The sequence below is a fragment of the Amblyomma americanum genome, chromosome 4, assembly GCF_052857255.1.
Source record: "Amblyomma americanum isolate KBUSLIRL-KWMA chromosome 4, ASM5285725v1, whole genome shotgun sequence".
In the NCBI taxonomy this organism is placed as follows: domain Eukaryota; kingdom Metazoa; phylum Arthropoda; class Arachnida; order Ixodida; family Ixodidae; genus Amblyomma; species Amblyomma americanum.
In genome coordinates, this window is record NC_135500.1 from 218,298,237 (window position 1) to 218,431,050 (window position 132,814).

The 132,814-nt window shown below is 48.4% G+C and overlaps 1 long non-coding RNA gene and 8 pseudogenes across 1 annotated transcript; 8 read left to right on the forward strand and 1 right to left on the reverse strand.

Annotated features, from left to right (window-relative positions):
* Positions 1 to 8,593: 8,593 nt before the first annotated feature.
* LOC144129363 (uncharacterized) lies at positions 8,594 to 43,383 on the forward strand. The gene is made up of 3 exons (XR_013313912.1): positions 8,594 to 8,741; positions 40,361 to 40,430; positions 42,241 to 43,383. It is a non-coding gene; the product is annotated as an uncharacterized LOC144129363 (long non-coding RNA).
* LOC144130708 (U2 spliceosomal RNA) lies at positions 16,559 to 16,706 on the reverse strand (annotated as a pseudogene).
* Positions 21,389 to 22,138, forward strand: LOC144127705 (very long chain fatty acid elongase AAEL008004 pseudogene; annotated as a pseudogene).
* LOC144127706 (very long chain fatty acid elongase AAEL008004 pseudogene) lies at positions 29,895 to 30,846 on the forward strand (annotated as a pseudogene).
* On the forward strand, positions 34,615 to 38,346 carry LOC144129362 (very long chain fatty acid elongase AAEL008004 pseudogene; annotated as a pseudogene).
* Positions 43,384 to 59,002: 15,619 nt separating the features above from the next.
* On the forward strand, positions 59,003 to 61,628 carry LOC144127600 (very long chain fatty acid elongase AAEL008004 pseudogene; annotated as a pseudogene).
* A 16,589-nt stretch (positions 61,629 to 78,217) lies between these two features.
* Positions 78,218 to 79,903, forward strand: LOC144127599 (very long chain fatty acid elongase AAEL008004 pseudogene; annotated as a pseudogene).
* Positions 79,904 to 105,756: 25,853 nt separating this feature from the next.
* On the forward strand, positions 105,757 to 106,987 carry LOC144127601 (very long chain fatty acid elongase 7 pseudogene; annotated as a pseudogene).
* Positions 106,988 to 110,534: 3,547 nt separating this feature from the next.
* On the forward strand, positions 110,535 to 113,116 carry LOC144127602 (very long chain fatty acid elongase 7 pseudogene; annotated as a pseudogene).
* Positions 113,117 to 132,814: the final 19,698 nt, after the last annotated feature.

A 132,814-nucleotide genomic window follows, 5' to 3' on the forward strand; every position in this document is an offset into this window, starting at 1 on the left:
TACGACACAGCTTGGTCTATGACCCTAAACACTGAAAAAACGGTCTTACTTCGCGTCACGAACAAAAACAGTCCATTTCATTTTCATATTGCATCAATGATACTCAAATAAAGGAAGTCACAGAATACAAATACCTAGGCGTAACGTTTACAAACACTCTTTCGTGGTCCAAACACATTGATAACATTTGCGCATCCGCTTCCCGAAAACTCGGCTTTCTGCGTCATAAGCTGAAAACAGCACCTCCTGATTTGAAAATGCTAGCCTACAGAACTTACGTATTGCCGAAATTAGAGTATGCAGCCATAGTATGGGATCCCTTTCATCTAAAGCATAAACATAAACTTGAAATGGTTCAGAGGCGAGCAGTGAGGTTTATTTTCAACAAGTTCAGGCCCACTGATTCCCCGTCACAACTCATGGCTGACAACCATATCCCTACCTTAGAATTGCGAAGAACTATAGCACGACTTAAATTTATTTTCACGATGTATGACAAGTCGCTAGAATTTAATGGACGGTCATACATTCAACGTTACCTGCCACGCGTGTCAAGGCACCGTCACGCTCACAATTTGCTACCTTTCCATGCCCGTACTAACTTGTATAAATATTCTTTTTTTCCTCGTACAGTTAATCAGTGTAATGGTCTCCCCCCTGAAATGTTTTCCACTGATAATTTTGACCAGGCGCTGCTGCTGTATTTTGCGTCGTGACATTCTGTGACGTTTTTTTCGTAATTTTGTCAGGTTATCACTATTCTGAGGGGTAGCGTATGCAAGTTCGTTTCTGTGAGATTACGTAAAAATAATTTTACATAACTGAAATGCGTGCTTGTTCACTTTTGTTCTCTTCCCATGTTTTCTTATCTTTCACATGTTAAACGCAAGAGCTTATTTATAATTGATGTTAATCGAGAGAAAAATGTTGTACGACATGCCCACCTGCTTGGTCTCATTGAGACCGCAGTATTTGTAAATAAATAAATAAAACGAATAAAAACAACCAAGCCCGAGAATAGACGCAACACGTGGCGCACCACTCATCGCGTCCTTTTCCTTTAGCCCTTCATTCCTGTTTGCTATTCTCCTGATCATGCTGCAGACCTGATCGGTGACCAGGGTCAGTAGCTTGATTGTGTGTGTTATTTCCCTGATGCTCTGTTCTCACATACCTAGTATCCTCAAAGTTTTTACTTCTCAGGTTTTTTGTTTACGGAGCCTGATCTGAGTTGGTTCTGCCTTGAAATTTTTCTTGTGGGTAATAACGTACTCGGGTTTCGTAGGGGCACATTGCACGGCGTTTCTTCCCGCAGTTTACCGCATAATGCAGGAGGAAACTGAACTACTCTGGATACCGGCGCACGAAGGAACCGCCGGCAGCGAGGCAGCCGATAGGACAGCGTGAGGGCACCTGCATCAGCTGGCCCAGAGCCGTCAACCCCTATCACGTACGAGGAACTAATTGAATACTTCAAAACAGGATGGTATAATGATACGCGGAACCACAAAAAGAACTTAGCAGACAGGAGGCAGTAGCATATATATATATATATATATATATATATATATATATATATATATATATATATATATATATATATATATATATATATATATATATATATATATATATATATATATATATATATATATATATATATATATATATATATATATATATATGCATGCAATCAGCTAGTACACTGCAGGCGAGAAAAAAGACAGGGCTGCGAGCACGAAAGGGCGCGCAGGCGCACTGTGATGACTCGGCCCCAGAAGTGCAACGTCAGACGGCGCGGCGATGCAGTTTTATCTGATTCTGGCCGCTTGTTGCATACCCTGACTTTTATTTTGACACCGGTTGTACACTCTAACAGCTGGGTTGCATCGCGAAGAGAACAAATGGTTATCGTCACAAATATTGGCGGAAACTAAGGAAAAAGTGCTTTTGTGGGCTCAAGAAAAACTTTAACCGTCCCGAGCTGCTGATGACATTTAAAATATGTAGAAATCGAGTCAGTTTCATGACCCGGCTGGCAAAGCGAAATCACTTGCTCGGTAAATTCAAAGAAGCTCGTCCAGACAAAAAAAAATAAATAAAGGACGTGGTCACTCGCAAATTAATAAATGGGCATATACAAACGTGGCGGGAAACCCATCACTCGTTTCACATTTTTCTGCAGACGGGGAAACCGATTCAAACGAATTTATTTCGTTCTGTTCACGTGTCTCCTGCACTGCTAAACCGCACCCTGATTTGTGCATTTTAAGAAACAGCTAGCGCACGCGAATCTGCGCATCTTCCTTCTATTTCTGAACTAGATCGCGGATCAATACTGAACTTATGGGGGTTTAACGTCCCAAAGCGACTCCGGCTATGCGGGACGCCGTAGTGAAGGGCTCCGAAATTTCTACCACCTGGGGTTCTTTAACGTGCACTGACATCGCACAGTACACGGGCCTCTACAATTTCGCCTCCACCGAAACTTTTGGGCTTAAAATCTAATAAATCACCTGGTGTTGACGGTTCTTCCGTGGACGAGGTACGCAGAAATTTTGGTGTTGTTAAGTGTGTGCTTCCCTGATTGCTGAACCATAATTTATTTAGTGGTATTATGCTAACTGCATTGAAAAAGACCATAGCAATAGCCCTGTTCAAAAGGAGGTTCGCGAAATAAGCATGAAATTATCGGCCTATATCACTACTATCATGTATCTCTCAAATATTAGAAAAACACCTACTGCAAGTCATGACTAAGTATCTCGATGCCACTGACATTATTTCTAGTGCGCAGTGCGTCTTTATGCCAGGCAAAGGCACGCAGTTTTTTCCAGAGGATATTTCAGACCTCATAAATTAAGCTTTTGATGCCAATAAGTTTTTATGCGCTCTCTTTCTTGATGTTAGCTAAGCTTTCGACAATGTATGCCACAGTCTTTTAATAACGAAACTTTCATTGATATGATTTCGTGGGAATTTTCTAAAACTGCTCATTAGCTTTTTATAGAATAGAACGCATGCAGTTTCTTTACATTGGACAGTGCCGGAGTGACATAACTATGATAAAAGCCGGAGTACCTCAGGGATCAATCTTAAGTCCACTTCTTTTTAACCTGTATGTCAATGACTTCGCCGCTGCTATTCCTACCTCTACTCTTCAATACTCAGACGACACAGTTATCTCGTGTCAAGGTTCCCGTTTCTCCACGAAATCTCCCTCCTGGAAAATGCAACGATTAGCGTTATGAATCGGTTTGCTGAAAATGCAATTAATGTAAACGTCTCCGTAACACAGCTTATCTCTTTCCACAATCTTTTGAAGATAGTTTTGCCCTTCCACTATTGCTGTACCCTTCATCGTGTCCTCCTTGCACTTGTTCGCCCGTTCCACATGTCTCATGTTAAATATTTGGGTGCCTTACTTTCAGGTCCCCACAACTTGACAGTGACCTCGCCTGGAATTCCCACCTGGCTTATGTATGCTCAATGCTGAGTTCAGTGTTAGGTACATTATACAGCATTAGATATTACATGTCATTGTCCGTTCGTAAAATGATTTTACAAGCACTGGGTTATAGTATTCTTCGATATGGGATTACTGTGTTCTGTCATTGCGTGTTGCGATGGAAAAACATAATAAACTCGATCCTTCGATCTATATCCAGCATTATTAGCTATGATTTCGGATTAGCCTCTGGCACTGGCCTTTTTAAAGCTTTACGGTTCTCTAAACTCAATGCCCTTCTCATAGAAACTGTTATTCTGAGAGGCATTTTTGTCTAATAAGCACAAAGTAGAAAATTTTCCTGCGTGTTGTCTCCAACCTAAAGACCTTTCTCGGGTTCCTCGCTGCTATACCAGATATGGTCAGCGTACTCGTAGCTATTTCCTGCCCTCCTGTCTTAATCAGCTACCAGCAAGTGCTTTTCGCGCGTAAACAATGTATAAACTAACAACAAATATTCCAGACCTCGGTATTTTTTTCAGGCTCATTAAATTTATGCCTAACGTATGAAATCGCAGCCTAATGGGACGATCTATTGTTCTGGCGACTTGATTAAGCAGATACTGACTGAGAGAATTTTTTTGTTTTGTGTTGACATTTAAATTTCTGCCTCGATCGTTTTTCTTTGTTAATTTCAAATGTTGGCTCTTTGCACGAAAAAAAAATCCACGGTTTTAAGATATTATATAACAGCATGGTCACCGCTCTGATATGTGTTAGGAATGATTGCTCATACTGCATTTCAGTGTAAGGTGCGTGGCTTGATTTTTTCTTTTGGTTTGGTTTGATTTATGAGGGTTTAACGTCCCAAAGCGACTCAGGCTATGAGGGACGCCTTAGTGAAGGGCTCCGGAAATTTCGACCACCTGGGGTTCTTTAACGTGCACTGACATCGCACAGTACACGGGCCTCTAGAATTTCGCCTCCATCGAAATTCGACCGCCGCGGCCGGGATCGAGCCCGCGTCTTTCGGGCCAGCAGCCGAGCGCCATAACCACTCAGCCACCGCGGCGGCATTTTTTTTCTTTTACTTCTTATTGCTGTTGGTGCTATTTCGTTTCGTATATATGTTTCCTGATAAAAATGTTTTCACATATTCTGTGGTGACATTCCACATTGTGAATCGCTGCCTGTCGGCTCTGCCCTTCAAGCCCAGTGCGGCTTTGGTAAGCGTATTATGTATTCGTGGTGATGTTACTCTCATTTTAATAAAGTACTATTATTATTTTCAGTGTTATTTAATTAGGCTGAACTTCCTCTTTCCAGTGATGTATTACAGGTGTACATTCTTATGTTTACTACTAATTATGCTAACTACTATACTGTGACGTCATCATGGTTAACCACACCATCTAGTACACGCCTATATACTATCTTAGTCTAGCGATCCAGCGGAGCTCGGCGCAGCGACCACCGGATTGTAGACGCAGATCCGGTTGTTATAGGCGCAGTTGCTAACCGCCGGCAACACGCAGCGAGACTTTGTTTCGGACCAGCGTAGTAGAGGTTTTGCTCTAAAATAGTACATATGACTTGCTCCATCCAGCAACATGCATTTGATCGCGTCGTCTTAGTGTTCCTCAGCATATTTTTAAACTCTGGTTCCTCCTATAGATATGTTTATTTGCGAAGAAGGCACTATGAACCAGAAGTTATTACTTAATAAGTCCGACATACGCTTAAATACATAACAAAGGTTTATTGGCGGGTGTTTATGGCGGTTGGTTTTGGGGGAAAAGAAATGGCGCAGTATCTGTCTCATATATCGGCGGACGCCTGAACCGCGCCGTAAGGCAAGGGATAAAAAGGGGAGTGAAAGAAGAAAGGAAGAAAGAGGTGCCGTAGTGGAGGGTTTATGGTGCAAAACGCACTTTTCTGCAGCTACTGGACGTCTCGGGCGCTTTTGACAACGTTCACCGCGCACCAGTTCTCGCGGCGCTTGAAGGGGCCGGTGTGAGCGGGCGCCTTTTGCGATACGTTCACGACTTCCTGAGCGGGCGCACCACGCGCCTACGAGTACGGTGTAAGCTCTCAGAGCCTCGCCCGGTGGACTTGGGCGTGCCGCAGGGCTCTGTCTTATCACCATTTCTGTTTAATGTGGCCAAGCCGGTAGTGCCGGCCTCCCTCCCCACGAACGGCCGACACCATGTGTACACGTCCATATACGCAGACGACATATAGCTCTGTGGCGCAGGGGACCACCGGGCAAGGCGCTCCGCATGCGGAGGTGCCTTCAGGGAACTCTGACCGCAATCGAAGCCAGCTTGCGCGGCCTTGGTCTGTCGCTGAGCGAGGACAAATCGGTGGCCATGGCCTGCGTTTCGCGCTCGAGCGCGCACCTTGCGCCACTGTCACTGGACGGGACTCCGATTCCTTGGCGTGAATCGGTGCGGTACCTTGGCCTGGACGTCGACTGGCGCCTTCCCTTCCGCCCCGCGACGACCAAGGCCTGTCTGCAGATGAAGGGGATCACCGCCGCCGTGCACAAGCTCACCGCTCGAGGCCAGGGCATCTCCCAGCAAGCCGCTCTGCGGCTGTACAATGCCGCAGCTTTGGGGGCGGTGCTCCATGCGTTGCCGCTCGTCTCGGTGCGCAAGCCGCGCTGGAAGAAGCTAGAGCTCCAGCACCGCAAGTCCCTGTGCGTGTACCTAGGCCTGTCCAAAAACTCGCAGTCCGCCGCTACGTTGGCCGAGGCAGGAGAGGGGCCACTTGAGCTTCAAGCAGCGCGCAGGGCACGGAATCACATCGACCGGCTTCACCGCGCACTGGACGGCGGCTCGCTGCTGCAGCGTATGCGCTCGCACCCGCGCTCACGAATGGGCGCGGCGCTGCTCGAGTATGAGTAATTGACTCAAGGCCGACCCCCCTACGGCTTCTGCGCGCCCTGGCCTGCTGCCTCGGAGGTGCAGCGAGAGATCGTCGGCACCCCTCTGTGCTGTGCAGCAGCTGGCCAGAGCCGTCATATACGAGGAGCTCCAGGACCATCTCCTCGTGTATACAGCGACGACTCAGTGGCCCGCGACAGCTGCTCCCTTGCAGCGGCGGCTACCATCCCGCCCTGCGGCTGCACAGCCAGCGACACGCAACCTTCCTGGGCTCCTCCACAACGGCGGAGTTGATGGGGATCCGGCTCGGGCTGGACCTACTGCTCACCCTCTGCCCTCCGCCGCCCAGGAGTGCTCTGCTGTGCGACTCTTGCGCCTCCCTCAGCCGCCTGCAATACAACGGCCGCGGTACCCCACTAGGCGGGACATTCGCTCGCACATCGAGCGTCTCGCGCAGAGAGGATGCGCCGTGCGTGCACAGTGGGTGCCCGGTCACTGCGGCATCGCCGGCAACGAAGAACCTGACGAACTCGCGTCCGCCGCACATCAACTACCTCACGGCGATCTGCGCCTTGCGCTGGAGGACGTGCGTGCGGTCATCCAGGACTATCTCCGAAAGCAGCACCCCGACCCACGCATCGCAGGAGGTGAGCGCATCGACAGCATCACCGGCTGTCGCGCACTTACGCGGTCGCAACGTGCAATGATCCTCCGCGTGCGCATTGGCTGCGTGTGGCCCGGGGAACGACGGGAGCGTCACGGAATCGCGACGAGTGATGTGTGTGACGGATGCGGTGCAGTGGAAACACTAGAGCCCCTGCTCCTTCACTGTGCCGCGTTCGCCGATGCTCGCCGCGATATGCTTGCGGCCTATAGGGCGCTGGGCATACTACCAGACTCCCTCAAGACGCTATTGTCCGCAGGGCAGTGCGCGCACCAGTGAGCGAACCTCGGTGAGCCTCTGTGCGTTCCTCGAACAGACGGGCTTGACGTCCCATCTGTTCTCCGCAAGGTAGTTACACGCAGTGACCGAACGTTCCGCGAGTACTACTTTGTACGATTAACAACTGGACGCCCCACTCCAGTTTTAGTCAACATAATGCTGTGCGCGTGTGTTTTTATTGCTCCATCATGAGCTAATCACGCGCACAACCTGGACATATTTCTCATTGTGTAAATAGTTTGTGCATATTACCTCTCCCCTTATCCTCTCTTCCTGTCCCCTCACCTCTTTCATTTCATTTCTCCATTCTGCCTGCTATGCTTTATTTCCGCTGCCCCAGCTCAGGTGCTTCAGTATCGATGGTAGATGCCGGGGCAAGCAAAAATCTTTTCCTTCCTTTTTATTATTATTTTAATAAAACCACTTACTACTACTACTGTAACTTTTGTGTTTTATTTAACTTCGACGTATTAAGTTTCATCAGCTGTAACATTTTTATAAGTAATAGACACCTTGGGTAGCAAGATGGTCATTTCAAAATTTCCGAGAGGTAGTCGATGTTTTGTTTTGTAAAACGTCAAAATAGTATAATTTTTACATTTTATTTAAATTCTAAAAATATTTATACCGTCCAAAAATGCATGATCGGAATCATATCGAAAGCCAGAGTCTGTGAAAATGCCAATAAAGTATTTGTGGCATGTTTCTTTTTTAAATGTGGATTTTTTAATCGAATATTGAGCAGTGCCTAGCCTCACGGCTTTTCGAAACGTTTTCAAACTGAACTCTACTCGAGAATAATTTTTTTAAGCAAAAATATTTAAGGCTTAGATTACGAACGTTGCGATAAGTTTCCATGAATATATTTTCAACAAATCGGAGCTGGTCGAGCGCAACGTGTGAGACGTCATGGAATGACTCGCAAGGAAAAAGGAGAAAAAGAAATATAAAGAAAGGAAAAAGGAGCCAAGAAGACACAAGCGAAGCAAAGGAGAGAATAACGGCCTGAGGGGCGAGTTGGTGCATGATGAAATGAACGGCTGCGCAAATCAGGACCCAGACAAGAAAGAGACACCACATGCGCAAAGGAGAAAAGAATGGGAAGAGAAAGAACAAGAGGAAATAAGAGAAAGAAAACTGGGGGAAAATGAAAGAAAAAGAAAAGGAGAACGAAGGCGAGAAATACATGGACCTCACAGCTGTGGCCGAATGTTGTAACTAAACCGTAGCCTCAACTAACCACTGTTTATTAGTTTCTTTCTCTCTAAATTTATTCAAGGCGCGCATATATGCGTGGCCGACGTCAATGCAGGCGTGCCTCAGAAGGAAGCGCCTGCCCGTTCCAGATGGTTAACTGCGCACGTGTCCTCGCTATACTGTTGCTAGACATGAGTGGCTAGAGGAAGGGCTCCGGCCTGCAGATGTGACACGAGCGATGTTGAGCAATCCTCGCAGCTGGAGACGGGTATGTATACGTAGTCCCACCAACAGGAAAGCACACCGTCCCTTTCATCCTTGAGATGAGCAGGGGTAGAAGAGAAAGTCCTGCCAAGTTTCGCTTGTTGATTTACCAGTATTTGCTGTTACCACGCGGTCAGGTTAGGGTACGTAAATATTCCTTGTTTGTGGAAAAGTAATTCAGCGCTAATTTTTTTCAAACGAGCACAACGACAGACATGACAGGACGGACATGAAAGACATGACTAAAACTAAGAATATTGAAACGCACGCTCTTTACATTGATTTAGAACGAAGGCAGTGAGCGCATGCGCATTAATTACCACAGCGAAAATTAAGGTGAGCAGACAGCATAATATCGCGCATTTTCAAGTAATCTGAATTCTTTTGCTCGTAAGGAGACTGAAATGGCCGGTGCTGATGCACGTGTCGCCTCCCCTTGATAAAAAATTCTTTAACCTCTCTTCATTGCTAGTAAGAATATTGTTTGGCTCAAATTTATCATTGTCACCATAGCGATGCGTCTTCTAACGATCTTGCATGTTCCCTGGAACGTTCGCCGACACCACGGCCAGTTTGTCCGACATATATTCTTTGCCACAGAAAGGGAGGATCTCGTAAACTCCACCCATGTCGCTCTGGACGTACGGCTTTGCGCGTTTCTTTCCACAGGGGGAAGTCGCAGGGCCATAACTGCTGACCCTGGGGCACACCTTGGACAGTTTACATGGCGCAGATAAGGCCATAGAGATGCCGTACTTGTCGCCAACCCTTTCGAGATTATAGGACACTATATATGAATGCATGAGATTACGACTGTAGTTTGGCGTTCTCAAGCTCTTGTCTCCGCGTTTTTTTTTATATATTCCCTGGATTTTCTGCAACAGTGCCTCGGTCACAACTGCCAACACATGGTCAGGGAGCCCTGCTTTGCGCAGTCTGGTGGCCGCGTCACCCAGAACGCTCGCCTGCATCATGTGAGGGCATGACTTGAGGAGTGCGGATTCCAGAGAGAGGGTCGCAATAGCCCTCTTGACACTATTTGGCTGAGCCGAATCAGAGGGCAAAAAATCTTTCTTGGCTCTAGGCAGCTAGCACCAGCGAGCACGCTTTTTTCCAAAGCTTGGTGTTGAGGTCTAAAATTCTTGAGCTCTGAAAAGTTGACTTCCCCATGCGTTGAGTAATTTGTAGTGAGGGAGTAAATGCTGATTGACATCCACAAAAGCGCAGCCTTGCTGCGACAGAGCTGATGGTGGCAAGCTGTGAACAGGAGTTTCCGGCCTCCTTGATTTTGTAGGCGGCGAGCTTGAAGAGGCCCCTAGTCGAGGCAAGGGCCAGGATCATCTGGACGTTCGCCGGAAACCACTGTAGGAAGAGCTGTGGCAGAAGAGTGTCGTCCACCGTGTGGGGTCGTGCGCCGAACAGCTGTGTCATGCGACGAAACAGTTGGCTTGGGCGGCGGTCACCAAGCTCGTTTACTGATAAAAACTGCCGATTCCTTAGGGGCCCGGCGGTGCAGTGCGCTCAAGGAGCGCCGCCTTGAGCCGGTCAGAGGGATCCGCCGGGGTGTTCAAGCACAACCTGTCCAGGATGTCGGCTATCTCTTCAGCCACGGAGGATGGTAGCGAGGAGGCGACGTCTGAGTACCGCGCAGCTGGAGATGTTATCCTGGGCAGGTCAAAGTGTGCCTCGATCCGGGGGAACCGTAGTGCTGGGTTGCTCTCCCAGTAGGGCGGCAGGCGCGCAGCAAAAGCTGAGAGGGGTTCCGTTGCCTGGCCCGACAGAGTCGGGACCGAGTTGCGTTCCGCGGGAGCTAACGTAGTCAGCGGGTCCTGCAAGGTGATGTTTCATGGCTGTTCCTGCTCCCACCAAGGGCCACAGGGATCACGTCCGCGTCACTAGCTTTAGAGCGCTGGTGGAAACGGGACCCGTACCCAGGAGTTCGTTGGACTTCAGAGCAGGTTTTATACTAATCTTATCGAGCCGACGTGGAGCCCAAGATATCTCCCATTGATGGATGGATGGGAAACTTTATTTCGTAAAAAGCGCGTTTAGATAGTTTCGTGCTATATGACCATCTGTACTTGACTGGCGTAGACCTATGCGGCCTCGATCCTCCACGGCCCAGAGCTAGACGGCCGGGTCTGATCTGGCCAACACGGCCTCCCACTGCTCAAGAGAAGGATATGCAGTAGACCACATGATATGAGATGTCGCCGGGTCCCTACACCATGCACCTACACTCCGGCTTCAACTCTTGTGGATACATATTGCTGTACTTATAAGTACTAAGAAAGATCTCGTCTGGACTCTTCTCCAAATGCACTCCTGCCCCTTGACCAATGCCTAATCCGGCGGCGGGGAAACCCTCCGGCTCAACTTTTGGTGATTTGTTATGTCATCGAAGGACACTAGCCCCTCTCTCGTAAACTCCCCCGGAGCAGCCAACCCACCTGGTCGGTTGACGAAACTTCGAGCTTATATCGGCATGAGCCGCCTCGTTCCCCGGGTTCCTGGAGTGCGCCGACACCCGTAGCACCTCAACCTGTCTCATCCCTCCACGTCCGACTCGGCTCAAGAGCCGAGCTACCGCAGTCAATATCCTTCTCCTCGAGAAATCGCGGATGGCCGAGGTTTCGAGTCGGTTGAATTTAATACCAGCCTTTGCGCTAGCTATAGCTAAAGCGATGGTCATCTCCTCCGCTGTCTCGGAGGACCTAGTTCTGACCGTACCGGCAGCGATCGAGCGCCCCGAGCGTCCACCACCGTTATCGAAAGTGCTGCCCTGTCTCCATACTCAGCAGCGTCCATGTAGGCCACTCCTTCGTATCTCCCATACTTGGCGTAAAGTGCTTTGGCCCTCGCCTTTCTTCTTTCTCCATGATGCGCCAGGTGCATGTTTTTCGGGCGAGGTTTGATGTATACCCACCGTCAAAAGTATACAGCCCAAGGGGTTTGCTTGCGAGGTCTTCAGCGGGTCTGGTTATCCATACTCAGCGACCGTAATCTCTCGAACGATAAATGCTTCGAGTCCTCAGTCCTCCCAAGTTTTGTACTGCTAGATGTTCTATACGGAGCCTCGCAAAATAGCTTAGAAACGAAACCTTTAGGCTGTACAACCCCTTGCGCACCGCCTTCAATAGCTGTGTTTTCCTATATCTCCCCCCCCCCCCCCCCCCCGAGCTTCCACACCCCTAAGCCGATCTTCTCCAGAATGTTTCTCCCGACCCCTCCGAGAGCCTACTCATCTGCATCGTTAAGTGCGCCTCCTTTAATTCCTCCAAGGTGTTGTGCACCCCCCGACCAATTAAACGTTCGTCTCGTGTATCACCGTCTTCCTCGCGCATTCCACTGCGAAGAGCTGGCGCTGCTACACCACTCATTACTCTGCTTAGGTATCTGCGCTGACTGCCCTGATTGGAGACTCTGAAAACAGGTCTCGTCTTGGTGTTCTAAAAGATCGGCAAATCGAGAAAAAAATAATAACCGCAGAAAGCCGCGACATTGAGCTGGTGCATCGACTGGGCACTTTCCAGCAAGGAAAACTACGGTCAGTAATAGTAAAACTCGCCCGCTTTAAGGATAAAGAACACGTTTTGTGGTTGAGTAGTCAGCTTAAAGGGACACTGAGGAGAAATTGAAGTTGGCTTGTATCGATAGAATAGCAGCTCCTGATCACAAAAACGCCACTCTTACTGAAAACAAAGCTCTTGTAATGTAGAAAATAGCAAGAACCAAAATACAGGTGTCGCCGCAACAGGCCAATCTCGCAAGTACAAGCGTTATGACTTCCTAGGACAAGAGGCGCCACCTTGGAGGAATTTTCCTTACTTCATGGAATTCACGAATCTCTGAGGCTGGCAAAGGAAGGTTGCGCACCGCACCGCTAGCCGTCAGAAATCACAGAGTGAGTTTACGTCACGTATCACGTCACTCAGTTCTGTGACATCATAAGAGTTCTCCGTGTCGTCATAAGAGTTCTCGAGTTTGAATCAGAGCGGCGGAAAAAACTTTCTCAACTTCGTATCCAAATTTCTTTGAAATAAATGCATCTTTCGCGCCCGGACAAGCGGCAACAAAGCCATGAAATGCCGAAGTATCAGATTTTGCTAACAAAAAAAAATGATAGAGTTCTCCTCAGTGTCCCTGTGGGGTTTTTTTCACCCGGCACTCGATTCGCTCATAAGCGCTTTGTCGAATTTTCTATAGACAAAAAAAAATCAGTCTTCGCACACTTCGTTACCATCTCAAGAAGTATGTTTGCGTCTTCGACCACTCTGCTGAGACAGTCGTAGAGCGAGAATCGCTGAAAACCACCGCCAGTGTGTTACGTTGCAACGTACGTAACACATCGCAACGTATCGTTATTCCATGGAACACAGAAGGACGCTCGCGAAGGAAGTAACTCAACTGTGCCGATCAGCCGGCTAATATAGCATGACCAGTAAAGGGTGAGGGGGAAGAAGGATCGAGGGAATGCGTTTGGAGTCGTGCGCTTTGAGCGTCTGCCAAAGTGATAAGGTGTCAAGTTCACAACATTTGTCTTAATGATAACGTCGCTGCATTGGCATCTTTTTGCGCGTGGAACGTCGCAATGTCTGCGGCGCATCGATGCGGTTTCTGCCTGCTTCTGCTGTGGACAGCCCATTTCTGCTTGCACCGCTGACGAATTAGCCGGTGATGTAGCCGCTGGCTGAGGGGTACCTGCTCGAGAGACCGCGCGCTTCACTCCTATACGTGTGCTACCGGCGTCGACATATCCGCTTGCGCAGCGTCGTCTTCGGTTGGGTCCTGCTTACGTAGGGGAGTGGTGCGTTGAAACCTTGTCGACATGCCGCCTGACCGGTCCGGCTGGTGTCTGTATGATAACCATTCGTGATCCTCCTGTAGACCCATTTTTCACCCGCGCCAACGTTAACAGCGGGGACGAGCTCAGCGAACCCAGGACGGGAGCCAATCTCAAACGACGGCCAAGACTGCGCCGCTGGATACAACCGCTTCGGTCATGGCGCATCACCAGCTTCCCGAGCACGACGACCAGAGCGACAACTGGAGGGCATATCTTACGAAAGTTGAAGCCTACTTCGAAGCAACCGGAATCCATGACTCAGTGAAGAGGGCGCTGCTCATTTCTGCACTGAGCACACGTACGGTACAAGTGCTTTCAGGGAAAGTCGCGCCGAAGAAGCCAGATGCGCTGAAGCAGGAAGAAGTAATCGAATTCCTAAGTGCGTAATTTGACCCGAAACTCCACGAAATAACGGACAGTTTCCGCTTTTTCAACCGGCGCCCGTTTGAAGGCGAGCCGATTCACAAAGTTATTGTTGAAATTCGCCAAATAGCGGACGGCTGCAACTTCGGAGCATGCTCGATAGAACGCTTCGCGGCAAGATAGTTTGCGGCGTAAGATCAAGTGCCTTGCAAAAGCAGCTGTTGGCGAGAACAGACCTCACCCTGCAGGAGGCCGAAGTGATAGCACTCAGCTGTGAGGCAGCAGAAAAGGGTGACAACGCGATTTCTTCGGACTTGCGACAGCCGCGATGAAGATAAGCGCGCGGCGACCGAGCTTCGACGAGCCAGTAAGTGTAGACGGTGCGGAAGCACAAAGCCTGTAGCGGGCCTGCTGGGGCGAAAGCTCGGTGTTATTGCTGCGGCAGGTACGGTACGGTCGCCTTGCAAAAAAGCCTCTTCGTGACGTGAGCAGGGAACGGCAGAAACCCCATGCTCCAACTCCCCCAAGGCACTACCAAGCTAGAAGAAACCTTGGAAGACGCAGCCGACAGCATGCACTTTGGGACTTTAGTTGCATCTCGGAAATCTCTGTTGGAACCTCCGCTTCGCCGAACATTCACGTGGTGTGACAGCGATATAGAGATGATCGTCGACACTGGTTCGGCTGTGTGTGTTGTGCCTAGGCAACTTTTTGAGCAGCACAAGAAACAGTGGCCATCATTGCCGCCGTGCCACATCAAAGTTTCCTGTTACCTAGGGACCTTGCCAGTATTGGGGCACTTGGATATGCCTGTTTCGTGCAGCGGAACTGTTGCCGAAGGCTCATTAATTGCTCTCGACTGCTCAGGGCCAAGCCTCTGCAAACGCTGCTTGATAACAAAGCTGGACAACACAGGGTCGCCAGTCCTCAACGTCGGGGCGATGTCGGAGTGGAGCTCGGGGAAGAGCGGCGCATCTGCTGTGGACGACATGATCTCGGACTTCCAAGACGTCTTCAGCATTGAATTGGGCCTGATAGACGGACCGCCAGTGTATCTGCAGCTCAAAGAAGGAGGCACACCAAAATTCTGTAAGGCCCGTTCTCTTCCATTTGCTTGGCGCGTAAGGTGGCCAAAGAGATTGAAAGGCTTGAAACCATCCGAGTGCTGTCCCCGGTAACACACTCAGAGTGGGTACTGAAAAAAGATGGCACTGTTTTAATCTGCGCAGATTTCTAAGTAACCCTAAACCTAGCATGCGAGCTGGAACACTACTCGCTACATATTATTGATGACATTTATTCGTCTTTGAATGGTGACGAGCAATTCAGCACGCTTGACCTGTGCGACGGCTATAATCAGGTGTCCCTCTCGATGACCAGTCTAATAAACTGTGCGTTATAAATACGCACTGCTGGTTGTTCTGCTGCAATCGCTTGCCCTTTGGCATAGCTTCCGCGCCCGCTGTTTTCCAGCGGAAGATAGACACTGTATGCAAGGCCTATAAGGCGCCAAGGCTTACCTCGGCGATATTCTGGTATCGAAAAGACACGGCGGCGCGGATACATTAAGGCTTGTGCTCCAGCGTTTCAGAGAGGACGGGGTTAAACTCAGAGTGGACAAATGTAAATTTCCCCCGGCATCGTTTCCTACTTAGCTCACCGACTTGGCCGTGAGGGTTTAGACCCGACGGCGCAGCATATCGGTGGTGGTGAAAAACATTTATAAGCAATTAAATTTTTACAGAAGGGTGATTGGGGTAGGACCCTATTGGCCCTTTCCCCTCACAGTACTATAGGTGGAGCCCCTATTCCGGGGCTCCACTGGCAAGCAACGCCGCCCGCGTCCGTTGAACCAAGGCCTTTTGGCTCTTCAGGTCTTGACAGCCGAGCAGGGCCGCCTCCCAGTCCTCTCTGGTGGGGTTGGGGTTGGGGGGGGGGATAGATGGGTTAGATTGACACGCCCAAACCATGTGGAAGGTGTCAGACACCTCCCCATGTACGCTCTCAGTCCGCAAAATGTGCAGGAGCTGCGCGCATTTTTGGGTATGTTTACATTCTACGCAAAGTTCGTGCCGAACTTATCAACCGTCCTTGCGCCTTTGTACGAGCTCCTAGAGAAGAACACAGGGTGGGTGTGGGAACACGAGCAGGAGGCAGCATTTCTGCAAGCTACAGAAGGCCTTCGTCTGGCAGGGGTACTTGCCCATTTCAATCCGGCTGCAGCCCTGAAGCTGGAGTGCGACGCATCGCAACGCGGGATTGGCGCCGTGCTATTCCACACGTATGGTTAAGTGAACAAGCCCACATAGGCTTCCGTTCACGTGAATGTCTCTTAATAAGCCCAAGTGTATGCCCCTTAATAAAACTAAATTTGTTTTAATTTCTTTCCCTCGTCACCTGAAGTTTACATCTTTCATTTAAAAATGTACATCCACCATTTAAAAGACCGAAAACTACCACAATGCTTCTGCTGCTGCTGATAGGAAGGAAGAAAAGGAAAGTGCACGGGCCTGCCTACTGGCTCAAGCCGAACCACGCTCACTGCCGCGTGCTGAAAGTAGGAGAATTAAAGGATAGGAGAGCAAAGATACAAAGAAAAGGCGCGCGCTATTATGCCCCGGGCCGATCCCGGAGGCAGTGCAATACCGGGCCGACCCGTGCCAGAGTGCTTCAAGCCAAGCACTCCGCCATATTCCAAAAATAAGTTTAATATCTTGGGTCCAAGGACCCGCAGCAGATATTAAATCAGGTATAAGATATCATGGTGGATTGGTACGTTTTAATGGCGAGAGGCCTACCGCAATTGTACCACAATTGCCACCGACCTGTTTTAATACCTTGGAGTCCACCCCTGTGACAATTTCTTGCTGCCTTGCCCTGTAAATCAGATGACAAATTCCGCTAATCGAGACGTTTAGTACTCGCTTCGTACCCGTCTGACACCTTTAAGATCACCTGCTTACAAAACCCTTGCGCGGCCAGGGTTTGTAAATTATCAGCGCTATCTTTGACCCCTACTATATAGCTTAACCTTACAAAGAGCCTTGAATCTCTTCAAAATCGGGCTACTTACCTCACTCAGTTAGATAGTACTCCACAAACTCGGCGTACAAATCTCAGCTGCACTCTTCAACTCCTGCCTCTCGCCATCGAATTCCGTGCCTTCACCACCAGCTTATTCAGCTATGGTGAAGCGGACATCTCGCAAAAGGCATCACACTATGACTCCAGCACGTACCCGCGCTATTACGTCTAAGAAATTAGTGTGCATCGTTATCATAGACAGGACTGGTCTTCCCAGAAATGAATATCAATCGACGAACCCGTCCGATTCAAGGCTGTCATTAAAGAAGCCGACTCATATTTACCACCGCTCTCATTCCTTTACCTAATGTCTGACGTTGCAAATAAGGCGCAAAATAAGTAATAAAAAGCTGCCGGTTTTCGCCCCGGTAAAGCCTACTGACGCAGAAATGCAGTGTGGAGACAACTTGCACAAGACTGCCGAGAAACGCGAATGAATGAATGAATGAACTATTTATTGAGAGAGTAAGGCCTGATGTTGGGGGCTCGGATTGTTAGAGAAGAGGGGAACGTTAGCTGAGTAAGCTTGCGGTATGGTGCGAAGGACGCGAAACTCAGCGAAAGCAAGCAATAACGTTGTCAGTGTTTTTCTTTACATCTATTCCTCTTCCTTAATCCCTTCCTTCGCAGCCATGGTACAGTGTACTAGAACCATGGTACTCTTTAGAGGCGTTTCCAAGCGCTCGGCGGCGTCTTACGACTGCGCGTCCCAACCGATGATAATGATTGTTACGAAGAACATAAAAAACGGCTGCTTTTCCCGCGCTCAGAAAGTACATTAGGCGGAGGCCAAGAACACATCTCTTCCTTAATGAACAACGCTTCTACTTAGAATGAGAGTATCGGCATAACTTGGTCGTTAAGAAAGTATTCGGCACCTGTCAAAACAGTAGATTGTTAAGCAGTCGTATTACCAACTTCATGCAGCGAAAATCGATAGAAAACATAGTTCCCGGGTTCGAACCCGGCCGCGGCGGCCGCGTTTCTATGGAGGCGAAACGCAAAAGGCATCCGTGTGCTGTGCGATGTGGTAGAAATTATTCCGGTGCCCTCCACTACGGCACCTCTTCCTTTTTTTCTTTCACTCCCTCATTTATTCCTTCCCTTGCGGCGCGGTTCGGGTGTCCACCGGGATAGACAGTTAACGTGCCATTTTTGTTCCCTCGAAAACCAATTTATGGTGGTAACTTCAGTGCCATTTTGTATCATTTCGGAAAGCGGTATTTTCGAATCTTTGATACTGAAACCGTCCAGTACTGTTGTCAGCATCGGAGTCCTTTTTTTTTTTAGAGATAGATTTTAAAATTGACGCTGGCATCGAGGCACCCTAGCGGCCGCAGACTCAAGGCAAGGATGAGAGTTCGAACGCGAACGCGGAAAGTGCGAGGTGGAAAATTGGTTTTGTAGCGATAGCTACATTACGGTAGCATTTCGAGCCTTCAGCGTGGCGGCGCCGTGGCTGGTCACGTGGTTGGTCACGTGTTGCGTTGTTGGTCACGTCGTTAGTCCCGTGGTGCGGAGCAGCTGCCGCCGGGGGAACCGAGTGGGGGTTGGGGAGTGAATTATAATCCACGCCAAGGGACGAAGATGAAGAAGGAACGCCCTGCGAACGCCCAGCGGTAAAAGACTGACTTTGCATTTCGACTGAGCGAGTTCCACTCGGCCAGCTGTAGCTGTCGCGTCACTACAGGTTTAACCAGAGCTAAACCACAGCCATTTTTTTTGGTGGGGGAGGGTAAGGAAATGGCGCAGTATCTGTCTCACATATCGGCGGACACCTGAACCGCGCCCTAACGGAAGTGATAGAGGAGGGAGTGGAAGAAGAAAGGAAGAGTAGCTGTAGTGGAGGGCTTCGGAATAATTTCGACCACCTGGAGATATTTAACGTGCACTGACAACGCACAACACACGGGCGTCTTTGCGTTTCACCTCCATCGAAACGCCGCCGCGGTCGGGTTCGAACCCGGAAACTCCGGATCAGTAGCCGAGCCATGTGGAGGCCAAGAATGCATTTCTGCATAAAAAGAATCCAGCCTATCCATGATTTCTGGACGAGACTTCGTGTTTGCAAGAATGCGTTGTGTGCCGCGATTCACACACGCGTGCTTTATTCCTTTGATTGGCTGCAGACTCAGACACCCAGGCGCCTTCCGAACACGTGTCCTCTGACATTGGCTGTCTCTGCCGCTCTATATCGCCCCCCTCCCCCTCTTCAATCTACTACTTGTGTGTTACATCTGCATTTGGTTTCATTTCATTACTTCAAAGGCCCGAAGAGGAGTATTACAACAGGAGTGGGTACAAACTTATATGACGGCTAAGCGTTAACACGGCGAAAGTTGACTAGTAACAGTTTATGCGAATGTGGGTGAGCAAATGATGGCAGCAGTGATGCTGGAATAGTACCTTCGTGTGGGCCAGTCGGTGGGACATCATGGAGAGGTGAGGCGCCAAGCTCCGGAATAATTTCGACCACCTGGGGATCTTTAACGTGCACTGACATCGCACAGCACACGGGCGCCTATGCGTTTTTATGGAGGAAAAACGCTAAGGCGCCCGTGTGCTGTGCGATGTCAGTGCACGTTAAAGATCCCCAGGTGGTCGAAATTATTCCGGAGCCCTCCACTACGGCACCCCTTTCTTCCTTTCTTCTTTCACTCCCTCCCTTATCCCTTCCCTTACGGCGCGGTTCAGGTGTCCAACGATATATGAGACAGATACTGCGCCATTTCCTTTCCCAAAAACCAATTATTATTATTAGGAAACAAGGACGATGCAGAGACACAAAGGAAGCAGGACAAGTGCAGCGCTCGTCCTGTTTCCTTTGTCTCTCTGTCGTCCTTGCCCCGCCGCGGTGGCTCAGTGGTTAGGGCGCTCGACTACTGATCCGGAGTTCCCGGGTTCGAACCCGACCGCGGCGGCTGCGTTTTTATGGAGGAAAAACGCTAAGGCGCCCGTGTGCTGTGCGATGTCAGTGCACGTTAAAGATCCCCAGGTGGTCGAAATTATGCCGGAGCCCTCCACTACGGCACCTATTCTACCTTTCTTCTTTCGCTCCCTCCTTATCCCTTCCCTTACGGCGCGGTTCAGGTGTCCAAAGATATATGAGACAGATACTGCGCCATTTCCTTTCCCCAAAAAACCAATTATTATTATTACTGTCGTCCTTGTTTCCTTTGTTCTACAGCTCTCCATGATAATGGAATATGTCATTCCAGTCTGCACAAGGCATAGATTATTGAAAACCTATCTTGTAATCTATATTCCGTTTGCTCAGTTCGGAGGTCGTGGGTTCGGATCCCATCGGTGGCATACGGCTGCTTTCTCTTCTATCTTGTGGTCAATCATTTTTCAGCCATAAAGATTATTGCATTGATTTCCGTTTGGTTAATACCACAAGTTAAAAAATGAGGAAATAAAGCTTGAAAATTCCCTTATATGCTCCCTCTTGGTTTCGGTGACTGTCGGATTTTTTAAAATGTACGTCATAACGAGGTGCTCATTTACTTTCCGTTGTCTGCTCAAGACGCATGGTTTTTTTATTTTTCCACTGTCCATTGAGGCACAGCCCTTATCGAAAGCACGTGTTTGCTTCTGTACGATGCTATGTGACTCGTAATACAGCGTTCTAAATCTGTAGAAGGTTAGAGCAACTCTCGTCCCCATCCTGCCAGAAGTTGCGGCTTATGCGGATGATACAACGGCTTGACTACATGACTGAGAAGCAAACCCTTGGACTCTTTACCTTTTAAACAGAGGCTCCTTTAAGCGACTTGGCGTTTAGAGAATGCAAGGCTAAAAATAAAAACGCACCTTGATTGTCCAACCGGCGACTGCGCCCGCATAAAGAGAAAAAGGAAGATGTGCGCAGAAATAAAATTTTCCCCAAAATACGTGCTTGTACAGGTACAGGTAAAAGTGAGTACAGGCGAATAGCCTCCCGATTCTTGTCCGATCTTTTGATAGGCTTACAACAACAACAACTAAACTTTGGCAGTGGCATCGTAGCCGCGCGGTTGACGAAAGGTGGCCATCTCAGTTCGTGTTACGTTTTGAGACTGTACAAAACCCGAGAAAAAGCTTATAACTTAGCCGTGTCGTCCCGTATTTGATTTCTGACGACATTTAGCTCTGCATACATAATCTGTTTTACTTCACCAAACTAGTACTATGCTTGCTAAAGGTTAGTAAAACCCGCTAGACCTCTTGTCGACACGTCTTGCTTTTTCTGAGGTAAGAGAAATGCCCATAAAGGCGCCATCGGTTCTAGCGAAGTCCACTCTCACCGCGGGCGGCAGCACCTTCATCTGGGTGACTTGCTGCAGAGGGTGGCCACAAGATCTTTCATCGGCACTGGAATGGCTCCTCTTTACGAGTCACTGGCAACGTGTTTCCCGCGGGATCCACGCACGGAGGGATGGGTCCTTGGGGGTAACAAGCAGTTCCTCACGGTGCTGCTGTGCGCCTACGTCTACGTGGCCACGATAGGCGGACCTCGCTTCATGAAACGTCGCAAACCTTTCGACAACATCAAGCCACCCATCATGCTCTACGACGCTTCCATGACGGCCCTGAACTGCTACTTCGTGGTGGCCTTCCTGTCCAGGACACACTTGGGAGGTGGTTACAGCCTCCTCTGTCAGGGCATCGACTTTGGTGCACGTGACGATATGACCTTGAGTCTGCTTTCCCTCGCCTGGTGGTACCTGTGGGTGAGAATCGCCGACTTCCTGGACACCATCTCCTTCGTCTTGCGCAAGGAGGACTCGCACGTGTCCTTTCTGCACGTGGTCCACCACGTGCTGGTCGTCTTCGAAGGTTGGTTCGGCCTCGCCTGAGGAGCGGACGGCCACGTCATGTTCAACATCGTCCTGAACAGCCTGGTGCACGTGATAATGTACTCCTACTACTTTTTATCTCTGCTGGGACCTTCAGTGCAGAAGTACTTCTGGTGGAAGCGCTACATAACCCGGATCCAGATGGCTCAGTTCGTCGTAATGACCTTTCAAATGGTTCTTCCACTGCTCATTGATTGCGGTTACCCGGAAACGCATATTTTTGTGTGGATTTCTATCGCCTTCCTCTTTCTTGTGTTTCGTGTTTTATAATATCCACAACAGTCTCGAACAACATACAATCGGTTCCGCCTGGCTACTATCATTCGAAACGAATCTGGTCGCATATTGCGTCACAAAGTGATAAAACCGCGTGCTCCTGGCGCAGTGCTGCAGTGGCTAAGGATGTGCTACTACCCTACGACGGTAGGTGCTCCCAGCGGTGGGCCTTGTGTGGCCCAGGTTACTCTTCCCGTGCGACCAATCATTAATGTAACTGCCACCTGCCACGGTGGGCTGTTTTCTAACTAGCCAGTGGGCAGGTTGTGTTGATGCCACAAGCTCACGTGATCTAGGTGGTCCAGCTACTTCCTGCGTTGCTCTCTGGGGACAACCTGCCGAGCTATGCCCATGATTTTTTCGTCACAACTCTGAGCTGACATCGGATTTTCTGGTAAACGGGGCCTTTAACGCTATCGCGTTAAAAGAGTGTCAGAAAAGGGAAAGCGCAGGTGTCGGTAGAATCCGACCTTCAACGGCAATTCAGTGATCTTGAGTTCCGCAGCAGGCGACTGAACTTAGAGGCCCACGGAATCCCTACTGGGGAGGGTGAGAACTTGGTATCCTCTTTAAGTGAAGTCTCTTTTCTCCAACTACCTCAGCTTGCAGAGGCTGACATTGCGTCCGAACTTCAGCTGCCCCCTACGCAGGGCAACATTCCAGGAATTATCCGCTTCAGAAAGCAAGAGACACATGGCTTAAGGAAAAGGACGCCCTTGGGGACAACACCTCGCGAATTTCCTTTCAAGAAAACGCGACTCTGTATAACAGGAAGTCTCTGCGGTCTGCGAAAGAAGTAGCAAAATACGAAGGTTAGAAGTTTTCTTGGTATGTCAACGGCAATGCGCTCGTTCGAAAGACCGAGGGAACTCATGCAGTTCATATTAAGGATAAGGGTGAGCTCGACAAGTACAATTCGTTGAAATAACTGATGGATGCTTGATTAAATGGAGTTTTACTTGCTTAATGATGTAGATGAAATTGCAGCAGCATTTCCTATAGTGTGCCTAAAATGTATTTACCTAAATACGTGATCTGTGAGAAACAGTGTCGTGCTTGGAGTAGTTGTTTGCCGGATTTTCTTTTCAGTTTTCGTTTTTTATGCTAATCGAAACATGAGGCACTAATGAAAGTGATGTTTTCTAGGCTGCGTTTATGACTTATTTTTCTAGGTTGCCTAATTAAAGACATTATTATTAGGTTGCCTAATTATACCGCGTACTATTTAAACAGGTCACACTCTTGAGGGGGCCGAGTAGCGTTGCTGATTGCGGCTATTGTGCAGTGTCAAATCTTCGATTCTTATACTGCAGTTTCGCCATACTATGAAATGTTGTCACTGTGCACTGATAAGCATGTATATACCGTGTTATCGACCACCGACTGGTGATATGTCTGCCTTTTTCTTGCCTTTCTTGCATTTGTGGTTCGAAATCTTAACTGCAAATCTTCACTAGCTGGTGTAGACTTCAATATTGACATGAACACCAATAGTCATTCACCGAATGCTTTCAATATGGTTGTATTATCCAACGGTTTTTCCAACTTAATATGCCTGTCAACTCTGGATTGATCACTAATTCCTTGCAATCATACATTAAATCTGGTGTCGTATCGAGTTCTATCAGTGATCATTTGCCGGTGTTTCTTGCGCAGAAATAAGCGCGTTACGGAGGAAAAAGTTCCCACCGGCGCTGTACAAATTATTTACAGACAACTCTGCAATCATTTCGTGACACCCTCTTGCTACTAGAATGGGACGTGATCGCTTAACTTACGGATGCCACTGAGGCTTACAATAGGTTCATTGATGTTCTGACCCTACTATACCACTAAAACTATCCTTCCAGGGCACGTAGAAAAAGTAAAAAGAATACAAGAAACCATGAATCACATCTGAATTACGCAATCAGATGAAAATGAGAGACAATAAATACCAACATTTCCTTCACGCGCGATCAGCTGATAGCCTTGTCGCATTTAAAAAGCATCGCATTAAGTGATCAAAGTAGTTGCGACCTGCATGCGCTGCATATTACTCTTCTTTCCTGGACATTGAATGCCGTCAACTTAGTCTACTATGGTAGAGGTCATACTCTCTTAAATCATGGCCATTTGCTTCAGCCTTTAACTAAATTACAAATCAATGGCAGAATTATCAGGTACTGAACTAGTTGACGCATTTAACTTTTTTTTCACAAATAAAGCTACTACTCGTGCTACGCGTCATCTTATGCTTGTAAATATGTGTGCACTCATAATGACAACACGATATACATTCAGCCCATCACACTGGATGAAGTTGTGTCAGTTATAAAGCCTTAATCAACAACAGCAGTTGTGACATTGACGGTTTTCAAAATGCCCAATTCAACATGAAATTGTTGCCCTAATATACGTCAATATTTTTATCAAGTGCTTAGAGTCGGCAATTTTTCCAGCGAAAATGCAGTCTGCAAAAGTTCTCGTTCTGTATTAAGAAGGAGCTCGTAATTATCTGAAAAATTGCAGGCCGGTTCTATATTGCTGATCTTTTCAAAGTTGTCTGAAAAAATTTGCATTCAAGGATGGCAAATTTTATTCAAAACGGATCATATTAACACCACACCAATTCTGGTTCCGTAGAAACAAATACACTGAGCTAGCATTGGTAGAGCAAAAGGAATATATATTAATTCGCGGAGATTGAAAACAAAAGCTATAGTGCCGGCATTTTCGCAAACTTTTCTAAGGCCTTTGATGTAGTTGATTATACCATTTTGCTAGAGAAATTAAACAGTTATGGCATACGAGGACAGGCATTCTCTCTCATCAAATCCTACCTATCCAACAGAATACAAGTATAGTGAAAATGATACCCTTACTTTTAGTCTAGAACTGTCCATTGCGGAGTGCCCCAGGGAAGTATTCTAGGGCCTCTAATTTTTTAAATATTTGCCTTAACCGTCAATATTAACTCAAAGGCAAGGTTTACTATGTATGCAGACGACAGTAGTACCTTTCTGCCGGTAATTTATTATTTTATTTATTACTCACAGCGCCTATGTAAGGCATTAGAGTGGGGATGGTTAACCGCTTCTAAGCTTAACTGATTGCAGGTACGTGCACATGAAGCATACATTAGCAACAAAAATAGCATCAAAAGGTGTAACAGGAAATGAGAATAACGCGAGCACCCCGGTCGATAACAAAGAGAAACAGAAAACAACAACGAAATACACCAACGTGATATCATGCTGAACAAACACGCAAGGATAAGTACGCGCTAGAGAAAACTCCGAGTAATAGCAATGTACTCCGAGATTACCCTCGACAAAAGGCAAAAACCGCAAACAACAAAGAACGAGAAAGTATCAGATGTTGACGCCGCGCATAGAATAGTGTGCGAAGATCGCCCTTCGGTCATTTCGGGGTGCACAGATTTGTAAACGGGTCTTGCACCAAGCCCTTGCGTTGACGGGCCAGTGATTCCTTCCTCGGTCGAGCAACCGTAAATCCGCCTCGTGCGGTAGAAGACCATGCACTTGTGGCCCTTTTTTTCTTTACGACTGCTGCTGATGCTGCTGTGTGCCAGCGGATAAAGGTTCGTCGAGAGCTGTGCGTTGTTCTGTCGAAAGAACTGCAGACGACGGTGTGCGCATCTCGCGAGAGCGAAGGCGTGGTCACAGAGACGCCGTGTCGCTGAAGGAGTTACCTTCTCTGCGGAAGGGCAACTTTGTCCTCACGGAGGAGGAGGAGATGGCGTTGCTGCAGGCAGTGACAGCGCATCGAGGCTTTGGTCGCGTTCGTACATCACTGGCCGAAGGGTACCACCTCCATCAGGCCGCGAGGTCGTTCGAAACTGAGCTTGGCCCGCGACGGGCGCAGCGGAGTTTACGGAGTTTCTGCCAAGCTTCTCCCGAGCGCACACCCCTAAAGAAAGCCGGGCGCCAGGCCGGGGGACGCTTGTACCCATTTTTACCGGTGTGTGTCCGGCGGTGCGCTTCGAACCAACCATCTCCCGCAGCCGAGACGGGTGCCCAAACCATCGGGCCACGGCTGCGGTCGAGGGAAGACATGGAATGAAAAACTGCGAAGCAGCATCGATGCTTGGGCTCTGCGCTCATCTACCGTGCCAGGTAGTTGTCACGAAAGAAAATCTCTTATCGTTTTCAAAAGGAGAATAAAACGCGCCGTTGGAAGAAAGCCGTACAACAACGGCAGGAAAACAAACAACAACGGCAGGCAGACGGGCCGAGCTTCAAGCTCGCCCTGTCTGCCCACTGACGTCGACGGGGTAGGGGACTCGCGGCGAGGTGTGTCGCCCTAATCCGTTGCGAGCTACTGCGAGGAGTGATTAAAAAATATTTCGGCGGCTGCGGCGGAATGCTCTGACCGTGACGTGCAAACCTGGGCCGTCCAGCAGGTCTCAGCGGCTCTTGAGCGACAAAGGCCTCAGATCCTCAGCTGAGTTGCCGCCTGGGCCCCTGTCACGGCGCCATTAGGTCATGATGCCATTAGGCCATGACGTAAATAAAGTTGTTCCTCCTCCTCTAAATTATATAGGGTCCACGCAGAGCTTTCAAACTTTCCTCGAATATTCACAAAGACCACCCACCACCTATACAGATCAGTTGCACTAGAATGCACCCCAAAAAATCATTTCAGGGCTCCTTTAAGACGGAACTTAAGGACCTCCCAGTTTTTCTTTTAACAAGATGGCAAATAAACAGTTAAATTCAATTCCAAAATGTGCAGGCCTTCGGAAAGGAGAGTGCGAAACAAGATTCCCCATTAAATGCATGCGGCACGGCAGCCTGGAGGCAGAGAAAGGGCACTTTTATTGTGTAGCCCTTATTCCGGCAGCCCCTTGGGCGGTGCATGCAGCTCGGGCTCGCCCCACCAGCTGCTGTTGGTGCCGCAGTTCAGAGCCGTACAGCGCGTCCTCCTACTGCTCAGCTTTCGGGTTGTTTATTTAGTATGTCGGGGTTTTCTCGGCAGGCCATGTGGTACAGATCTGTCTCCTGTCCAGTGGATGCATTCTGATATACATAATTCCGGATACATCCTGCTCCACGTTATGTACAGCCTTTGTCAAAAGTATACATCCCAAGATCTCTGCTTCTCAGCCCTGCAGCGCGACCCCTCTTGCATACTCAGGGACCCTAATCTCACGAAGGCGGGAGGAACTCAAGTCCTCAACCCATCCAAGCTTAGGACTGTAAAATGTGCTAAGGAGCCCCGCTGCATGGCTTGGAAGCAAACCCCTCGGGCTGTATATTTGTGACAAAGGCTGCACACGGCAGCCTACGCAGTGCGACGCCCAAACAAGTGCTTGATTATGTGTGATGATTTTAGTTTGTCGCACATAATGATAGCCTTAAAAGACTCATACAAAATGAGCAGGACTAAGCGTTTCGATTTGTTGGTAATAACCACGAACAGGATGCACCCATTCTTGAAAGTGGATTCAGTGAACACAAGGCTACAATAAACTACAATTCCGCCATCTAAAGTATACACAACGCGTAGGTATTTATAAAACAAAAGTATCAGCCACTGTAACTGCTGACAGGCTGCCCTGTTCTTCTGAACAGATTAGACATACAGATATACTAACGAATGCAGCGGGTTGGCCTAGCTGGTGAAACCTCATGAATGAAACATGATGCTGAGCGAGAGGAAGGACACGACAGCCCTCTCCTGTATCTCCTGTGTCCTTTTTCTCGACTCTCGTTTCCCCCTTCTCTGCACCACTTATCAAGGTCTGCATAAAACAGACATAAGAGGAAGCCGCGTGGCTTCAGCCATCTCCCAGCACAAGAAGCGCCTTCACAGTATCCTGAAAACTTTTCCGGTCATCTCTGATTAGTCTGCATTTGTAGAGCTGCTCAGTGAGAATCTTTGGGTACCATGACTCATGAATCAATGGGTCAATACCATGAATCAACACTCAAGGGGACACAAAAAGCTAGGCACGGTTTAACCATGGTGATACCCAAATGTCGAGCGATGGCATTTTGGCAATGGCCCGGGCCAAATTTGGAGGTCACCATTGTGTCAGACACGCGCAGTTATGGTTAGACATCGTTTTTGGTCCGGCCAAGGTCAAATTTCGGGTGTGGCGCGCGCCAATTATTTGGAAATGACCCGGGCCAAATTTGTAGGTCACTATCTTGTAGGACACGCTCAATTATGGTTGGACATCAATTTTGGTCCAAATCGGCCAATGTCAAATTTCGAGGGTGGGCCAAATTTGGGAGTGGTGCGGGTGAAATTTGGAGACTACCATCGTATCGAGCACATTGAAATTAGCCTGGACATATATTTTGGTCCAAATCGATGAAGGTTGAATTTCGGGGTTGGGATAGGCCAAATTTGGTGGGTGAAACGACTCGGGTTTCATTTTGAGACAATATCGCATTGGCCATAGTCAAAGTATGCTTCAGCATCTGACTTAAGGCTGTTCCTATGAAATCGCCTAAGTCCGAAGGTCACTTCAGTGCCATATAAGCATACGGACTGAAATTCTAGTTTTGCATTGAGTAGAGCTTCGCACTAAAAAGAATTTCCATATTGTTGTAACTTGAGCCATATAGTATTTTGCGGCAAGACGGCGAGAGGTTGCAGAGGTTTCCGAGGCCTGCAGCTCGCGGGTGAAAACTGTAGCAGTGACTCACGGTGTGAGGTGGGGTGGAGCCGCGTGCGGGTGCGGGCCGGAGCAGCTCCGCTCGCTGCAAGAGAAAGAGCTCGCGGTGCTATAGGGCCGATATAGCTTCCTGGATCGGTGCTGGAACCAGCTATGCATCACTCCATGCGTTTGGCGAGTGGAGCAATGAAGCGCACTTTTGCGAGCGTATAGTACAGCAGTGTATAGCAGCATAGCAGACAAAGCGCAAGGAGAGAGTCTATAAAAAGGCCTTCACTCTAGAAGGCAAGCGTACGTATACATTCTCACCGTTATGTTGCGCGCCCAAATGCGCGTGAGTGCGTCTTTGTAACGAAAAGAAAAATCTGTTAGCCACATCGTATAACAGTCTAACAGTGCTCGTATCCTCATAGCAAAATATCCCTCTAACATGGTGGTGATGATGACGGTGACTATGGTAATATGTTCAAAAATTCTGTAAAAAGAAGAGATCGTTTTATGGGTGAACCAAACGACTTCATGCTCGTTCGCTTTCCTTCCTAACATGTGGCCTACATTCTCCAACCGCACACTGAACCGCCAGTTGCCACTGCCATTGCGAAATACGTGACGCGCTTTCTGAAATAGGCCTGGAAGAACCATCAAGGATTAAAAAAATAAAAGCCAGCTATGCCTTCCATGAATTTGCATGCGGCTGCGCAGCGTATAAAGGAAACAGTTTCAAAACAATTAATGCATAATACGCACGGACACTCTGACGACAGCGACGGCATCGATGCCCCGCGGCGGCCAAAGATAATACGGCGGCTGCCCATAGTTATGACAGTATTGTACAAGGCGCAAGGATCGACGCGAGCGTTGCCTCGCTGCGTTCTATTTTCGACCACTTTCGATGCTGAACACGGCTTCCGGCTGACGTCACTTTGCGCCTGAAAACCGTTATTACGATACGCCAGGTTTTTCGTCCTCGCTTTGTCCAACGGAATGAAGAAGGAGGAGCGCATAAAGACGCCACCCAATCTCGGAAAGTTCCGTCGTGCACGTGTCACCGCGGGCAGCAGCAGCGACTCCATTTGGGCCACTCGCTAAAGAAGGCCCGGAATACCTTTCATCGGTGCTGCAATGGCGACACTGTACGAGTCACTGGTAACGTATTTCCCGCGGGATCCGCGCACGGAGGGATGGGCCTTCGTGGGCAACAAGCAGTTCCTCACGGTGCTGCTGTGCGCCTACGTCTACGTGGCCAAGATCGGTGGGCCTCGCTTCATGAAACGGCGCAAACCTTTCGACAACATCAAACCGCTCATCATGCTCTACGACGCTTCCATGACGGCCCTGAACTGCTACTTCGTGGTGGCCTTCCTGTCCAGGACACACTTGGGAGGTGGTTACAGCCTCCTCTGTCAGGGCATCGACTTTGGGGCACGTGACGATATGACCATAAGTCTGCTTTCCCTCGCCTGGTGGTACCTGTGGGTGAGAATCGCCGACTTCCTGGACACCATCTTCTTCGTACTGCGCAAGAAGGACTCGCACGTGTCCTTCCTGCACGTGGTCCACCACGTGCTGGTCGTCTTCGAAGGTTGGTTCGGCCTCGCCTGCGGAGCGGACGGCCACGTCATGTTCGACATCGTCCTGAACAGCCTGGTGCACGTGATAATGTACTCCTACTACTTTTTATCTCTGCTGGGACCCTCCGTGCAGAAGTTCCTTTGGTGGAAGCGCTACCTAACCCAAATCCAGATGGCTCAGTTCGTCGTAATGATGACCTTTCACATGCTTCTGCCACTGTTCATCAATTGTGGTTACCCGAAAGCTCAAGCTTTATCGTGGATTTCTATAGTCATCCTGTTTCTCGTGTTGTTTCGTATTTTCTATACAAACACTTACAACAGAGCCAAGACGACGGCAGCGCAAAAATGCACGGAAAGGAAGAGCAGATGACGTCAGTAGTTCCGCCTGCTTCGCCGCTGTTCAAGGTACATGTAATGGTGCGACAAGGGTGTGTTTCAATAGGAAGACCTGAGCGTGCACTTAATTATGGCGTCTTCTTGTTTCTGGAACTGAGAACAAATACGAGCCAATCTCTTGGAAAAAGTGCTAAAAAGAGTGCGCCACTGTTATGTGACACCGGCTTTGAACTAAGCTGAACTTTTAAAGCGAAGTGCATGTGTGATGCCGTTCTTTTCCTCGCAGCAATCTGGTACTTAGTCCAGCCACACGCGTATGTAAAGCAGCCACTTAAAATAAAACAGCCCCGCAGGGGGGCATCTGTTCCATGCAGACGTTGGTGAGTGGCGACACCACGGGTTCCTGACCATCCGCAGGGTCATCCCCGCAGGGGGATGATGGTGAACAAGGCATCACCACGGGCCCGAGCACCCGCGCTTCGCCGTGCGTGGCATCGCCGTGTCCGGGGAAAACGGGATCCTTGCGGTTGAGCCGATGCCGAGTGTTTGGACCTTTAAGGCCCTTCGTCGGAGGCAACACACCACTTTGGCCCCAGCTTCCTGTAGACGGCACCTCCGGCCTGACCCGACCAGGGGAAATCGGCAGTCGCCTTTTCCTCCCCTCCCTTCTATGTTTCACTTTCCTATTTTCTTTCTCACAACTCTCCTGTCGCCTTTTCACTTCTTGGTTTTTCCTTTTTTCCTGGCAGTGAGGGTTAACCTTGTGTGACCAACCACCCTTAGTTGCGTTATATTGGGTTTTAGTTGGGGTGTACAGCTGGCGTGGGCAGAACTTGCGTGCAAGTTCCTCGCCATACCCTCCTCCTTCGGAAATCGCTTTCCATATGCTTCGGCTACGCGTTCCTCAGTACTCGTCAAGCCTTTCTCCTTCCGCGGTAAACCCATCTGGGGGACTCGATGCGCTGCCTCTTTCGGCGTGTGCCGCGCTACACCTCAACCACTGGGGAACGTTCGTTCAACTTGTGGGGCTTGCGGAGCCGTGTAAACTGGCAGCGCGTACAACTGCGAAGGGGGAAGGCATCATTCCACATATGAATTAGCCTTGTGTCGTGCACACGCGGTAGCAGTGCGGCTTTAGAGAACACGGACTGCAGACCCCGGACAGCCGTGCAATAGCGTTACGTGCCATCGACGCTCATCAGAGCTGCGGCGTTTTAGTGGTTTGTGAGTTTAACGTCCCAAGGCTGTACGTTGAGTGTGGCCAACGCCGTATTGAAGGATCGGGATTAACGGCGATTTTTTAGATGTATGTATGATAAATACTTCTACGGTAACTACGACCGTACGGGAAAAGCGGCTAAGCGAGCAAGACAATGTAGAAACGTCAGTGCGTTGTCACATTGGTCGCACCAGCCGTACGTCCATGCTAAAACTCTCGTACTTCAAACGAAAGAGGTTAATTAACGCACTCCGACATCGCGAAATGCGGTTTTATATTTCGCCCAAATCGAAAGGCGTCGAGATTCGACCTTGGAGTGAGCAGCCCAGTACAGCGGAAAGGGAAATGAAAAATAACAGAAAGGTGTGGCCAGCGCACACGGCGGAAGCAAGAAGAGCGAGCTGAGCAAGCACAATATGAAGACATGAAAAAAAAAAACGCGAAGCGCATTCGTGCCGCAGTTTCGTTCGAGGAAGACATCAATTTCAGTTCTCACTTCATATCCCACGTGGTTATTCGCTTCCGACACAAAAGTAGGCTTGACAAGAACAACACTCTTATAACGCGGCGCACACGAGCTGCTCTTTCTCTGAAGCGGGATAGCACGCGCAAAATACGTTTCACAACGGCGTCCAAACGTGAGAGCAGAGCGCGCGCGCGTGCAGAAGTTTCTTCCCCGTGCAGGCACACACACTGGGTCAGCCAGTCGCCCTGTCCAATTAATTGCAAGGAGTCGCTCGGAGAACGTCCGTACTGGCGTCAGCAGCGGACCTATGGCCCAGTTTGGCTCTCCTATAGACTTTTGTTTATGTATAGGGCCATACACTCTCAGTAGACTTTTGCCTATAGACTGTGTATAGACAAAAGAAAATATTTATAGGAAGAGAATGCTTATAGTAAGGCAATATATATAGGAAGGCAGTGGAATATTGATAGATAACTCCTCCATGAAAACCACTGTAGAATGCATGTTCAGTAGTTCAGCACACTGTTCAATAGGGAGGTGGGCGCCGCCATTTTCACCCAAGTGAACAGGAACCACATTGTTGCTTTTCGAATCTACTGTGTCCCAAAACTTTTTAAAAATTGTTTTTAATAAGGCTAGCAAGTGTACAACTGAAAAATTTGTTTCTTGCTTCGTAAATTTGTTTTCAGCTAATATCGATTTTCTCAGTATTTCTATTCTAACCCGTGACACTTCTTGTTCGAGTCACTTGCCTAAATGTTTTTTTCCTTATTATTTATTACCCTAGCGACCACGGATGGACCAAAGATTTTTAGTATGTGTGCTTATCAGTCGTTTTGGCTCTCAATTTACTTCAGTTTAAGTTTTTCAAGAAACAACTGTCAATTTCGTTAGCCAGCAGAAGTCTGCAACATTACGTTTATATTCTCAGTGTCTGCATGTGCGCAATTGTAATTTTGAACTTTTGTTTTAGGATTACGTGGAAGAGAATGAGAACAGTGTACAACGTTATCGTCGCTGATTTGTTCCCAGACGTGAATGTCTCAGGATCAGGATGGCTTGTCCGTGTGGGGTCAAGTATCGGTTATCACGAGTTTCATTCACAAATTCGATGAGCTAGTGATGTCGGAGTAAATGAAGGAAACGAATACCTGAGAAACGACGAAGCAAAATGAAGTGGCCATCACGGCACAATGGCGCAGGCAGTTAGAATTGAGCACCGTTGACATTACCACACGTCACCAGCGGACATTGCGTTTGTAGCGAACTTTCTACGCGTCTGAAACGCTCAGTTCCAGTTTCTTGCAAAAAAAAAAAAGAAGTAATGAGTTTCCTGGCGCTGCAAGGCGTCAAAGGACGACTTTTTCTTCATTTAAAAAACTGATAGGACATCGCCTTGTCCATGGCTACAAACCTGTCATTGACACTATAACCACCGCACTGCGCTAACTAAAGAAAATAATTTATTTATTTAACTTCACTATCAAAATAACTGCCTTCCGCCGTTGTTGACCTTTTGTTCCAGAAAAAAGTTTCCTTTCTATTTCCCCTAACCTAGTTTGAGAAGTTTCCGACCGAGCAGCAATATATTTGCTGTAGGTGACCAGTGGGTAAGCATAGAGCCATTCATAAAAGCTTCACGAAAACGAGGCAGTAAAATGAAGCCTCACAAGCTGAAAGAGAGAGAGCGAGCTGCGACGACCCCCCTACCTCTTTTTCCGCCACGTGAAGCAGACTGCGACGCTCGTGCCCAGGAGCTATAACTGTCGTTTATCGTGCCATTATGCCTCTTGGAGCGTGTTCATGAGTTCTCGGAAACTGTATATTCACAGCTGACGCAAATCTGGCGCGCTAAGCGCCGTTATGTCTGTTTATCGGCACGCGCGGTCGATGGGGCTCGGCGCGCGTCAGAACGAGAGAAACATCGCTTCCACGGAGCATCGCCTGCGGCCGTGGCCGCTCCGCGAACACGACCGTCTCTCGAATCTTTCCGCGTCCCTGTTTTTGACAGCAGCTCCTGAATAACAGGCGGCAGCATTTAAGAGAGGAAGTGACCACAAACGTCGATCGATAGCGGTGCCACGAGGTCGAATCGAGGAAAACATTCTTTTGGCATTTGATCATCGTGCGTGCGTACGTGACCGACTATACGCCGAGGTTGAATAAATATGAGATGTACCCCGACTGCGAGCATGTGCCGCGTATTTATGTCCATTCCTACTTACGCCGGTTAGATCCCGATGAGGCGGGGGCTGCCAGTGATCGTGCAAACGGTTTGGCATCAAGTCCTCAAGAGCGCAGCGTAAAAAGTGCTTCCTCGTAGGCGGAAGTGAGAGGGAAAAGCGACGCGCGTCGGCCACGCGCTGTTCAGACACAGACTTGGCCGCGCGAAGTCCACGTCGCCGACTCGCGGTGCGGGGGACCGAAGAGAGCAGACATGGAGAACCGCATCGCCGAAGCAGCAACGGCCTTCTTCAGGCGCGACCCCCGGACTACAGAATGGGCTCTGGCGGGAGACAAGCGCTTCATTGTCTGCCTCCTCGTTGCTTACGTGTACTTGGTCAAGATCGGAGGGCCGCGCTTCATGAAGGGGCGCCAGCCGTACGAAAACGTAAAACCCTTGATCATACTTTACAATGCCGCCATGGTGCTCCTCAACTGCTACTTCTGCGCAGCTTTCCTCGTGAGGACCTACTGGGGCGGCGGCTACAGCCTCCTGTGCCAGGGCATCGACTTTGAGGCACGCGACGAGCTGACCATGAGCATGCTCTCGCACGTCTGGTGGTACGTGCTGGTGCGGATAGCCGACTTCCTGGACACTATCTTCTTCGTCTTGCGCAAGAAGGACTCGCACATATCAGTCCTTCACGTCGTGCACCACGTCCTGGTGGTCTTCAACGGCTGGTTCGGCCTCAGCTACGGTGCGGACGGCCAAGCTGCCTTCGGCATCATCTTCAACAGCTTTGTGCACGTGGTCATGTACTCCTACTACTTCCTGTCCCTGCTGGGACCGTCGGTGCAGAAGTACCTGTGGTGGAAGCGCTACCTTACGCAGTTCCAGCTAGCCCAGTTTGTGATCCTCTTCATGCACATGTTGGTTCCACTGTTCAGGGACTGCGGTTATCCCTTGGCGCACATTCTTATCACGTTACCGCAGGGCATCTTCTTCTTTGTGATGTTCATGAACTTTTACATCAAGAGTTACAGCAACAAAAAGAAGCTTCAAACTCGCATTGATGCCAAGAGCAAAGCTGGGTGACCCTATTTCTCTCGAAATGTCACGAAGAAGCGTGCATAATCTGCATATTCAAATCTTTTTACTTCAAGGTTCAAGAGTGTCGTTTGAGCTTATCTTGGCGCGCAGCACCATAAGCCTCAAACTGCATCACGATGGTGACTTCGCAACGCCTTTTCTCGGGCCCTTCCGTGCACCTGCTGCAGTGATAAGTCTCGCTCTCTTGTACGAACTGGAAGTGTAGCCGCAAGCATTTTGTTGCAACAATGGACCGATGCATGCCGCAGTTGATCAGAACTTTAGTGCGGAACGAAAGCATTTTTCCAAGTTAACAACCAGGAATTCTTGGTTCCGAAATTTCTCGTATTTCTGGTTCTAACGTACTATACGTACGCTAGCCTCAAAACTTAAAAAAAAAAGCGGGAAGTGTCGTATACTGCGCTCAAGCAGGAACTAATGCTTGTAGCGCAACGGACAAAGAAAATCTACAATGACTGAATAAGTGCCTGCACTCGAGGGTTTCCGCTTCCTACGCACAGAGGTGTCGTATTTCGACAGCGCGAGATGGATTTATGCCTGCCTTAAATCCTGTACAACGAGGTAAATTTCCTTTTGTCGTGTACGCGAGATCGGTCGCCCTCGAGGTGCTCGCAGAACAAACTCCCGGCGTACCTGTGTTTGTGTGTGGGGAGTTTGCGGCACAGCGGCGACGGACGAATTACAGCCCAGAACGACGCGCAGTGGAGCTGGCGACGGCAGACCGGCGCCTGCAAGGCGGCGAAGAGCCGAGGTGAAATGCTGGCTTCTGCAAAGCACGCCGCAGTGGCGGTCTGCGCTGGGGAGCGGCGGACGCCTGTGTTACGGCAGGGGAAGGGGGGAGAGAATAAGTTTTGGAGGACGTGGCTGGCAGCGGAGATGACGTGAATGGACACTGTGCAGAGAAACCGCACCCTGGCGGAAAAGCTATGTCACCGCGCTTCTATATAATTGTAAATGAATTCTGTCCCATGCAATCAGCAATTTTCGATGTGGCCTGGCTGACTGGGGGGAGGAGACCAGAAGGAGGAAAGAGCCATGCCTGACTGGTGCAATCAACAGGATCTCCCGACGGTAAGAGGACCGGCCATGAGCTGAGCGACCATCTCGAGCGAGCACCAGCAGGCCACACTAGCTCCCCCAGTGAAGGAGGCTGCTGTCTTGTGAGTCCTTTCGCTAGGCGCTATGGCAGCTGAGAGGCACAGTGTGCGTAGTCGCATCGGTAAGGAAGGCAACCGATGATTAGGAGGTAGGCAGCTGGAGCTGGGTGCGAACGCCGAGGTAGCACGCTTCAGTGGAGGGTCGGGGTTGTCTTTCGCCGAAGGGGTGGCGCCGTTAAAATTTGAAATTTAAACTTGCAGAGACAAAATTTGGAGTGACAGAATTGCGGTACGAGCGAGAGGTCAAGGAAGCGGCGGCCGGCGGAAAACAAGGAACAGTGTGCCTAGAGAAACAGAATGGCATTGTGGAGTGTTTAGTAGAGGGCCACAGAACGGAAAGAGTCGCCCACAGAGTGGAAAACGAGAGTGGCGACACAGCGGCCGCGATCTAGATGCAGGACAAAATTGTCAACGTGACAGAGGTGCGCTCTGATGATATGAGTGAAAGGGACTCGGACAAGGTTGACACTGCAGCTACCGCGGGAGTCACGGACAGGCTTGCAGGGTACATGCGATAATTAAGAACGCGTGATACGAGCACGCAGGCGTCGGAAGCGATTCCAGCAGTGCCGGCTGCGTTGCCCGCCGTCAGCATCGGCAGCGCCGCAGTTATAAAGACGCTGCGGTCGCGACAGCAGGTCAGGCCTGCAGCGCTGATGGAGTATGGCGGCTCGCTCGGAAGTGCCATGAAATGCGAAGAGTTCCGGCGTGCGCAAACTGGCGAGCGACTACGCGCTCAGGGCCGCGGAGCTACAAACGAACGAAGGCGTCCGTTGCACGCTGGAAGAAGCATCCTTAGGTCGCGAACGCGATGCTAGTACCTAGTGTGTTCACACAGGCGACTCGAGTTTCGGACTCGCTTCCCGAGCCTCCGAGCAGGAATTGGCGGGGGAGGAGAGGCGCCGCTCGCTCCCTCTTCAGCTCGCAAGTGACGGTGTGAGCGAAAGAAGCAGTGGCCATGCTCAAGCGGGATGCGACTTTGACAGCCCGGACAGCTGTGGTGCACCAACGACGAAGCCAGCGGTGCCTGTCCTTGCGGTGGCGGCTAGTAGCCAGCCACGCGAGCAGCCTCCAAGACCCAGCGGCGTGCGCACGACGAATGGCGCTACCAAAAGTGGTTCGTCTTGCTGGCTGCCGTGGCGTCTCGCTATGCAACACCTCTACTACCACATGCGACGATAAGGCCGCATCGCCTAACTACGCGCAGTAAGAGTAAGCCAATCGCGAAAAAAGCATATCGTTAATCGTCAATCAGGGAAAATTACTCGCAGTAATCGTCCCGATATCACAAAACGGATGTAAATGCATGCATGATCTGTTGCCTCGTACGCGCGCACTACATTTGCATCGTTATTCTTTCCACGCTCAGCCACTGGAACAGCCTTCCACATGACATCGCCGCAGGCACCTGTCCATCAACATTTGTAATATATAACAGCGAATAATTAATGTACCTTACGTGTTTCCTTTGTTTATTAAATCTGCTTTGTACATATAACCCACCCGTTATGTAATACCCCCAATCCCGGGGGTCCTTTAGGTAATAAAGTGAAGTGAAGTGAACTGACCGAAGTTCAAGACAACTCCGACCTCTTTTTCCACGTTTCTTTTTTAGCGGCACATGAAATTGAGGCGGCGCATAATCGTAATGAAGACAATGTTTTACGATGCTGTTGATTTCCTCTGCGGAAAATTTCATAACAGACGCGAACATCCCTGAAATATAGAAAAAGAACAGCCGGCGGAGCAAGAACCCGGCTATTAACATCACGTGACGTGATGTCACACCCCGCGGAGCCGCGGATTAGTTGCGGAGTTCTGCGACCTGATGGCGCGTCGGGAGAAATTGGTCACCGAGCGACTGCCCCAAGTGGGTCGCTATCGACGTGTAATGAGCTCTCCCTCCGCGACGCCCCCAGACAGAAAAAGCTATGTCACCGCACGTTTAAATAATTGCCTGTCCTTGTAATAAGAAATTTTCGGTGTGGTCTGGCTGGCTTGGGAGGAGGAGATGCCACCAGTGCACACTTGTTGCGTACGCTCCCAGACACCCTGAGAGCGTGTGGGGGTATAGCTGTTCCGGTCTCCGAGGAGATGCCCCCAACTCAGCGTGGCAAGGCTCAGCCAGAAACCAGCCACCATGTGACAAAGGTGGGTGGTGGGGGGCACCAAACGATCGTTTGGGGCCCAGCTTTCATCGGTCGCAAGCCAGAGAATGGGACTGAGTCAAAGGCCCACAAACGAAACAAGCTTTATGTAGCAAAGGGATACAGTGGATTTACATAGCACTCGTAAGAACACATGCACATTGTTCTCCAAACCAGTGCAACGCAGTACATTGCAGAGGCTACATACAAAGGCAGATATCTTGTAACAACAGTGCACTAACACGCGAGAGAGGCTAGCCAACAAAGCAAACATAACCTGTTCACCGGGCACTGCGACAGTCCGACAATCGGAGGACCACGATAAGGCCGTCCCAAAGACTGCCACGCGCTGTCTCGCAGGTTTGTTGCTGGCCGAGTGGTGTCGACCAGGGAGTCGTACGCGATAGCTTCTTCGAAGCTACAACTACGGCACAGGCTGACCGTCGGCCGTCTGTTCGTAACACACAGTATCATCTGTACAACCGCTCTGTCATGTGCACCCTCCCGCACAACCTCTGAAGCTCTTCCCTGCCCCCCCCCCCTCCCCCCCCCCCCCCAAAAAAAAGTGGCAATGGTTTACCTTAGAGTCACCTCTGGTTAAATCCGGAGTGACGCGATAGCTACACCTGGCCGAGTGGAACTTGCTCAGCAGCTGCTTCGAATCCCGTGACCAGCCATTGCGCCGCGCGAACCACGTGACCAACAACGTGACAGCGTGGCGCCGCCACCGTCACGGCGCGGCCACGCTGAAGGCTCGAAATGCTACCGCAATGTAGCTATCGCTACAAAAAACGCTGAGATCGTCCATTTATCGGGATGAAAATCTGAGAGATGCGCAAGACTTTATCGCTTCAAAGCCACCCTTTCTTTCTCTTCACATCTGTTACCGATCGAGATAAGTACTTGATTAGTCTTCACACGCAGCTGATGTGGCTCTAAATAATGCCTGCAGAAGTTGAACTGGTCACTGACCCCACCCTACCAACAGCCATGTTCGTAAGAGCGAAGTCGCAACCTAATTCGACACACATAGTAGTACGTGGTGCCAATGCAGCGCAATTCCCACTACCGCTGCACGTTTGAATGTATTTGTACTGCTTCTTGTAATTTCCTCCTGCGAACAAGGTCAAATAGCAGGCTGCCGTTTGCTTTCAAGAAAGGTAGCAACGACAGCCAGACAACGAAAATAAAGAATAACGATGGCGCGCTCGTTTTTAAGTGGTCCATTCTCTTTAATTGTCATTGTATACCTTGTGTTCCTTAAGCGGAATGAAGTTCAGATAATCTTGACCACCACTCGGCCTGCTGTCAACCTTACTATTCGTTATCTATACGCTTTGATTTTTCCTTTATTTCATGCAAATGTATTGTTACGTGCGAAAGCTAATTGCACGCCTTGTCTATTTCGTGAAAAGGTTCACGTTTCAAGATTCAAGATTGAGGCTCAAGATTTATAGCAGTGTACCGGGTGCCATCACGTGGTGGGTGAGGAACTTTATCATTGACCTCTGCTTTCATACTGAAGTTTTTGTTTTTTTAAAGCTTTCTGTGTCCCAGAGAAGCGCTTGAAAAATAAGAGACGCCGACGAGTGAAGAAAGGTTCGTTATTGACGTTTCGGCTTCCACACAGAAGCCGGAACGTCAATAACGAACCTTTCTTCACTGGTCGGCGTCTCTTATTTTTCAAATGTACGCTCCCGGCCACACGGGATTCCGTCACACGCTCAACTTCAGGGAAGCGCTTGCGCGGCGTCTTTATGATAAGCTGATTGTTTCCATTCTAGAAGGGGTTCAAAGCTATAGACTTTGAGGATTTTTAAGAAAAAACTATAAGCTGTAAACGAAAATTGTTTCTCCACAAAGGTTATGCGACCAGGTAAGCCGACAGTGCGAGACTAACTGGCGTGGACAATCTCCTAATTATATATCAAATTAAGTAATAAGAGTTTCAATGCGTGCTATTAGCGTACTTGCTTATATCAGGATTTAGTTTATACGCTATCTTACACCTTGCCAACTCCATTTCGTGTAACTCCCGCGGCACGCCCGTGATATTCGCCTACAAATTTTCAACTAATTGCTCGTAATTTGACATGCAAGGCGGTGACGATAGGTGCAAATGAACGACGCAGCTGTCTCATACAGCACTTCGTCTTCTAACGGCTCATTAACAAGCGAAGCTGATAACTGTTCTCGTTTCAGTTTCAGTATGCGAATTTTAATAAACGCCATGAGGAACAGCTGCGTCACACAGGCTGGGGTGTTGCGCCGACAGCCCCCGCCTTGTATGCTAAATTGCGCGCAACGAGTTGGAAATTTGGAGGAGAATATTTTGAAACCCGTGTGTGCTATTATAGTTTTAGAAAATGTACAGAAGAACCTATACATACAGGAATAAAGTACATGTTTTCAGTATCAAATTGGACGATAGCTGCAGTGACTAACAAGATTATTTATTGATTTTAGTCAATTAGGAGACTAACGCCGACCATTTTTCTCTCATCGTTTGTCCGTTTAGTCGCGTAACGTTTGCGAAAAAATGTACTCATCGTTGTTTTTAAAAATCGAATGTCTAATTTTGAACACCATTTGAATGTCCTTCGGTAGAACTTGGTGCTGGGCTAGTTGGTCACACATTCTCTGATAATTCGATGTAGCGCTATTAGGAAAACTGCAGAGGGAGGACGTTCTTTATTGTTGTGTCGTCCTCTCTCTATGGCCTCCTTGATAGCGCTAAAAACCTGTTAATGTGATTCTCCTGCGCAGCTTGATTGTCAAGAAAGGTTGTGCCAGTCTAACTACAACAATATGGCCAAGGAATTTCAAAGCCGTCCGAGATAAGCTAAACACTGAAGAACTAGATAAAGCAGCGCTACGGAAGGCGAGACAAGAGAAGGACAAGCCATACTCGACATGTTTTTGCGACGTAATGTAAAAACGATCCAGCCTATGTTAATAGGCCCCCTTTGTTTTCACATATAAAACTCCGTTTTACGCGCTTCTCGTAACTCGAACGTGTTTTCTAAAAGCCATGTTAAAGCGTACATTTACCGGAAATGGGCCTTCTTTATAAAGAACGTAGTTTACCTGTACACAGCACTGATGACTCCACACGGAAATTAGCATATGTCGGTGGTCCATTATGGACTGCTGTTTTCAGCTAACTGATGATTTTAGCCTTTTTTTAGCGCTTGTTTTTCATGACGTGCACAATTTGAGGGAAAGCCGGGAAAGTACGTTTTAGACGTGAGAGGTAAAAATACGGATACTTACCTTCGGCATTACTACCTTCCAGAGGAAGCACCCTCTACTAGAAGGACCTCGGGGCCCTCACCAGCAAATGCATCACCTAAAGCCCAAAGCAAAACTACCCACCCCACCCACCCACACAGAAGTCGCAACCGCAACCACACACCGAAATCCACCCTCGGGAAGACCGCCCACCACTCAGTCAACTTTACCTTCCAGAAGCTCCACCCACCAGAAGTCCGTGCAGCAACGGAACGAAAAAACGACGAGAAATGTAATTCAAAGGCGCAATGGAAGACTGATTAATTGCGAAAGCGACATGTACGAGCAGTACTGCTAATGCATATTTGCCGCATCACGTCGTATGATCGCACTTCTTCCTTCTAAGTTAGCCTTAGAACTTATCGGCCGCTTCTCGTGCACTTGCATCATAGGGTGAAAAATAAAACGAGGAAAAGTGCCACCAACTCTTCCGAGTTCGATCAGGCTGTCTTAAAACACGCAGTCACGCTAGGAAATTCCCGTTCCCGCGTAAGGAAAGCGGAGTGGGAGAAACAGGACGAGGAACTTTTCGGGCAATTGAAAAAGCAAGAAAAAATGACGAAGGTGCGGCTGGGTCTTATTATGAAGAAAGAAATGAGGAAGTAGTATGACCAGAACCATCTGATAGATTTGAAATTACTTAGGGACCCTGGTATGACAGCTGGAGATGGTCCAGGAAGAGGGAAAGGATAGGAGATGCTAGGTAACGTAAGCGGCAACGGTCTTCGAGGCGCCGGCTGTGATGGATGACGGCCAGCTTTGTCCTGGTTTACACTCGGGCCAGAGCCACCACGAGCCACTGGCTCCGCTACGTGCTCCCACCCACAGCAACGTCATAGAGCTACATGGCCACGCCATTGCAAGGAACTTTCTTAATACTCATGACGAAAACGACGATAATGATGGTAATCGTACCGATAGTAATCAATGAATGTTTACTTGTACTATCCAGGAACAGCTAACGACTTCGTACTGGTGCAATTTGAGCGATGTGGGAGATATACGGTGCAAATAAAATGAATAAAAATACAATGCAATGCAAACAAACGATGGTACAAATGTAATATTAGAGAAATACAGAAGAACTGGGAACACAAAGTTAATAACGAAATAATACATTATTAGATAAGAAATCGGAGGAAAGTAGAGTCACAGGTCGTAGATATATAAGAGTGACAAAGATAGCAATGTTCGCGATTTGGTAGTATAAATAAAGGAGCAGACGCAAACAGCGGCTAAATGCAACAGCGAAGAACAAAGGAACAAGTAGACAAAGTTTTCAGAAAACGAAATAGTCGCAGTAGCTCACCAGGTACTTCTGCAGTAGATGTAAAAATGCTAATAAAGAGCTCTTCCAATAATATTATCATTATTAATCGTTTTTTATTTTTCATGCCCCTGTGTACCTTTTGACTTTCGGTGCTTTTACATTTCCATTCTTTCTCGCGGCTTGGATCGTTAGCTGATTGCAACGTTCATTACCTTCAAGCACCTGTCCTGGCCCATTTCCTCTAGTCGCGTGAGGAACCTCGGCACTCTCCTAAGACGACGATTCATGCATGGCGGGTGTAAATGGTAGTGAAGGCCTTTGACGCTATAGCGTTAAGAGCACACCTTCACTGATGGAGCGCACTTGTGGCACCACCTTGCTGCTTCTTTTCTTTTTTAAGCGCGGAGAAAAGCGTTATAACACGATAGCGTTCAAGGCCCTGTCACCCAGAAAATCCAGCGTCGGCGTTTGTTCAACATCAACGCGGCTTCGCATCCTAGTGCTTATAAGACCTACAGATGTCAGATGTGTGCCAGAGGCACTGGGCATAAGTCCTAGACAAAATATCTGAGACGCATAAGCTGATATATCAAAGTGAACTTCTCAATGCACGCATCATATTGCAGCCCTCTACTGCACAGCACCGCCGGATAATTGCGCGTTCTTTCAGCTGTTCCAGACAGCACCGGATCCGTGGTGTGTGTATATGTGCGCGTAGGTAAGCGCGCGCCAAGAAATTATTTAACATTTGCAAACGAATGCGACACTGGCGAAGGCAGAATAGAAGCAAAAGAGGGAACCTGCGCTGCACAGGAGGCGCTGCAATTATTACATTACGCAACCAAAAACTGCTGCCGTCAACCACTCTTGCCGCGCACATTGCTTGCCTCTTGACGTAGCCCAGTTAGCTGCCGCGGACCATATTTGGCTTCCATAGAGCGCATTTAAGTACAGGTTAATTAGTCATGCCTATTAGTCAGGCAGGTTGCATGAGAAAGCACTACGGGTCCGCTTAAGAAATCCTTGCTTGCCTCGTTAGGCGGTGTGTAACGGCGCTACGATCAACATGGCAACCTTGATCGCAGGTTGCCTATATGCACGACCCTATGTCCAAGATCTTCATCTCGCTGTTTGTAGCCCTGGAGTAGTCCCCTAGCTTGTTCTGTGGGCTAAGCTAATATTGGCTGGTCTGATAAGTTGTAATAAGGGTTAACTGCACGAAAGGGGTAAGACAAGAAGAAACACATACGACACTTCCCTTACAAAAGTGGTCTACTGACAGTCTATAGACTTCATATAGACTGTACTGCCTTCCTATAGATATTTCTTTTTGTCTATTCATAGTCTATAGAATGTCTATTGACAAAAGTCTACTAGACGTGTATGGCCATAAATCTATAGATTGTCTATAGAATTTGTATTGCTTGTAGACTGCTCTCTAAGGTTTGTCTATGAACTTTATAGACAGAAGTCTATGGACAGTCTATAGACGGTCTAAAGGAATTTTTGTACGGGTTAAAAGCGCACTGTGCTTCTAAGTTTATGTGTGTCTTCCTTTTGTCTTATCATTCCGCGCTGTTAACCCTCATTTTGGTGTGAACCAACTATCCAGGTAATACTTATTCCTAAGCTGTCGCTAGTCAGCCACACAGGCCCGAAGCTGAGGCAGGGAGAAATTTTTTTCATCCCGATTTCGGAAGTATATATATTTTCTGTTGTAATTCACTGAAATTAAAGCAGCCACAGATAGTCTACGTTAGTGAAACGTACAGCACAAGTTTTTTTTTTAAACCTTTTCTCCTTGAAAACTAGTATAGAACTACGCGCGCCAGCTTTGTTTCCTGCTTCGGACTGCATGTACGCTTTTCTGCCTAGATTCCCGGGCTCTCTTGTCGGCTGAGCCACATTTTTAAAGGGTCACGGTCGGGACTGAACTTGTGGAGTGTTTCTCGCCGAGTTATGCGTTCGTTTGTTTGTGCTTGCCATTTCTGCTCTACCGTGCAATCTGCAATCACAGGGGAAGAATTTGCCTGATCTTCGACGTGCGACGCATGACGTACGAACAGGACAGAACGAAAAGGGGAGGGGGGGCAGGGGAGCGGAGATAATGAGGTAACTAAGTGTCATCCAGCTCCTAGCGGAGCCATTATTGATACTCTCATCGTTTCCTCCATAAATGTTGCGGTGAAGCAAATTGCGTTAACGGAAGTTTTGAGCAGAAAGAAATAAGGAAGTAAGCTTCGCTGATTTTCACGCTTGATCATTTTCTGCTTCAAAGATGCTCCCTTTCACCCCTTTCACTTCCCAACACGATAACGCAAGGTTGAGACGCATAGGTTTGCTTTGACTTGTGAAGCACCCCGGCCACTCGATCTTTTCGGGGCGGCCTGTATATTCTCGTCTGCTGTCCAAGTTCTTTTCCACGGTTACAAAAAGCACACTCACACCGTCGTTGGCTTTTGCGACTGTCCTCCACGTCATAATGGCTGCTGCTGCCGCCCGTATTCAATGAAATATCCCTTTATAAAACGCGCACGCAGTCATCATCGTCATAGAAGAACAGAGTGAATGCGTCGGAAGCACAGGCTTCAATGAAAGATAGGTTGTGGGAAGCCGCAGTCCGCTAACCAAAGGGGACGTTCATTATAGACGGCGTATTGAAGCTGAAGTCTTCCCCAACCCTTGTCCACGTTTGTGCAGACTTAGCTTCTCATTTAAAGATTGAGACAAGGGGAGTCGTTGAACGCGCTTCGATTTCTTCCAAGTAGCTTTTTCACAGCGGTGCCATGCATTTTCCTTAGAAGGCATCCAAGTTTGCATCCAGGCTACACGTGGGGATGCGTTGCGGCCAGATCCGTGACACAGGACAACTACGACGGCATTGCTGCCAACCATATGGATGTTATGCCAGCGCCGTGCAGCAGTTTCGCGATTAACCTTTAAAATATTTTGAACGCATAGTTATTAATGCGAAAGCATTATATGTCGTATTAACACAAAAACCTGCGTCCAACGAAATTTTGAGGATATCATATTGCCACGTAGTGGTGACGGCAGTCGAAGCAGCGATGAAGACGGACGAAAGGGTCTTCTAAAGGAAGACTTTATTGTGCTGACTTGCACCAAAAATGGACTGAATCACTCGGCGGCGGCGAAGCGACAAGCGTGCTCGGCGGTCGTCGAACAGAATGCCCGCCGCTGTCGGCTGTGCTCAATTTAAAGCTGATAGCGAACTTTCGAGATAAAGCGTGCAAAGTTACTAGAACATTCCGGAACAACGTATAATCAGCTCTGCCTGGCTGCGATCAACCTAGATAAATCCAGTCGCGTCTTGCGTCGCAAACAAAGCGATAAAGTGGTGTGGCGGCAGATTTAAAAAAAGAACAAACACTGCAAATATTCGCGGCAATATATAGTCATGAATGATGAAACGTAACGTACTATGACCAATGAAAGTCATTCTGCAACATATCATAATTCAGCACTTTACGAGTAACGTAAACTAAAGACTGTAGAGTTTGCACAAAGCATGCATAGTCTTGCTTCGCAGTCATAGTCATGACTCATAGACATTCTGGAATGTGGCATGATTCAGCACTACAATGCTTTCGCATTCTTACTCATAAGCAGTCTTAAGTGTGTGTAGCGAATTTTTTTCTGCGCACCTGTCTGCAATCATTGGACTGACCGCTGCTTTGGCAGATTTTGTGACGTGCTCCGTCATCACAAATGTTGAGTCTTTTGGTGTGATTTTTCTTTTAGCATTGACGTTTCCTGTATGCCCGCGAATAACTTGTTTAAGCAACAGCGCACGTGCGCACGCGTTTTTATACTCCGATAAATAAGCTCGCACAAAGCTGATGTTTGAGAAGAGAACTACTCATCTCGGCACCTTGGTCCCAGACCTCTATTATCAGGCATAGCCATGGCAGTTCAGCAATGCACAAGGTTCCTCCTTGCTGAGCGCGGCTTCTAAACATTCCAGCAGCGCTTTGGTGGCCTCACGCTGCGACGAAAGCTCAGACCACCGTGCTTGGATACTGCCCTCTGTGAAGCGCCTCATCTCAAATCGGCAAAGTGCTTCCTCAAAAGACTCCGTTTCATACATCTTGTGCAACGCTGTCAAAGCTAGCGCTCTTTTTTGCGCTGCCTGCATCCGCGACCAAAAAGTAGTGCGTTGCTTGTGGTGAGCGATGAATGCTTCGCCTGCAGCTTTACTACATGACACATTTGTCATGAGCTTGGTTAAATGCACTCTTACTGCTGACGACACGCTGTCGCTTTCTAGTGCCTTAGAGCACTCGGCCACAGAGCAGGCGCGGAGTAACACGGCTCTCTTTATTTTTCCACGCGGGCTACTTTTGTACCTTTCACAGCGTTGCGTCTGCATGATGCATGAAACGGAGTATAGAGACTTGCGCGTGCCTTCTGCGCGCACGCTGTTGCAGGTGTGCCTCTCACCTGACTCCAAGCCCTGCTACTGCGCGTGCGCCGCAGGCATACGTTAATCCGCCAGAGGTCAATAGGCCAGTATGTCTCCGTTATGCTACTTTCCATCGCTGCGCCTAATTTCTGCTCATAAAGCAGGCCTGGTCGCCATGGTGAAGGTGTTCTGTGCGCGGTGTCTAGGCAGGCTGACTTCCAAATTTTTCCACATAAGGGAATAGCGTGTCGACGACGAAAAGCGGGCCAGTGTTATTTTGTTCTCGTGCGCTGTATCTTCCTCTGTTATCATGTTATTTTTGCGCACAACAAACTCGCAAGATTGACTGATTGAAACACGTCCTCTATTAAACGCCCTCACGTGCACATTGCTCGACGCATCGGTACCGGCATGTGGATCCACACTTGTCACGGCGGCCCGGTGGTGGCGGCAAACTTGCAAGACGAAATCTTCGCAAGGTGCACTAACATGCTTGGGATCACCAGGCTGTACAGCAGCGATCGCATTTGCTGCGTCCCGTGCATTTCACAACATGCTCTGCTGTACGACATAAGCCTGCATACGTTTGTTTCGGGCGAGCTGCGTAAGCTAGAAGCGGAGATTACAATAAATTACCAGGCCATTGATAAAACCAATGCGAGCACTCCGCTCTCCTGGAGTGTCTCTTGTGGAATACGGCATGTAATTGTTGTCATTTTGCAGCTCTCTCATGTTTTGACGAAGCTGGAGGATGGACGCGTGCTTCTACTCTTATGCGTCAGTCAACAATCCCACTGAAGCAACAATTTAATTATTGACTACGCATGTTTTGTTTGCTTTATTTTCTCGAGAAGAGGCACTGAATTGCAACGAGGTCGTAATGAAATCTTTATTCATCGCTTACAGTGAATTGGCTGCTAGGACAGCGACCAGTTTTGTTTTTCGGGCCTAATTTTTGTTTAGAGCAGAACTTGTCGGATAACAAACATTTGTCCGTTCGAATTTGCTTCGAGATTTAATTGAAGTTGAACCCCGCTACCAGGCTGAAAATACATTATCTTCCAAGAAAAGAAAAGATAAAGCAACTGATAGGTGGTTTTGAAACCCTCTTGGGGATGGTTCCGCAGCATAGCTTGTGTACGCTACGTACAGTCTGGATGCCGGAGATGGCTGCTCGTGTAACGGAGGGCCTCTAGTCGGATTTGGAACGCAGCTGTGAATTCCCCTCAAAGGACGCCCTCCAGCCAATGGCGGCGACCACTTCTCATGACGTCGTGGTTAATCTCCTAACGTGAAATCGCAGGTGACTGCCAGGGGCCTCCGTGAAATGATTAACTGCGACGTCATGGCAGTCGGTCGACGCCATTGGTAAGAGGGCCCCCTTTGAGAGGCATTTGCCGCTTCGTTCTTGAGTTGTATTCGATTACAGTACGCACCTGCGAGAAAAAACTATATGTCAGTGTGAAGTTCTTCCGGTGCTTCCCACCTAGCATTATGTGTTGCAAGCGAAGCAAAATTTTGCATAAATTTTGCATAAATCACTGAAGCTTTAGGCATGTGCTAGCAGTGTGTTGTAAACAAATCTCGTTTTCTGCAATTCTTTGCAAAATCTCGTACCTGGCACCCCCTTCTTTACATCCTACCAATACGAACCACTGCCACTGATCTGGGATGTGGTCAAAAGCTTGAAATCTCAACTCTCCATCCGGACAGTAGCCAGTAGACAGTAGACAATAGCAGTCGCGTGGCTCCGGCGTGTCAGGAAGCTCTTCTGCGCCTGGCGGAGGAAGGCCAACCTTTCAACCTGCAAACAGTAACAAGAGGAGAGGGAAGTTAGCGATTTTGACTACCGATAACTCAGCTTCTACAAAGAGCATACAAAAAAAAATCTTTACATGAAGATATTCGACAAGCGTGTCCTTTAGCGCCCCAGGCATACCGCAACTTCATTAGAGCCCCTTTCAGAGCTGTACGCGTTAAACAAAAGACGACGAATTTGAGGCTCGTTTCCTGCAATCGAGAAGCCAAGCGTCAGCTTGTACGACGTTCCAGAGCAGGGTCAACGTACAGGAGCAGAAACCGAGTCGGCTGTCATTCTAGGGCTCCCCGAGTGCCCAGGCGCCTCATGTAAGCTAGAAGAATGGGTGTTTCGATGGAAGAGCTGTTTTCACGACCCTGAAGAATGACCCCCCAAGGGGGGAACCCTACAACCGGGGTTCAGGTAAAGCGATCCTCAACAATGCGCGGGCCACTTACTGCTTTACATTTCTGTTCGGCGGCCGGCAGGTCAGGGATAACCAAAAACATCTTTATCCTGGACCTAGATTCACCACGCTCCGGTCAGTGCACCCTTCGTACTGGGCTTTGTCGGGGGTCATGCGCGTCTGTGCCCACTCGGCTGGCACTGCAGCTGCGTCTGGTGGGCATTCTAGAAGTAGTAGTGTATATATAGCAGAGTCGTCATTTCATTTCGCTCTCACTCTGGCTTTTTTTTCCGAGACATCACTCGAGCAATGGATGTTGTCTACAGCTCTCGAACAGCAGCGCAGCTGCAGAACTACCGTATCCACGAGGCGAGGCTCACGGCACGTGCGAGCAATGCCGACGCGCGGAGACGTGTGGGCCCACAGTCCCTTTGTGTGTTGCCAGGAAGAGTCACGGGATTCTAGAATGCAGAGCCTGGACACTAGCGCGAGCGGCACGAACTTGATTGCTTTATGTATTTTGTAAATAGTGTACAAACAAAACTCTCCCCTGTCCTTCCTTGCTATCACTACACCCACGCTCCATCACATAACGTGGGCCTGCCAGAAAATAGAGGTGGCACCAAATAAACCAAACCCGAGTGCGGAGCAATGGGAAGGAATGCTCTCCAGGGACCGTCAGGACGTCCAACCTGGGCTAATCCGGCGAGCACAGCTGGCAGCGGCATCCAGCGGAGCCCTGGACTAGGGGCAGACGACCACTGCTAAGAAGACGGAAGACACACCTGACTCCGCCAAATTGCCCACCTACTCTCTAGAGCTCAATAAACGTTTTCCTTCCTTCCATATCCCCTCCCTTTGCCTTTTGTGGCTATGCTGCGGAAGCTACGGGCACGCGCCGCCAGCTGAAACGCCTGTCTCCCTTCCTCTTGAGAGCGTGATAAGAGCGCGCTTGTGAAAGCATTGCGCCTCGCCCTCGTAGCTTCCGCTGCATAGCCACAAAAAGCTGTCCGGTAACATTCTGTTGCTTCACTTTTTTTTAAATAAACCACCACTACTATTGTCTGGTCTTCTGCCTAGAATCTTCGTTCCCTCTAATCGAATTCAGTCAGCGCGCTTCTCATTTTTATTTAGTGAACGTTCATACTCCCTTGCGCGGTCATTAACGCAGCAGTCCTCCAGGCCTATGTGGGAATTAAGCTGCGCAAGTCAGCGAAATTTCATACGCGACACACGTGGTTCACTTCACATGCGTGCTGGCATCGCTCTTTCTGCATCCACGTGTTCTTGCTCGGGTCCGGTCTCAGCCGCAGCCACGAGCACCGAGCAAGAGAAGAGAAAGGAAAGGAAGGGCAGTGAAATTAATCATTGCTTCAATAACGCAGCGCTGTGTCGCGTCTTATCTTCCCTCCTCCTTGTGCTGTTTTATCCTTATTAATTATTGCTTGGCTCGAACGAAAAGGGTTTAGCGCTTCTGTCGTCTCACTGCTTTCCATCCTGTACAAAGAGAACACTATTTACGGCCCGTGCGAAGCTCGAGTTGTGGCTTCCGGGCAACGGTCACGGGCGGTGTGCGTCGACGAGGCCCACCACGGATGACAGAAGGAAGGGGAAAGCCGACACGGGGGAAAGAGGGCACCTCGTCGGACGCTGTCGCCAGCATCGCCAGCGAGCCATCTCCACACGAGAACTTGGCGGGAGCAGGTCACACTTCCTCGCGTATGTGCAGAGCGCCTGCGGGCCCAGCGCCGCGCCGCGACGGGCGTCGTAAAAGGGGAATGCACCTCCATGCTCCTGGGGATGGCTGCTAACCCCTATCTCGCCGACGGAAGGAATTTCAAGGCGTCAAGAAAAGGGGTTTAGAAGGCGCTGAAAGGAGAACTTAAACCGCGAAGGAAAAAAAAAGGGGGGGGGGGGGGGAACCTGGAAGAGCTCCAAGCCATGAAAAAAAATCGCTATCTGCGCCCCGCTCGCGCCTGTTCGCGCGTCGCGCCTCGCGCATGCGCAGACAGGCTCCAGCGTACGCCCGTGCGCGTAGGCGCTCCTCCACCCGCAAGCCTAGGATGTGTCTATCGAGTTGGGGCTTAAGGGATAAAAAAAAAAAAAGCCCACGCGTGTGCAGTTTTGGGCGATTCTTTCGTAGATGCTCCTTTGGAAAGTACAAAAGTATGTGCGTGTTCGACTGCAAGTGGCCGGGAGGTGGCTACAGCGCCCGGGGTACGGGCGGCTCTGACAGCTCTTGGGTACTCGAGCCACCTCCCGATGGACACAGGGAATACCCGTCGGGTCACTAGCCTCGGCTACATGAATGCGACAGAAGTCGACTCCTGTCTACTTTTTGAGGGAAAGAGAAGGATTTGAGATGGGAAGGCGTGACTCGTCTCCTAGTCTAGTAGTGGTTTATTTTAAAAAAAAGTGAAGGAAAAGAATGTTGCCGCCCGCGGCAATTGCAAATATCTTAAGCAGCCGAGCTGCTGCCCACGGAGGTGAAAGAGAAAGGGAGAGAATAGCGAGAAGTATGGACCTCCTGCATGTTTGTAAACAAACGAGGTGGCGCTGCAGTCGCTAGCGAGCTCGTGGTAGGCAAAAGGTCGGGGAGTGGCGTCGCGGATAGGTGTTGTGCGCAGGTTTTCAAGGCTTGTAGGCGCGTTTCCAGTTTCTGCGAATCATAGCAATGGTCGATGCTTCCAACTTAGTAATTTGTCGAAGTACACGAGCTCGCGTTGTCCACGTGCGGCCTTTAAAGAGAAATAGTTTGCCGCTGTGTATTGTATATATGGTTAGTAGTAAGCATGTAGAAAGCGTTCCTGCCGCTTATTTATGCGCTAGGCATTGAATAAAACAAGTTTTGACACTCGGCACTAGCCGGAATGATTTTACTTCGGGACAGTAGTGAGGGGAAGTGCTGGCGTTGTTTCGTCGGAGCAGACATGCGCTTATCGTCTGCTGACATACGTACGTGTCGCGCTGCGCGAAAAGTGGGGACAGCGTCGTGTCCCCGACCTCCTTTCTCGCTTAGCGCTGTTTTTAGCCGCATGACCACGCACCAGCCAGGCTGACTTGTCCTCTTGTTAAGCTGGTCGATTTGGTGAAAATTTTTGATTTCTAGAATTATTTTCTTTCCTAGCCCTGAAGTCTAGTTTTGTGACGAAAAATTATAGCAAAATATTGAGTACAAATTTATAAATTACGCTTTTTAGAAGTGTGGTCGTCAAAAATTGTGAGGTAATTTCTTTGATTTCAGTGCCGCATTTTGACCAAAGCGAAAGCGAAGATGCCATAAACGAGGGAATATACTTTAAGGTTCGTTTTCTTTTAACCTCCCTGCGTTTCCTTTTCATTCTCTCTCTCTCTTCTGACCTCTCACATTTTCTGCGACTGGATCACAGTGCACCTTCGTAATTCGCATGAAAATCAAATGATTCCATTTGTCGCAAACTATTCCTGAGACGTTGAGGAGCGTAATAAATCTCTCGATTTTTTTCCCTACACGTGCAGTATTGTGTTAGTTATTTTTTGTAAGAAACGTTTTCATGTAACTATGCATGCATAAGTACTGATCATATAGAAAAAGAACTAATCGCGTCATCATACAGAACAGGGCTTTATGCACATGCTGGCATAAAAAAACTGCGCACTATCTACTCAATTATTTGAGACCTAGCTTGGGGGGACTTGACGACGGTCTTAATTATAATTACCCAGAACTGCACCAGGTATAGCTATAAATAAAAGGAATGACTGAAACTAGCGTAGGAATTTCATATTTGCACCAAGTTTAGTTACATATCGCATGCATGAATAACGAAAACACTTTTCATGCCGCGTCCCCTCTCAATCTCGCCACGTGTCTGTTAGTAGCACGCCTGCGGCTGCTTCTTTCCAAACAAGCTTCTGATCATGTATTACCTCATGAAACATGACACATGCATGATGCAATGAAAAAGCATATGGCGTTTAGCACACTTAAGGTACGCTATTCTAAGCACACCAACGCGACCGCGCAAGATTGACACAACTTACCGGACTTCTTTCTACTCGAATGAAATAAGTACGTCGTCATATCAAGAAACAGTTTCAAGTAACTATTAAATGTCACAAAACGCGCCATTTAACCATGGTGTGCTATTAACAAAAAAAAACGCATTCCTTGGGGGCGAGTGAACTGTCGGCGCCCCGTGCACTCCGGCTCAAGGTGATAAGTACGTGTGCAGCTACATATGTCTTTTTTTTCCTTGAGCAATTATCAGCCTACTATCCTGAAGTTCAGGTGAATGAACGCAGTAACTTGCATGCTATTAAGTGCATTGAGTGGCAGTGCCTATCGACACCCAGACTTCGCGCTTTACTACCGTGGCCCAATGCCTGTTAGCCAGTTTCCGAATGCGACATTTATGCGCGAGAAACCTATCGAGGCTAATTTAATATTTTTTTTTATGCTACTACGCGGATCCAGCAGTGACGCAGCTGGTCAATACATGCTGCTTCTGCAGTGCACAGGCTTGAAGCAGCCGCCGGTAGCTGCGGCAGCTGCGGTAGGCACGGGCAAGCGGAACCTGTTTTGCCTACCATGCGAAAGTCGCTGCTAACATCAGCGCCACCGCATCTTCGTGACGTCGCGGGGTGAAGGAGGTCCATAGAGGGGAGCGTTAGCAAGAAAGGGCGGGGGAGAGCTTTGTACACTATTTGCAAAATACAAAAAGCAATCAATAGAATCTACTCTATACCTTGATTGTTTTTAACTTCCTCCCGAAAAGTGGACAGGAGTCGATTTCTGTCGCATTCATGTACACGTGGCTGCTGCAGGCACTTGCTGAGTCTTCGAAACCCCGGCCGCCTATGCCGGCTCCCAGAATGTTTACTTTTGGGAGGGTGATATTACACAGTCTGGCGTTTTGTGGCATGAACATATTAAGACTTTCGGTTTAGGCAATTTTTCCATGCAGTAAAAAAAAAAAAAGACCCTTTCGTGGCGCATGCGTTGCATGCTCGCCTGGCACGCAGAGGTCCTTGGTTCGAACCCCAATGCTGTGATTTTCTTTTAATGATTTACTGCCTACGGGCCTTGAAGACCCACGCTCAATACGACGCCGCTTCCTGGCCTCTCCTCTGCCAGCGACTGCAGCGCCATCTCTTTTGTTGGCCAACATGCAGGAGGTGTTTAGGGGGCCCCACTAATCATCCAATATGGCTGCCCGAGAGATGATCAGGCGGCCGCGCCAGCTTAGTTCTGCGCTGCGCTGCCTGAGGCTGCATTAAATTGTTCGTGCGTGTAAGTGTGCTGCTTAGGCGAAGAAGCTCTCAATGCAGGCGCTGTTGTGTGCTGTGGCTCGAGGATATGTACTGCACAGTACTAAGGCCCTTGTATTGTCGCTGTCGGCAAAAAAAAAGTCACGGAGGGGCTTTATCACGATGCCGGCCTCGCAGGTGCGACAAAAACCACCCGACGCAGGTGCGGCTGCTCTGGCACGCAAAACATTCGGCTGTTGACGGCGCGCAGGGGGACGTCCCGCATGCACCGAGGCGTCTCTGAAAGGAAGGCGGTGGGGAGACGTGCGCGCAGGGCAAACACGGAGAAGAAAATTTCCGGCAGGCACGAAGCGCTCGCTCACGCATGTACGTCGAGTTCGCAGTCAGGGGCCGTATTTTTCACCTGATTTCAGCATCCCGCTGCTTAGACAAACAAAACGCGGATAATCGTGGTCTGGGAACAACATGCAATAATTACACGAAGTAACAATTTGCACTGCGCATTTCAGCCCCGCTAACTTCTTTTGGAGCACCGCGGGTAGGCTACGATTTTGCCTGGTGTAAATCGTTAGCAAGTCCTGGCGGAAATATTTTTTCGGCAGCGATCGCTTGATAAGCGAGGTAGCTTCGGCTTTAAAGAGGTCCTCTGCGCCACAAATGGCTGCCGATGTAGCGCACCTGGCCGTGAAGTTCCGCAGACTCGGAGTTTAGAGCGCATCCGGCGACTACTAACTGCAAGCATTGCACACATAGAATCATGCAAGTAACGTCGTCTTTTTTTTAATTTCTTAAAGACACTTGTACGGCCAAGTGGTCGCTGCCGAAAAATGTTGCCCTCAAGGGAAGTTCACAGTTTACGTCAGTCGAGGTCACTGCTTGGCACGTGGTATGCTAGAAGAAATAATTGGCCAACAGATGTGTACTGAAAGCTGCCAGAGTCCTGGTGATATGTTCTGCAGTGTAAATATTGATTACGCTGCAAATTTAAAGAAGCGCGAAAAACCGAGGACGATTGATGAATAGAACCAATAGGGGGCAGCTACAGTGGTTTAGTGCTGCTGTTTGTGCGTTTCTTCATCCTCGCCCCAGTGTCATCGCGCTGCTTTTTCATGCTGAGTAATGGGCTAGCCCTGACTGAGATTTTAATTAAATTGATTATCCACTTCTTCTTGAGCTTAGAATTGGAGGGAACGTGTGAAGATTTATCTCGCCTTAGACTGTACGGTTTAAGCACGGCAGTAGACAGAAAGTGAGATTGTTTTGATATTTTCTGCCCATATTTTGCGCTTTTCAAGCGCGCTTAGATGTTACATCAACGTACGTATCGCCCTGGCTGTGTGAAAGGCGCCACCCAAAACGCAATGACACGCTAAAAGAGGTGCGCAACAGAAATCTCAGTAGAGGAATTGGGCGGAAGACGTCAGCCCAAGCCGGACGCCTTCGGCCGGCATCATCTCTCTGGTGCTTCTGGAGGTCGGTGTCGCGGCCGCTTGGATGCGGCACCGCGCGCGAAACTTGCGAATAATATGTTTCATACCCCACTTGTTTTCGCTGCCTACATCTGGCGCCAAAGAGCAGTGCATTCACATTGGTGACCGACGAGCAGCAAATGCTTTGCCTGCAGGCTTATTGCACGGTACATTTGCCATGACCTTGATTAAATGCCTTTTGTTGCTGACGACACGCTGTCGCTTTCTCGTGACGTAGACTACCCGGCTACAAGACAAGCGCGGAGTAACACGCCTGCTTTTATTTTTTCATGCGGTAGCATTGCATCTGATGCGTTAAACGGAGTATAAGTTTGGGTAGAAAATAAAATTATAAGGCAGCCTCAAGAAACCTTCGTAACGTGAGAAAATGGAAATAGTTGGGCAAAAGGCGAGCGCAGAAACGAGCATAAAAGAAAAAGATAAAATTGGAAAAGATGAACTAGCTTGAGCGGAAAAAAATAAGTCGAGGCAGAAAGAATTAAAGCTGCACTAGAGAGGAATCTGAACTCGTATTTTTACCGCGGGAACTCTATCTACATGTTCCGAGCATTCTTAGAAACTTCAAAGTATTGCCCAGTGCGGCCGATTTCCCTAACTTAAATTGGAATAAACGTCCCGGCTCCCGCCTTTTTTTGAACACAACGCCGAAGGTAGGAGGAGTCAACCAACGCGTGGAGTGCCTTTCATCCATTCCCGTGGTTCCTCTATAGTGCCCCTTTAATGACAAAAATTATAATATCTGCAAATGTAAATCGCGGTTTATCCTGATCGTTGCGTTTAGCACAGGCACTCCTCCTCCACGATGGGTGCGGAGGTTTGATTCCAATAGCATCTACGACGGCCCAAGGAGCGCGAAGCACCAGCTAGGCGTTAGAAACAAGGATATTGAAACAAGTGCACTTGCCAAGCACGCCAGCAGGACTGGGCATCAGATTGACCGGGACAAAGCGGCAATTTTAGCCACATAACAAAATCTGACAACGCGGCTTTTGCTTGAATCATCCGATTGGCGCCCGATAACTCGAATCGCACGGAAGGAAGCATTCCACTAATCTACACACGGTCATTACGTCGCAGACTTTGGTCTTAAATTTTCACAAACACGTCTGCCTAAATAGACGTTTTTAGCATACCGGAAGAGTATTAGCCAGCGCACGCGCAGTGACATGGGTGGGCTAGTCGAGACACTGTGAGTGCGCAGTTGGCGTCCGCTAAACCGGCTTACGTCTACACTAATACGTCCCCGGTATGTTTAGCACACCAGATACGTATTAGCTTAGACGTACGGGTTCTACACGGGACGCTGTCTTGGCGTGCTTGGTGCCGAGAACCCACCCGAAATGTTGAGATAAGCCCCTGTTTTTGTTCGTCTATATCCTTTCTCGCACTTTAAAAAGAGCGGGCTGGAACGTACGTAGTACGTACAAGCTCGCGCCGCGATTAACGGTCCCGCCGTTCGGCGCCGGCCGCTCTGCCATCGGAAGCTGCGGCCATTAACCTCGATCTGTTGCGTCACTGGAGACCCACGCCGGCAGCGGTCGTTACCGCGCGCCCGACTGCGGAGGTTTCGGTTCGGCTTTTCCTCGTACCTGTTTGGGCGCCTTCTTCTCCCGGCGGCTGCGTCACCATCAAGAGACGCTCGGAGAGGAGGGGAACGGCAGCCTCTCCGGGCCAGTGCCCTGGAAGCGGAATCTCGGGCACGCGTGTGCGCCGTATCTGTGGCCGCGCCGAGCACAAAGGAAGAAAAAAAAAAGAACAAAACAATCGGTGCGTTGTTCTCCGCTCCTCACGCGAGCCTCATTTGATTGCTGAAGCTCATTGATGCCTTTGACAGGGCGGCACACTGTCTCAAAATTAAAGAAATGGCAGTTAGCGCGGCTTCAGGCGGGGCCTCGAAACCTCCTCCCCAGCTTAGTATAATACCATATCTCCTCCTCAGCTCCACCCTTTCCCCGCAGCCACCTTGCGCACTGCGGACAAAAGAAGGAGAGAGGGGAAGGAAAAGAGGCGCGAGAGAGGGTAGGGACCGGGCTTCTTCAGACGAAACGAAGGTCACGCTCGCCCTGGCCAGCGGATAGTCCAGTTGGGGAGTTCGGAGCAGAACTGTGCCGCGGAGGCTGCAAGGCGCAATGGAGAACCCGGGCAGCGGAGGAGCAACGTCGGAGGCCGTCGCGCTGGAATCGTTGGGGACGCTCTTTCGGCGCGACCCCCGCACAGAGGGCTGGCCTCTCGTGGCCAACAAGCAGTTCATCGTGGGACTCCTCTGTGCCTATGTTTATGTAGTCAAGTTCATCGGGCCTCGCTTCATGCAAGGGCGCAAGCCGTACGAGAACCTCAAGCCCGTGATTGTGATATACAACGCTGCTATGGTGATCCTCAACTGCTACTTCATGGTGGCCTACCTGTCCCTGTCGTACGGCGGTGGCGGCTACAGCTTCGTGTGCCAGGGCGTAGACTTCGACTCGCGCGACGCGGTTGCCATGAGCTTCCTGGCCCACTGCTGGTGGTACGTGTGGGTGAGGGTGGCCGACTTCCTGGACACCATCTTCTTCGTGCTGCGCAAGAAGGACTCGCATGTGTCGCTCCTCCACGTGGTTCACCACGTCCTGGTCGTCTTCAACGGCTGGTACGGCCTCGCCTACGGGGCAGACGGCCACATAGCCTTGACCCTGATCTTCAACAGCTTTGTGCACGTGGTCATGTACACGTACTATTTCCTGTCTCTGCTCGGTCCCTCCGTTCGGAAGCACCTGTGGTGGAAGCGCTACTTGACCCAGCTCCAGATGATCCAGTTCGTCATCTTGATCGTGCACGGCTCGTTCCCGCTGTTCATCGACTGTGGCTACCCGAGGGCGCACGTGTACATCGGGATTCCGCAGGGTTTCTTCTTCCTCGTCATGTTCTTGAACTTCTACCTGAAGAACTACAACGACAGGAAGAAGGCTGCGGCACAGATCAGCGCCAGGAGCAAGCTTCAGTGAGCGATGCCCGCCGCCTCATCCTCCCACTTGTGATTCTGCATACATCGATTGCACTAGTTGAACATTTGGGACACCAGTTTGTTTCAAGCGCCATCTTCAGTTGTTTCGGCAAGGAGTGAATGCGCAGGCCACTTCGAGTGCGGGTTACGAGTTGTAAAGGCAATGCATTTTTGACGATTTATTCATACTTACAGGCATGACTCATAGGCAGTGAAGTACTTTCCTCCTCCAGACGTTCCTTGGTTCACAGTTGCTTTTTTCCTTTTTTTACTTTTTTTGTCCTTTTTTTCTTTGCACATTTACGACCAGGACAGTATGATGAGCAATTCAGAGCGCCGTTAACAAAGTGATCAACAAAAATAGATCATACGTTATGGCGACAGCCACTCACAAAATGAAATTGTCTTACCTTTGGCCTTGGTCAACCCTCAGCAATAGGCGCAGTCTAACAAAATTTGTTTAATTTTTGCAAACACTTATATTAAGAACTAGATTCGATCGGCGTCCCATAATAACTAATATAAAACAATCTACGTAATATATAGGTATTTAAACATTTCTTGCAATTATGTGCTCGTGCTTTGAAAAACCAGTGTTGTCTGTTCTTTCGTCGATATTCCTTAGTTCCAATAGTTGCGCTGGGTGATGCCGTTTGCACTGTCGTCCGAGGAAACCTGCTTGAACGACCATTGATTGCAAGTCGAGTCAAGAGCTTGTGCGCAGTTTGCAGAGCTTTTAATGCTGCGTCTGCTAGCGATACAACGATAGCCTTAAAAATAATATCAAGGGAATTAGGTCTCCATTCTAATTGAAGCCTGTAAACTTATTAGTACAGTGCAGAAATTCTTTAGGAGCTTGAGAAAAAAAGCCTAGTTCAGATCGCTGAGACGACCATGTGACGACCAGTAATAAAACACTGTTGGCATTCACTGGTAGGCTACTGACTCTATGATTGTGATTCCCAGCTCATTAAGCATTTTGCAGTTCCTTTGAAGCTTGCATCCCCCCTTTGGAACAGTTGAGTCAACAGCCCCCTTGCCACCGCAAGGACTGTTTGACAATCTCGTCAGTGAACACCAAGCGAGTTACAGCTCATACTGCACGTTGTTTTGTCTAGCTATTTCTTGCGATGTGAAGTGCATTGATTTTCCTTTGCATAATTCCACGACGAGTAATAATACTCCCCACTTTGCTTTTCTGACCACTCGTCGCTTGTACTCCCTCGTACAGCCATAAGCGTGGCCTCAGTGGTTACGTTACTCAGTGCGCAAGTCGGAGGCAGGGAGCGTGCTGCACTCCAAGGTACACATGCTAGCATATGCTTCCTGTGGGACCATCTCTTCGTTAAGAAGCGGCTCGCCCTCCTCGAAGCTCATGCAGCACTTTTTGCATTTATACTGCGAGATAACCATTTAGGGCACAGAGTTTTGTATTTTCAGCTTAGTTCTCAGAAATAGAATGCTTGTTATATATGTTTTTGAGTGTTGTCGACTTTTACTATTGATTCTTCTTTTTCATAGTGCACGTGAGCTTGATGTTTTGCTGCTTTTTTCAATCTGGTAAATACATAGTTTAAATCGTTTTCCTAATCGCAGTATTTATAGTACGCATGGTCGAATGTTGCACCTGTGTTTCTTTCGCAGGCCATGGCTGCAACTGTGCTGGTCGCTAATTAACTTACCGCTGTACGTGTCGCTTTTCCTGCTATCATTACTTCGGCTGGTTTGTGTATCGTTTGCTGCAATAATCTCGCAGCTTACCGTCCTGGACTATAGGACAAGAGGTTTTGTCATCGTTTCTCAGTTTGCAACTTTTCTCTGTTCTTAAGAATTAAAGGATTTTATTCACCATTCTCTCAGTCGCAGCCAATGTTTTCTTGTGCTGCGAAGAATAATATCTCACCCTTGGGGAACTGATGCCATGCCTCTTGCACTGAGCTTGATTGAGCGCGCGCGTGCACACACACGCACACAAACACACACGCACCCACACGCACTCACACACACGCACGCACACACCCAGACGCACACATACACACACACCGCGCGCGCACACGCACGCACGCACACACATACACGCGCACGCGCGCAACACACAAGCAAGCCAGCAACACTCGAACCAACACACGAGCAAGCCAGCAGTACTAAAAGCAACACACGCAAGCAAAACGCACAAGCAAGCAAATCTTACGAGCAACACTCGTTCGTCTCACTGCTTTCTGTTTACAAATTTGGCCACACCTACGCACGCTGGCTCAACGTCACGCAATGGCTTCGGCGTCTCCTTATTTGGTTACGCCGGAGCAGCCGCCACGGACTACAGCACATCCGGGGATGAATTTTGGCGGGAGAGTCTTTTTTTGCGTCACCGCCAGTTTATGTGCTGGGTTGCTCACTTCTTTTGTGCATAACTGCAGTGCAGCGGTAGAGAGAGGCAGCCAGTCTAAGATTGGGAACGTGAGGAGGACGCTTACCGCAGTTCCTGCTGTACAGTAAGCAAGAAATAGGTTTGTCCAGAAAAGGAATATTCATGACAACCTGTCGGCATAATCAGAATGCCTTTTGGTCACTAAAGCCTAAGAAAATATAAGTGCACTGCAGAGCCAGTTGCTAGCTCTTCAGATCCGAGTCGGAGTAGTGGTCTGGCCCGGTTGGTTCATCCTTCTTTCAGGGATAAGCCGCGTGATGAATAAGGATTTGCCGTCTTTTCTACGTCCTCAAATGTCTGTTGCGCTCCTTCTTCCTCGGAAGTGCACAAATCCGCGCGCAGCCTAGCTGATCAACCGGGCAGCAGAGCTATATTCCTGATGAACCCCATTACGTATTTGACCCTATATTCAAAAATTATAGACCACTGCGGCTACCCGCACTGGAAGAATGCGAAAGCGTTGACGGCTCCTCGACAGCGGTCGCTTTTCAAATTTGGCACCATGGTTGTTTTCTCGTTCACTTCATTGATTGGTTATCAATCAACTCTGATTATGCCCTCGTTTCATCCCGGCAACCTTTCGAGTTTTCAAATTTTCCGCCACGCTTCGTTCCCGCCAACTCACTATATGCCCGTCTAGTCTATTTACCCGTCCATTACCTTTTGCTTCTCATTAATGACCTAATTGCCTCGTTCTAATTTAAGAAAAAAAAACTTAAAACATCGAGGCTTCAGCACCGCTACGTGTGCCGTATTCAAAATGGGACAACCGATGCGGCGCAGCCTACATAGAGGAGACAGGGAATTTCACAAGCTGGTTCAAAGAACACCAGCGTGACGTCAATAGCAAAAAAGTGGCTTCTAACGCCCTAGCAAAACGCCACCAAAACACGGGCCACTTGTCGCATTCGTGGAAAATAAATATCTTTATCTGCACACCTTTCCAAGGAGAGCCTGCTTATTCAAAGGGAAAGCGAAGCGATAAAGAGGATCATACGCTGTGTACGCCACGTGTTTCCTGCAAAGGAAAACCATCTGTTTTCTTTCGATTGTGAACAAGGCCTCCGTAGTGGTGCCACAACGTTAATCTTTACAAGTTCTTTTCTTGAGTGACCTTTGCGAGTGCTTGTTTTCCCACATGCAGAATGAATTTCCCTCGCCAAACGGTTTTCCGTCGAACCACGAACTATACATAGTCGCATTTCTAGCTGCATACGTGCTTCCACTTTCTTCTAGATGATAAACAGCTTCACTGCGGCTTCGCCGTAGGCGTAGTATGTCATAACGAAAACTCCAGAGTTGACAGCAGCCAGCGCTTAAAGACTGGCTCCATCGATTCGTGATTCGAGCACACGTGGAGAGGGAAATAAAGGGGAAGAGAGAGAAAGAAAGAGGATGGCGGCCTGTTTGACACATTTTTTTGATACAAAGCGGAGAGGTCATTTTCTCAATTTATGACACTGCCCTGGAACAAGCGATCCCCACGCTCTGCCAGTGTGCTCGTTGTTGTGTAGCCTGGTAGTGAAATGGCGGCCACCTCTGGACTGACTCGTGGTACGAAGGCAAAGGTTTCTCTTTTTCTTCCAGCCTTTGTGCAGTGCTACTAATTTTGTATTTTTCTTCGTCTCGGGGTTTAGAAAACGTGTTAATGATTCTTACTAAAAATCACGGTGAACTGAATGATTGAGAAGAAATGTTCCGACCACTATTGCCACTAAGAACAAAAAATGGTCGCCTGCTTCAGATTCATGCAGTACTTACATGATAGCGCGGGAAGCGACTATCTGATTTCTTGTCAATACTGGTGGGATGTGGAGACCCCCCGAGACCCCCCCGGCTTTAAATCCTGACCGCAGTGGTGGTTTCAGTATACCCCTCACATGCGGCAAGTGAGGGGTAACAGTGCCATCGGGCACCGGTTTTGCCCTGGCCTTGGGCTCGCGACTTCTCTGGAGCGAAATGCTTGCGAAAATGGGTCAAAAATCATGCAGAGCAAGAACTCGTTTGCCGCAACTGACACTCGCTGGACAAGCTACCCTTGTACCGATAAAATTAAATCATCATCATCAAAACCTCGAGCTCACCTATTTGGAAATAAGAACGGTCTGGGGGTAGTGAACAGGAGCACCTGGGGTTCTTTAACGTGCACTGACATCGCGCAGTACACGGGCCTCTAGAATTTCGCCTTCATCGAAATTCGACCGCCGCGGCCGGGACCGAACCCGCGTCTTTCGGGTCAGCAGCCGAGTGCCATAACCAGTGGGCCACCGCGGCGGCTACCAACAACGTATGCGTAGATTTCGCTGAAACTTTAAAATAGCATGTCATTGCCACAACCACCGAAGGTTAGAACACCCTCTGCCAGCAATCTGCTAGGACCAAGTAAGAAGGCGGTGGATGAAATTACAACACAGCATAAATATGATGTACTGATATATTCACCTACGGGCCGCCGCGGTGGCTTAGTGGTCGCGGCGCTCGGCTGCTCACTGGAAAGACGCGGGTTCGATCCCGGCCGCGGCGGTCGCATTTTGTTGGAGGCGAAATTCTTAGGCCCGTGTACTGTGCGATGTCAGTGCAAGTTAAAGAACCCCCGGTGGTCGAAATTTTCGGAGCCCTTCACTACGGCGTCTCTCATAGCCTGAGTCGCTTTGGGACGTTAACCCCCCGTAAACGATACATTCACCTACCTCAAACCTCCGTGCTCATGCTTATATATCGGCTACAAAGGGTGTACATTCGTGGAAGCTTAATTGTACAAAAAGAAAAAAATACAGCTCCAAAGGAAAGCTATACAGCTTCCCCAGAAACTTCGTAGTTGAAAAAAATGAGGGGTCATGCTCTGCAAGAGCTAGGTTTGCATGCGCTAGCAAGTAGTTGACCATTCCGAGAACTGCTCAACCATTTTTCGAACCACTGCAAACGCCTTCTTTCATTCACTCTGAACTTCTGCTTAACCACTACCACCACCGCCACCACCATCTTGTTCACTCCGTTCCTTCCTTATTACTGTTTGCAACAGTGGCGTGTTTAAGATACGCCGAGACATTGCCCATTTTGCTTGCTTCATGTTTGGCGCGAGGCCGATGCGACTGAGCAAAGCGCGGAAAGCTACCGCGAGCGCGCGGTAGCTTTGTATGCTGTAACGGAGGCGGAGTTTGCATATGTCATCCACCTTCTGTTCGCTCACGTCACCTGGGATGACGTCATGGATAGTTGCGCCGCCATTGCTGCTGCCTTGCCGTGCAGACTATTTTCACCCGTGTCCATCAAGTACACCCAATTCACACCACCCAATCCAGCACACCCAATTCACAGAGGAGAGATGCCGTCTTCCCGTACACTGGAGACGCGCCCTCCACGTGCGGCCTCTCCCCACCAACATGTCCAAAGAGGACCATAATGGCAGGCGCCAGGCGCGGGCGGAAGCCTTGGACCGCCATTTTGGGAATAAACCAGGAGTCTTCTACGTGGACGCCTCCGGCCCGGACCCCAAGGGATGGTACACGGCCGCGGTCGTCCACGAGGGCAAAACAGTAGACGCCCTTACTTTCAAGGCCCAGTCAGCAATTCACGCAGAAGAGGTCGCCATCGCCCTGACAGCCTCCGACTCCTCCTCCAAATACATAATCACCGACTCGCGAGGGGCTTGTCGAAACGTCGAGCAAGGGTGGGCTACTCCCCTGGCTTATCGCATCTATCAAAATTGTAGCCGAGACTCCGATCCTGCACACCGTTCTATTATTTGGGCTCCAGGTCACCAAGGCCTCCACTGAAACGAAGCAGCCGACGCCGCCGCCCGCGCGCTCTCTCTCCGGGCGTTTCCCTCGGGACCCGGCGATGACCAGGACTCCGATTTCAATCCGGTTTACCCTTTTAAGGAAACATGCGATTACTACAAATCCACCCACCAAACTCTTCCCACTCCTTGCAAAGGGCTGGGGAAGGCCAACGAGCGGGTATTCCTGCGCCTGCTCACTAACACGATGCTGTGCCCGGCAACTCTAAAGCATTTCAATCCTCAATTCGACGGGCGGTGCTCTCACTGTGGGGAGGTGTCGGACACCTACCACATGGTGTGGGCCTGCAAGCAGAACCCATCCCTACCCCCTATCAAAAACCCCACCCGAGAGGGCTGGGAGGCGACCCTGTCCGGCTGCTGCACCCTCCAGGCCCAAAGGGCCTTAACGCAGCGTGCCCGGGCTGCGGCAACCGCCAATGGGGTGCCTGACTAGGCATCCCCACCTAGTGGTTTTAAGGGCGTGACCCTTCAGGTCACGGACCCCAACACCTCTCTCTATAATTAATAAATGTTTTTACCACCACCACCACCACCAAGTAACACAGCGTCTCTTAAACCTTGATAAATCAAAGGGGTTCTGGCTAGGTCACTGGAATACAAAACCAAGCTTTTTTTGGCAGCATCAGGTAGGACTCCAAAGATTTACAGTATTTTGGGGTTCTCTTGCATCAGTATCATAACGGTGGACTTCCCTGAGATTTTCAGACCTCGTTAGTTAGGCGACAAACGCGGGCTTGGATGGATACGGAGCTGCCTCTATTTGCGCGAGCACAAGTTTGCAATATCTTCTTGATTTCGAAGCTTATCTATGTCATTCAGGTGTTGCCATGTGCAAGGAAAAAAGTACAGGCAATTCATAGCATTTTTGCGACTTTTGTGTGGCGCTCTCAACGGGACCCTATGCGTCGAGACAATTTGTTCTCCTTCTGGAGGCTGGTGGGGCTGATCTTCAGCACTTGTTTGTTCATCAGCTTGTTTCAATGTTTTCCTTTTTAAAAGAGCAAGCCACCCCTCCTCCTGGTTGTGCTTAAAAGGCAATCAAGCGTTCATTTGCCTATTATATCTGCGCCCACAGGTCATAGGAGTGAGAGGCCTGTGTGGGGTTTTCTTAAAGAAGTAGCTGACACATTCCAGTTGCTGACTGCACGGTTTCTTTTAGAACACCTATATACAGTCTATCCAGAAGACAGATGGCAAAAGTTCTAATTGAGACGTTGTTTCCTGTACCGATGTATTGGGAGCCTTACCTCTCCTTTCTGTGTGTTCAATCAGCCGCAAAGTCTTTCTTTTTTATACATCACACGTCAACCATACCTGCCAAAACGTGGCTTCGTGAAAAAGGGACTTGTGTGCCATGGTCTGTGAACTATCGCTTGTGTCAGCAGCCAGAAACTATTTATCATTGTTTTGTATTTTGTCGTGATGCCTTATTTTTTGGTGGGACATTCTTCAACGGACTCTGAAAAAGGGCAATGAGATTACGCCCTATACTATGTTTTTTGCCTACGATGGAAGGTGCTAAGCTTCGATGTGATCTTTTAGTGCTCATGGGACTGTTTAGCCCGTGGAAGAGTCGCATGACAGATCGCCACGCAGAGCCTCCACGTTCATCGAAGTCCTTGTTCAGAGAGCAGTGTGCTTTGTTGCGGAAGGGTATATGCTGCGCAGGATAGACCTCCTGCCTGGCTGCCTTTGCCCGACGCATGTGTGTGTCTCCCGGAATTTTGATCTGCGAGCAAAGTGAGACCAGGATGCTGGTGGGTGGGACTATATGTTTGAGGGGTTGCGGCGTGCAACCTGCTTAAGCCGAGCGTTAAGCCTGTCAGGGTTCCTGGGTTCGAATCCGACCCGAGGAACCTTTTTCTTGATTTTTTTCTGTTTGTGGAACGCAGAAGGGCCACACACAGGTGGCTGAAATCCCCCACCGTTGCCAACAATGCTAGCGCATTAAAATTCAAGCCCCTGTGGGGTGGCGGTCTCAGGTTCGAACCCCCGACCCGGATTAATTTTTTTGAACTGTTCGTCTGACCCTTTGGGCGTAGGTTGCATATTAATTTGAGGCCCGAAGGCAAAGGCGCAAGCCTGGCTGTAAATGATTTCTGGGCAGATTTGAATTTTTTAAGAGCGTTAGCTCTTACTGATCACGTTTCGAGATTTCGTGGGGTCTGCTACCACCCTTGATCACGGCGCCATCTGTGGCAGCAAATACTCATCACGTTTCGAGATTTCGTCAGGTCTCCTACCACCCTGAGATCGAAGCGCCATCTGTGGTTGCAACTAGAAAAAAGCGCATCTCGCATTTAGAGTTGCAGCGCCATCTACAATGGCATTTTAGAAACAAGCACCTGTCGCGTGCCAATGATGACGTCACGGTCCAATATGGTGGATAGAGGTAGAACTATGTGAGTATGACGTCAGGGGACGAAATGGCGGCATTAAAATTGGTTCTGCCTTCTCATCCCTTCCCCTCCCCCTCTCCAAAATTATGCTAAAACGGGTAGGAAAACTCACGTTACGGGACAGCTATACATGTGTACATTCGCTGCTGCTGCTGCTGCGTAAGTTTTGTTTTAAAAGCGATAGTGCAGTTTTATCACACATGGAAGACAGACAAAAGACAACCTGAATGTTGGAAGCAAAGAAAATCGATGCTTTACGGCGCCACAGGCGGCCAGGAGAGTTTCGATTTTTTATGGCGCTTCGCGTCTATGAGCTTTGCGTGCCCCGTGGTTTTGTTTTTGACGTGCCTCCATTTACAAGCGCCGAACAACAGAGAAACTCCAAGTACCGCTTCAAGTGCTAGTTAACCTTTGAAAGAGCCTGTTAAGGCTGGTCAGATGATCGCCACGGTCGATGAAAGGCTATGATGGCACGATGGTCGGTGATCGTACAAGGCAGTTCAAAGTATAAAGAGCACTTGTGTCTTCGCACGCTCGCCCGGCAAAACATTCCCGGATGTGCCAGTCTACTTCAAAGTACTTAACGGAAATCGTTTATTAGGGACGGGAGCCAAGGTACAAGGCAGTTAAGAGAAAGTGCTGATGACTAGCTCTGTTAGGCCAGGATATACGTTGCGAAAACGCGTAGGTATCTGCATCGGAAGAGTGCATTCACTATAGATGCGCCTTTATTGACAGTTGCAACTTGCTCCGCCGTGGCGGAGTGGTAGCGTCTCCGCCTGGTTCGATTCGAAACCTCGGCACAGAATCTTTTTTTTTTATTCAGTGAGTGGGCGGGGTTTTCAGAGGCTCCCATAGATGGCGCCACCGAATGCGTTGGTTAGCGGTTAAGCGCAGGCTCTGTTGAGGCGCGTTTATGTTCCGGCGTAACGCGCGCGCGCGCTCTGCTCGGCGACGTCACTTCGGCCAAAGCGAGACCCTCTATACTCCAACTGCGTTTGACCGCCGACGCATTCGGCGGCTTCGGCGCACTCTGACCGCACTGGCGGGGAGACTTGGAGCATGTCTCTATTTCGCGCCGAGTGCGCCAGTCGCCGCCGGCCCGGCCAGACTGATTCGGCTCCGCGGCGAGGTGCGTGTTGTGACGTAATTCAATAGCTTCGGCAGTTGGGCGGAGCTGTTCTTTTCGAGCTCTCGGCTAATTTGATTCATTCACAGTACACATCTGAAGGTACATGAAAGTGGGCGAGAGAGCCCGATCCAGTGGACCCGTTGGATCCAGCGGAAGCCGATGAAGCGTCGTGCGTCGGCTTTAGTTTGAAGCCGCCAACTTTAAACGCGAGCGCCCTTGAGCACCTATCCGTTTTTTTTTTGTTGCAAAAAAATAAATAAATAACCTGGCCCTTGCAACCGTGGGAGACCTCGACGCCGCCTGCTGCACCGTGCAACCGCGCCTGCTGCACCGTGCAACCGCGCCGTTCAAGGAATCACAATCCGTTGGCCCAAAGCCCCGGCCAGCCTCCGATGGGCGCAACGGGCCGACCTTGTCCTCGCCCCTCGCTACTATCCGCACTGGGGTTAAGATATTTAATTCGCAACGGCTGCTCTCTGAGGAAGGGGGAAACCACCCGCCGGCGCCTAACCTAACCGTACTCCCTCAAAAGCATCGAATGCTGTGTGGGGCTGTCTCTGAAATGCAGGCCGGAGTTTTTGCGAGAACTTCATTGGCGGGTTCGGTAACGGGATCCATCGTAACGTTGGCAAGACGCCGGTGCAAACGTAAACGAAGCGACGGTAGCGACCCTCGATAGATGCCTTCAACGTGCGGTGGCGGTATACCTTTCATTTCGGCAGCTGCTAGACCGCACCGCTAGTTTTCAGAAATCACCGAGTCTGCGTTTACGTCACGTTTCACGTCACTCCATCCTATGACGTCATAAGAGTTCTCGAGTTTGAATCGGAGAGGCGGGAAAAACTTGTTTCAACTTCGAATCCAAATTTCTTTGAAATAAATGCATCTTTCACTCCCGGACAAGCGGCAACAAAGCCATGAAATGCCGAACTATTAGATTTTGCTAACAAAAAAAAATTGATAGAGTTCTCCTCGCTGTCCCTTCAAATCAAGTATCTGATATCACCACCACATTCGTACCTTCGTTCCGCTACATATACCCCGACAGCAACGGGCACACATCCGGGGAGAGTTGTATACCGAATTTGGTAGGCAAATAAAAACCTATGGGTTGTGGTATAGAAATAAACCACAATTAACTAATAGGTAAAAATTATATGCACGCAATTACTAATTGAAGCGTTACCATATCGCACCGCTAGCCGAATGCTAGGCCCACCTTGGCCACCCAAACGGAGCAAATTCCGTTTGGGACGTATCTTGATGGGGTGCAACTCGACAGTGACTAGACGTGCATCGTAATTTCTCGAATAGATGGCGCTAGGCGGTGATCGTTCTGCTAGGCGGCGTGCGTGCACGCGTAGCCGAGCATGGTGGCAATCCACCGCGTTTCGAAGGGTATTTATTGCATTCCGTTTCTCGAGACGAGCTCCGCGTTGTTCTTAACTTTCTTCATCTAGTAAACGAAACAGCTAACGCTCGTTACTTGAACGCCTTCCAGGCGGTGGCGGCCTTTTTCTCGTGACTGGCGGGCGTGATCGGTTTAATTTTTACGAATTGTTTTCACTGACATTTTTCTGCACCGGCGGCAAACACCGCCAACCACTGACTGGCAATGGGTGCTGTCTTTAAAAATACCGCTTAATATATACCGGGTGTGGCTTAGATTCTATACTTACATCTAAAATTAAACTTGTTGCTCACGAACTGTCGCCCGTTCTCACTAATGTTATCAATAAAATGTTTAAGTCTGGTGACTTTCCAGATGAACTTAAAAACGGCAGAGTTATTCGTATATACAAGCGAGGTGATAAATACAGTTTGGCTAATTATCGTCCGGTAACTATTCTTCCATTTTTCAGCAAGGTAATCGAAATGCTCATATTTAACTGTCTAATGAACTACCTTCTAAAATTCAGCCTTGTGATACCTCATCAATTTGATTTTCGCCCAAGCTATTCCACTGAGCTCGCACTGATACAATTTACTGACAGAATTACGCACTTCATTGATAACGGACTTTGGGCGGCAGCTGTATTCATCGATTTTACGAAAGCATTTGATACAATCAATCATCCCATACTCCTTTTAAAACTAGAAGCACAGGGAATTTGTGCGCCCACTCTTAGTTTACTACGTAATTACCTCGCTAACAGAACTCAGTTTGTCCAAGTATCGAATACTTTATCCCAACCAATCAGAATTAATCAAGGAGTTCCGCAAGGATCTGTTTTAGGCCTCCTTATGTTCTTAATTTACATTGATTACCTGCAAAAATGCCTCAACAACGCTGTCTGCCTTCTGTATGCTGATGACACTACCATATTTTCGTCTAGTGATAACTTACGTGACCTAACAAAAATCAATGCCGACCCTAAAAACGTAATGGACTGGTGCCGCGGCAATCTTTTACAAATAAAGCCTATTAAAACAAAGGTAATGATATTTCACTCAGAACACAAACGACTTGTCAGCGTTCCTGATGTATGCATAGATAACAACATCATTCTCCCATCATGTTCTGTAACATTGCTTGGTGTGACACTTGATTCACATTTAAAATTTAACCTTCACGCTAAATCTATTATCAAAAAGTTGCATTTGGTATACGTGTACTAATTAGAAACACGTTATTATTTCCAACAGCATATTCTTCGCTCACTTTATTATGCATTCATTCGTAGCCACCTCAATTACTGTTTATCATCGTGGTGTAAAACGTATTATAGCCATCTTTCTTCTTTATGTCATCTTCAAAACCAATCTGTTAGAATAATGGCATTCAGCTCATACACCGCATCCAGTGCCCCCCTTTACCACCGGCTCAATATCTTACCTCTCCTTTGTTCACTCCGAGTGAAACTAGGTTTATTGATTTATCGCGCCCGTCACAGTAGCACTGCTGTCCCTATATTTACAGCTTCCTGCTTGTCTAACGTCAATAATACTACATTCGCAGAACAACATAATCTCTTGCTTCCCAAAGTCAAAACTAATTATGAAAAATAGTCCGCTTTATTTTCAGCAATCACTGTCTGGAACTCGCTACCAGCAATCATCACATCATTCCGCACCGAGGCACAACTCCTTAAAAACTTGAAAAACTGTGTACTGTTTAATTGCCTTCAATTATCACGCCAATGAAACCTGTTATTATTGTTTACGACTTCTATTGCCTGAGTGCTTGTACTATGTTCTCTTTTTGTGTTTGTAAAATGTGTTTTTAAAATTCAGCATGCTAAAACTGTTTGTTGTGATTATTAATTTCCACTGCATCTATATTACGCTATGTATACATATATAGTTGCTATCTGCCTTATGTTTATCTTATTTCATATATGCAATTAATAACAGGAGTTCCCCGTGACAGTTTCCACTTTGAGACTTCCTTCTGTAGTAATTAATTTATGTATCTCTTACCTGTGCTTCTTTTTTCAATAAAACCGTTCAAACCGTTTAAAACTATTCAAAGCGGACTTGGAACATCGACAGTGTCATTCGAGTCTTTAAAAAGTTTTGCCCTTAAAAAGTGATTCTTCTCCTGGATATGATATTAGCTTGAAGATTGGTTTGGTTTATGGGGATTTAACGTCCCAAAGTGACTTAGGCTATATGGGACGCCGGATTGAAGGGCTCCAGAAATTTCGACCACCTGGGGCTTTTTAACGTGCACTGACATCGCACAGAACACTGGACTCTAGAATTACGCTTCCATCGAAATTTAGCGGCCGCGGCCGGGATCGAGCCCGTGTCTTTCGGGTCAGCAGCCGAGCGCCATAACCACTGAGCCACCGCGGCGGCTTCAAGTTGATAAGAGTACATGTGGTTATGGTTCAATTATACTAAAAAAAAGTTTTTCAGCCGCCGCTCGACTCATCAAGCTTTTCTAACGATTGGAAAATCGGGAAGGTGGTTCCACTTCACAAGTTCGGTGGTAAGCACTCGCCTCAAAATTTTCGTCCCATTTCACTCACTAGCACTGGCTGCAAAATGCTAGAACATATAATCTTAAAGGACATAGCTGCCTTTCTTGATGACTTTTTTTGCGCTTGCCAACATGGTTTTCGTCAAACATATTCATGTGAAACACAGTTAATTTTGTTCACTGATAAGCTGCACCGCATACATGTCAAGTCATCTTGCACAGGCTGCATTTTTTTAGACTTTTCGAAAGCCTTTGATGAGTACGTCGTCATTTCTTACTCCATAAATTAAGTCGTTTTAATCTCGATTCTAAAGTTTCCAGATAGATTGAATCTTTCACACTTAGCCGCTGACAATTTGTATTCGCTAACAGCACTGCCTCACCGCTTACTAACGTGAATTCTGGTGTACCACGAAGATACGCCCTTGGACCGCTTTTATTTTTAGTTTATATAAATGACCTTCCTTCTACCCTGTCTCCTGCCATCCATCTTTTTGCAGATGAATGCGTAATTTTCCGCCAAATCAGTAACCACAACGACATTGAGCACTCTCCAGTACGATCGTAATCTTGTCTCCAACTGGTGCAGAACATGGGAAATGGAATTAAACATTAACAAATGTAAGTTCACGCGCGTTTGCCCCACATACAAATTTCGTCCCTTATATTATTTGAATGGCATTCCTCTTGGTTCTCTCACAGCATATAAGTATCTAGGCGTTCATATCAATCGTAGCTTAATATGGCGTAGCCATATCGAAAACGCGAGTAATAACGCTAATCGCATGTCAGGATATTTACGTCGCAGCTTCTCCGCCCCTCCATCGTCTCTCAGACGTTTACTTTATAAATTATTAATACGTCTTAAGCTTGATTATGCAGCATCCATATGGGTCCCTACGCATGAAAACCTTATAGCAAATTTTCTCGAACTTATCCAAAATAATTCCGGTCGCTTCGTGATTTCCGGTTGCGACGGTACCGCAAGTATCGCAGCCATGAAAGCTCACCTTTTCCTCTCATTATTACAACCTCGCCTGAAATTCAGTCGCTTAACTCTTTTTCACGAGATGTATCACCACGCCACGCTACACGAAGATTTCATTTCACCACCCGAATGCATTTCCCGTCGCATCGTCGCAAGGCCGCGATTGCCAGCGCCCTCCCCCGGACATCCGTCGAGTGGAGCCTCCTTCCCCTCGATGTTGCAGCCATTGAAGATAAGCGACGTTTTCGCGATGCACTACGTGTTCCAATGACATTCGCTGTATCATATTCATTGTTTCGTTTTATCCTATGTAACCCACTCCCCTCCGTAACGTCTCTGGGTCTGTGGGTACAATAAATAAATAAATAAATAAACCACTTCTGGAGGTCGTAGGGAACTTGCGTGGGTATGGGCAGTATGAACGACTTAGTGGTAGTGGTATAGGTATAAGATTGTTCATGACGAATCCATTCCATTGTGCACGCTGTGCCAGCGGAGCGTAGTGCGACACGGTATTCAATACACATGGACACGGGACTCGCTTCGCCCCCAGCAAAGATTGCTGCCGCAGTTTTCATGCATACCCATTTTTCCTTCATGTCACATTATCTGCGAAGCGCTCACTCACCTTTGAGCTCGTGCAAACAAGGAAATGAACCGGGTGTTCTTCAAGCACTGAGAGAAATGAATTCATTGCATTATTCCCTGGGCGATCTGATCTACAAGTGATTTATTCAAAACTAAAGTAAAACGGAAGGAAAATATGTTGCCAGCCGCGGCATCTGCTATCGAAGCTTAAAGCACCTGAGCTGCGGCTGGCGGAAGTAAAACTAAAAGGGCGGGGAAATAAGAGGGGAGCGATAGAAAGAAAGGACAGGGTAGACTTGATTTCTGAATACGTACATTTTGCGTATTTCGTTTCTTGTCGTGCGGTTGCTTCTCTTTGTTTTCATCAAGGATGAATAATAATGATGAGAGGTCCCATCGCACCTCCTACATCGAGACCTTTTTTCTTATGCATAGTGTTCTGTGTGTTGCATAGTTAATTATTTTTTATAGTACGCATTCGGCCACCAAGCCCTGTATGAATACGCCAATTAAGCTCTAGCCTTCACTTCCCAGTGACGGAGGTGCAACTCACTAAGGCGATGATCAGACCTGTGACACAGCGGAGTGTGCTCAGAATCCGCGCAGACTCACCGACTCGAAAGAAACCTGGAGGCCGACGAAAAGGCCACTGATTAAACTATGGGAGGGAAAATGGTATCATTAACGTTAAAAGAGAGGAATATAGTAGAGCGGGTTAAGGGGAGAAAAACACGGGTCAACAATATCTATAGCTGAGATCAAGAAAAGGAAATGGCAGATAAGGCAGATGACCGATGTTCGCTTAGCGCAACGGAGGGGAACCCGAGAGGAGGAAGGCGTGCAAGGAGGGGGGGGGGGGGGGATGTGGCGGAGAGTCAGGTGTGCGGAAAAGGTTAGGAAGTTTGCCGAGGGAGGGTGGCTGGGGTTGGTGAAGTATGACTTTCTGACCGACTGGTTGGTACATGGTCTTTTAGAAATGCTGCGCGCGAAATTGGCATTCACAGGAAAAAATAGAGGTGACAGGACAGAAGCGCTTCTGTCCTGTCACCTGTCACAGAAGCGCTTTGGTCCTGTCGTCTCTTCTTTTTCCTGTGAACGTCAAATAGCGCACGTTAGATGCTACTAAAAGGGTAATTAGACGTTGTCGGGAGTCTTGGAGAGGCCTTTTTCCGGCGGTGGACGTAGTTAGGCTGCTGATGATGATACTGATGGTGACTACATTGACGATGCTTCCAAACCTTGGAATGGTAAATGACTTTACCATTATAAAACGTTCGCAGGGGCACTTTGCAGTTACCCCGCCACACTGCCGCTGGCTCGGTTTGAGCCGAAATGGAAGAAGGAAATTTGGGACGTGGAGACCGGCAAGAAAGGGTGTGGCGGTGCATTTTTGTTGAAACGGAGATGAAATGACAGGGCAATGAAAGAGAGAGAGAGCGATACGAGCAGTTACCCTTCGCAATGAGAAATGGAGCGCGAAAATAAGACGACGGACGAAGACAGAGCACACAGCACGAACGCTATGGTGTGTGTGTTCGCGCTCCTTTTCGCATGGATCGATCGGACTCGCCCGACTTTCCACCCTTCGCAAGCGCGTAAGTTTGAACCATCATCAGAAGGCATTATTGCAAGGGCAACAGGGGCAGCTCCTGAATTCCTTGTATTCACCAGACTTTCTCATGCCTGACAGCATACGCAGTAGTCGGTACAGGCGACCAGGAGTGCTGTTTCCCACGATCGAGAACGAATCAAACGGAGCCAAGAACGCTTGATTCTTAAAGAAAAGAAAAAAAAAGAAAGAGGAGAAGAAAGAACGCGAAGGATGGGGTGATGCAAGAAGCCTTCAATTTCCTCGGAGGAAACTTCGCTCCATACGTGGTTTGACAAAATGCAGGATAAGGAAATTTAAAAAATAATAATTGACAGGATGGTTACGACTGTGTGACGCGATATTGGGCGAAAACTGTTAAGGTATTTATAGTTTACTATATGTTGAGGTAAAGGATATGGCACAGTGACGTCATGCTGGACAGTTTCAGAGCGCTCTTTCTAGCCTTCCACACACGCTCGCTTTTCGACTAGCCCCGAGTTCATGGGTCTCTATCGCCGCAGCCAATCTTCTAAACCGGTATGCCAAAAAAGTCTATTTATATGTGGGGCTTAACGCCCCGAAGATACACTCGGACTATGAGAGACGCAATGCTGGAGCACTTGGGGTCTATTTCGGCCACTTGTCGACCAATTTCACCTCCAAAGAAATGAAGCCGCCACGGCCGGCATTAGATCACTCGACTTGGGACCAGCTTCCGAGCACCATAACTACTGAGCCAACGCGGCAAATCGTCTCACCTTCTGAAGAAACTTGCGCGCAGTCTTCCTCTCGTGGTGAGAAAAACCGGAAAGTTTTGCGGTTTGCTAATTGGCGCGACGCGCTGTGCTGCTAACTGGCTCTGTGCTTGATTCCACTAGATAAAAACCGGAACTGCACGTGATGCACACCGAGACGTTACATGCATGCCATAGGTGCGCATTCCAGGGGCTACTAAGCCCCGTGTCACGGTGACAGCATACGAAGCCCGCCGTCTGTTCGCCGTCCAAACACGTGCCGTTATCGGATGCTCCGCCCAATAGCAGTGACCAATGACGTCACATGGGCGTCACATGCGACCATGAACAGCCGGCGCGTGCTCGGTCTTTTCTCTATTTTTGCACGCCTGCACGAGCAGATGTTGCTAATAAGGCTCGCACCGACGCCAGAGAGGAAGTAGTGGGCCCGCGACCGCAGCGACATCAGGCATCACGGTTTCGAGATGGAGGAAAAAAATTATTGGTACGCGGCATACGTGACCCGCAGTCTATGCCGCAGGGAAGGAAAAAAAATGCAAAGGCTGCGCGCTTTCTCTGTTGCTGCCATGTGCCGAAAGGGATTTATTTACCGGGGTCTCTTCCTCTTCGTTTTCCCACTGCTGTAAGAAGGGTCGGACATGGATCGAGAGAAGGACCCATCAAAACCTGCCCCCGCCTGCGCACGCCCTTTCCCACCGCTCTCCCTCTACGGCGTCGGCCGCATCGTTCTCGGAAGAGCAGAGCGGATAGAAAAAAGGCGCGTCTCCGGAGAGCGGAGCTCAGATTTGGTCCGGGCGCCGTCGTGACTCCGTTTCGGGAACTCGCTCCCCGCACGCAGGAGGAACGGGGCCACCGCAGCCGAGCAGGGCGCCATGGAGAACGGCACGGGGACCGCCTTCGAGTCGGCGGCGGCGACGCTCTTCAGGCGCGACCCGCGCATCGCCGACTGGCCCCTCGTCGGCAACAAGCAGTTCATCGTGCTCCTCCTCTCCGCCTACGTCTACATCGTCAAAGTCGGCGGGCCGCGCTTCATGAAGGACCGCAAACCGTACGACAGCATCAAGCCCCTGATCATACTCTACAATGCGTCCATGGTGCTTCTCAACTGCTACTTCGTGGTGGCCTTCCTGTCCAAGACGTACCTGGGCGGCGGCTACAGCCTCCTGTGCCAGGGCATCAACTTTGAAGCACGCGACGAGCTGACCATGAGCATGCTCTCGCACGTCTGGTGGTACGTGCTGGTGCGGATAGCCGACTTCTTGGACACCATCTTCTTCGTCCTGCGCAAGAAGGACTCGCACGTGTCCTTCCTCCACGTAGCCCACCACGTCCTGGTGGTCTTCAACGGCTGGTTCGGCCTCGCCTACGGTGCGGACGGCCACGTTGCGTTCGGCATCATCTTCAACAGCTTTGTGCACGTGGTCATGTACTCCTACTACTTCCTGTCCCTACTGGGACCGTCAGTGCAGAAGTACCTGTGGTGGAAGCGATACCTTACGCAGTTCCAGCTAGCCCAGTTTGTGATCCTTTTCTTCCACATGATGATTCCTTTGTTCATCGACTGCGGATACCCGCTGGCGCAGATGTGCATTACTTTGCCGCAGGGAATATTTTTTTTCATCATGTTCATGAACTTTTACATCAAGTGCTACTGTAACAGAATGAGGCCTCAGCATCGCGTTGAAGCCGAAAGCAAAGCTCAGTGAGTACGGCCTGCGTAAGACCGGTGATCAATAGCGCGTGCTGGTGCGATCAGGCTCAAATTTAGTCGAGATGTATGCGGCAGTGTAATTTAGTCCATGCTTGCTTGGATGAAAGCAAAGCGTAAGACAGCAGCTTCGAGATGCAAGTTAGCTGTTCTCGCAGCACTGACGCGTCTGCCTTCCTAAGCTAAAAACGCCTTAAACAGGCTGAAATGAACTACAGTCGTAGACGCGTAGCGAGAAGCTTACTGCATGTGGCGAAACGGTTTAGGCCGGTGTAATATCGGTGCTTCCACCGCACTTTCCTGTACGCCTAGCCATGATATTAAGAGTGACGGAATCAACTGCTTAGCGAGATCATCTCGCGATTCTGAACTCACGTTCCTCTCGACTGCGCCCTGCGACCGACGTTCGGACCCATCATCGCCTGGTTCGCGCGCAGTAAGTCGAGTGTGCTCCCTCAGCTCTTAGCTGACTGCGCACGTGTTGGCATCACCCAGTGGGCCTTGGCATGTGATTCAGAAGGCGTTGACGTGTTCAGATACAAGCTCATTGTTTTGTGTACATAGATAGGTTCGTCTGTAAATAAATCCATCCTAAAGCTTCGCATATTTTGTGTCTGCGTGATTGCAAGCTACTTCGGTGTTCGCCGAAGAATAATACTGGAAGATATGGGACTGGGACATTGTGCCGACGTTTCGGCAAAGGGACTTGCGTTCGTCAGTCCGGGATGAATGACCTATCCGAAACGCCAGCACCTGTCGAAGCACCAGTCTCGTTTGTTTGTTTTTCTGCTTTTCGCGAACTTCTACTCCAGATTAAAGTTTCAACGGAGGGAGCTTTCGTCTGACCTCTGTCGTCGGATTCCTTCCTGCTCCCGACAGCCTCTCGCCATCCTTTGCGGCACTCGGCGCAATGACCGCGACACGCGGGCGCGCCGCTCCAATGTCTGGCCAAAAACGAAAATAACAAAAGGTAAAGCTGCCTGAGAGCGGCGGCTGGCGCGCAGCGGGGAAGGAGGATGGGTTCGCTTGTTTCTGTGTCAAGTTCACACGGTCTTGCCTCGCCGACCCACTTATGCGAACGGGAGGAGGGCGTCCGGTCTGTCTGGCCCCGCTAGACGGGGAAGTACCGTTGCGTAACGAGTGCCGCGTTTATTTTTGAAACTTATTTATGCTCTTTTTTTTGTGAGTTTTCGCGCCAACAACGCCGCTCGCTGTGCCTCTCGTGAACGTTGACTGCCGTATTTAAAAGCGAGGGGTGCAATTCCACACAGAACTTAAGTTTCATTTCTTCATTCAAGGGGTCAAATCCCGAACTATGAAGTGTTTTGGTGAGAAAAAAAAAGAAGCAGAAGCGATTGCTCATACACTCGTAACACGCTGGTTGTAACTGCTCAAGAAATGCTTCTTGTGGGAGAGAGAGAAAGAAAAAAAACGTTTAATGCATAGAATGGTTGGGTACGTGGATCCATTGGCTTTTGCCGCCGCTCTTGCCCGGTTCACCAGCGAAAGCTGGTCCTCCGAATGTGAGCTAGACAGCGCCGCCTCCCAGTCCTCAGCTGTTGGGTTATTGTTTCTTGCTTGGTATAGTTGCGTTTTTCTGGCATGCCCATACCATATGGTATATAAGTTAGCCACTTTACCGCAGAAGGCGCAATGCGGATAGTACGAATTTGGGAACATAGCTGGATTTCACGGGGTTTATATAAATTTTCTTGTGGGAGCTCCCATAAGTGCCTACGTGTTCCACCAACTATTTTCTTTGTCCTCTTCTTCGTCCAAGCTTCCATCCGGACAAGCTGTACCCACGGAGCAGTGAATGCAATGAGTGCCATACGTTCTCATGTACACTGCGTGCGCTTATAAATAAGCGTCTGCGTTTTATTGTTATCCAGGAGAGCATGGGCCCAAATATTGTGTAATGTAATGAACCTGTGTAATGGACCCGTCATTACACAGCGTCCATCACTATACCTCGACCTGAATATTGCGCTCACGAATATCCGGAGCGTTATCCCTAAACGCGACAGACTTGAAGGTTGCATTACTGATATTGAAGCGGATGTCGTGCTACTTACTGAAACCTGGCTGAACGACGATATTAGAGACAGTGAAATATTTTCCCCCAGCCTTAACTACTCAATATACCGGCATGACAGGAAAAACAAAAAAGGCGGAGGGTTTCCCACAGTTATCAGGAATACATTGTCATCGTCTCACATCTCTAGTGACAACACTCTTGAACTCACGTGGGCATCTTTGAATGACAGGGCAAAAAAAAGTCGTTTTTGGTATTTGCTATCGGCCACCTGATAGTGATTCATCCTTCTGTGACGCGCTGTGCCGTGCTTTGAACAACATCAAAGATAAATTTCCAAATTCTTCCATCTATTTATTCGGCGACTTTAACTCCCCTAGCATTAGCTGGCCCTTACTCTCAGTGCTTAATAGATCACGTTCCAACGAATTAAAACGCTTCCTTGATCTAACACTTGATTACAACCTACACCAAGTCATTACATGTCCCACAAGAGGAAGTAACATTCTTGACCTACTTCCGACAACCTCCCCCGATGACGTTAAAGGCATAACCATATTACCAGCAATTAGCGATCACAACCTAATCCACATCCGCCCATCATTGCCCATCACAAAGCGGTCCACAACGAAAAAGATAATAACCGACTACAAAAGGGCTAATTTCGACGCCATCAAACTCGCACTATAAGAATATTATAACTCTTTTGTGAAATCTATCTTGCTCGCTCGGTCAATGCCAACTGGGAACTTTAAAAAAAATACAATGCCAACATTAAAAAACGCACACATTCCGTCCTTCTTGTAAAATCCGATTGTAACAACGAATGGTTCAACAGAGACCTGAAAAGGCTTCTTAATAGGAAAAAGCGTCTTTATCGTAAGGATAACTTGCATAACCTGTCTGAAACCTGGGCGCGATACTATCAGTGCGCAAAAGAATATAATGACAAATTAGCCTCCACCAAATTGAAGTTTTTTCTTCCGACTTAGATTCTATCCTTCAAACAAACCCTAATAAATTCTGGCGTATTCTCTCCCCCAAACTGCGATCCTTTAGAATCGAGCTTCTTGACACTGGCCGTGAGCCCATAGACAGTAATGAGTGCGCGGCAATTGTAAATAAATACTTCTGTTCAGTGCTCTCCTCAGCAACTAGCAGCTCAAACTTGTTGCCAGCGATCTCAGCAATACCCATGCCCCAAGTCACAGTCACACCGGCAGGAACAGCAAACTTAATCAGTTCTCTCAAAACTTCATCATCGGCTGGCTGCGATAATATAAGCAGTAAACTCCTGAAAAACACTAGTTCAGTCTCAAGCCTAATCGTGCATCTAATTTTTACCCAATAATTGGAATCCGGGGAAGTCGCCGATGACAGGAAGATACCTTAAATCGTTCCATATTCAAGAAAGATGATGATGATGATGTATTTTTATGGCGCAAGGGCATCTGAGGCCAAAGAGCGCCATGCCACAAGGTATTTTCGATTTCTCAAGGTGGGGTCAAAGACCCATTTCCCAAGCATTTCACCCTAAATAAGCCGAGCACCTGACCAGGGGAAAGCTTGTACCCATTGTATCACCGGTGGGTACCCGGCGGTACTGGGGATCGAACCCCGCACCTTCCGCATGCGAGGCAGATGCTCAACCACTTGGCCACCGCTGCGGTCTATTCAAGAAAGGTGACCGCACAAATCCGTCCAACTATCGTCCCATTTCGTTGACCAGCATTTCTTCAAAATTACTTAAGCATGTTATATCGTCTTATTTTATCCCCACCAACACAGTGTTAGAAAACACTACTGTGAAACCCAGTTGACCGAAATCACTCATGACATCCTACACTTTATGGACCTTCAAATAGACGCCATTTTTTTAGACTTTTCAAAGCCTTCGACCGTGTCCCTTAACCACACCTGCTCGCAAAACTCTCCTCCCTAGGCATTCCTGATAACCTAATAACCTGGATTGATCATTTCTGAAATGGGCGCATGCGATTCACTTCATGCAATGATTACCGCTCATCCCTTACCGATGTATCACAGGTGTCCCCCAGGGCGCTGCCTTGTCACCACTGCTATTCCTCATTTACATCAACGATCTTGCAGTAAACACAAACGCCAAATTAAGACTGTTCGCGGACGAATGTGTAGATACAGCCCCTTCGTGATCCCACCGATAGTCACCTGCTACAAAAAGATATCGACACAATAGCCACATGGTGCGACACATGGCTGATGCATTTAAACCTCGATAAATGCCAACTGTTGTCGTTCTCTCGCAAACGCGCAGTTATTCATCATTCATACAATATTAACTCAGTCCCGATTGTCCCACAACGTCACATAAGTATCTTGGATTGCATCTGACATCTTCACTATCTTGGGTAAACCATGTCCAAAGAATATGTTCAGATGCCTCCCGTGTCTTAGGTTATCTACGACGTAACCTCAAGTCAGCATCTCCCGAAGTAAAACAACTTGCTTACCTAACATTTGTTCGTCCCAAACTTGAATTTGCATCATCCATCTGGCATCCCTCTCAAGCCTACCTCACCGCCGAACTTGAGGCCATCCAAAACCGCGCGACCCGTTTTATCACCTCTGAATACACTAAATAAATTAGCATCACTGCACTCAAACGTTCTATCTCCCTCCCCATACTTGAGTCACGTCGCATTATTTCACGCCTTTGCCTGCTGCACAGCTTTTTCTACCATCCGACGTCAAAGCACCCCCTGCTGAAACCACCGATCCAAACTTCCAGTCGCCTCAGCCACAGCCACCCCATAGCCAGCATCAAGAGCCGTACTTTAGCAATGAGCAGTTCTTTTTTCCTGACGCCATAACCCATTGGAATGCCCTGCCCAACGACATAGTTTCACGCAACGATCGCAGATCATTTCCCGCGAAACTCGCCAGTCATTGTCAGAACACGTGGACCTTTTGTTGCCCTGTACTTCTTCCTGTATATTTTCCTGTATTTTTGTGCTTTTTTTACCCTTTTTGTAACCACTTGATCCTCCTTTTTTATTTTTTTAGCGTTTACGGTTGCAGTGTTGCGTTCATTTTGCCCATGTTTTCATCATGAGTACATTTACACAAAACCGTTTGTAAGCCCCTATTTATGTAATGCCCTCGGGCCTTTAAGGATGAAATAAATGAAATTAAACGAAATGAAATGAAATGAAAGATGAGCTGCAATGTGGACGCGAAACTTAGTCTGCAAAAATTCTGCCTTGCAGTCCCTACAATGCGCTGCTCTATAAAAATTTCTAAATTTCTCTCTCGCGACCACGGCTGAAGGAAACCTTCCGTGCCTATTGCAGGGTATAGCTGTCTTGCTTGAGTATCTGCCACAGCAGTGTACGCTAGGCTGTAGAGCAACTACACTTCCGTCTGAAGAATACAGGAACGGAATATAAAATGGCCAGCATTTTCTTTTGCGCGATAGCGTAAGGAGCTCATTCATAAGGGACCCGTCGCTCTGCGTCAGTCGGAGAAAGTCACAGAATATAGCTGAATCAGAATATGGAAGTAAATCATCAGAAGAAATTAGCCGCCATTGAGGTTAGAACCCCGGCCATCTGCGCTCCAGGCGGGCACAAAACGCACAGGTCACGAAGGGTCATTGGTTCGAGCGTGTTCGAGGGGCATCCAGTGAACGCGCTGTGCAGTGTATGACTTAGCAACGTGTGTTTCCGATGTGCCTTGATGTTATAGTGATTAAAAAATAAACCTACTATAAATATGCTAATTAGGCGTCAGAAATTTCGCGGAATGAAGGGGCGATGTTATTGTGCTTAACTGTACTGAAACAAGCGGTGTGTATGTGTATGTGCATGTAGTGGCGTGTTATGTCATGCAGTGTAACCTAGATAGTTATTGGTGATTGGCAATAGATGATGTGATCGGTAACTGTTTATGTAATCGATGTCCGTGATCGGTAATGTGACTATGGATTGGTAATCGGTGAAAAATGAGAAATAAAAGGAATAAACATAGAAAAAGATAGAGAAGACGGTGCTATCGTGTCTACTATTAAGGCGAAGCTTAAGCGTGCTCCTAATTTTTTTTAGATATATCATGCTGTTGGGGTAACCAGGAAGCTAGCTCGCCTGAGCTTATTTTCATCCTTGCGTACAAGTTCCTTTGACTTTCCGCTATGGACCTCATTTTCCTGCAACAGCGAACCGTCAATATGCGCTGATGCAAGCAAAGATCTGGCGTCCACACTCGCAGGGATGCAGAATGCCGCGAGACTTTCGTAATAATTTTTTTTTGGCTGCCAGATAAGTTTCCTGGAACAGCAGCGCGCAGGCACCAATCTCTTCCGTTCTTATTCTCAGGTGTATCTGTCACTGGTGAATCCACTGCACGAGAAGCCAACAGCAATATTCTGTAGCAGTGTTGAGCGAAATGTTAACGCTCTAGCTTGACTCCATTTTTAGAGCTAGATGTAAGACAAAGTGAATAAGCCCTGCGTGTATGTGGTCCTCTGTGTCCAAAATTCTTGGACAAAAATTTTGAATGTTACAAATCTGTAATGTACTGGTGTCGAAATATTGAAGGTAATGGCCTATTTTCCAATATGTAGTAAAAATCTTTCATAGCGTTTCCTAGAAAACTAATAACAACTCTTTGGACGACATAAAAAACGTTAATAGCAAAAAAAAAAATGGAAGCATGCCGACGGGAGATTTGCGGATATACTTATTGTAGCAGTTAAATCTCAACATATATGAAAAAATTGCGTTCATAAACTCTTTCTCGTTAAAAAATACTTTTGTCCAGAATGGGTGAAGTGCGTTTTCTGATTCAGCGCAGAGGAGCATGGGAAAGTCGTCTGCACGGTGTAAGAGCAGCTCTTACACCGTGGTCGTCTGCTACCTCTACTTCCGGTTCCAAATTTCTCCCCCTTCTCGCTGGCTTCACAGCAGTCGTTGTGTTAATATCGCTCCTTACACTAATTTATTTGCACTGCGACACCACTTATTGTATCGCATCATCGCAAGACCAACGCGACATCGACTCTGCTGTGCTTCGTCGTGTTTTTCCGCACGAAATGCAACCAAAATAATGTAAATGGTGGGAGGCTTTGTATGCGTATGCAGCGCGATGTGTTGAGAGGGGCTGGGCACACAAACTAACCGCAAAAATCAGTAAAAAGCCTTCAAAAAGAAGGAGCTAATTTTAGTTAAGCACATGAAACAAGCGTTCCAACTACACCAAGAATAGAAACAACTGGATAAAGATCATGAGCATAGATGTGGTCAATATCGAACTCAGTCGCTGAACTCAATATTCGACAATGTCACTTGCAAGCTGTCTCTGCAAGCTGTAGGCGAAATTACACAGGTATTCTTTTGCGGGGCGATCAAGCTGTCCTAAAAGTGTTGGCTGTTTCGTATTTTGGAAACGTCGCCTACGGTGTTCGTTATAGGGGTTTTGCGTGGGGACGCTCGCTCATGATGCGAGTACTATGAGTGGGCATACCTTTAGTGGGGCCGAAAGGCGTCCAGTATTTCAATCGTGAGTCATAATCGTCATCCCCTGCACAATTGTCATTACAGTTCACGTGACAATATTTAGTGCCCTTACAAAATTTTTTAGACAGTCTATAGAGTCTTTTAGACTTCTGTCTATAAAGTCTATAAATTCTCCATAGAAAGACACTATATAACAGTCTATAGGCAACACAAATCCTATAGACAGTCTATATACAATCTACAGATTTCTGGCCATATACATTTAGTAGACTGTTGTCTATATAGAGTCTATAGACTATGAATAGACAAAAAGAAATATCTGTAGGAAGGCAATAAAGTCTATAAGAAGTCTTTAGACTGTTTATGGTCCATTTTTGTAAGGGCGATCTCTTCTCTCGTAAAAAGTCGAGCGAGAGGATCGCAGCATCCTGCACCAGGTACTCTTTGAGCTCAGACAACTCGGAGGTCGCCACCACAGAGGCATGCGAAAATGCGCATGGTGAAATCGATCGGTTTAGTACGCCGGGTTTCTCCACATGCAGCTTTCTGCTCACTAGCGAACTTGCCAACGAAGAGGTACTCGGAAACACGCCCTTCATAAATGCCGCGTGCTGAAGGAAGCCGCATACAGGGAGGATCTGCAAACGAAATTATCGGCTTGTGTCTCACTCTCTCTCTATTTTTTTTTTCATATATTTCCAACGTACAGGCAGGGTTCTGTAAATGTTTCATGTAATCGGTATTAGCGAGACCAAAATTTTGCTAACTTGAGCCTTCAGTCATGAAACTCAATATAGACGAAAAAAAAAACTTGCTTTTTCGAAACTGACACGCAGAAATAGATGCAAGTGCGCTATTTCATTACGCAATTTGCTCATAAAAATTCACACAATGGTGCAAGGCGCATCGGTATGCATGCTGTAAAAATTTTTTATGCTACATACTTCCTGTTTTCGTTCCATGTGCGAGTCCTATGGGACCTTGGGGAATTCGATCACGTGGTATATTCTTCTCTGCCGTCCAAGTTGACTGAGTGCATGGTGGGTGTAGTTTTCCTGTCTTTTTCTAGTTTTTTTTCTCTCTCTGCGTCCACCTCGATAGTGGTGGCGTGTCCGGATTGAAGCGAACCGGGGAGCAAGTTCATGTCATACCAGCGTGCTAGTTTGTGGAGCAGTTTATTTAGTATTCGAGGAGCGCGTACATATGCATGTATGCCTATTGCAGCAACCACAGGAAATTCTTGCAGCAACCGGCGAGATATCCCTAGCGCTCACTGATAGTTTATTTTTTTTTTTATCGGTTATCACTGTTTCACGTTCGTCGGCGTTCCGACTCACCCGTGCATTCTAACAGGCACGCCGTTCGGGGGGGGGGGGGGGGGGGGGGGGGAGTTTTCGTTAATGCACGAATGGAGTAGCTCGGACGGTGCAAGGTATAGAACGAGGCCCAAGATGTGGCGCTTTTGAGGCCCGTATTATGACTGCCATCGAGTAGTCAGTGACAGGAAAAAGGAGGCAAGAATTTTCAGAATCGAAGCACACGCTGGGTGTTCTCTGTTCCAGCAGCCAAGCTGTACTTGTTATAGCATGTTGTTTGGCAAATAGTGTAGACTATTAACGTATGAAAATCATACCTTACTGCGTGCGGTGCTGTGCCCAGTTTCCTTCAGAGTGCATAGTTTTTGAAGAAAAAAATTGGAAACAGTCTGCAATGGGAAGAACTTATTATTCCGCTTAGGGAAAACAACTACAACAACAATAGAAAAAAGGATGTGTCCCGCAGTCTTTATTCTGGGTGCTGGACTAATGGTATTGTGCCTGCCATAGAAGCTTCCTTTGTAAATAAGGTTATGGCTGGAAAGTCCGTTTGACTGTTTGCCGCACGAACTTAAGCCTCTGCAGAAGGTGAAAGTGAAGTTTTCTAACTATGTTAGCTTCATGAGCGGGAAATTATCTGTGAAAGCTATTACTTTTCCTTTGTAGCCATTAGGGTATAGGCTTGGATGGACGTTAATGAGTAATTATCGCATTGTTTCAAATATTAATCTGCAAATTTTCTAGAAATATCAGTCATGGCACATAATTAATCTGCTCGTAGGCCCGTATTGGGCATTCGCATGCTGTCCACCTGTGCCCTTCCAGGAAAAAAGACCACCCTACACGCTAAACGGCGGGCGCGTTCTGCTTCGGGAAAGTCCTTCGCACCATGAGATGCGTCCGAGACCCTTCGGTTCGCAATATATAGAGACCCCGCCGCAATTCTGCGAAGACGTGTGGCTTTGCCTTATGACTACACCGGGTGCCGGCAAAAGGCAAGCTCGCTACAAGGAAGTCGCGTGAGAGTCTGCTCGGTAGAGCGGTGGGAAAATGCCCAACGCAGACATCTGGCGACTGCTGGCGAAACTGCGAAGGCGTACGTGCTCACTCCGATCACTCGGCGTGCCCAGCGGCCGATGTTGAAAGCAAGATCGCGAATACTATTGATTTATTTCCGTTCTCTTTTCAAAGCGCCACCTGAGTTGCTCTGAAGGATCAGCTATACCGTGTAGGGCCTTCATGTTATACCTCTGTCAAGCGTACAAAATAAAGTGCACTTACGAAGAGTGTCACTTGCTAAAAGTGCGCTCTAGCAGAGCTAAAAGGCTTAACATTAGCGCACTCGCCGAAGTAACCCCTCAGGTCCGAGTTCGTTCACAGTGAACACACTTTGAGGACCGAGCGCGCAGCCTCGCCAGCAGCGACCTCGATGACGATATGCATAGTGCATAGAAGAGCGCTCATCAGTTTATTTTACCTGCTATACAACTGTTGTTTTTTTAAATATTACTTCGTCATATCTCGAAGCGAAGCAGCACAACAAGGGAACGCGATCAGATTAAACTCCGCTGCACGCCGCCATCTTGTTTGTTACAAAAATTCTGTATAGTCTTGGCTGGTCTTGGCTTTCTTCTACTTCTTTTTTTAATTGTTAAAGACTGTTTTAAGCTCGTTTTATGGGCGCTATCACGTCAAACGACCAATTTTTAAGATTTATTTTTTATTTTTCATCGACCTATTCAAAATTTTTTCTTATTTTCTCTCGCCATTTTTTTTCACTTACTACGAGTGCACTTTGCTTTCCCGTCCAGCACCGCGTAGCCTAAAGTGCGTCACTCGGGATGCCGAAGTGCACTCCCTGTGACTCCACTTAGCTTGCGCGCTTGACAAGGGCATTGCCGACGAGTCTCGAGCGGATGATGGACACCGTTCTTGCCGACCTGAAATGGCAATCCTGTCTCGTGTACTTGGATGACGTTGTCATCTTCTCTGATACATTCGAAGAGCACCTGAGACGCTTGCGCGCTGTGTTCGAAGCAATTCGGTCGGCCGGTCTTTCCCTGAAGCCTGAAAAGTGTCACTTCGCTTTCGAAGAGTTGAAGTTTCTGGGCCACATCGTGAGTGCTAAAGGGGTTAGCCCCGACCCCGATAAGACAGCCGCCGTGACTGCCTTTCCTGTGCCCACCGCTAAGCGATGTGTGCGCCGCTTTCTGGGTCTCTGCGCCTATTATCGGCGTTATGTGCAGAATTTATCCCGGATCGCTGAGCCCCTCACCCGCCTCACAAAAGATTCCGAACTGTTCTTCTGGGGCCGGAGCAACAGCAGGCATCTGAAGACCTCCGAGCTCGTCTCCAAAGTACGCCCATCCTTGGACACTTCGACGAGTCGGCCGCCACTGAACTGCACACAGACGCCAGCAACATCGGCCTCGGTGCGGCCCTTGTGTAGTGGCAGGATGGTCTCAAACGCGTAATTGCATTCGCGAGCCGCACCTTGTCACGATCTGGGGCTAACTATTCCACCACCGAAAAAGAATGCCTGGCCATTGTGTGGGCAGTGACCAAATTTCGCCCGTACTTATATGGCCGCCCTTTCAGGGTCGTCAGTGACCACCACTCGCTGTGTTGGCTGGCGAACCTCAAAGATCCCTCGGGACGGCTTGCACGCTGGAGCCTTTGCCTTCAAGAGTTCGATGTCACCATCGTTTATAAGTCCAGCAGGAAGCACAGTGATGCCGACTGTCTGTCTCGTGCTCGTATCGAGGACAACCGAGCTGACGCCGACGACGATTCAGTTTTTCTTGGCGCCATCTCCACGTCCTTCTCATTCAACACCAAAGAGACGACAGTGAACTACGGCCCCTCATTGAGTATCTGGAAGGAAGCGCTCAGTCTCCCCCACGAATTTTCTCACGCGGACTGTCGTCGTTCTGTTTACGCGACGGCATCCTGTATAAAAAAACTACAGCCCGGCAGAAGCTGTTTATCTACTCGTCGTGCTATACGGCTCTTCGCGACGAAGTCCTGCAGGCGTGCCATGATGACCCATCTTCTGGCCATCTGGGTTTTTGTCGAACTTTGGCACGAATACGGCAAAAGTACTACTGGCCCAGGGTTGCTGCAGTTGTAAAGCATTACGTAGGAACTTGCCGCGAGTGCCAGCGTCGCATGACGCCGCCGACTAAGCCAGCCGGCCTACTGCAGCCTTCACACCTCTTTTTGGGCTAGTTGGTGCATACTTGAATTAGAGAAAGCCTAGCGCCAAAACCATGCAAACCACAAGGACGAACGACGACGAGACACAAGCGCTTTACTGACAACTGAATTTTATTGAAGCCAGGATGCAGCATATATAGGGTGAAGCTTCAAGGGGAGAGAAGGGTGGCAAGGAGAAGGTGAACAAAGGCAACATCGCTTCGCAGAAACGGGCGGGCAGCCAAAAATCACACAAGAAAAAGAAAAATTACATGATAACTGAATCTAAAAAGTTAATCTGTGAGGCAAAAAGAGATAAAGAAGGAGTACTGATGCACCTACAGCCAAATTTCTTTACGTAGAAAGCCTCCAGGCTAGCATGCGCAGTCTTATCTATGCTCTTGCCAAGAATCTTCGTCTCATTCAAACGCGCTTCGCACCCGTCGCAGCTCATTACGTGCGCAACCAAATGTGCGTACTTATCTTTTAAGTCTGATAAATTTCGGGCATGGTCCCCCAAACGCTCTTTGATGCAGCGGCCAGTCTGACCGACATTGAACTTCCTACAAGTTAAGGGGATAGCGTCGACCACTCCTACGGAACACTTGATAAACGGAGTGTCGTGCTTTATCTGGCAACCCCGCTTCCGCTGCCTCCCCGCTTTGGCCGCCTGCCCGTTTCTGCGAAGCGATGTTGCCTTTGTTCACCTTCTCCTCCTTTTCACCCTTCTCTCCCTTTGAAACTTCACCTTATATAAGCTGCATCCTGGCTTCAATAAAATTCAGTTGTCAGTATAGCGCTTGCGTCTCGTCGTCGTTCGTCCTTGTGGTTTGCATGGTTTTGGCGCTAGGTTTTCTCTAATTCAGTCTACTGCAGCCTATTGATCCGCCTCAGGTCCCCTTCCATCAAGTCGGCGTGGACTTACTCGGCCCGTTTCCGGAGTCCTCGCTGGGTAACCGCTATATTGTGGTTGCCACCGACTACCTCGGCCGATACTGTGAGACTAAACCTCTTCCCGGTGGTACCGCTGACGAAATTGCGACCTTTTTTATCCCAAAAATAGTGCTTCGTCACGGTGCACCCACCATCGTTCTGACTGACAGGGAAACAGCGTTCACCTCGGCCCTTACGCATAACCTCCTGGTTATGCGCCTGAGCGGTACCAGTCACCACAAGACAACCGCTTACCACCTTCAAACGAACGGCCTCACAGAACGGCTCAACAACACGATCGTCGACATGATTTTCATGTATGTCGACGCGGGCCACCGGAACTAAGACACCATCCCTTACGTCACATTTGCCTGTAATACTGCAGCCCAGGAAACGGCACGGTTCACTCCATTTCGTTTAGCATATGGTCGCGAAGCCGCAACCATGCTGGATGCAGCGCTGCTTCCAGCTAGCAATACCTCCTCTCTTGTGGGTGCTGCCCAATTCGTTCTTACGCGGAGGCAGCCCGCCAACTCGCTCGGGAGCGCATCCGCAACCAGCAAGTCCTCGACGCTCGGCGCTATAACCTCCCCCACCGAAATGTGCGTTACCAGCCCGGCGAACAAGTCTGGGCGTGGAGCCCAATCCGCATGCGAGGGCGCTCTGAGAAGCTTCTACGCCGATACTTTGGCCCCTACGAGGTGCTCCGCCAGCTCAGTGAAGTCAGCTATGAAGTTCTTCCCCAGGGAACAGTTCGCTCTTCTAGACGGCCGACCTCCGGAGTTGTCCACGTCGCCCGGATGAAGCCGTACCACGCTCGCTAGCCCCTCGCGCGTGTCTACACCGCACGACAGACATATGCGACTACCCTTGTTGTCTTGCCTCCCATTGCTGCCGCACCGAGTTGGTGTCTTTCAGAGAGGGGCAGTAGTGCCACACTACTAACTCCTATAGTGGCGCCGTATCGCGGCTAAACTGTATTACCTGGCAGTTGGCAAGCCTTGAGCCATCTCGGGGCTAGATGTTTTCTCGTCTTCATCTCTCGAGCTCCCTGCTGCCTTGCGCGTCCCAACAGCGTCTTGCGCGTATAAGTAAACCAGCCCTGCGTGCGTCAACCGTTTCTCGGTGACAATATATATATATATATATATATATATATATATATATATATATATATATATATATATATATATATATATATATATATATATATATATATATATATATATATATATGTGTGTGTGTGTGTGTGTGTGTGTGTGTGTGTGTGTTTTCTGAGCAACATATTAGGAGATTCTGCTAAGTAAACCTCGTGACAGGCTTTTATCGACTCTGCATAGATATTTTAATTCATGTTTTATGAGGCATGTTGTTAGAATACGGTTGAGATCGGGCTGCGTCGCTGATGAATCATATTATAATGCAGGCATTTCACATTACATTCGAATTGACGTAAATCTAAAGGGGATGCCATTGCACTTCGATGCGTATGAATTTCATTTCATACCCCTTTGCATTACACCGTGTTAGAACACGGTTGAGATCGGGCTGCGTCGCTGATCAGTCATATGAATTATAATTATATCCGTATATCACGCAATCCCCAGAAGCAATCCAGTTTTTGGGGTGTGCCCTCGTATATGCCACTCGTGTGAATAACTATAAGAGTATATTTAGATTATACCCCAGGGTTGCCCTTGAGGTTACTAAAGAAGGCCAGGATTCTGAGCCTAACCACGGACTTATAGAAGTGCGCAGATGGATAATTGTCCACCTGTCCAATCAAATACGTAAACATCCAATCCGAGACAGGTAGGAATGGTGAATGGGGTAGCATATTGAAGAGCTTTCAGAAAATGTGGCATTATGCGATCAACTTATTTTCCGGAGCTAAGTCGATAAACAGCACGCCAAAATAGGCGGCGCAAAGGAGAGAGCCCTGAAATTAGCTTTTAACGACGAGAACAGTTGCTACACATAAGCTAGCCGCGACGACATGGACTCTGTGAGGTTGCAAAGCCACCGACGCGCCTGCGGAAAGCTCTCACTTGTTTATGAAAGTGCTGAAGAGTGACAAAGATGAGATGAGTTGCCTGTTTTGTCCCATCTGGAGCTATGCGGCATAAGAGGATAGCGCTGGCGCACAAAGTGTCCTTCGTTTTTCCTCAATTCCGAAGGCAGCAACAGACCATGCAGAGATGGAGAACCGTCTGGGCGCACGCATTCAGTAATCGCTCATCATTCTCCAAGGCCGCTATGCGCTCGAGTGGCACCAGGCGGGTGTGTGCAGTCCTGACTGCTCAAGGCTTTGCTTAGTAAAACAGACAGCTTAAGGTCGCTGTGCCAAAGCACCGCTAGCCGCTTTCATTCGCGTCCGGCTGTTTAGCCTTTTCAGGTAATTCACACTAGTGGTACGCTTGTCAAATGGCAAAAGCCTCAGCTAAATGTTCCAGATGAACCTTTTGCAGCAAGGACTGTAGCCGATGCCAGACGTGTGGGCACCCTCAGAATACCGGAAGGAATTCTGCCGTAGTGTAGACGATTCTTGGCATGAATTTTTTTATGGCTTTATCGGATAGCGCGCTGTATTGGAGCAGACAAGAATTTACACCAACTTATAAAAGATTTGTCGTTGTAATCAAAACTTCTGATCATTGGTCAGTTTGGTTGCAGGGTACGCAACGCCACAAGAATTTTTTTTTGTTTTCTTCGCCCTAGACAACCACTTTCTCTACCCGGCATTATTCATTTCTGAGTGCATTTATGCGCCTGTTGGCTGCAGAATGGAACGTCCTTTAAACAAACCGAAGCCCTCAGATTCCTCTACGCTTTGTTGGTGCGTACGATCGATCGATCGATCGACCGATCGGTCGGTCGGTCGGTCGGTCGGTCGGTCGGTCGGTCGGTCGGTCGGTCGGTCGGTCGGTCGGTCGGTCGGTCGGTCGGTCGGTCGGTCGGTCGGTCGGTCGGTCGGTCGGTCGGTCAGTCAGTCAGTCAGTCAGTCAGTCAGTCAGTCAGTCAGTCAGTCAGTCAGTCAGTCGCTCAGTTAATCAATCAAGCAAGCAGGTAAGCAATCAACTTGTTAATTTTTTTAGTACAAGCTAGAGGATCTCCTGGCAAAAAGCTGCTTGCGCATCTTGACTGAGTGCAGCAAGCGAATACAAGCAGCAGCACACGAGCAGTACAGAAAAATATTTTAACTGCAATTGTCTCACATGTAACAGCTGTCCTCGTTAAAACAGGATCATATTTCACAGATATGCACATTGAGATAAATTAACAATCGCGCACGATAACAGGATGGAATGTCCAAAGCATAAAAGCAACCTTGCCCGCGCAAAGAAAAAATAGAAATAATAACCAAGTAAACAGGCAACTCTCTATAAGCGAAGAAACGGCATTATTTTCCCGCAGAGTATTTTTGCAGCCGTGTTTTTCTATAACCCACAGTATTTTCTAATGTGTTCAGAACAGATGATAGATTGTGTGTTATTTCCGCTTTATAATTAGTGCGGAAACGTCGTATGTTCCGTGTACCAATCGTTCTTGTGTGTATGCTAGTACGGTGCCCACCTAAATATGGTAGCCGGTTTTAAAAAAAAGCTATTGTGATAGATGTCGTCGAAAAATGAACTCTTCGAAGCAACTTAATATCGTTGAGAGAAAACTGACGTCAACCAATATTTTTAACTTTACCCAACTTTTCGGGACCAACTCGGTCCCTTCTTCAGGGGTGACTAAAGGGTGCCAGCAGCAGCAGCGGGGTGCTGCCTTGGCTCTCCCTTTGTTAGCACGGCATATCTCAAGAATCCTACCAGACGGACTTCCGTCGAAGATGTTTTCGTTCAAACTTAATATCGCATAATTGATCAATGCGGACATGCAGTGCATTTCTCTCTGAATCGGACTTTCCTGAACAAAGATTGTTTACATCGTTGCCTTTATACGATGCAAAGCCAAAAACAAAGGAGACACCTTCTTGTAAGGGATCTACTCTGGTTTCGAAATCTTCAAAATTGTCAATTTGGTATTGTACGTTTGTGCGAATGCCAAAATGGTTGTGCGTGTTGTCATTTTGCTCACATGCTAATCTTTATTATAATCATGTTTTGGTTATCGCCTTCAGCTTTTCTCGTTATCCTCACATGTACTTGCAGAACAAAAATGCAGGGGCGACCAAATGGATTCATGCGGAGGAAATCTGATAGCACTCTTCTTTAACTCGGCGATCTATTTCAGTTCTGGTTGTATTCCAACTCTTGTTCTATTCCAGTTTCAAGTCCATTCTCTTTTACTCTAAGACCTATTCAATCCTGACCTTATTCCGAATCCAGCTGCGCAACTACGCAAAATGTGTCACCGCTGCGGCTCCTCGTACCACTGCCGGCGCTGCGGTTAAGAGGTGCACCAGCGGACTGGCAGGTGGTCGCTTCAAACACGGCCACGGGGGTGGCTTCACAGGTTGGTCTTCCCGAGCAAAGTGAGAGGGAATACCTCCCGCGAGCCTAATTTTCGCACAGGTATTTCTTCGGGAGGCTGTATATTTTGCATGTAGGCCTGCTGTTGTCTGAGTCATTTTATTCCAAGTAATTTTCACTCTTTGTTGAGTCATTCCTCATCCAGCGTCTACCTCCTCTCCTCTTAAAAAGTAGGGAGGGGGGGCCGGGGAAGAGGGGTATGGTTGACAGGAGGCAAGTGGAGACAGACAGACAGACAGACAGACAGACAGCCAGACAGACAGACAGACGGACGGACGGACGGACGGACGGACGGACGGACAGACAGACAGACAGACAGACAGACAGACAGACGGACGGACGGACGGACGGACGGACGGACGGACGGACGGACGGACGGACGGACGGACGGACGGACGGACGGACGGACGGACGGACGGACGGACGGACGGACGGACGGACGGACAGACAGACAGACAGACAGACAGACAGACAGACAGACAGACAGACAGACAGACAGACAGACAGACAGACAGACAGACAGACAGACAGACAGACAGACAGACAGACAGACAGACAGACAGACAGACAGACAGACAGACAGACAGACAGACAGACAGACAGACAGACAGACAGACAGACAGACAGACAGACAGACAGACAGACAGACAGACAGACAGACAGACAGACAGACAGACAGACAGACAGACAGACAGACAGACAGACAGACAGACAGACAGACAGACAGACAGACAGACAGACAGAGAGAGAGAGAACTTTATTGATGGTCCTGAGGAACCGCGTTAGGGTGCCTCCCCTTTCAGGGAGTCCCCGTAGCTGTCGCGGGCCGCACCCACGTCGGGGTCGGAAGATTGTGGTCCTCCGCCCTGTCGCAGGCCCTCTGGACAGCCCGTAGTTGCTCTGAGAGGTCGCCGCTCTTAAGGGCTGCCTCCCAGTCGGATAGAGTGGTAAGCAATGAGCTGGGGCGTAACGCAGGGCATTGCCAGAGCATATTAGATAAAGAGCAGTATACGCCTCCCCACAGCCTGGACAGTGGGGTTCTACATTAGGCGCGAAGTGACTGAATCGGCCCCTGGAGGGGAACGACCCTGTTTGGAGCATGCGAAAGGCCGACGATTGTGGTCTAGTAAGTGCAGGATGCGGTAGCGGATACGCCCGCCGAGCAAGTTGATAATGTGCCAAGATTGCATGGAACGTGAGAAGCAAATCCCTGTACTGTCCTAAGTCGCCGCCCGTGAGTCCACCGGAACCGCCGCGGTGTGTAAACCTCGCGCAGTCATGGGCCAACTCATTGGCGTTAACAACTTCAGAGTGCGCATTGATTCTCATATGGGCCGGGAACCATTGGATCATATGAAAACCAGCAGCCCCCTCGCTGCCGAGGATGGCCGCCGCCTCCTTGGAAATCGAGCCGGAGGCGAACGCTCGGGCTGCAGACCTGGTCTGTAAAGATATTGGGACGTAGAGGGTCCTTCAGTGCTAGAGCTATAGCAACCTGCTCGGCTACTGTTGCAGAAACCTTCCGCACGGATGCTGAGTTAATGAGAGTGTCATTGCAGTCAACTGAAACTACGGCATAGTGATCAGAGCGCCCGTACTGGGCGACATCAACGAAACATGCAAGATTCGGGGTGGCCGCAGCCATTTTTAACAAGGAACGAGCCCGGGTTACCCGGCGCCCTACATTGTATTGAGGGTGGACGTTACGTGGCATGGGATCTACATGGAACGTATCTCGGACCATGGGTAATAGGGTCGCATTGCGCTCCATGATTTCCTGGTGACCACATCCAACGGATTCGAGGATGCGTCTCCCGGCTCGCGAAGATGAAAGTCGTATTATTTGGGCCACTCGTTGGGCCTCGATCACTTCCGACAGGGTGTTGTGCATGCCTGGTTGCATGAGACGAACGGTGCTAGTAGTGAGGGGTAAACCCAGCACGCGCTTGATGCTTTTGCGCATGAGGGCGTCGATTTTGGCCTCATCCCGTTTAGACCAGCGCAACGCGGAGGCTGCATAGTTAATGTGGCTCATAAGAAACGCGTGGTAGAGACTGAGGAGATTGCTCTCACTTAAACCCTCCCTGCGGTTCGACACCCGGAGGATAAGCCGAAGCATATTCTCCGTCTTGGAGGTAATGCGGGCTATAGTCTGCGAGTTGCCCCCGCGAGACTCTAGCGGAGAGAGATTCGAGCGAAGTGGAGAGAGGCAAATTGCCCTAAGCACCACCTAGCAGGTGGAGGCTGGTGCCGACGCTGCCGAGCAGTTCTAGCCTTCATGATGCTCTCGCATTAGAAAGCGCATATTTACGTCGGGACTGTAGCGACCTACTAAAAACCTTCCTTCTACCTTCCTGGTTATACGGCGCCTAGAAACGTCCCACCAATTTTATGCGCGCAGTAGTACTTGTGAGACACTACATTCGGATACAATCAAGAAAGAAGCGGCAGATGCGCCTCAAAGGAGGCCCTCCAGCCAATGGCACCGACCGATTTTCATGGCGCCATGGATAATCAGATTAAGCCGCGGGTAATCCCCTTTCATTCGCCTCCGCTGCGATGTCACGCTAGCGGGTGCAAGGGGATTAACCACGAAGTCATGAGAATCGGTCGGCGTCATTGGGTGGAGAGCATCCATTGAGGGGCACTTACCTTCGTCATCGAGTTGTATCAGACTACTGCACTTGGTAGTAATACGAGCCGGGCTTGTGATATTGGTATTTTGAGGTGTTTTATTTTTGTATTCGTGCCGGTTCGCGTTTATGTGCTGTGTGTGCGTGCGCGCAGCCCAAGTCACAGATGCAATCCAGGGCATTTCGCTATCCCAGCGGTTGCTTTGCTAGTTCGTTCTCGCTGTTTATACGCTTGTATAAACAAGCGTATAAACAGCGAGCTTAAGCTTGTAAGGAACTATAGATGTACTATTTCTGGTTTTCTATAGTGCAGTGTTCGTGCATACGCGCTGATAAGCGCGTGCATGTGGCTGTGAAGATTTGCCTTACAGAGTTTGCTGACGGGACCAAACATATATACATGCGTCGTGACGAAATGCGACGTGCAAACGCTACCCATTGCCTTCTGCGTTCATGCTGAATGTCTTACTATTTTTTTTCTTCAGGCGTTTCACGTTCCGCGCACTTGGCTTTCTCAGTGCCGCGCTGTCCACTGCAGCGTGACTTTGGTAACGACCACTGCAAGCTTTCCCTGTGTCATCTCCTTGCGCCTGCACGCACCATTATGAAGAAGGAAATTATTTACATTGAGGCAAGCGAACAAGCAATGACAGGACGAAGAAAGTGGGCTTCATTAGCTGGAATCGGTAATAAAATTAATGGACTTTTAAGTGACAAAGTCCCTCTGTGTGGGCACAGTGCATTGGGGGCACTGTGTGAATTTAGGCCTTCTAGTGCTTAACAAGCGTCTACATCTCAGGAGGAGAGCGTTGTTGATTCTCGTCACGACTGAAGTGCTGTTACCGCGTCCGGATTCGCACCCGCGACGGACATACAGACAGACAGACAGAACTGACGGACGGACGGACAGACGGACGGGCACTTTATTTCTGCAAGTCAGTTTTAGACCCTGCTGGGTCCCTGGGCCACTGCGCGGTCCCGCACTGCATCATGCAGGCCATGCCGGGACATGACGTCGGCAGCCCGAGTCACCGTAGCAAGCTGCGATGTCGGGTCTGCAGACGTGAGCAGGACCTCCCAGCTCGAGATGGCGTGCTGTCCCCGCGGGGGTGGGTCAGCAGGGCAGCCGAAAAGGATATGGGAGAGTGTGGCGTGGGGGTCACCACATAGGGAGCATGCAGGGGATGTGCCGCAATAGTGGGATAAAAGCTGAGGGGATGACAGAGAGCGGTTCTGGAGGCGTCTGAAGAGGATCTGTTGGGAGTGCGTAAGAGAGGGGTGGGGAGGGGGGTAAGTCCAACGGTCCAAACGGGGTACTTGCACGAGCTCCGCAAAGGTGGCACCCGCGACCCGCGCGCAGTAGCAGAACGGCATAGCCGTTCACGCACCGCGGTGGATGGCTCTAATCAATCAAACTGAACTTGGAGCCCACCTTCTTTGCGTGTATGAGGAAAGTCGAGTGCTATTCTGTGTGAACACTCGCGTCAGATGTTGCTATAGCAGTGCGCATGGCCAATCATGAGTGTCTCATTTGTTCAGCGCAAAAAGTAAGGGGTCCGGACAATGGTCGATTCGTTCCACACACTGCACAATCGTCCGCGTGTGCAGACAGAGTGACGTCTGCTAATGTACCGTCTAACGATTTTATCCTTACATGGCCTATGCAGCACTGCACATTGTGCGTCCACGATTCTGACTACTTGTGTTTCCTGAGCCTTTTTTTTTTGTCCCTCTACGGTGCTGTGTGCACTGACACTATGACAGACCCTGAGCGCTCACTCAAGAGTTTCAATTCTTCATCGAACCCACATGCCATTTCAGGCCTTTCCGAGTCCAGCCGCTTTCTGATATCCTCTTTCCTTCTTTGCTCCGGCCATCTCTGCAATGAGCGCCTGACTGAAGCGTGCCACCGTGCGACCAGACTTCTGGCGCATTCGCTGCAGGTCAAGCCTTGGTTTGTTGCATTTATTATAAGCTTATTGCACTTATATTAGCTTATTAAATTTCATTCCTTGTGCCTAACCTGCTTCAAGTTGTGAGAACGCCTTATTCGAAAATTTCGAAATTTCTGTGACCACATGAGAGGGACCGAAGTAAAGAAGCACGACCGATAGGCTATGTATCGAGCCCTATATATATTCTAGACTCAGCAGGAGAACGCCGTACACGGGGAGACAAAACGGCTTTCGAGGGCAAGCGTGGCAATGTAATCTCTGTCTTTAATTGCAGGTAGTGGCGAGGCATCTTGGAATGTATCCATTTCTTGACAATCTTGAAGAGCCAACCGTTTTCTGTTTATTTAGAAATAAAACTTAGTATAGCGGCGTGGATCGCAGATACAGCTATGTTTCATTGACTCGAGTACAGCTAAGCCCTACTGCGAGCTGTACAGAGTTAATGAGAAAACAATAAGTGCAACTATATAATTGTGCACAGAATTTTAGAATAACTTAGAAAACGAGTAATCTCGTTCATTTTAGCAGATAGAACATGTAATAAACTAGCGAAAATTCAAAGCAACACGCTCGCTGATTCTCTCTCAGACACATTTCTAGCTCTGAGCTGGAAGCAGCTACATCTACCGCCAGCTAATTTGTGGCCGAAATATAATATGAACCCGAGTGCAAGGATGGCTCGGGCATGACTCAGCCGATTTTAGAAATCACAATAACCCTCCGTGCGGTAGTTGCGCCAATCGCCCACTGTTCGACCGAGCTTGAGAAGCCGGCCTTCGACTTGCTGGCGACAGCTCTACGTTTCTGTTCATCGAACTGTGGGACAGAGTATGGGCTAAGACTTGTTTACCTCTTGATTCTTCGCGGGTGTCCTGCGCGTTCAAGCTGCGAAATTTAGTAACGCTATATACCCACGATCACAGATACAGAATGTCCTGAGTGATGTACTGAGGCGGCTGATTCGAATTCCGTTAAAGGCGAACTAAGTAGCGCAAGCTCTTTGATGCTCGAGCAACAGCGATATGTGAGTTGGCATGGTTGCTTATTGAACAAAAAAATTAGACACGAGGAGCACCCAAATACAGAATTAAAGGAGAGACTGCGTTAGCAATCTTCCTCTAGTCAGTGCGTATGCGTGTTCTCTTTATTTGCGGCAGGTAGGCCTAGAATACATGAAAAAATACCATGTACATTCCTGTGATTGGTAGTCAGTGGTTGCTGATGGGCAGTTGTCTTGATTACGCAGTATTTTTTTTATCCAAATGCTCATAACATCTCCGCATGATGCTTCCTCGGGAAATGGCGAGCAACAACCATAATTCACCTCTACCTTACCCCACCGCTCACTCACTTAACTCACTCACTCGCTCGCACACTCAGCTCGTTGTGAAGCTCCCATCGCAAATCAAAGCATCGACAGTCGGCAGCAGTAGATCGAAATTTGTCGTGTCTCATTCTCGCCTATGTTCCTCACTCTCCAACAGTGGACCAAAGAGAGCCCTTCTCCATCACCACTAGCTTAGCATTCATACCTGGTGCATCTTTCTCCTCTCCACTTTGCGCCATACTTCAAGGCACTGCTGCCCCCAACACCTGGGAGGCCGCACACCTAAGAAATGGCGTCGCAAAAGCCTGAGAAACGGATCTCTTCCTCATTCCCACGCTGATCAAGCGCCCAAGGCACGTCGCCATAAAGTGTCGTTCAACATGTGCTATACAAGTCCCGAGTTTCGCGCGTTCCTTAAGAAGCGTACACTTGGTCTAAAAGACTGATGGAATGGTGGAACACAATCCAGCTCCCTGCCCTCGCTCGCATCGAGCAGCTATAACTGCCCTAGAAATCCGGTGGGGAACTTTTTGAAGATAGCATAAAAGTTATTAGCAAAAAAAAATGCAAACCTGCGTAGGGGAGATCTGTGGATATCTTGATTGTTACAAAGAAATCCGACAACATATGAAAAAACTGTGCTCGTAAACTAGTTCCCGTTGAAAATTGCGCTTGTCAAGAATATCTGGGTAAGAGTTAAGGGAAAAAAATGACGTAAGGAGGGCGCGTGAACAGATTCCCAAGGAGCCGCAGTCTCCATCCCGACCTTCAAAAACCACTTCAAAGTTGCGATCAGTCTCAAAAAGTAGCGCATTGCCCTCAGTTATCCCGGAAACCGTGCTTTCATATCACATTAATGTCAAGATCGCGTGTGAAAATGTAGCTGCATGATAGCGGGTTTCATTCGTATCTCGCTGCATCGCTTGCAAGCGGGGCCTTGTTTTCCTACTGTGCTTGAAAAAGCTGCCGCACCACGCTGCCAGCAGCCGCATGAGAACAACCACCTCTCTGCCGGTGCTTTGAGCCAGGAGTGGTCGCTACTTGGCATCGGCAGGCCAAGCAGTCGAGGATACACATCAAAACGACTTTTTGAATGCACCATAGTTGGCAGGTTTGAAAGTACACATCTGGGAACTGGCCCACAACGTAGAGCGAGGCACTCCTTACAACATTCAAGTGTAGTGAACTTATATAGCTTCACTCCTGCAGTGGCGAACTATTAGGACGACCTCACCGATGCTGACTTAGAGAACGGCGCACTGCGGTGGATGTTTGCGACATTTACCCTTTCCCTCGGGGCTGGTCGAATTTTTTCGAAGCACGAAGGCGCATTTACAATCGAACACACTGTAGCGACCTTGGGGCGCTCGTAAACTGCATCGGCGCACACCGCAGTACCTCATTCGCGCTCTCTAGTCAAGTGTGGGAGAGTATAGTTCACCATGCTCGGCTGATCGGTCTGGCAAGGGGACGGGCAGAGGAGGGTGAGGGAGGAGCGCCATTCCGAGAATAAGCGCAAAACACTATCTTTAGTTTTTGTGTTTTGTGCATCGGAGCTGCAAAATGCAGACATTAAACAGGTGTAGTTCCGAAGGGCGACAGAACCCGTCGCGACCAAGGAACAGCGCCTTTTTCCTCACACGGAGGGCAACGCCTTCTCCAATACTGCCGGTAGCCGAAAGTGTAGAGCTCGCCTCATGCCTGAGAACATCGAAAGAGTTGAAATCCGCAAAACATGACAGCGCAATGTAAATGCACGTTCATACTGACGGTTTGCGGACGTCGCACGACAAGTTCAATCGATTCGTTACGCTCGCAGAATCCCGGACAAGTCGCGAGTGGTGATCGTAACGAATCGACCAAGCCTGGTCGCACGACGTCCGCTGCTCGCTAGAGTGTTAGCAGACAAGGCTCAGACGAATGTCCAGAATTTGACGTAGACTTCCGCGACTGGGATGAACGCCCTCGACCCAGCAGTGTTAATTGACGCACGTACGTCGCAGGCCACCAGACCTAGACGAGGCCTGCGGTCCAGCCTGAGGGGAGCAGAGCTCAACTTCCCCCATGCACGTAGTGTATGCTGGTTGAGTGCTGTGTTAGCTCGTTTCTCCTACCTTCTGCACTGCCCAAGCCGTGCGGCCCAGTTGGTTGTGTTGAGGTGAAATCCCAATAGGCGGGAAAGTCGCACGAGAACAGAGGTGTGAGCAGAGGTTCCTCGTGCATGGTGCCCAAGTCACAGGCTTACGCCACTTTTCAATACTTACGGCCGTGTACCGGAACAGTTTCGACAAGGGCTGATTCTGACAGAACTTCGGATGTTAAGAATTTCGAACCCGCCGAAAAGGCTCAAATTCACGAACATTAAAGCACGCTTGACTCGGCCGCATGGCTTAGTATTTAGCTTTGCCGAATTGAACTGCCAGTCCATTCCGACGATGCTTTCAGCAGCCTGGAATATTGCAGTTGATTAGAACGGAGCACGTTTTTACTAACGTTGCTGAAAACATGTTGGGCGAACAAGAGTTGTGCAACTGCAATTAGACGGCATTGTAAAGGATCGGCGGTCGAATTTCGATGGCGGCGAAATTCTATAGAGGCCCATGTACTGAGCGATGTCAGTGCACGTTAAAGATCCCCAGGTGGTCGAAATTTCCAGAGCCGTTCACTACGGCGTCCCTCGTAGCCTGGGTCGCCTTGGGGCGTTAAACCCCTATGAACCAGTTCGTCTTTGCGAAGGCCGATCTGTAGCTTTCGGGCTTTCAGGATATTCCTGAACAGACCGCGCAGCACTGACATCCAACTGCACACGGGGGCTTTGGCGCTTCAACGTCTCGCTGTACCGTGCAGTCGAGTACGCAAGAATTCACTTTCCCGGACTTTACCGAGACATTAATTCGGCGCTTGTCCACTACCCGGTTTGTGGAAACATTTCGTGCCCGTTGCTGCCACTTGCTGCCTAACGACTAGGACGCATGCCAAGAGCCGTCTCATTTGTGAAGACTCGAAAGCTGCGGTCCGAAAGACAGCTGCCACGTGGAGCCGGAAAAAAAAAAAAAACCTTTGAACGGCGGGCGCAGCAGCAAACGAGCAGACGCCCAGCGTTTGTGTCGTTAATGCCCTTTCATGTTTGCAAGCACAATCCCAGGCGTCATTTTCCCGTCCTTCGTTACTCCTTCAAATCTTCGGGCGACATTTGAGCTCTACTCATACGCGGGGGACTCTGCTACGCGCAGCTAACTGCCGGCGAAGCCAAGGTCCCAATCAGCGCGAGTGAAGCCATGGAGAAAGCTGGCTCCGAAGTGAGCCTCTTCCGGAGGGACCCGCGTACCGCCGACTGGGCCCTGGTCGGCAATGTGCAGTTCATCGTGCTTCTGCTGTCCTCCTACGTCTACATCGTCACGATCGGTGGTCCCCGTTTCATGAAACGGCGGAAGCCGTTCGACCAAGTCAAGCCCGTCATCGTGGTCTACAACGCTTCCATGGTGCTCCTTAACTGCTACTTTGTGTGGGCCTTCCTGACCAGGACATACTTGGGCGGCGGTTACAGCATCATCTGCCAAGGCATCGACTTCGACGCGCGCGACGAAGCAACCATGAGCTTGCTGACCCACTGCCTGCTGTACTTCTGGGTGAGGGTTGCCGACCTCCTGGACACTGTGTTTTTTGTACTGCGCAAGAAGCAGTCCCACGTGTCCCTCCTCCACGTAGTCCACCACGTCCTGGTCGTCTTCAACGGCTGGTACGGCCTCGCCTATGGATCCGACGGCCACGCCGCTTTCGCCGTGATCTTCAACAGTTCTGTGCACGTGATCATGTATTCCTACTACTTCCTGTCTCTCCTGGGACCCTCTGTCCGGAAACACCTCTGGTGGAAGCGGTACCTGACTCAGCTGCAGATGATCCAGTTCGTCATCCTGATTGTGCACGTCTTAATCCCGCTCTTTATCGACTGCGGCTACCCAAGGATGCACATCTTAATCGGGCTTCCGCAGGGCTTTTTCTTTCTTATCATGTTCCTCCGATTCTACACAAAAGCCTACGGCGACGCGAAGAAATCAGTCAAGAATGACTCCGGTAAATCTAAGGTTAAATGACGCTTGGCGTGAGCTGATTGCGTGCGTAACCGTCGCCCCTTTGTTTCTGGTAAAACACCGTTGCTGGTGGCCGAAAAGCAAAACGCGACTGACTGCCTCTGTTAGTTCATGCATGCAAAGAAACTGGTTTGTCGCAACGCCATTATGGTTGTCAGGCTGGACCCTGTCTTTCGTCGCAACGCTCTTAATTTGAATCACTCAGTGCGCGCCCCTCATTCTCATCAGAGTTGCCGCAGCGGACATTGTGGAGAGGTCGATACGTGATCAGTGACCGTCGATTCGATTGCGTGATGCTCAGATTCCGCTTAGCTAACGCGCTGTCCCGGGATTTTCTCCTTTAGGTGTTGTGAGTCAGCTTGCGAGATTAAAACTAAAACAATATCAACGCAGGCTATAGTTGGTGTAACTCGGGTGCGGCAGAACCAACGAAAAACACGAGCAGCGGTAGCGGGAGGACACAGCACAACGCTGGACTAAAACTGATGGTACGGAATTCAAGCGGGCACAATCCAGATGACCTGAGAGTGCATGCCGGTCAAAAAAGGAAAGAAAAGAGGGCAACGTGTAGCATCCTCAAAACGCCGGTTTTCCAACAAAGACGTTTTCATTCAGGAAACTAAATACTTTACCTTTGAGTGTGGTGGACGGCAGGTCGTTGTTGGCAGCTTCTGACAGAAATTTAGTCAAGGAAAAAGGAAAACGTAGATATAGATGACCCATTCCAAGCATGACACGCTCACAGAGAAATTGTTTAATCTGAAAGATAGCGTCAATATACGTGATGGAAGAGCTTCGTTCTGAGGGGATTGCGCGTTCTCTGTTTTCTTTTTTGATGTCTGAATCTGCTGGCTCCGCCATGTCTAAGATTGAAAGGAGTATAAAGCCCATGGCAACTTTACTCGCGCCTGTACGCTTGAGTTGTCTATGTTTATATAATCAGCGTCCTATACTACTGAAACAAAATATGTCAACCACATGTCACGCACTTTCCGGGCAAATGTTTCCCTGGCCTCTGCAGGGCGAATGAGAAACGCTGATCTAATATGGATAACTCAAGACAAATACACTGCTACAGTAGGACCTTTGGCAGTACGTGGTAGCGTCTGTTTGAAATGTGTATAGGTTTTCATCGGAGGTTCCTATAATGACCTAGCGTCTGTTCAACTTTAAATAAGTCTGGGTCGAAAATAAAAACGCGGCTGGCTTTTGCGCTCATTGCAGTTCAAGTGAAGTGTTCTCATATTTCTTGACTATGACATAGCTTAGCCAACTGAAAGTCAGATTTGCGATCGTGGGCTCCTGTTAACAGCGACGCAGTACACGAAAACACCTTGGAGCGCATGACGCTGTGTACAGAAACGTTTTAACTGAACCCTATAAAAGACCATCAGGATATGCAGCTTCCCTTATAACGCAGTCTTTCTTAGTTAACATGGTAGGCCGGAAAGGCCAACACGAAGTCGCGGTGAAGGTGGCGCTTACTTACGAGTGCTGACAGGCCTTCAAAAGCCGGCACGCCGCATTAACCTTTATGTTTGGGCGAAAAATCGAGGAAAAGAGGAAGAACTCAAACTTACTCGGTTCTTTGAGAACTCGTCGAACACGAGAGTTCTCCCTATACTGGCCTAGTCAATGTCTCTACAATCATGGACCCTTCGTAACGTAACACGAATGTTGAGAGAGTTATAAGCGCGTGCGCGACAGGCCTCAAGAAAAAAAAAGTCTCTTCTCCTTCTCACTTGGCACTTGGGGTGCATTGCTCGACTTGTGGCGCTAGGCGCTCCAAAGAATGGTTAGCCTACGAAGAAAGGAAAATACTTTAAATGCTACCATGAGGGAATAAAAATATACGCAGGTTTCATGTCCTGTCATTCTGATGAAACCTCGTCAAATAGTGCTCGGCATATGTCCGGCCAGAGCGAGTGCGAAGGGCGTTCATACGTTTTCCAGTGTCCTCCATACGAATATCCCACGGCTGTTTGCCACGCTAGAGCTAGAAAACTTGCGAGACATTATTCCAATCACATCTTTTCGTGCCGCTTTGTGTGAGTAGTCCGATTGCGCGAGACTCTGTACAAGGCTCTCTTATTCTTTAGCTTTTTGCATTAATTTCACTGTTATGTGGGCACGGGCTTCGGGGAGTACTCATGTGAAAGCATTGCCTACTCAATAATTTATGTTGTTGTGCAGATTTACCATTGTGCATTTATTTTAACGACGTGTGTGTGTCTGTGTATGTTCTGCAAAGTTGTCTTGTAAAAGAAAAGGCAAACGAGAAAAAAAAAACATTGCTGTCATCACCACAGAGATCGTTCGTGCATCGCTCCCGTCCCGTTGCTTGTTAAGGGTGGCGAGGGCTCCTCAAGCTGCCACCGTACAGCTATTTCTCCTCTGCTTCCTCTACATACTGTGTGGAAATAAACGATTGAAACCGAATTGAATTGAAACCGATACGCAACAGCCAACGGGCGCTGCTTCCAAGAGGTTAACGAATGCGAGTAAAGCAGCGACGTCAAGAAATTCGTTATCATAGCGTTATCAATGCGGCAGCCCTGAATGACGTCACGTTATTGTTCGCTACATGGAGAATAAACAAACTGATTCTGTATTATAATGAGAAATGGTGGTGGAATTGGGGTTAATTACCGTCCAGATAGTTGCACGGGGCCATGGGGGACGTTGTATACACCAGAGGGCTCCGAATTCGTTTGGACCACCTGGAGTTAATTAACGAACACTGTCGTCGCACAGCACACTAGTATGTCTGCGTTTCACCTACATCGGAACTCGAGGCCTGGATTGGGTTTCGTAGCCACTTGTGAAAAACGCCATGCATCCGCACTCGATCCCGTTGCGCTGGACGTGTTGACACGGGCCGCGCTGTTAAATGCCGCATGGTGCGTCAATGTTTCCAGTGACCTTCACAAGTGCGCTCACGTCCTGCTTGGTTTCAAACTTGCGTGCTTCCTTCAGTGAGCCCAGGGCAAGAGGAACCAGTGCTCGAATGAAGGAAACACGGACGCAAGTATGGCGGCACTGTGGCTGCAGCATAGAGGAGGAAAATTGTCCAGGCAGCTGGATATGTGGTCACACGGAAGAGAAATAAGTAAAAAAAAATCCGCGTTTCCTTTGCGCTTCGCACGAGCCGCGAGTGGTGCTCGTGAATATTTACAAGCAGAATTGCAAGTCGTCCCGGATGAATGCGACAAGGCTAATGGCGGCCAAGTGCAATAAAGAAAGGCGCAGAGCGCATGCGTGCCTCATTAGGATACGCCTTTCGTAGCATTAAAAGAAGCGAGGCTCACTCCCTGCTTTCAAGTCACTGTCTATGACAGCAAGGAGTGGCTCAAAACAACGATTTACGGGCGCATCAGGGCCGTTAAAGATGCCATGACAAAATCTATATACGCTGTGAAATCTTCGGCGGATGGGTCGGAAGGCAAGTGGCGCACCTCGGGCATGGTCAACCAAATGGAGACTGGCCTCGCGGGATCGCTGCGACGCATGATGGTCGGCGATCCTCCGATGAACCACTGCCACCATCGGAGCCCAGTACGTGGATTCTCTAAATCGCTGCAAATCAAGCGGCCGCCGCCTGTAACCGGAATACCCCCTTTATAAGCGGTGTCGCCGATCGGCCGCCTTGCGTTATGAAGCTTCACAGTTCTTACCTTTACAGGAGAGAAGGACTGATAGCGATAGCTCTGCCGTGTTGTCTTGGACCATGAATACGTGCCATTTGCTTTGAGCAGCTCTCCAGGACAACAACGGACGCGTTGCCCCGTCTCTTACTTGGCTGAACGCGGATTTCGAAGAGATGCGATGCGGATCGAGGATTCGAGCATTAATCGTTGATCGTTTACAGTGTTCTGGTATCGAATACAAAGAACAACCGTTCTTGTTGGTTTACTTTATTTTACCTTTTGTACTCTTCTTACCAGCTAACCGACTTTTGTGCTCTCAGCACTGTGTATAGGCACTGCGTGCAGCCGTTCGACAAACTTTAGAACCGGCACTGCTGTGTTGAAAAGAACATGCATCCAGGTCTTAACATACACGTAACAACGTCTGAAACAACTCTTGCAGATTGAATTTAGCTTAACCACCACAAAAAAAGGAGGACACAGTTAAGAAGCACATATATGCGCAGGACACTATAAGCACAAAGACATAAGAATATAGATGGGCTAATTGATTACTGACGTAATGGGATATTTCTTTCCTAGCGCTGATTCGACAGACTAGAGAAAAGGGAAAAATAAGACCCCAGTAGATCTAGACACGGTCTAGCTTGGTTTCGTATATGCTTTTTTTCCTCCCGCTTGTTTTTCCACCAGACCAGCCCCTTTGCTGTGCTTATATCAGCGCTTGTCCTGTGTATGCGTACGGTCTTCTTTGACGCCATCGGTGGGCAGTGAAGAGAGAAACTGCAGAACCAGGAGTGAAAACAAAAAAAAAAAGAGAGCGTAAATATGACAGCTTCAACGTGAGCACAGCAATATTTTCTCCGAGTGAGCGGTTTATATATGGTTATGCCACAATTTTGTCGTTTTGGCGTGAACACTCCTTCTCTTGTCCCTTGTCTTTTGAGACTGGTTATTTTCAATTTACAATGTACAAATTGGCCCGCATTTCAACCCTTCTGTATTTTTCCTACGCTCTTCCAATACCAGTTTCGCCTCAGTATAAGGTATAATGGGGCACTTTGCTTCGGGTGAGGCTGCTTTTACGTTGATAACTAAAGGGACAGAGTGTAACATCGTCTGAACGCGAAACAAGGCACCCCCGTTCTTTACGACCTTACTAGAGACAGAGAGAGGGGAAAAAGACAAGGACACTTTTCTGTTTGTATTTTTTTCTTTTTGCAAGCGCTTTTGACACGCCTGCTTTTGGTGCGTGTAATTTCAAACTCGTGGCATGTTCCCCTGTAATTTCTTGCTTTATTCGCCTAATGACAGGGTCGACTGAGCGTCATTGACTCGGGTATTTGAAACAGCCTCGGCGTTTCGCGTCGGAACAGTCTCGACGAACCGGCGTCCGCACACGAAGGACTCCGCTTTCAAAGCAACAGGCACGCGGACGCCCAGTTCTCAGGCAGTTAACGATCCCGGCTTTCCATTTATGCTGAGGCATTCATGCTAAATGACGACTGTCATTTGATAGCTGCTCGTTGCTGCTTCAAAACGGACAGAGGTGCATTCGCGGCCGTCACACGGAGGCACTTTGCGAAGCTGACTGCAGCACCCGCCGCGGTGCCTCCTGCCATGGCTGCCGCTGACTACGCCACACGGATCGCTGATGCCCAGGACAGCGTCTTCAAGCGGGATCCCCGAACCGCCGACTGGGCCCTCGTCGGAAACAAACCGTTCCTCGTCTTGCTCCTCTTGACCTACGTGTATGTTGTGAAGATCGGTGGTCCTCGCTTCATGAAAGGGCGCAAGCCCTACGACAACATCAAACCTCTCATCGTGTTCTACAATGCTTCCATGGTACTCCTCAACTCATATTTTGTGGTGGCCTTCCTGTCAAGAACCTATCTGGGCGGCGGATACAGTTTCATCTGCCAAGGCATTGACTTCGAAGTGCGCGACGATACGACCATGAGCTTGCTCAACCACTGCTATGTCTACTTCTGGGTGAGAGTTTTCGACCTTCTGGACACTGTGTTCTTTGTCCTACGCAAGAAGGATTCGCACGTTTCGTTCCTGCATGTGGCGCATCATGTCCTGGTGGTCTTCAACGGCTGGTACGGCATGGCGTACGGAGCCGATGGCCACTCGGCATTCACCATCGTCTTGAACACGTTTGTGCACGTGATCATGTACGCTTACTACATGCTGTCTCTCATGGGACCGTCGTACCGGAAATACCTGTGGTGGAAGCGATACCTGACCCAATTTCAGATGTTCCAGTTCGTCGTGCTGATGTTGCATGGAATCATACCTCTGTTCATCGACTGCGGATACCCGAGGATAACCATCTACATCGGGATTCCGCAGGGTGTCTTCTTCCTCGTCATGTTCCTCCAGTTCTATGTCAAAAATTACAGCAATAGAAAGACTGCGAATGAGCAGAACGGTGTCAGAAACAAATTTAAATGAGAGCATGCATATGGACAATTGTTCTTCTCCTAATCGCCTCTCAGAACTCTCGCTCAGAACTTCTTTCGAGTGCGTAAAGCACACGTGTTGTTGTTTTGGTGTTCTAAGCGTTCCCGCCGAATTTACTTCGGGCTCTTAGAGATTATTCATCTGAGTTTTTAGAGAGAGTTCTCTGGCTGTTAGACATGTGTCAACCACGCGGTATGTTAAAGTGCACCTCAAAGCACTCAGCCTGTCTGGCACATCCTGTCAGAGTCGTCTCTGAGTGTGACACCATGTCGTGCGATTTGCCTGAGCAAAGCTTCATGAATGAAATGTGCAAATAAACTATACTCAGAAAACGTGCGTTCTAGGCAACAAAATGATGGGGATAACGCTTTTCAGTATTTAGAAGGACTGTTCGCAAAGTATGCGAGCGGATTTATTTTTTCTTGAAAACAGATACTGTGCGTGTTGAAGACATTAATTTCGCTTTCTTCACCTCCATATCTACCCATTCATTGAATGAGGTGGCTGGCAGTTCCGGCGTCGCATTCAGAAGGGCAGAGTGGTTTATCAGTGAATTTACACGGTGTTCTTCTCCATGCATGAATATTTATTATTGGAAAGTGCTCGAAAGCACACGAAGACGATTCTCGGAGTGGAATCCTGGCATCGCGGCTGGTACCGCCTGTCCTGGTACTGCTTCGTAAAAGCAAGGAACAGCCGGTTCTGAGATGGCAGCAGCGATGTGCCAACTCGGTTGCTCATCACAACGCGTGTCCCGCCTCTAGACAAACCGAAAACTTGGTGCGATGATGGCAGCGAAGGATGAAGATCGGTGGTCACGGGGCTAGAGCAAAACCATGGACTCTCACGAGCTGCTGTTTATGCGAGATAGAGAAACGGAAAGTGAAAGAACTGCCTGCAGGTGAACTGGACGCAGGTTCGTTTCGCTACCCTATATGCTTGGATAAGGGGAAAGAATAGTGAATAAAATCATCGAGAGAGAGAGAGAGCACAGAAATGATATAGCGCGTACAAAAGACATAAGGACGCGCGCAGACAGACTACAAAGAACCGCAGTCGAGGGGGGGAGGGGGGCGTACTTTTTCAGTTCCTAAGGTTTTCAAAGATAATTTAGGCGCGAGATACGTGATCGCCAAATTCGTCAACCGACTTTAACAAAGGGCCAGGCAGAATTTTGCGCTGAAGCTATACGAAAACAAAGCTTGCTGCAAGTTGCTAATAGTGCTCCACATTCACCGAATGAAATTGTGGGAGGAGGTGTGAGTCGGGCTATTCGGAAACGAAAGCGACGCGTTGATCAGTGAAATGCACCGTGGGAACCATTAATGTCGTGCTGGCGCTTTTTTTTTTCTTCACGAAGGCGTTGCCCACCACCCGTACGCTCCCTCATCCCGAAATATGCAGAAGAAGGATTACGTTAAATTTCTTCGCTTCCTTAGTGATTTTGCGAGGAACATTTCTGGAATTGTGGAAATCCTGTGGCTGGTAGCTCGACCACGAAAAAACGGCTCCCTGTCATTCAAGTGACCTGCAGGGCTTCTTGGAGAAGCACGTCGTTCTCCAAGTCTGCCAGTCATCCCAGACGTGTCCCTGTAAGACTACTGGCTATTCTGGTGGCCGAAGTATCAATTTAAAGGAAACATGTTTAATGCCGTTGGAGAGATAAAGCGCTTGCAAGACAGTAACGCTGGGCGCCATCTGAAAAGCGCTTGCAGCCCGCTTCAAGAAAGGGAAGGAACGATGAGAGAGATCTTTTAGGTTCTTAAGAGAACCATATCATTGTCCTTAGAAGGGGAGTGAGGCGTCATTGTCCAAAGTTACCGCGCATTTATGAAATCAAACTAGGGCAATACTTTAGAAAATTTCTTTGAAATTCCCTTAGCCGCATGCATTGTATGTAAGCAGACGGATTTTCGCAGGTTCTACTGACCGTATCAGCAGCAATAACCATCTTTCAGAGCAACCATCAGTGTTCTTTACAGGACAACAAGTATAATGCTCCCTGATTACACACAAACCATTTCTGCATCAGCATATCGAACTGAGAATACCCGTTAATGTACTCGTTAACTAATTCCTTCTTTCAAATGAGCAAACACCACCACCACTTTTTGTTTCCCTATTTAAAGAAGCTTCGCTACCCTCCGAGATGAAATACATAGTCATAATTTGCTATCCGAGTTTTAAATCCATGTGGAATTCAATTCGTTGATAAAAACACGAAATTATTCGCACTTATTTTGCGCTAACTGCATATTCAGGTGCAAAAATGTAAGAGGCGACATTGGGAGTGTTGTAGGTAGTAGATTAAAATACATAAATAGCAAAAGGTGCGGCCCAACAAGCAATCAGGGTCCACCCACTGGACTAAAGAAAGTGCTCGCACCTCTACCCTCCCGGAGCTCGCTGACAAAATACGGCTATGTTGTACGTAGAGGTTGGACTTGTCGTTAAAAAAACGAACAAAAAATCCTGAAAAATACTAAAGTTCTTTGTAGTGTCATATTATCTCTGATTTTTCAGCAGTCGCTTTCTTCGTCCTCACTACCGCGCGATTGGCGGATCGGGAAGGTCATTCCAGTCTACAAAAAAAAAGGTAACCGGTCATCGCCACTTAATTACAGGCCTATCTCGTTAACAAGTGTTTGCTGTAAAATCATGGAACATGTAATACATTCCCACACTGCCAAGTTTGTATCATCGCATAACTTTTTTCATCCTCATCAACATGGATTCCGCAAAGGTCGTACCTGTGATACACAACTTGCTCTCTTCCATAATGACATACATGCATGTCTAGATCATAACATTCCTACGGATGCCATATTCATAGATTTTGAAAAAGCGTTTGATAAAATACCTCATGCACGGCTCATTCTTAAACTTTCATGCCTAAACCTTCATCCTCTGGTTTTAGATTGGATCCGTGCTTTCTTAAGGGACCGTTATCCATTCGTTCACGCTAATTCTCATTCGTCATCACTTTGTCCTGTTTTGTCTGGCGTTCCGCAAGGATCTGTCTTAGGCCCCCTTCTATTTCTTATTTATATAAATGATTTGCCCTCTAACATCACTTCTAACATACGGCTATTTGCTGACGATTGTGTCATCTAACGCCCAATAGTCAACCAGTCAGACATTACCATCCTCCAAGAAGACCTGCTACGCGTACAAGAGTGGTGTAAAATCTGGCTAATGTCATTAAATTCTGCTAAATCTTCCCTTCTTTCATTCCACCGCCGGCGCAACCACCAGGATGCAATTTATAGAATTAACAACCTTCCCATTAAATCAGTAGATTCTTATAAATATCTCGGTATTCATTTAAGTAAAAATCTAACCTGGTCGCAACACGTTAACCATGTAACAAATTCAGCTAAACAAGTTTTAGGGTACCTCCGGAGTAACCTTGCCTTAGCACCGCGTTCCATAAAATTGCTTGCTTACTTAACATTTATACGGTCGAAATTGGAGTTTTCATGCTCCGCCTATGATCCTAACTTTGCTAACCTGATTGACACACTCGAATAAGTCCAGAATCGCGCTGCAATATTTGTTTGTTCTCATTTTTCATATCACACTAGCGTTTCCGCACTAGTCTCAGCTTAATCTCCCCACATTGGCCTGTAGTCGCAAGATCGCCCGTCTTTTCTTATATCATAAATTTTTCCATACCTTTAATCTCGAAGTTATTCCTACCACACGCACTCATCGTATTTCCCGTAATTGTCACCCTAACGCCGTCTACCCTGTGAAAGCCCGCACCGAAGCATATCACCAGTCTTTTTTTTCCTGAAAACAGCCCGAGACTGGGATGACCTTCCATCCGAAGTGGCAACCATCATCGACTACAGCAGGTTCAAAACCGCCCTCGAACATCATCTGTATTCATGGTAATTGTCTTCTCAGCCCACCCCTCATGTAATGTCCCTCGTGGACCTTTGAGGAACAAATAAATAAATATAAATACGCTGAATTCAATTTGCGAGATTCGGTTTTCACTGAAAACAAAAACAATATCTTTGGCATGCGCGCCGCAGCAATAGCTGGTCGAAGATACACTTCGTCTAAATATGAAATTAACAAAGTGCAGGAGACAGCGGCGTTCGGAAATGGTGTATCCGTTGCATTAAGTTGTGTATTTGAGTTATTGCTCCGTTACCTTAGACGCCTCTGCAGGCTGATGCTCTGCCCCCTCGCCATACGTCGCCTGTCTGCGTGGCGCTGTTCACTGCCGTCCCCGCCTTAGGGCACTTGGAGGTGTCTCCACTTCACACGAGGAAACTCTAAACCATGCAAGCATTTCCTTCTGCATGCAAGCTCACCTATAAGCGCTTTAACTATAATTAACGATCATTTTGGCACTGATTACAGGTAATAGAATGCAGAAGCTAACTAAAGGCCAATATTAAATAACATCAAAGTGATTCTTCACCGTGCATGATTACCACATTATGCAGGATGTCCCGTGTTTATATGTCTGGATTGTAAAAAATTCTCCTGCAAAAACTACTTGTCTGTTCGGGCTCAAGCACAGACCATAGGGTAGCTTTTGATAATGTGAGTTTTTTCAATTAATAATTTAAACATGAGAACTTACCTGAATTGCCCTGAATCTGCAAAAAACTGCAGTCGTCTGCCCGTAGAATTTCCGTCTAGGCGGTGGAAGCAGCAGCTTTGACAGGCTTCGCCATCTGGGATACTGCGAGACCTACTCCAGTTTCGAGGGATATTGGTTGCCTCACAGTTCGCCAGATGGCGCAGGCTCTCAAATCGACTATCCCGCTCGCTTCGATGAAAATTGTGCGCGCAAACAACTCCAGTTTTTCACCGATTCCGGACAGTTCAGGCAAGTTCCGATAATAAATTATTTATCGAAAAACGCAGAATATCATAAGCTACACCATGGTCTGTGCTTAAGCAGGAATATACCAGTGTTTTGCGCAATTCAGTTTCTTACAACTCGGACAGATAAGTACGGAACCTTCTGTATTACCGAACAAAAAAAAAAAAGCGGTAATTGATCCGTACAAATAATATTTACCCAAGAAAAGAAACCTAAAACTGTGTACTGAAAAAACGCTGGAAAAATTCCACCAGTTTTCAGGAAATAAAACCAGAAGATCTATTTTGCTATAGCTCTTCGAGGTGCTGAGAATTCTGCAAATTCATTTATTTGAAGGTATATCCATGGAGTGCCTCAAGCGTTAAAACCGAAAGGAGGCACCATGTAGCCGAGGCCATCGCGCTATTTTCCAACACTGTTGGGGCCCATTAGAGTGCGTCAAACATCTCATGACATGACACAATTTGCTTTCCTCCTCGATCGAATTGTGGCCGCTGTGACAGGGACCTCGTGATCTGCAGCAAGACGCCACAGCTGCTACATTGCGTCCTTACAAATGATGAACCAATGTCCGGTTGTTTCAGGAACATCACAGAGGCGTCAGTCCACAGATGACACACAAAGGCCTGTTTTCTGAAACCATGTCTTTCCGGTCAATGTTTCTGTACGTAGCTTGCAAAATAAAGTCTTAGTGCACGGTGAAAGCAACTTTTTTCGCACCCGCGCAAGAACATCATGTCTTGACAATCCAAAGTACATTGAGCGGTAAATAGGTGGAGGGAAAAGCATCGAAATCAAGTCTTTGTACCAGCGTTGTAGTGACATTGAAAATAAGAACTCTGTTGAAAAAAGGACTGCCAGAAAACGCACAGCAAAGTACTACTCACGCATAAACCCCCATAAACAAGGATGGTCGCCACCAACTAAACTCCTGGTTCAAACTGTTAAAATGTCAACAGTGTTTTGATACAGTCACTTTAAGAACAATATACTTCAATTTATTTCACTGTCACCTGTCATATTGTGTTGATTCTTGGGGCCATACCTATCCGACATATTTAGATCCACTTTTCAAAATTCAAAACATAGCATTTAGGTTCATATCATATGCTAGTTACCGTGATCATACGTCGCAACTCTTCAAATCTTTAGAGATAGCTCCCCTTCATCTAATAATTCAACATAAAACTGCGATAATGGAGCACCGTTCGATCACCAGTAACTATCCTTTAACCTCATCTCACTTTGTCTCCTCGCGATATAGATCACGAAGCTTTGCGGAAAATAACTTTTTTACTCCAATTAGCAAAAAATTGGCGGTGGTTTAGCTCTGGTTAAACCTGAAGTTACGTGATAGCTACAGCTGGCCGAGTGGAACTTGGTCACGTGACCAACCACGCTGAACGCTCGAAATTCTACCTTAATGTAGCTATCGCTACAAAATGTGTATGGCAAAAGAACTGGTCTGTTTGTAGGGACTAGAGTCTGCAATGAAGTAACGATAGAAATAAAGCATAATACTAACTTCTTTGCACGGCTAAAGTTGTACTAATGCAACATGGTGTGACCTTTTTTGCTCCTTTGAAAATGTGTCCTATGTCTGTGCTGTCTGCTGATTTTGTTTTATGAACATTATTTGCATGGATCCCAACTAGCCTGTTAGCTAAGGATAAAGATGCTTGTAGCAATGTTGCTTGTGTTAATTTTGGTTGTGATTGAATAAAAAATGAAATAAAATGAAATTAAGTTAGGGGACACAATCAGTGTGGACATAGCATAACTGGATTTGTCTGCAAAAATGCTCGAAGTATCGGATGGGAAGCGTCGCGAAAAGTCATAAAGCGAGAAACAATCTGCCCCACATAAAGATGGACTAGACCTAGCCCAACCACGCTGATAGGCCGGAAAAGATAATCACCGTTGTGCGGGTTCCATGGAAGAGCCCCAAACAAAAGTTTCAAAAACTGCGGTAGAGATGAATAGGAATTCTGGCACAGTGAATAATCTGCAAACCGTAATAAATTTCTGTTACTACAAACAAGTTACAGGCGGTAGCTTCGCCGGATATTGACAGACCATATGGGACAAATGAGCTTGGAGGCTGAACAGCTGTTATGCGATCTTTCCGGCGGTTTTCACTGTGCCTGTAGAAGCTTAATGGTACTCCAAGGTAATTGGGCAGTACACAAGCCCATGCCGCGACAGCATATTCAGCTGGTGCAGATACCCACAATCCAAACCACAGACCTCAACTCTTGGAACGGTACACAGTCTGGGAACCCGAAACTGTTCCAAACTGCTCAGTTAGTGAACAGGTTTTCCACGCTAGGCTTATCTGCGCAGAAAAATGCCAGATCATCTGCGTAAGCTAATACCTTGAGCCCGCTATCAAGGATATGGAAAGCTCGAATGGGGCTATTCTGCCGAATGCCCATACATAGCAAGTAGAGTGCCAACAGAAGTGGCGATAATGGACATCCCTGTTTGAAAGACGAAAAGAACACGGGTTGTGAAAAAGAACCATTGTCAATCAAGCGGGTGGAGCAATTATTGTAGCAAAGACGTATTCCTTCATAGACAACTGAGCCAACGTTAACGTGTTGTTAAAGTGGGAACAGGAAATTGTGCTGAACACGATCAAAGGCCTTCACAAGGTCAAGTCAATGTGTTGCCAGTTGTTCCTGGTTGCTGCAAAACTACAACTGTTCGGGGAGTATGTAGGTTAGTTTAAATAATACGGCCTCTCAAATCAAATGTCTGATCAGGCCCAATGACAGTAAGCATTGCAAACAGCCGCCGATTCCTTAAGACTTTTGCAAAAATCTTAGTCTACGTTAGATAGTGTAATGGGCCTATAGACCTCTACATATTATATTTTTTCTTTATCGGTGCTCTTTGGTATCAATACAATGTGACTTTTTTGTAAACGTCTTCGGCAGAGATCTTATATTTAGACGAATGGTGAAAATCTTAAGTAAAATGGGACTCAAGAGTGGCTTAGAGGCCTAGTAAAATTCCCTAGAAAGGCCATCAGGCCCAACTGTCTTTGGAAGTGGAAACTGCTCAATGGCATCATCAGTCCCGCTGAAGTTAAAAGGCCACGTGTGGTCGAGCACTCATGCTCTGAAAGGGCTTCACACGAAGCGCGTCGCACCCTCAGCATCTGAGACTACGCGTTTCCTTACGACTGTATAGTAATGGTAGGTGTGTTATTAGAAAGGAGGCAAAGAGAATTTGAATTAAAAAATTAATGTTTTCGCCTTCAAAGCACCTAAGTACTCTTAAGTGCACTCTTTCATTTTCTCCGTCTTCTTCCACAGTCGCTTCACTCCGACCTGCTTCCTTGCATCGTCGTAACACGTATGCTTGTGCACAAGAATTTTTGTTGCCCACTCTGATCAAATGAAACACCGAAGCAATATTGCAGTTTTATAGGAGCCCATATTTAAAATTGTTAATTTTCATTTTGGCAGGCACTGTACCACCTTTGTCATTATGTTTGTTGCGTTTAATTACTGTGGAGACAAACTGTCAGCTCGCGGCTAATTTGGTTTAGTTTATGGTTTATGCGAGTTTAGCGTCTCAAAGAGACTCATGCTATGGGACATAAAACTCCCGTAAAGCATTAACTACTTTAATTACCGGCTTGCTAAAGATTACTCAGCTTGTTTAAGCTCGCAGACCACAGCGCTTATTCTGTCTGCTTCCGTCTTCCGTTACGTGCTCAGTACTGCACGCGTCCATAACCGAGGATTCCTTGCGATGAGGGAGGGCCACTTCTTTCGCTTTTTGTCAAAGTGCCGAACTCACGCCCATTCTTACGACTTTTCACTTATGTGGGACAGCTGCGGGGTCGAGGTAGCAATATATCCATAAACGTTCGTAGTCGCAAGGTGTCACCTTGATGCCGACCTTGGCCGCGAACGGCGGCCACCGACACGCTCGTAGTCAGCTGAAGACGATGAGAAAAACCTTGAAAGTAAAGAGAGCGATAAAAGAAAAAAAAAAACGTGACCGCCCCGAGCGGTTCTTTGTCGCTCGCACTCGCCTACGTGCGCGATTCCGCGGAGCGACCGAGACGAGCAAGTTCAGAGCGGCGTCGTCCCCGTGGCGGGGTTCACTTTCCCCAGATGGTCTACGTTACGGCTTACGCGCTTACACGCTAAACTCGCTTTTGCCTCCGGTGGGAAACGATCGCGGTGGTCCGCCAGTCGCTGCGAGATTCTCCGCTTCCCATTAGGAACACACTCACAGCAACACCCCGGATAAGACAGACAGAGACAGCAAAGGCAGGAGAGCAGTAGCTTCCTCTTTCGATCACGCCTAGCTCTGCGTCTAAAACCCCTTGGTTATTGGAAGCAGCGACCCGTGGTGGCGGAACACCTCGTCGTGGCGCTTCCTCCTCGATTCTCCTCGCCACAGGGCTGCTCGCCCTGCACACGGCATGCTTTTTGAAGCGAAAAGCTTCACTACGCTAGCTAAAGCAGTCGCCGCGTAGGCCGGAGAATGACCTTCAACGACCTTCAGCCCAACCGCGTTAGCCGTGTATGATCATATGTGGTACAGTTATGGTGTCGAACCCTTGACCTTGATTCATGACTGTTACATCGCTAGTACGCGCACTGCGCGTGCCGTGCTTCCCTGGAACACAGACGCATGTTAGGGACCGATAAGCCAGCTTATATAGCGTGACCGGTACAGGGTGAGGGGAGGAAGGAACAAGGGAAAGCGTGATAGACATACGCTTGGCGTTCGCCACAGTGATAAGGCAGAGCGTTTACACCAATGACCTTTAGTTGACCTTTGATCTCTGACCTTTGATTTTTTTACATCTGACTTTGAGTTGACCTCTGGCTTCAAACCTTTGGCATTGGGTAACCTTTGGGTTGACCTTTGACCTTAAGAACATCCGATAGGGTGATGTGAAGACACGTGATGACATCCGTTGGAGTTGTCGTAAGACCGTGTGATACAACGTCATAGCCACATGGTCGTGTGGGTATATATAGAACGGCTGTCGCGAGCGTGTAGCGGAGATGCCATGGACGAGCCTCAGACGCTTAGCAAGCGTCCTTGCTTTACGCCGAATTCCAGGGTCACCCAAGTTAATCCACTGCCAATTTTCTTCTAATCGCCAGACGGCCAGCCGCAGCTGCAATGGAGGGGCGTGTTTTTGGACCAGTTCAGCGCTGGTGTAGTGCAGAAAATTTGAAGAAGGCCAAGAACAGTAGTCACAACGCTGAAAATTGCGTTTACGAGTAGGTTGCGTATTTTTTTAAGCCGTCTGAATAAGACATTTACATAATGAAGGAAAAAGAGCTGTGGGTTAGTTCGACTGGTACTTCAGGCTCTGACACGAGATGTTTTGCGGTGTGTATTAGGCCTAGTATGGACTCTTTCACGTGTACATCTGTGTCTGTCTCTCTTGATTCTCTCCGCGGAGTGCAGCGTCCGTCCGTGCGTGTGTGTTCCTGATGTGAACGTGGGTTTTCGGCTGCAGTTATGTGTGAACTGAACAGGAAAGTTCCCTAATTTCCAGGTAATATGTAGGCGCGCCTCCCTCTCATTGGCCACAGTATTACGACATGCACAGAAAATCTGGACAAACGCTACTAGTTTGCCACATTCTGCGTGGAGCTGAAGACTAAAAATCACCCAAGAATTTCGAACGTTCGCACCATATTGATTTTCCTATGGCCGTAGGAAGTAGTTGGCCTGAGCGCGCAAAACATTTTATTGGTTATATTTCATAGCGAGCAGGAAGAGCCGGCCATCGTAATAACCGTATTTGTGCAGAATCTCTCGTGGGGCTCCCTAACTTTCTTAAAATTATGAGTCCAAATACTCCCATTGAATTAAGTGGTGTTTGCTACTGGCGGCCAACAGATGGCGCTAGCTGCTGATTTCCGGAAAGCTGGGAATGACTCACTTGCGAGATTCACCAAATATTATTTTAGTCATCCGTGTCATGAGAACTTTTTAAATTAAAATAAAGCTAAGACCTATGGGTGAAGCCACCTCTCTATGTCAGAATGAATAAAATATCTAGCAAAGAATAACGCTTATACACAGTTAAGAATGCCCGTGTAGTGTGCGATATCAGCGCACGTTAAAGAACCCCAGGTGGCCGACATTTCCGCAGCCCTTCACTACGGCGTCTCTCATAGCCTGAGTCACTTTGGGACGTTAAACTCCCATAAACCATAAACCAAACAGTTAAGAATGTATTGTATGCATAAAAATCCCCTAATACAACATCATATCCATAATCATTATTGATTGCTTAAGCTTCGTTATCACAGCGTATTGCTGCAATGATCCGTACATTGATTTGAAAAATTGCCCAAAAAAATGCTCGCAAAAAAATGCTTCATCAGAGCCGGCACTTTTGGATCTGAGTTACAGTTGCAGATATCAGATTAAGTACCATCTGGTAAGATTAACTCCTATTTTAACGAAGCGTGTGATCGAATCGACACTGGGGCATCTACGCGCATATTATTCTCAGTAGAAGCCCACTGAACATCAACCCGTCTACTGCACGGCTATAAGGCATCTCGCCAAGATAAACAAACTGTCTTGGAAACTTCTCAACTGGCCCTTATAATACCGTTGCTAAACGTTTACAAGATGCCTTAACAAGATGTTCAATTTTTTATGGGAATCCCACAAGGTGCACCGGATTTGTAATAAGAACGTAATTACTCATCGGCATCCACCCAAGCCCAGCCATACGGTTACAAAGAAAAGCTATACAGGTTCTGCAGAAACTTCGTTGTTCAGGAAAAATTCGTCCTGGTCCTGGATTCGAACCTGAGACCACTTCTTCACCGGAACGGTCGCTCTATCCACTGAACTAACATATCATCGACAACATGTACACGACATCTCCAGCTATCTTGAAGCATCTTAATTGCAGCAATCTTCTGGCTCCGCTAATGCACCCACTTATTTCTAATAATTAACCAAGTGCGGACTCTCGATAACGTACAGTCGCTGTCATACTCGCGGTAACGTGGTTGAACGAAATATCCCGCTTGCACCAACCAATGTTTCAACATGTATAAGTAGCGTCAGAAATTCTACGGAAGGCTTTCAATAGCTTGTAGCAGCAAAGAAAAGCTGCACTTCACCTTGTGCTTTCGCCCCGGCTTCCCGCATTCCTAGCGTGTTTGTAACACTCGCTTCGTCTTTCATTTCTAAACCGTGCAGGATCAGCCTTCATAGAGTATAACACCGAAGCTCAATGTGCTGAGCTTGACCGAAAACTTCCCGATGAGGCCTTTCTCACGGCGGCAGGTCATCGGTAAGCTGCGAGTCGCTAATAATAATGAAGCCTAGTCTTAATAATAATTGATTTTGGGGGAAAGGAAATGGCGCAGTATCTGTCTCATATATCGTTGGAAGGGACAAGGGAGGGAATGAAAGAAGAAGCGAAGAAGGAGGTGCCGTAGGGGAGGGCTCTGGAATAATTTCGGCCACCTGGGGATCTTTAACGTGCACTGACATCGCACAGCACACGGGCGCCATAGCGTTTTTCCTCCATAAAAACGCAGCCGCCGCGGTCGGGTTCGAACCCGGGAACTCCGGATCAGTAGTCGAGCGCCCTAACCACTGAGCCACCGCGGCGGGGCGAAGCCTAGTCTGCGAAATCGCAGCGTGTCCGAGACCACATGCGGCTCGTTTTCCAAGGTTCTCGTCATCACTGACGTCACGCAAAGCCGCCCTCCGGGCCGCGAACGGGAGTTTAGGTTTCGGTTTAAAGGTTTTCCCAATTTAAAATTATTGTTTCAGTATTTTAAAATTGAAATCGCCTTCTCTACTGAGAAAGCTGTCAGCCACATAAATCAACCATTGACTAAGTATAGTCAAACAATGGAAGGAGTTGCATTTTAATCGCTCGTACGTGTTTAAAAAGGTTTTTTTCTTCTTCATGGTAAATTAAAATACAGCGCACTGAATCCATTTTTCAGTCACCATTACAGTTTATCGCCCAATTGTACACTATGATAACCTTCATGAAAAGATAGGCCGCAGCATTGAAAGCTGAATTTTTCTGGAAGGTAGATCATCGAAACAACCAGTGGTTGAAGCCGCCGTGGTGGCTCAGCGGTTATGACAATCGACTGCTGACCCGAAAGACGCGGGTTCGATCCCGGCCACGGCGGTTGAATTTCAGTGCAGGCGAGATTCTAGAGGCCCGTGTGCTGTGTGATGTCAGCGAACGTTAAAGAACCCCAGGTGGTCCAAATTCTCGGAGCCATCTGCTACGGCGTCCATCATAGCCTGAGTCGCTTTGGGACGTTAAACCCCCATATGCCAAACCAAATTCAGGGTTTTTGGCGAAATGAAAATTTTTCAACACGGGCCGCCCCCCATGAGCCAGAATGCTATCTTAATGAAAGCGCACATGCAGTCTGTCTGTCTGTCTGTCTGTCTGTCTGTGTGTTGTTGCCAGGAAGAAAGAAAAGGAAAGTGCACAGGCCTGCTCACTGGCTCAAGCCGAGCCACAATCGCTACCACGTGCAGATAGTAGGAGAGTTGAAAGATGGGATAGAAAGACAGGATAGCAAAGTCTGTCTGCCTGTTGTTGCAGAGGGAATTTTTTGCTCTCTTTTATTGAGCTAGCGTTATAAACCCCCTGTCAGAAAAAAAAAAAAAAGATTCCCTATGGGTACGTTTAAGCAACCATAAGAGTGGAATGCGATAGCAATAGATTTCATAACTGTCGCAGCAATTCTGTTGCAACGTCTGTGTGTGTATGCGCCAATTCATTTGCAACTGTCGGTCGATCAACCGCCATATTCGGACTACTAGCTGTGGTAGTGGGTATCCTCTATGCTGTGACGCGGCCGACCGTTGCATATGTCACATTTTTCTGACTTTTTATTCACATTCTTTCTCTTGGTTGTTGTATAGAAACGAAGGTTTCGCACAACCCGGTGGGAACGTTTTGATGACATGACGTCATAAAATCACGTGACATCACCAAATCAATCATTATATTAATTACCGCCTGCCACGGTGGGTAGGTCGCTCACAATTTAGTGATCAGGTTACCTCCTTCCAAGGTGGGCAGGTTGTGATGACGTCACAAGGTAATGTGAGCTCTACTGGCCAATCGGCGAATTTCGTGACACCGGGCATCGGTGGAGTCTTGGTGTGAGGACAACTCCAATGCTCTCGCATTATAATCTATCCGCCCGTCCCCCTCGCGCCTCGGGAGGCGCAGCGCAGAGAGGAAAATATCCCTCTCCACTTTGAGAGAAGAAGATGCAGAGGGAGAGTCAGTGAGGGAAGGCGCAGAGAGGCCGGGAGGCGACGGATGCACCCTTTCCAGAGGGTGTTAACAGTTGGCCGGTAGAGGGAACTGGAGAGGTGTACGGCGTGTCACACGGCGTTTGACAGACTGGAACCCGCTCGCAAGGTCTGAACCCGTCGGCGGCAGCGGCTGCTCCGTCCGAGGGAAACACTAATGCTAACCCCAACTCTGCGCACCGATCGGGCTGATCGTCTATAATCTTACAGCTTGGTGCTCGGCGTCTTTAGGGCGAAATGCTTGGGAAAATGGGTCTTTGACCCTACCTTGAGTAGTCGAAAAAACACTGTGCCATGCCGCTCTTTGTCCACAGATAAGCTTGCGCGCCCTGAAGAGAAAAGTGTACAACAGCTGTATCTTACCGGTACTCACCTGCGGGGCAGAAACATGGAGGCTAACAAAAAGAGTTCAGCTTAAGTTAAGGACAACGCAGCGAGCCATGGAAAGAAAAATCACAGGTGTAACGTTAACAGACTGGAAGCAGGCAGAGTTGGTGAGGGAACAAACGCGTGTTAATGACATCCTAATCGAAATCAAGATGAAGAAGCGGGCTTGGGCCGGGCATGTAATGCGAAGGCGAGATAACCGCTGGTCCTTAAGGGTAACGGAGTGGATTCCAAGAGAAGGCAAGCGTAGCAGGGGGCGGCAGAAGGTTAGGGGGGCGGATGAGATTAAGAAGTTCGCAGGAATCGGGTGGGCGCTGCAGGCAAAGGACCCGGTTAATTGGAGAGGCATGGGAGAGGCCTTTGCCCTGCAGTGGGTGTAGTCAGGCTGATGATGATGATGATGACTTAACTAAATTAGATTTAAATTCAATGTCCGTCACGTACCCATGCATCAGGCAAAGCGGAAAGAGAGACATCCCTTCCACTCCAAAAAGGGGGCGATGAAAAAAAAGTTGTGCGAGAGGGAAGCGAGAGAGGGTACGAGGCAACGGCGGCCCAGGGGCTTAGGAGCTTACGACGCGGGCGGAGGAATACACGAACTGATGGAATTTTTCAAGAACTAGATAAGACAGCGCTACGGAAGACGCAGCATATACGGGAAATGAGGCAGCATATACGGGAAATGGCATGAGTAGAACACAAGAAAAAACATGAAAAAAATACACTGTGCACAACCCAATTGAAAACAAGCCGCGTCACTGATTGAGATGCGCATATTCCTTACGTAATAGATTCATCGACGGGCTGCTGATACAGGTGTCACCTAGCCTTTGCATATAGCAGGCCCCCGAAATGAGCCTCGATGTCTCATCTTTATCCGATTGAGATGCGCTTCGCAATCTGGACACTCTAGCAGTGCAATGCAAGATGATTTCTGCGTGACCTGTCCTCTACATTTTTTGCGTGTTCGCGTATACCATAGGTGATCGTTTATGCAGCGTCCCGTCTCAGCGATGTAGAAATTGCCACACGAGGTCGGGATCTTGCAAACAACACCAACACGACCGTTGACAAACTTCCTCTTAAGCTTCCTTCTGGCAGCCTCCTTCCATCCTCGTTTACTCGTTTGCATAATGCGCTACGTTTATTCCTGGCTGAAAAAACCAACCTAATGCCTTCTTTGCTCACTATTTTCTTTAGATTGTGCGAAACTTTGTGCACATACGGGATGCACGCTGTTTTCTTTTGCTCTGCCTGACCCGCATCGGTGCGCTTGTTCTTTTGCAGGCCACATTCAGCAAGCAAGGACTCAGCAACACTTGACACAATCTCCTTGGGGTGTCCCGCTGCAGACAGCCTATTCACCCGTGCGTATAAACTGGCTTTTGTTTGACGAACACATAATCTTTGCAGCGCGGCTCCTAGGCATGCCTTGGCGATACCGCGCTTAATCTTGTAGTGAGCCGACTGGAAAGGGAGAAGGCTCTTCCTGGACCGCGGCGAGTATGCCCAACAAACATGGTTGTTAAAAATTGTTAGTTCCATGTCTAAAAACCTGAGCCTATTAATACTGGGAAGCTCGGAAGTCAATTGGAGACCGTTAAGTTCATAACAGAACACGTCAAAAACCTCGTCAGCTGTTTGCTGTGAGTCATCACCTTTGAACATCCTGTATAGCAGTTGCCGACCCTGCGGCCCAGGAGGAAATTAATACCCCTGCCACACGACAAATTTAATGTCATTCTCATCGAATGACATTCGTTCAAAACTACATTAGTTTGGTGCCACACGAGAAAATATGACATTCGATGACAACGACATAATGTACTGAATGAATTACAGAACTCATTCGCCAGCGATCTCCTAGCTAATGTATTACTTCGACATCAGAGACTCGGTGAGAATATACACCGAAAATAGATTACAAAAGCGTCACAAGCGTTATAATATTTCTGTGTCCGTATAATTGTGTGGTCGTTCATTTATTACTATGAAAATGTGAAATATCATTGGAAAAATAAAACTGTCACTCTCGCTGCCAGACAACCCGGATGGACGATCAGGCATGTTTCTATATAGCCTCGCCCATAGCAATGCCCGTAGCCAGCCGTATGATGACGGTGCGGCAGGCGCGTCCTGTTGCCGGATTGCTGGCCTGTGACTGCTGTTGCGGCAGCTGTGCGCGCGGACTTGTGTGACCTTTTATGCTGCGTTGATCTGCCCCTGTACTGGGCCAGCCTGCTGCGGCTTTGTGCTCGCAAGCTTTGTGCTTCAAGTGGTAACGGAATGTGTATACTTACCGCGGATCCGGATCATGAGAGGGAAATAACTAGAAGAATAAGAATGGGGTAGAGCGCATATGACAGGCTCTCTCAGATCATGAGTGGCAGGTTACCAATATCTCTCAAGAGAAAAGTGTTCAACAGCTGTATCTTACCGGCACTCTCCTACGGGGCAGAAACGTGGAGGCTAACGAGAAGGGCTCAGCTTAAGTTAACGACAACGCAGCGAGCCTTGGAAAGAAAAATGGTAGGTACAACGTTAAGAGACCGGAAGCGGGCAGAATGGGTGAGGGAACAAACGCGGGTTAACAGTGACATCCTAATAGAAATCAAGAGGAAGAAGTGGGCTTGGGCAGAGCATGTGATGCGAAGGCAAGATAACCGCTGGTCCTTAAGGGCAACGGAGCGGATTCCAAGAGAAGGTAAGCGTAGCAGGGAGCGGCGGCAGAAGGTTAGGTAGGCGGATGAGATTAAGAAGTTTGCGGGCATACAGTGGGCGCAGCTGGCAAAGGACAGGGTTAATTGGACAGACATGGGAGGTGCCTTTGCCCTACTGTGGGCGTAGTCAGGCTGATGATGATGATGATGATGATGAGGTATAAAATCGCAGCAATTGCTTCCCGCTGCCATGGGTTCATTTCATATGGAGGAAGAAAAACTCAGGCGAGGCCCTCGCTATCCGATCTGCACCCCAAAAAATACGCCGGAAGTCCGGCACTTTCGCAAGGAGTATACTGGGAGTATTTGGCCGGCGGCGCAGCCAATAGTAACGCTGGTCGCAGCGGCGTCGTCTGCTGCACTGTCTGCTGCTCATGCGCATGCGCGCTGAGACGCGGGCAAGAAGGGGGGGGGGGGAGCGCAGGGGGGATCCACGTTCAAAAAATGCGTCGTAACCGTTTCTCTTAGTTCTTTCCTTCCTCCATGCCATTTCACAAAGGGACGTCCGCCATTTGCCTGCTGCCGTTGGCTGATCGAACTTTGGCTTGGCTTGGACTCGTGGTGGATAGCAGTGATCAACACGTTATTGAAGAGGATTAAGATTTTAAAATCGGCTTTCATTCGCAAAGCAATACTTTTGGAAACGTATTGAAGCGTACAGTACTCACGGATTGAAATAGGACATTCGGAGCGCGTGGCCGTCGCTTCATGGAGCGCCGCCCGTAGACGCTCATGGAACCAAGGTGGTGCATTGTGGTATGGCGTGAGAGGGAGAACATCTACAAAGCAGAATTGTTCCTTCCAGTAGCCAATCAGCCGGCCTGTGGTTTACCACATGCCTGCGTGGCACTGCAAGGCTAGCGCTCCGAATGTCCTATTTCAACCCGTGAGTACTGTACATCGAAATTTTTGTATGCCGCACTTTATCTCCATCGCAATCGCCATCATTTGCAAATGGCATTGGTTTGGGCATGTAGCAGCGCGAAGAAAAAATGACATGAAGTCGAACAAATCTCATTCGATGGGATTGGATTGGAAAACATTTAATTCGTCAGAAAAGGCAGAATGCAGACGATCCATGCTAGGTGGCTATCAGTCCACGGCTGACAGCGACCTGGGTAGCCCATTCAACGACCCGGGTTTGAACTCCCAAGTCTGAGCTGACCAACACGGCCTCCCACTGCTTGAGAGTAAGAACCTGTATTAGAGATTTCGGGGGCGGCTCCTCTTTACAATTCCACAATAGGTGATCATAAGTGGCTAAATCACCACATAATGTACATGCAGGGTCGTATTCACCGGGGTAGAATTTTGACAACAATTAAGGCGTCATGAAGGACCGCGTCTGGAGTCGCCTCCAAGTGGTCTCCTGCTCCTTATTAAAGGCTTTGTCTGGAGGAGGGAATATCCTCTTTTCAAGTTTAAAATGATTAGTAATATCGTGAAAAGATGATAGGCCGTCCTTCGAAAAACTCTCAGCAACGACAGCGTCCCCTGCTCGGCTGACGAATCCTCGAGCTGTTATGTGTGCCGCTTCGTTACCAGGGTTCCCCGAGTGAGCCGGGACCTATATCAATTCAATAATTCTGTCTAAGTCTTTGGTTTGACCCAATATGCTCATTGCTGCCTGAGACATTCTGCCCCTCGCATAATCGCGTATGGCAAATTTAGAGTCGCTGAGTATGGTAGTAGCTTCTCTGTTTATGATAGCAAGGGCGATTGTCGCCTCTTCTGCCGTTTCCGAGGATTTCGTTATGGTAGTGCCGGAGACTATCAGTTTACCTTGCGTATCCACCACCGTTAGTGCGAACGCTTGTTTCTGGGGATATTCTGCGGCATCTACATATACTGCATGTTCATCTTGGTTGTATATGTTGTGTAGAGCTTTTGCCCTAGCCCTTCTTTTCCCCTCGTGGTGAGCAGGATGCATATTCTTAGGTAGTGGCTTAACTCTTATTACCTTAGCGATGCGTTTAGGTATCTGTGTTTCGGTATCTTGGGGTGGCAACTCTATGCGTAGTCCTAAACGATCAAGTATGGTTCTTCCTGCTTTGGTGCGGGAAAGCCGGCCTCTCTGCATTGTTAAGTGTGCCTCTGTAAGGTCGTCTAAGGTGTTGTGTACTCCCAAGCCCAGAAACCTTTCGGTGGAGGTACAGTTCGGTAGCCCTAATGCTACCTTGTATGCTGTTCTAATCACAGACTCTACTTTGGCTTTTTTCACTACTGTCTAATTTTAAGTATGGGAGTGCGTAGACAAGCCTGCTTATTACAAATGCTTGTACTATTTTGCAAAGTTCTGTCTCCTTCACCCCCTTCCTTTTGCTTGCAATTCGTCTAATTAGTCTTACCGTCATATTGACGGTTGTCTGGAGTTTTTGTAGTGTTTCCTTGTTCTTCCGGTTCGACTGAAGAAAGAGTCCTAGGATTCTTATAGTTTGAACTTCCTTTACAGGGAGCCCTTCCACCCAGATTTTCAGTGGAGGCGGAGGTTTGTAATTTTTTTTCTCGAGGGCCCCTTGGTTTGTATCTGATTAGAAATATTTCGGACTTGGAGGGCGAGCAGGTTAGCCCTGTTTTACCCGCCAGGTCTAAATGTGTCTACTGCTTGTTGCAGGGTGTCCTCTATCTGACCATCGCTGCCAGTTGTGGTCCATAAAGTGATATCATCTGCGTAGAATGTGTGTTGCAGCCCCGGGATGGCTGCTAATTTAGAAGGAATTTTAATTAGTGAGAGATTAAAAAGGAAGGGTGACAGGACTGAGCCCTGTGGCGTTCCTTTACCTCCAAGTGAGATAGAGTCGGATTTAAT